The 103,524-nt window shown below is 46.2% G+C and overlaps 1 protein-coding gene across 1 annotated transcript; it reads right to left on the bottom strand.

The window, feature by feature from the left end:
• Positions 1-12,945: 12,945 nt before the first annotated feature.
• Fat2 (FAT atypical cadherin 2) lies at positions 12,946-78,290 on the bottom strand. Its single transcript, XM_076855748.2, has 23 exons — positions 75,032-78,290; positions 70,966-71,280; positions 65,996-66,054; positions 64,091-64,402; positions 63,005-63,215; positions 60,734-60,873; positions 59,829-60,110; positions 58,560-58,770; positions 51,660-55,718; positions 49,804-50,000; positions 47,605-47,758; positions 45,682-45,915; positions 41,801-42,184; positions 39,872-40,086; positions 38,763-38,900; positions 38,028-38,171; positions 36,072-36,269; positions 31,970-32,780; positions 28,187-28,332; positions 24,540-24,981; positions 21,550-21,703; positions 14,503-14,960; positions 12,946-13,475 (listed from the first exon to the last, which is right to left on the bottom strand). Exons 1-23 carry the CDS (start codon positions 78,288-78,290, stop codon positions 12,946-12,948), a joined length of 13,053 nt encoding a protein of 4,350 aa, XP_076711863.2.
• Between the last annotated feature and the right edge of the window lie 25,234 nt (positions 78,291-103,524).

Here is a 103,524-nt window from a genome sequence, read left to right as displayed (position 1 = left end):
CTGAGTCATAGCCCTTTCTGTGTCTTCCCATGCTGGCTATGAGCCGGCTTCCCAGCTGTTCACTGTGCTCTGTGCCCCTCAGGAGAGTGCAACCAGATAAGTAGAAAACTGATCACAGAGCCGTGGTTTTCCCCGAGTGTGAGGCTGCATGCTGGACGTACCAAAAGCAAACCATGGGGTTTCTGTTCCTACTGCCGTCTCTTTGGTTCATCCCCAGATTTCCAGGAGCCCACAGTTAGCTTTCTCAGAATCCTCTAAAATGCTGCTGTTGGGCACAGGATTACAGCTCCCGGTGGGCAGTGTCCTTCCCCATAAATGCAGGCACTTGGTGGGAGCATCGTAACCTGGCATTGGCTGTTCACTCTGCCCAGGTGTGTTATCACCATTCACAAGTGGCATTATTTATGTCATACTGCTCTCCAGCTGCTAGGAGCCCTTCCCCTGCACAAGCCCTGGCCACATGTGTGACCTGGAGGCATGACTTAGCTTAGACCTGCCTTCTCCTGTCTCACCTCTCCAGCGAAACCCGTTGGCAGGTGCCTGCTGCTCACTCTCTCTATCCCTGGGAAAGGTAATAATGTCAGTGTGACAAGTAGTAACAGTCATTAGAAAAATCATTTCCTCTCCCTATTCCCCTCTTACTTTCTGCTTCTCAAACTTGTCTCTCCTCCAGTATCATCAATGTCTAACACTACACATCCTCACCTGTCTCGGAAGTGAAGCGTCTCCCTTTTGTCTGTTTCAGTGGTCTCTAGTCCCTGTGCCTGGCAAGGGCTCTGTACCTGTGGTTTTCTTGCATGGCAGATCTCAGTGTCTCCCCCCGGCAGGAATCAGCGCTGCTTTGTCCAACAGGAGACCGACAATATGAGATGGCAGGATGTGGTGATCACGAGGGCGGCTTCAAGTCAGCCTTAGAATTTAATTTTCCAAAGTACATTACAAATCTCTGAGACCATTAGAGGAAAATAATGCAATGTGGGTTGCTTTGAGATCATGGTCAATACTTCAAAGACAATTAGTCCGGCTGGCTGTCTGCTCGGGCAGCCTCAGCCTCCGCCTCTTAGGGTACTTCCTTTTCCTTCAAACCACTGAGTCATTCCTGGCCAGAGGACATAAATGGTGCTGATACAGAGTTATCAGACGACAGGAGGTGCAAAACAGTGGAAGGTACCTGCTGTTAGGTGTGTTCTGTGGTGTAAATCAAGGTGATGCCGGGAAAGCAATTTTCTTTTGATGAACAATGAAATCAGGTGACTGTTGTAAACTAAGCTGATGGACATATGAACACGAGGAATAAGAGAACTACCATACACAACGTCTGGATGACAGACAGAACTGCATCTGTGCCTACAGAGATGTCTTTCCGCCGTGGTGTGTGTAGAGATGTGAATTTTGCCAGAATGTGTAGAAGATCTTGTTTTGGATTGCACACATAGATTATGTGTTGAACTTTTTCTTTTCAATAAACGAATTGTATTTTTTATTTTTGAGAGGTTGCAGTCTGTGTTTTTGTCTTTATGCTTTTTTTTTTTTTTTTAATGTCACTCAGTTCTCTTCACTGGATTTTAGTTTAAATGTCTCTAGTTATTCCCAGAGTTCCTATGGCAAAATAGAACCATCCATGGAACTGAGAGGTTGCCACAAAAGAGACCATGAAATTTATTTTTTTGTGTGTGTCACACAATCCTGCCCTCCCCCAATTTCCCCCTGTTTCTCTTCAAATCTTGAGTTAAGACATCTTAGACCTCTCTGAGCCATGTCAGATGATCCCACATAACCAGGCATGACAGATCTATGTGTCAGCTTGGTTATTCAACACAACACTAATCTAGGTGTTGCTCTGCAGGTGTTTTGTGTATGTATTTATCATCATAATTAGTTGCCTTTAAATAAAAATTATTCTTAATATGAGTGGATAAAGAAAATTTGGTATATATACACAAATGAAATACTTACCCAGCCATAAAGAAGAATGAAATTATGGCATTTATAGGTAAATGGACAGAAGGTGGATACGTATGATGCTAAGTGAAATAAAACAATCCCCCCCCCAAAAAAAAACAAAAGGCCAAATTTTCCCTCTGATATCTGGATGCTAATCCATAATAAGGGAGGATAGGGAGAGGAAGAGTAGAAATTCACTGCATTTGACAAAGAGGAATGAAAGGAAAGGAGTAGGGATGGAATTAGGAAAGATAGTAGAATGAATCGGACAGGACTCTTCTTTGCTCATATATGAATACACAGCCAGTGTATCTCCACATCATGTACAATCACAAGAATGTGATTGTACATGATGTGTATTTTGACACATTATACGTACATGGAATATATGTATAATATGTATTATATGTATTATACATATATTCCATGTATGTATAATGTGTCAAAATACACTCTACTGTCATGTATATCTAAAAAGAATAAATATAAAAGATAAATAAAATCAGCCTGGCCCAAGTTAAAAAAATATATATATATATATATCTTTAATAATGTGGGTGAGCTTTGTTCATTCAGTTAAAAGGTCTTAACCTGAAGTTTCCCTGAGCAAGATGAAATTGTCTCCAGACAACAGCATCGGCTTGGGCCGGTGAGTGTCCAGCTGCCAGCCTGCCCTGTGAATCTCAGACTTGCTGGTCCCAGTCATGTAAGCCAGTTCCTCAAAACCTGTCTGTTTTATTTTCTCTGTCACACACACCCACAGTGTACTTACACAAAAATGGCTACCATTCACAAGACAGTATGATATCATGACGTCACCGTTGTATGTACGGTACGTCATTGACATCTTCTGAAACACGGTATGTGACAATGACTTGTGTGTGTATACATACTGAGTCATCTCAGAGACTCAAAACCAGCTGTTCCAAGCCACCAACCAGTAAGTGGCAGAACTGGGATGCTCAAGCCTTTTGGTTCCAGAACCCAAGTACTTCCCAAGGCCCCGGCTGCCTGTCTGTCTGTTGTGGCCTCAGGAGGGAAGCCAATCTTTAGGGATGGCCGTGAGGGTCAGAGAGAATGTTATAAAAGCACCATATTTCATAAGCATGATGGGGTGGTGAAACGTTTTCTGAAATAGCTGACAAAGAAAATCAAGGCCCTGAGGTGATTCTGTTTGTTGACTACGCACTGTTCCTTATGATCTTGCCTCTCCTCTCCTGTGCAGAGAACTCAACCCTTTGTACATGGTCCACCTCTTCAAGTTACTATTTCTGCTCACATTCTTAATTTAATGGCTGCAATCCCTCCTTCCAGATATCCAGGCTCCTTAAGGCAAGTCCACTAGAAACTAGAAGCATAAACTTGAATGACAGTGGACTGAACTCAGACCCTAACCCTGGGGCTCTTCGCCAGGTCTCTGGTTTCCTCATGCTCAGCCCATGATTAATGAGTATGCGTCACTCGACCCGGGCCATTAGTCTCCCCCTCTTAGTTTTAAATATTGGGGTGTCGTTTTCACACAATAGCATTCATCTGTTTTTCCAAGTGTACAGTTTGAAGAGGTCTGACAAATGCATGCAGTCACATGACCACCATCTCAATCAAAATATAGACTATTGTCTTTAGCCCCAAAGTTCCCTTATTCCGCTTTTGTGGTCAATCCCACCCCCATACAGCTCAGTCCTTGGCAACCATTGATAAGTTTTTCCCTCTCTCATTTTGTCTTTTTTAGAATGCCGCTTGAATCAAGTCATTAAGTGTTAGTCTTTTTGTCTGGCAATTTTCACTTAAAAGAATGGTTTTCACATTCACTCGTGTTGTTTCCTGTATCTAAGTTTTATTTTTACTTCCATATTACCTTCCATTGTACAGAAGAACCATCATTTGTTTATGGTTTGACCAGTTGACACATGTTTGGCTTGCTTTCAGTTTTTAGCTATTATGAATAAAGCTGCTATAACTGTTCATGAACAGGTCTTTGTACACATAATTAGTGTGAAGTGATATTTCATTGTAGTATTAGTTCGCTCTTCTCAGATGATGAACAATGTTCTGCATTTTTTTTTTCAAGGGCTTGGGGGTCATTAGGCTATCTGTAATGGGATATCTATTTAAATATTTTGCTTCTTTTAAAGTGTAGTAATTTGTCTTTTTAATTTAAGCTTTCAATTTTAAGATAATTATAGATCCACAGGAAGATGCAGAGAAGTGTACAGAGAGGCCCAGCATCTCCTTCACCCTGTCTTACCCCTGTGTTAGCATCTTGTACAACTATAGCACATAATCAAACCAGGAAACTGATGTTGGCACACCCTGTGGAATCCATGCAGATTCTCCAGTAAAATACACATTTGTGTGTGCAGGCATATGATTGTGTGTTTGTGCACACAGCTCACTGCCATTTTACTACCTGTGTGGCTTCCTCTTTTCCACCCCACAATCTGGGTGGCTAACTATCACCACAAGACTGCTTTATGCTGCTCCTTATAGACACACGCAATGTCTTTTCTCCTCCACGTGGCTAACCCCTGGCAGCTACTAATCTGCTCTTCATCTCTAGGAATATGTTATGTTACATAGATTGAATTTTCTGTTTGTATCCTTTGAGATTGGTTTCCTTCACTCAGTATGATTTTCTGGGTAATCATCCAAGGTGATACATGTATCAATAGTTTGTTCCTGTTTACTGCTAAATGGTATCCCATAGTATTCATTTGTAACCATCCATCCATTAAAGGATATTTGCATGGTTTCTAAATTTGGCTCTTATAAATAAAGCTACTATGAATATTTGTGCAAATGTTTCTGCCTGTAAATAAGTTTTCATTGCTCTGGGATATGTGCCCAATAATGTAATGCTGGGTTGTATGGTCAGCCTAGTTTTAAAAGGAACTTCCAAACCATTTTCTACAGGGGCTATACCACCTTACACTTACACCACAGTCCATTTTCTCTGCATTCATGCCAGCCCTTGGTGCTGTCACTGTTTATTTATTTTAGCTGTTTATCAGATCCTAAGATTCTATATATGTTTTGTTAGATTTATGGTTTTAATTTATTTGGAGTGATTGTGAGTGGTAATGTGTTTTTTTTTTTCCAGTTTCTGTTCATCCGTAGTGTATACACATGCAGTTGACTTTTACATGTTAATCTTGTATCCCATCGTGACCTTTTGTAATCAATAATCTCTTGATTTTTTTCTTAGATTTCTAGAAGGTTTTGAGGTCTTTTTGGTTTTTTGTTTGTTTGGCAATCATGCTGTCTGCAAATAAAAATAGGGGCTTTTTAAATTTTCAGCAACTCCTCTGACAAGGAGTTAATATCCAAAATTTATAAATAACCAAAAAAAAAACCTAAATGTTAAAAGACAAATAATCTAATCGATAAGTGGGCAAGAGAACTAAACAGAAATTTCTCAAAGATGCACAAATAACCAATAAATATATGAAAAAAAAAAGTTCAACATCTTTAGCAATCAGGGAAATGCAAATCAAAACTACATTAAGATTTTATCTCCAGTTAGAATGGTAATTATCAAGAATACAAATAATAAATGCTGGTGAGGATGTTGGGGGAAAGGTACACTCATACATTGTTGGGGGGACTGCAAATTAGTACAACCACTTTGGAAAGCAATGAGGAGATTCCTCAGAGAACTAGGAATGGAACCACCATATGCCCCAGCTACCCTACTCCTTGGTATTTATCCAAAAGAACTAACATATTGAAGTGATATAGCCACTACAGTGCTTATAGCAGCACAATTCACAATGGCCAAATTATGGAATCAGATGCACATCAATAGATGGATGGATCAAGAAAATGTAGTATATATACACAATAGAGTTTTTACTCAGCCTTAAAGAAGAATGAAATGATGACATTTGACAGTAAATGGATGTACCTGGAGAACATCACACTAAGTGACATAAGCCAGACTCAGAAAGTCAAGGGTCAGATGTTTTATCTAATATGTGAAAGCTAAAGCAAAATAAGGGAAAGAAGGCAGTGTGGGGAGGGAAACTGTATATCATAAAGACACAGGGAAGATCTGTGGAATAGAAGGAGATTGAAATGAAAGGGAAAAAATACAGAATGAAGCTAACAGGATCATATTACATACACATATAATGTTCCAAAAAAAAACATCTCCTGTATGAATATGTAAAAGTTCCAATGAAAAATAAATAAAAGAGTGAAAGGAAGATCAGTAGGAAAAGGGAGGTGGGTGGGAGTTGAAATCAAATTCCTTCCATGTATAATCAAAAGGAATCCAGATACTATGGATGAATATAATGCTCTAATAAAAATTGTAAAAAAAAATAGAAGTACTGGTATTTCTTTTCCAATCTGTGTGTCTGTCCCTCCCTTCCTTCCCAGTATGTGAATAATTACCCCAGACTCATCCTTGGTCTTATAGGGAAAGAAGTCTTTTGCTTGAAGTGTATTGTAAGCCGTGAGATCTTTATAGACATTTCCCTCTGTTCCTGTACAGAGGTTTTTAAAATTATTTTAAATGAATACTGAATTTTGTCAAGTTCTTTGTTGCATCAGTTGATGTGATCATATAGTTTTTCTTTTATTACCTGTTGTTATGGTGGATTACAATGATTGGTTTTCAAATATTGAACTAGCTTGCTTGCCTGAAATAAATCCTACTTAGTCATGTTATATTATATAGTCATGTTATATTAAATACCTGGTTAGATTAACTTTTTTTTTTTTTTTTTACTCACCCTGATATTTACTCAACAGATGTAGAATCGAGAATGGTGCTTTTGGTGGGGGAGGGGATACTGGGGATTAAACTCAGGGACTCTCGCCCACTGAGCCCCATCCGCAGCCCTATTTTGTATTTATATAGAGACAGGGTCTCACTGAGTTGCTTAGTGCCTCGCTGTTGCTGAGGCTGGCTTTGAACTCACAATCCTCCTGTCTCAACTTCCTGAGCCCCTAGGGTTATAGGTGTGCCTGGCAAGAATGGTGCCTTTATATAAGCGAACAAAACCATGTGCCACAGCTACTACTTGGGGCCTAAATGCACTTTTACCCCAGGCCAGATTCCCAGCTCTTGAGCAGCTCCATAAAGGCCATGTTTTTCCTCAGGGCAGGATTTCTTGCTGCACTATTACTGTGTTATGGGCTGGATAATTCTTAGTTGTGTGGCTTTCCTGTGGACATTTTTTTTTTTTTAGTGGCATCTTTGGCCTCTACCCACTAGATGCTAATTGCATCTTGCAAGTGTGGCAGCCAAAAACATTTTCAGATATTGCCAAATATCACACACACCCCTCCCATGCTGAGAACTGATGTCCTTAGTCCATTTAGCCCCTACCTACCTTTAGCCTGCAGGGGTGTTCTTTTTTTCCCCTGACTGTGGAGCAAAGGTAGGTATATAAATGTGGATATTACGCAAATATTTGCCTTTTCAGTAGTAATTGGAAAATATCTAATATCTGTTAAGCCTTTGCTATGCTAGCTCTGCTAAGCACTTTACCTATAGTATCTCATTTAATACTCAAATCCATCAAGGAAAAGTGCTGGCCACATCCCCATTTTGCAAACTAAGGAATAAGAAATGACTTCCTCAAGATCCTGTTATCTTCAGTATTATAAGTAGGATAGAGATTATTTCAAGCACATGGGAATATGTGCATAGATTATATGCAAACACCATAGCATTTTCCCATAGAGACTTGTGCACCCACAGATTTTGACATCCTTGGGAGGTCCTGGAACCAATCTCTGGCAGATACTGAGGGACACCATTTGGCCAATTCCCTAGATCCTGAGCTGCTCCCAGGATCCTGTCACTGGTTGAGTTAGATTGGACTTCTCCCATGGCTGCCTGTGGGCACTAATCTTGTACCTGGGATTCATTGGTTACTAACATCAGTGTGGTCTCCTCCAGTGGTAACTGTTGTCCTGGACCAGTAAGGAGTTGCACTGAGCTGGCTGTGGGCCCCGGGCAAGTCGCTGCACACCTTAAAACTTTACAGAGATTCTAAAAGAGCTGGGGAAAAGAAGGTTCAGTTTGTAAAGTTATCTCTAACTCAAAAGAGAATCATTCCTTAAGGGTTCTAGTTGTGATATCAGACCCCCCTCCAAGACCCCATGGGTCTCCCTCCCATTTCTGGACCACACACTTGCCTTTTCTAGAAAGGCTTGGAAAACAGTCACTGCACAAGCCAACCCGAGCTGCTCTGGCCCCTGAGCGAGCCAGTTCACAACCCATCAGTACTTGTGCTGCTTGTCCTGGTGAAACTGCCCGCTGCCTGCACCCTGGAGTGGTTCTTCATGGGACATGCTCCAAGTCCTGGCCCCTGCCACCTCCCTTCTAGATCCTCTCCTCTAGCAGTGCCTGAGGCTGCTGGGTTGGCTCTTAGTGTCTGGCCCCCAAACTGGATGTAAGGTTAAAGGGAGGCCTGGAGTGGAGCCCAAGCCTGAGCAGACTCCCACCTCCCCAAATCTGGGACACTCTGGCTCTATTAACACACCTAGAATTAGAATGGGGCTGTTAACTTGTCCTAAACTCAGCCCTGGGAGCCTTGCTTGCTGTTTTGTGTCAATCCTCTGGTGTCCTGTGTTCATAATCTGCTTCATGAACCCACATGTAAGGCATAAATGTGGTCAGGCACACCTGGATTGGGATCCTAGCCCTGTCACTCATGAACTCAGTAATCTCATTTATTTAAGTTGCCAGTATCATGAAAGTTACGTAATTTCACAGGCCCCATGTTCTCTGGTCTGTAAGTGGAGATGACAATACCTTTCTCGTGAGGGTTTTGTGAGATTTCAATGAGATAAGGCATATCAAGTGCTTGCATAGCTCCTGGCCTACAGCAGTAACTGGTGGCTGTAGAGGTGGTGCCTGATGATAGTGAGGGATTTTATGGTGAACTGTAAAATCTCCTATCTGCTGTCAGGCTCAGGATGCTTGGAACAGTGCACCACTTACTAGAGAGGAGAGGATTTCCCTGAAAATGTTGGGGCCCGCCCAGGTTTAGTAAACCAGAACTTAGTCTCAAAGCGCCCTCTGGTGGCCAATTGAGAAAGTGCAGGTGCAGGAAAGGCTGGCTGGGTGGAGCATTGAGTCCAGGAGAGAGGCCTGCAGTGCTGTGCAGACCACTTCACCCTGCATTTGTACCTCACCGCTGTTCAGGGTGAGCATGCCCTCTCTACGGGCCTTGCAGTGAGGAGAGGCGAGGTGACTTGTTTCCCAAAGATGATTCGGGGGCATCTGACAGTCATTTTTTACCTGAATAGTTTAATATTTAAAATTTAATATTTTAAATATATTAAATAAATGTATTAAATAAATAGATAAATAAAATATTTTTATGAATCTAAATCCATTTAAGGAAAAAAGTAAATAACAGTAGAAATGGTATTCTATCAGGGCAAAATTCGTAATTAAGACAATAGAAATTTGGGCAAATTTGGTGGACTAGATTATTTGTGATTTTCTGCGTAGAGTATGTTTATTATTTACAGTTATTCCTCACAGTAATATTATAAAGTAATTCTTATTACTATTATTTATTTGTTTTACTGAAAAAAATAAGCGGCCCAATTGAACTTAGACAAACAAGCAAATGCAACACAACTGTGTGGAGAAAGTCTTTTCACCAGTGGTACTGAGACAACTGGGCATCCATAGGTAAAAGGTGAATCTAGACACAGACCTTCCATACTTCACAAAAGTCAACTCAAAATGGATCTCAGTCCTAAATGTAAAGTGCAAAGAAAATAACAGGAGAAAATCCAGATGACCTTGGGTTTGGTGGTGACTTTTTAGAATCAACATCAAAGGTACCATTCATGAAAGAAAGAATTGATGAGCTGGATTTCATAAGATTAAAACTTTCTATTCTGGAAAAGATTCTGTCAGGTGAATGAAGAAAATCTGGAGAAAAGATATCTATAGAAGATCTATTGGATAAAAGATTATTAACCAAAATATACAAAGAACCATTAAGACACAATAGTAAGAAAAACAAAACAAAAAAAAACCTGACTTAACCACCACCTCACTAAAGAAGATGTATAGGTGGCAAAAAAGAAAAAAAAAAAAGATGCTCCCATATCATATTATCAGTTAAATACAAATTGATACAATAATGAGATGCCACTACTTATATGCCCAATTCTTGGCCCAAATCCAGAACACTGACAATAACAAATGCTGTTGAGAATGTGGGGCGATGGGAACTCTAATTTGGTGTTGGTGGAAAGGCAACATGGTACAGATACTTTGGCAGTTTCTTATAAACCTAAACATACTCTTACCATCCCATCCCACAATTGCACTACCTAGTATTTACCCAAAGGCATGGAAGACTGGTGCCACACAAGAACCTGCAAGTGGATGTTTAGAGTAGCTTTACTCACAACTGCTGAAACTCAGAAGCAACCAAGATGTCCTTCAGTAGGTGAGTAGATAAGTAAAATGTGATACACCCAAACAGCAGACTATTCAAGGCTAAAAAGAAATGAGCTGTTAAGCATACAAAAACAAGGAGGAGACTTAAATGCATTTCACTGAGTGAAAGAAACCAATCTGAAACCAATCTGAAAAGACTACATAAATTCTGCGTTGTTCTGCCTGTATGACTTTCTGGAAAAGGCAAAACTATGCACAGACCAGTGGTTGCCAGAGGTTAGGAATAAATAGGCCAAGAGTGCACAGGATTTTCACGGCAGTGAAACAACTCTGTACGAAGGTGTAATGGCGGATGCATCAGTATACATTTATCCAAACCCATAGACTGTGCAACACCGAGAACAAACCCTGGCAACTACGGGCTTTGTGGGATGGAGGGTCAGTGTAGGCTCACTGACACCCTAGTGAGGGTTGATGATACGAGTAGGGGCTGTGGGGGTTGGAAATTTCTGTCTTCAGCTCAATTTTGTTATGAACCTAAAACTGCTCTTTAAAAATAGTCTTTAAAAAAGTGGTGTCTCCTTGGCCAAGACATAGCTAATTAGGGCTACAAAATGAGTGTGTGACAGAATCAGGCTTGGAACCAAACCCGTCTAACCCCAGAGTCTCCCCCAGATACACCGTCTCTGCCCAACAGTTCACAGCAGGGAAGGGGTTCCCCACTGGGCTTACTGAGCTTGCTCAGAGAAGTCTTATTCAGAGTTGTAGAGTTGCAGCCGCTGGCTGCTGGGATTGTCTGGAGGGCTGGCTTATGATGCTAAGTCCCCCTGCCCAGTCAGTGTGAAGAGCTGCTGAGTGGTGGTAGGGGCCAGAGTCCCAGGTCTTGTCTTGGACCTTTGTTTAACCTGCCAGTTAGTGGCCTGTCACTCAGAACCTTAGTTTTCCTACCTTTAAACCGAGGCACTCAAATTTTTTCCCAAAGCATTTCCTGGACCCCAGCCCTGGGCTCTGTTTGTGTGTGTCTTGGTAGAACTCAGGAGCAGTTGTGCCAGGTTTGGGGACCACCTTCCAGCTCCCAGATTCCATGCATTTGGGCTCAGGAGGGCCCGTCAACTCTCCTATCATTCTCCTGACCCAACCTGAAACAGGCTAAGTGACCCAGAAAATAACAGTAAAAAAGATACTTTATTGTTAAAAAAAAAAAAAAAATCAAACGACGCACAAAAACACAGGGCTCACGCTCAGTCACACGCACAGCCACAAACCACTCACACAGCGTGCTCTCACCCACACAACTCCCTCGCTGTGAGCAGCAATCCTGGGTGAGAGTCTCTATTGCTCTTCCTTTTGACTTCTGTCTCCAGAAACAACACACATGAAAAGGCAGTGGACCAGAGAGGAACTGGCAGGGAAGGGAGTAGCGAGGCCACCAGAGGCCTCCTTGGCTTCTGGTCCTGGCCACTCCTGGCTACAGACACTCTACACATGTGTACACATGGACCGTACATGGGTGCCCACACGTGTAGAGGCGTGCCCACATTGACCCTCAGTGTGTAGAGTCGAGTCAGTGCAGGTAACACTTGATTGGCAGGCATCGGAGATGGAGGGGCAAGAAAGGGCAGAGGTCCAGCCTGGACCTTCTGCTGGTCAGTTCCCTGCTTCCACCCTGCCCTGCCTGTGAGTTCTGAGTTCCTGGTTGTCTAGAGGAAGACACATTCATCCCTTTGGGAAAACTCATGCCGAGAGCAAGGTTGAAAAGTGCCAAAGAATTCTTTAAAATGAAGAATGATGTCTTTCCTGCCTTTGACCAGAAGTACCTGGGAATCTTGGGGTGAAGAACCCAGAGTTCCAGGAGGTGTGAATTCTTCAACAGAAAAAGGTTCAGGGCTGCAGAGAATCCTGGCAGACCCAAGATCCTTGTGGTTTTTTGAGGTGGAGCAAGTTCCTCTGCATCTGAGCAACCGCAGCAGGACCTGAGGCCCAGCAACCGCTGGGGGACTTGAGGCCCAAATGATGTTCCTTGGGAAACCTCTTCATCCCCGGTGCCTAGCACGCCACCCGGCAGGGCAGACCCTTGACGAATATGAAATGAATGTCTGCATGCGGCAGATTCCCAGCGGGCTCTGGTACCTGCTCACCTCTCAGCCCCTAGGAAGATACCACATGGCCCTCTGGGGTCAGGTGCCCCTGGGGCTCACCTCTGGCGCTGGTATAGTAGTGGCCTGTTGGCCACCAACCTGCCCAGCTCCAAAATGGAGCTCTGGGCAGCCACCGGATGCATCCTGGCAGTGCCAACCCCATAGTTCAGGCCTGTCTTCCCGAGACTGAAAGAGGACAAGATCCATGGGACAGCCTACTTCTTGGCCATCCCTGGAGTCGGTCATTCCTCGTTTTCCAGGGTAACTGCTCGGTCATCCCCTCTCCTGGGGCCCTAGTGCTGTTTCTGAAGCTCTGGCCTCAGCTTCCCTCCACCCTCAGGGACCAGCTGGGGGACCGGAAGTCTGGACCGGGTGTGGGGGCTACCCTCCCTCTCCCAGCCACACTCCCTCCCTCCCTGTGAGACAGGAAGACGGTGCCAAGGCCGTGGCCTCCACCTGCCTCCCCCTGAGAACAGGGAGCTAGAACATGACCTCCTCACAGCTCCCATAGTCACTCTCCACCATGTCAGAGCCCTCATAGTGGGGGGGCGCCCGGGGATGGCGGCTGGTGGGAGGCGCAGCCTCCCCCTCGCAGTCAGCATAGGAGGGTCCTGCCCTGCTGAGGCGCATGCTCACCCCCTTGTACCCCTCCTCTGCCAGGCAAGGCCCTCCCCCTCCCTGCCGGAACTGCGAGTGGTAGTAGCTGATGGCCGTGTACTCATTGAGACAGGGGGCAAGCAGGCACTCTCGGGGGCTGGGGGGCCGCGGGGGCATCAGGTCTTCTAGGTTCTGGTTGCTGTAGCGAGGCGGGAGGGGTGCCCGCTTGTTTTCCAGCTCCAGAGGGAAGGGGAAGCCCCCATAGAGGGCAGTGGGCTCCGGCAACACCGCTGGGGTTGTGTGGTGGTGCGGCGAGGGCGGCAGAGGGCCCTGGGTCACTTCAGGTCGCGGGTATTCCCAGGGTTCCTTCCTGGAGTAAGTAGGGGGCCAGACGGTGGCCCCTCCGGGGTACACTGAAAGAGAACAGAGACATGAGGTGAGTTCTGAGTCTCCCTGGTGATTTCCAGCAGGCCCTTGAGCTACTAAAATTAGCTTAGCACGCGGTAGAAATGGCCCCAGGAGCAGGTGGGTGTGTGGTCCACCTACCCATGTTGTCCCTGACAGCTTAGGTTGATATGTGGACTCCAAAGGGGGCATGTTCAAGGCCAAAGGTTTGACCCAAAGCCAGCCCACCTTGCAAACCTCATCACTAATCTGAGAGTCAGGGGACAAGGAAGGAATATGGATGGTTCCGGGCGTCCCATCCCTACGGCTGGACTTGGCAACTATTTCCCAAGACCCACAGGAGAATTTATCCTCCTAACTGAAGGAAAGAGATACACAGTTTGGATTTGAAAGTGTGATGGCTTCTATCACAGAGTATGATGAAATGAGCCAGAAGACAAGACCAAGAGTTCTTGGTTCTAGACCCGTCTCTGTTTCTGAAAAGTTGGATGTGTTAGAACAAGTCACTTCATCTTTATGGTACTGGGACAAACAGTGAAATATTTGCTTTTGGTACTACTGGAAAATATACCAGAAAAAAAATATAAAGTGCTTTACAAATGCATCTCCTTTTGAGCCAAAGAAGTTCTTCCTTGGAGCCAGCCAACTCTGACTCGGCTGCTATACCTCCAGATGGAACAATCAGAAACGTGGACCACTGCTTCTCTTTCTCTTAGAAAAGTAAAAATGTGCAGACATCCCCTCTTCTCTCCAGGGATTCTACACAACCTTATCCATGGTCTATGTGTTTCTGGCATGAACATCAATTGTATGGCGTCACTTGGAATTTAGAGGGCTGGATCATGGTGCAGCACTCTGAGCCAAGAGTCCCAGCATCTTATCCAGTCATCAGTGACTCTGCATACGTTCCTTCATGTCCCATCCCAAGGGACTGGATTGAATGGTGGCTAAAAATGCTTATGCCTCAATGGACTATTTAAGTCTACCACCCCATTCCATCAATCCCAGAGGTTAAGGTTCTTTAGCTATACTAACCCATCTCCTCGCCCGACCAGGTTCTCTTAATGATGGACTCATGGTCAGCGTGGGAAGGGGCCACAGTTGGTGGGAGCCTGGGAGGCACACTGCAGACCACTGGCCGTTGCTTGGAACTGGGTCCAAAAGTGACGAGTTCATTAGGAACCGAGGTTTTGCTGGGCTCCGATTGGTTCAGGTTGTTGCAGGAGCTGGTGCTCAGCGGATCAAGCTCAATGGAAGGCATGGCTTGGGTGTCAACGCCAATACTCCTGGCCAGAAGGTCTGGGTCCTCCATGGCCACAGGCTTGTGGGACTTGCAACGGCGGCAGTAGAGGAGAAGCCCGACGGTGATTGTGATGATGAACAATATGGCCACCATGATGATCAGTAACTCCTGCTGTCCCCAGTCCCCTCTTTTGATCTCAGGGGTAACTAGGCAGTGTCCTTCCGAGCAACCTCTTGCCTCCATTTCACACCTGCAGAGACAGAGAAGGAGTCAGGGAGCTGAGTCATTCTACAGTCCTTTCCATGTCTCCTCTTACCAAGGTCAATGGGGTGGAAACCTTGACTCTCAAGAGCATCAGGTTCAACCACTTGCAGGTGCACACCCACCGTAATTATCAAACACACAAACATCAGAATTTTCCATCCTTCCCCAGTAAAACAAGGGCCTCAGCTACATCCTTATTTGTGACCCTTTGGATCTGGGCTCTGGGCATGTCCATTATTTCCCACCAGTGAAAACTAGGGATTGAACATTCTCTCCACCAATGAGATCAGATTTCCAAGCAAACACACTACCACAGTGGAGGTGTACAGCACACCAGGCTGTCCTCTATCTAGAATGTCAGGATCTCAGATACAAATCAGCAGTTGCCCAATAATGGTGACCAGGCATCAAGGCTACCTGCTATTCTTCATCAGGAAATCAGGGTCCTACACAGATCGGCCACATTACATAGGGCAACTTGCTCAGAGAAAGCACTTGACACCCTGTGACCTCTTAGGTCATCTTCAGCTTGGCATTCCATGGTGAAAGGCTCCTAGGGAACTTTATTTCCAGCCTTGTCCATTTTTTGAGGGATACTGGGATACCATCCAACTTGAGTTCAAAACATCAGCTAGTAGCTGAAATTTCACCACCGACATTTTGTTCTTTGGGGCATATTGGGTTGAGAACCAGTTGGCTTCAGATGGTATGGATTTATTTCTGGGCTCTCTATTCTGTTTCATTGGTCTAGGTGCCTGATTTTATGCTAATATCATGCTGTTTATTATTATGACACTGTAGTATGTCTTGAAATCAGATATATGGGGCTGCCTCTGTGTTCCTTTTGCTCGAGATAGTCTGGCTATTTGGGGTCTTTTGTGCTTCCATGTGAATTTTAGGATTATTTTTTCTGATTCTGTGAACAATGTCATTGGGATTATAATGGGGATTGCATTGGCTCTATAGGTTGCTTTGGGCAGTATGAACATTTTAAGAATGCCAGTACCTCTAATCTATGCACATGGGAGATTTTTCCACCTTTTAATGTTTTCTTCAATTTATTCCTTCACTGTTTTGTAATTTTCATTGTAGAGCTCTTTAATTTCCTTAAATTTATTTTTAAGTTATTCTTTGTGGCTACCGTCAATGAGATAACTTTCATGATTTCTCTGTCAGCAAATTCATTACTGATGTATGGAAAAGCTATTGATTTTGTATGATAATCTTTTTTATCCTGTTATTTTACTGAACTTGTTGATCAGTTTTAATATTTTCTGATGAACCTTTAGGTTTTTCTATGTTTAGAATCATATCCTCTGCAAACAAGGATAGTTCAACTTCCTCCTTTTCTATCTGTATGCCTCTCAATTTTTCTCTTGCCTGATTGCTTGAGCTAAAATTTCTAGAACTACGTTGTATAAGAGAGGTGAGAGTGAACATCCTTATCTTCTTCCTTATTTTAGAGGAAATGCTTTCAGTTTTTCCCCATTCCATTTGATTTTGGTTATGGGTGGTCATATATAGCTTCATTGTGTTGAGGTACGATCCTTCTATACCTAAGTTGTTCAGGGATTTTATCATGAAAGGATGTTAATCAAATGCTTTTTCTGCATCTATTGAAATGATCACGTGATTTTTTAGCCTTAATTCTATTTTACATTTTGCTGTAATTTACGTATTACATTTATTGATTTGTGTATGTTGAACTATCCTTGCCTTCCTGGAATAAAACCAACTTGGTCATCATGAATTATCATTTTGATGTGCTGTTGGATTCAGTTTGCTAGTATTTTGTTGAGAATTTTTGCACCTGTATTCATCACGGATATTGGCCTATAGTTTTCTTTGTTTTGTTGTTGTTATGTCCTTGTCATATTTAGATAGGGTAAAACTGGCCAAATGGAATGAGTTTGGAAAGGTTCCTTCCCTTTCAATTCTATAAAACAGTCTGAGAAGCAATCATGTTGGTTCTTCTTTAAAAGTTTGGTAATCTCAGCAGGGAAGCCATCAGTTCCAGGCTTTTCTTCACTGGAGATTATTTATTCCTAATTCAATCTCATTACTTGTTATGGTCGATTCTTATTTTTTTATACTCTCTTGGTTCAATCTAAGTAAATTATATGAGTCCAAAAATATCTCCATTTATTCTACATTTTAAAATTTATTAGCTTGTAGTTTTTCAAAACAATCCCTAGTGATTCTTTGAATTTTTAGTGTAAGTTATAATGTCTACTTTGTCATCTCTGATTTTATTTATATAGTATTTTTAAAAATTTTTATTGATTCTTTTTAGTTATACATAACCATAGAATCCATTTTGATGTGATTATACAAGTATGAATATATCTTATTCTGATTTGGACCCTATTCTTGCAGATGTACATAATGGTGGATTCACTGGGTCAATTCACCTATGTACATAGGAAAATTATATCAGATTAATTCCACTGTCTTTCCTTTTCCTATCCACCTTTATGCCCTTTTGTCTAATCTACTGAACTTCTATTCTCCTCCTCCCTCCTTAATGTTTTCACGTATCAGTGAAAACATTTGACCTTTGTTTTTTGGGGATTGGCTTATTTCACTTAGCATGATAGTATCCAGGTCCATCCATTTACTGGCAAATGGCATGAAGTCATTCTTCTTAATGACTGAGTAATACTCCTTTGTGTATATATACCATTATTTCTTTTCCATTCAGGTCTTGAACTATATTATTCCATGGTCTCCTGGCCTATAGGATTCTGCTAAGAAAGCCTCTGTTAGTTCAACAGGATTGACCTCAAATAATGAATTGGCACTTATCTCTTGTAGATCTTTTTATTTGGGGGGGGGAGGGGATACTAGGGATTAAACTCAGGGGCATTCAACCACTGAGCCACATCCCCAGCCCTATTTTGTATTTTATTTAGAGACAGGGTCTCACTGAGTTGCTTAACACCTTGCTTTTGCAGAGGCTGGCTTTGAACTCACGATCCTCCTGTCTCAGCTTCCCTAGCCGATGGGATTACAGGCATGTGCTACCACACCCAGCTTCTCTGGCAGATGTTAAAATTCTTTTTTTTTTGTTTGTTTTGTTTGTTTTGTTTTGTTCTTTTGACAGTTGGACTGTAATATGCCATGCTGAAGATCTTTTCTGATCATGTCTGTTTGGGCCATTGTTCCTGAATGTCCATGTTTTTACCAATATTAGGGAAATTTTCCACTATTATTTAGTAGATTTTTCTAAGTTCTTACCCTTATTTCTTCTCCTTTGGGTATGCTGCTATGTGGAAATTTGATCTTATATACTCTCTTTATCTTTATTTCTGCTGAATGTGATATTACCTATCTTCCAGCTCAGTGTTCTTTCCTCCACTTGATCTAGTCTGGCTGTTGAGGCTTTCAACTATCTTTAAAATCTGATTTATATAGAGTTCTTTATTTCAAATATTTCCGACTGGTTCTTTTTCAAAATTTTCTTTGCTGAGTTTCTCATCTATATCCTGCCACAACTTCCTCATTTCATCTGTCTGGAGCTCATTAATTTTTTTAAAAAAATCATTCTTTTGGCTTCTTTATCCAGGATCTCATCCACTTTGATACCTTTGGAAGATGTTGCTAGAGAATGACGAACACTAGGAGCTGTCATATGACCTTGTTCTTCCATATTCTTGTGTTCTTTTGTTGAGATTTGCATATATGCTGAAATGGTCATCTCTACCACTTTTATGAGATGGCTTCCTTGTAAGCGGCTACCTTCTGAAAATGTGTCTTGGGTATCAGTTTGTTACGCAATGTTGAGTTTGTTTCCAACTATGCTAGAAAGTGATTCCCCTACAGCTTCCTTGGTTGTGATTAGGGAGTTTGAGCACACTATGTACCTTATTGGAGTTAGAGAGACCCACTGTCTCTGCAGGTCATTCAAGAGTAGGAAAACTCTAATAGTTCAGACAGGTGTGGCGTAGATAGTAACATGGGGGGCTGGGTGCAACCTATGTGGTTACTCCTACTATGGAAGTGGTGGCCCCTATCAGGTGACGTGGAGGGCAGTTCTCAGGCACTGTTGATATTGGTTCTGACCATTGAAGGAATCTCTGGGAATGGCTCCTGTAGGCCCTGACAGTGGTGAGAGTCCTGAGTATTTGTCTTCTGATTAGACACTGGTGTGGGTCCTGGTGTTGCTGGGGTGAGAATCATAGCAATCCTTCTTTAGCAGTCACACTGTGTGCTGTTACTGTGGTCGTGCCCACCCAAGAGCAGGACCACAGACTGTCCCCGCAGCTATGCATTCCCAGTGACAGGGCGAGGGCTCTTTTCCCCCACAATTGTTTTAGTTGCGTTTCCTGCCATTGGTTGAATAGGAGTGGATTGTGGCTGGAGCCACAAAAGATTCCTCTCAGCTGAGGTGCATGCTGGAGAGAGGGAGAGGGGAATGTGGCCGGTGCCAGGCAAAATTTTCCTCTGGATCATCTTAGGCTGTGTGCCCCAAGGGTAGGGTGATGGCCAGTGGCTCTTCTATCCCTCCCTACCCCCAAGTCTTTCACCAAGGATTAAGTGGAGTGGGTCACTTCTGGAGCTAAGTAACATTCCTCTTGGCTGAGGGGCTTGCAAGAGTGAGGGAAAGCAGCACGTGGTGGGTGTTGGGCTAAGTTGCTCTCCATACCACCTTAGGGTGTGCCCCTTGGGGTCAGGGTTACAGCTGAGCCACAGCAGGTTGCTTAAAAATGCCCCAGCATGACTCTGTGGGTGGGGGGACCAAAGGAACCTCAGAGTTCTTTCTCTGCCACGTTAGCAACAGGCACCTGTGCATGGTGCTGGGCGGGGGGATGGTGGAAGCCATGCAGGCAGTTGCCCTCAGTCCTGTCACCTACACAATGGCCCAAACAGACAAAACTTCCCCCAGTGTCAGGGGAAGACTCCCTGCTGTCCCAGTGCCTGTTGATGGCACACTCGCTTCCTTCCATGTAGCAACAACTGCTCCCCACTGTCGTGTACTCAGTAGGTTGTGTCAGGGTCACTCCACGGAGCCACGTCCAGCTCGTGAGGCAGCAACCTGCTGCCTAGCCAGTAAGTGGGATGTCTGTGGGGTCTCAGAGATGGGAACACACAGGGCTTCTGACCCCTACAGCAGTCAAAATTCAGGTAATAGCCCCCCAATGCACACAAGAGCTCCTGGCTGCAGCACCCTGTGGAGATGAAATGAATTCCTACTCCAAATCCAGACTATGGTGCAAGCAGGGTTCAGGCCTCTCTCTTTCACCTTCACCCCTAAGGAGGGGGCAACTCCTCCTCCTTCAGCTGTGGAGTTAGCCACAGGTGATGGATATTTTGTTTCTCTCACTCTGTGGCCATCCCAGGCCTCTGGATTTTACAAGGCTTCTGTTTTTCTGCTGTTGAATTTCGGCATTCTCGCAAGGTCACTCACCTCAGTTTGTAACTATGCACCTGTTGTTTCCGTTCTTTGTGGAGAAGCAGGTAAGTATTAGTTATCTCTCTCCAGCCATCTTGCCAGTATCCAGCTTTGTCCACCTTTGTCAGCTACTGAGAAAGGTCCCCCCACCCCACTGGAGTCCAAAACATCTCCCAGTAGAATTTCACCAGCAACAGTTTGCATTTTTTTTTTTTTTTTTTTTTTTGGTTTAAATGTTGCCTCTCCCAAATTCCTTTTTAAAAATACAAACAGGACTTTCATGAGGTGCCATGAAGGTTCCTCCCACATATCTGATGAATAACATTCCTTGCAGCCAACCAGGGCAGGGAGTAGGGCAGGAAATGATAGTTTTTGAAAAAACCTCAAGCCTTCAACACATGGGGTAATCTTGGGCAAGCCCTTTTTCTCTCTGGGCCTCAGTTTCCCCATCTGTTAAATGGTGAGTGGACTACACCATTGGCTCTTATACAGAGGCTGATAGCAAGGGATCCCCTGGAAGCTTGCAAAGATAGAATCCAGGCCTATTCTTCAAGAGTCAATCTCAGCTGGTCTAAGTGGATCCAGGAATCCATATTTTTCCTACATCTCTCTCATGACTTCTTAAAGACTCCCCAGTTTGGAAGCTATAAGACCATATAATTGCTCAGATCTCTTTACCTCTAGGATTCCCAGAACAATTCTCCCCCTCTCCGGCCCCCGGCATCCCCAGCTGCCCAGCACAGTAGAAAGCACTGTGGCTGTGCAGAGGGGTCTGAGCCTGTACCAAATGGAATTGTTTTCCTCAGACCACTTCCTGGGAGGTCACAACACAAAGCAAGTGCAGCAATTTACTTTCAGACTTCAGCAAAGATCAGAAGTACCTCAGTTACTGTTGAGAAGTATAGCTTCCTGGCCTCTAACCCACGAGTTTGATTCAGTGGGTCAGAATAAGGCTTGGAAATCTCTTTAACAAGCCCCTCCTTCATCCCTTGGTATCCTGATGCAGGTAGGTGGTCTGAGGGGAAAATATTACCATGTGAGCAAGGCCTAGATGTCAGGTCTCTGGAGAACTCAGCCCCTGGACACCCACTGGCCTCTCTGGAGGTCAGAGTGCGAAGTTCATCCCTAACAGTGCCAAACTCAGAGTGAGGAGCCAATGCTGAGTGGCCTCTCCTGTGCTTACCTGTCCCCCATGTGTGGGTGAGGGCAGTTACAGGAAGTTCCTTCAGGAGAGGAGATGCAAGTTCCACCTTCCAGGCAGGGAGTAGAAGTACAGTTCTCCCTTCCACGTTCACAGTTCTTTCCAGAGAAAGGCGGAGGACACTTGCAGATGTAGTCTGGGAGAGAAGAAAGGCAAGAGAGTGGCTGACTTAGCACTTAGGGGAGACAGTGGCATTTTGCAGACCCATGTGCTCATGCTACCCTTCAATAACCATTAGTGACGTCATTGAGTTCCCTCCTCTATGCAAAACGCCACACTGGGCACTGGTGCCCTGCTGACTAAGAACACTTGGGCCCTGCCCTCAAACTACTTCAGTCCAGAAGAGAGAGCAGACATCTAAAGAACAGCAATGAACGTCGTTGTCATCATTATCATCATCATCATCATCAATTTATTCTGAACCAGTACCTTGCTGTTTTGGTTACCATAGCTCTATAGTATAACTTAAGTTCTGATATTGTGATGCCTCCTGCCTCATTTTTCTCACAAAGGATTGCTTTGGCTATTCTGAGCCTCTTATTTTTCCAAATGAATTTCAGGACTGCTTTTTTTTATTTCTATGAAGAACTTCACTGGAATTTAAATAGGAATTGCATGAAGTCTATACAGCACATTTGGTAGGATGGCCATTTTGACAATATTAATTCTGCCTGTACAAGAACATGGGAGATCTTCCCATCTTCTAAGGTGGTCTTCAGTTTCTTTAGTGGGTGCCAACACACAACAAGGGGGAGCGAGAATAAAAGTTTAGTAAATTAGACAAAAGGGAATGAAGTGAAGGGAATAAAGACAGGAATAGAAAAGACAATGGAATGTTCTTACATAACTTTCCTGTGTACATACATGAATACACCACAGGGAAGCCACATCACGTACCACCACAGGGCTGGGATCCTAATTAGAATCAATTGTACTTCTTATTTGTATAAATGTCAAAATAGACTTCACTGTCACGTATAACTTAAAAAAGAGCAAATTAAAAAATTACTCAGAGCTAGTCATTGTTGTACGAATCTTTATGTGTTATCTTATTTGATCCTTAGGAGGATTCCAAAACCTATTACCAATATCATCCTCATCTGGGACAGGTACAAGGAGTGGCAGATGAGAAAAGGAGACAATGGAAAATGTAGGATTTTAGTGCAAGTCATTTGGCTAGTAAATGGCACAAATGGGATTCAAACTCATAGGTATCTACAATGTCAGTGTCTCAGTAATTATCATTAGTTTTATTGAAGACAATGTTGGGAGGAGGCTGGTTTAGGGTAGGGACCATGGAAATATTTCAGCTGAGATCTGAAGGATGAGTAGAAATTTAGTCAGTCAATAAGATGGAGGGGCACAGAGGAAGATGCCTTCATGCCAAGGAGAAGAAGAGATGGCATGTTCAGGAAACCACACGGGGTGGGCCAGCCCCCTGAGGAGGGGGAGAGTGTGCACTACAGGGGCCTGGAGGGAAGATGGTCCAGAACATCAGGCAATGTGAATCTCGCTCAAGGATCTGGATTTTTCCTTGACAGCATGGAGGTGGAGCACTGAACAGTTTTTGCAGGAGAGGGGCATGCTCAGATCTGCATTTTATGAAGATCACTCTGGTTCCTGGTGGAGGAGGGGATGGAGGGAGAGAAGCTGGAGAAGAATGCAGAGCTGGCTGATGCAGATAAAAAAAATGACAAGTGATAAGGGCTTGGGTTAGAGTGTTGGTAGTGGGGTGGAGAGAAGGGAAGACTCCTTGGATCTTTTGCAGGTAGAAATGGCAATATGGTTAGCAAGACAAACTAGAAAATGGGATAATTCCAAGTGTTGACTGGAACACGGACACACAGGAACCTGATGCATTGCTAGTGAAGTACAGGCTGCTGTGGCCGCACTGAGAGCAATTTAGCCCTATTTAGTTAGCAATCTTTTTTATTTTTTTTTCCCCAGGATTTGGGGTTGAAACATGGCCTTGGGCATGCTATGCAGAAATTCTACTGATGAGCTATACCCCAGGCCATAACCCTATTTAGTCAAAATAATTATTTGCATTCTTTTGGTATGTGAATTCTACTCTTGTGTGTGTGTGAGCAAAGGAAATTCTTAAGCAGGTTCATAAAGAGACTTGTGAAGATTTGCTGCAGCAATTGATGGAGATGGGAGTTTGAAGCCACCCACATGTGTATCAGGGAGAATGGAAAGGGAAAATGGGAATGCATGCGTACCATGGATACCATGGAGTATTGACACACAACGAAAAGCAGTGACTTGGAACTACCCAAGGTGGTGTAGATGAATCTTAAAAATATGCTGCTGAGCACAGGCATAAAAGTTATCTAGTGCTTCCATGAATTAAAATATCAATAAATCAAGGCATTATACAAAAATTCACTCAGAAACATTAACTGATTGCCTCTGGGGCTGGGGGAGGGGAAGGGAGTAGAGTTAAAGGGAAAGAGAAAGAGACTTTGCATAGACTATTGATGACACTGAGGTGCTCGATCAACTCGCTACCTTCAAGATCCTCCTTCACGTCCTCCTCCATCCCACAGAAAGTAGAAAGAAAGAGCTTTTGTTAAGGAAGAAAAAAACTCCTGACTTCCCTTAGTACAGATCCCGCAGATTCTGACTCTTTACTCACAGACTGGGAGGGGAACAGAGGATGTGTGGATTGAGAGGGCAGGAGTTCTCCATCGAGATCTGCACCCTGAACATGCCTTTCCCACTTGAAAGCCTTGTGACTTTGGGGAGGTTCCTTTTCCTTTCTGTGTATCCCTTAGAGCCCAGCAGTTTCCTGGGCTATAAAATGGAGCTCCTGAGCTATTTATAGCTCTCTTCTCTCCCTGCCACAAGGGGCAATGGTGGAGCAACTTGCTTTGTAAACTCTACGGTGATATGAGATTGCTAATTCAATACATCAGAGTCCCCTGAAAGAGTCTCTGGGGTAAACTTGGGAACAGTCCCTCAGCCCTTACCTGCCCTGTGGGTCTGTGAGCACCTCCCACCGTTGAGACACGGGTTGTGGCTGCAGTCATCACTCTGCAGGCAGCACTGGGTGATGGCCTGGCTCTCCAGCAAACCTGCTGTCTTTTTGCCATGGGCCAGTGGGTCTACTTCCTCTCCATTGACCACAACAGCATCCAGGCAGCCTTCAAAGCCCTGGGAGACATTTGAGGAAGAATGGGAGAGGACAAGGCCACCCAGCAAGAGGCGTCTCTCAGGCCTGACACCCTGGCACTTCTCTGGAATGACAAGGGAGGTGATCCCTGTACTGTCAACCAACAGGCGAAGGGAAGTGTCTGACTCCTCCACTAGGATGTAGTGCCACTCTTGGTCATTCACGTGATGCTGGGAGGAAAGGTTTCCATAGAAACCACCTGGACAGTGGTATTCCAACTGGGGCACTCCATTGGCCAGCTGCAAAGAAAACCCAGAAAGCCATCAGCAAAGCCAAGAATTCCATGTGATTCTGTTAGTCCAACGAATATTGTATGGGAGAAGCAGAGTTTGGTGCTTTCCGAGTCTATTCCAGACATTGCATTTGTAGGACATAAAAGCCCTCAAAGTTTCATTTTTTCTCATAAAAATATATATTTGTGTTAGCACCTGATGGGTATTTTGATGTTTTAGAAAGAATTCAGAAATAAACATTTAAAATATTGAAATATTAATGGTTATAACTCATATACCCCAAACTTCCTTAGAATCTTTCATAATTTTTTAAATATATAGAAAGTCCTGGAAGTCCTGAGCTTATAACAGAGTCACTGGCTTAAGACATTTTAATTCACTTCACTCTCAAGAAATAGACATGCCTGTGGCTGAATATTTTTCTGTGTACCTTGGGCTATACTTCTTTCTATAAAAATTTGAACGTCTAACCCAGTCTTTTCGAGAAACTATCCATGTATACAACATCTTTCTGATTTTTGCCCTGATTGAATACGATTTATACTTTTACATATTTTAAAAGGAAATCATATTATTATGGAAAATAGAAAATCAACATCACTTTCTAATAATAAAAAGGAGTAACAAATATAAATGCATCTCAAACAACACATTGCAATTAAATCATTTCTTTCAACCATGTGGGACCACGAATCTGTTGATGGACCATCTTTTCACTGTCTCTCACCTCTGTAGTGTCCTCACTCCTCTCCTGATCCAGCTTAAATTCCACAGTCAATCATATCATCACCACTCCCTTCATATACTCTTGATTTCTGTCTCTTCAAAGAACTCACTTGCTAAGTCCACAGCTATGGTAAATTCCAACACTCCACCTGTTCTCTATGGACAGAGAGCTCAACGTGGTTGCAGAAAAACACACTGCTTTGCCTACTGGCCCCACTTCAGTTTCATGACTATGAGTCTCAAATGAACCTTTAATGCTGCCCAGCCATCAAATCTTCCTTGGTCCATTCACTCTCCCAGACGACTGACTTTTTATCTCAACATCCTCCTGCTGATCGTTACTTAGCTGACGACACTGCTTCCTGCAGAAGCCATCTGGTGGCACCTGCAGAAACTCTCACCACCAATTACATCACAGTCTAACCACTTCACTAAAACCAATCTCTCCACTGATGCACTAGATCTCAAAGAATGGGTTCTACTGACTCTTCTTTCTCTTTCCTACATCTTTGTTTTGTTCATTCTCTACTGGATCATCCCAATCAGTATTTAAACATACTGTTATTGCTCTAATCTTTAAAAAAAAAAAAAGTTGTCTTGGACTTGATATAATTTTCTGTCCTTGTCTCCACTTTGTAGCCCCAATCTGCCACTACACTGAAACCACTGGTATTAGGGTATTCAATGAGATCTGTGTTGCCAAATCCAAAGAGATATCAGTTTGCATCTTTCTTGGCTCTTAGCAGCATATCACCCAGCTCCTTTTTGATGCATGTTCTTCCTTTGGCTTCCAGGATACAATATTCTTGGCTTCCCTCCAACATCACTGGTTGCTCATTTTCAATCTCTTTTGTTGGATCCTCTTTTTCTCCCAGACCTCTTAATGTTGTTGTGTCTCCAGGATTGATACTTGTTCTACTCTCTTTTCTCTATATACTCCTTGGTGATCTCTGGTGATTTCCTCCATTCTCATGGCTTTCAATAGTAGAAATGTGCTCAGGACTCCCAGGACTCCATCTCCAGCCCAGACCTCTCTCACAACTCTAGACTGGTTTATCCAGCCTCCAGCTCTGCTCTGAGGTCCAATAGGCACCTCAAACTCACTCTTCCAAACTGAGCTCTCGATCCCCACACCACCCCCATCCCTGCTCCACCCCTATCCTTCCCCAGGTCTATTGGTAGCCACTGCATCCTTTTAGTTGCTCAGGTCAAAATGTCTCACTGTGTTCTCTCCCATCCTTCACTCAACTCACTGAACAATGCTGTGGGCTCTACCTTCAAAGCCTTTCCAGACACCTCCTTCCCAGTTCCATTCTCATCACGGGTCTCCACTGTCATCCTCTCTTACCTGAATTGCTATCAGAGCCTCCTGATTGGGTCTCTCTGATTCTTTGTTCCTCTAGAGTCTATTCTCAATGCAGACCCTTTTAAAAATGTCAGAGTATTGCAATTATCTGTTTAAAACCTTCTAATAGCCTCCATTTTCCTTAGAATAAAAGCTGAAGTCCTTACAATGACCTATAAGGCCTTAAAAGATACAGCTCCCATCCCACCAGATCTTGGACCTCAACTTCTAGTACTCCTGCACCACTGGCTCACTCCACCAGAGCCATGGAGAACCCTGCACTGTGGCATGCAAAGCATCCTCCCTCTGGCTGGTTGTTCCCCTCAGATGCCCACATAGAAACTTCCCTCACCCCCTCTAAATTACTACTCAGTTATCACCTCAATGAGACCTTCCCAAATCACCTTATCTAAAATTATAACTCCCCTCACCCCTGACACCTCCCAGCCCATTTTTTTTCCTGTAAGACTTATTCAAACAAAATAATTTTATTTGTGTCTATTTATTGTCAGTCTCCTGCCTGCAGAATGAAAGCTCTATGAGTGATTTTTGTCTTATTCACGGGTGAGACCCAAGCACCAAGAACAGTACCTGTCACGTGGTATAGATGCTCAACAAATATGTGAGTTAAAATCTAACCAGTTGCCAAAGTCAGCTTTCTCTTTGTCCAAACGGGAGATGGGCAAGTATTAAAATCAAGCAAGGCAAACTGAGCTTTCTATAGGATATTATCAGAAGGACTGAAAAACTACTTAAAGGAAATTAATTATGATTTCATGTAACTTTATGCTGAGTTTGTCATCTTGAATATTCCCAGTGGACAGCCCTGACCCCTTGAGAAACACTCGCTTGTTACTCAACAAAACTGATAATAGCATAAGATGAGGTCGTCTCACCCATCTCTATTAACAGCCCACTCCTGATTGTCCTTGAACATGTATGTACCTTCAGGCAAGATGGCTATGATGATCCTGCACAGGACTGCACTGTGTCTTTGTTCAGTAGTCACAACCAGCATCCCCCAAAACTGGGCAGGGATTTCTTGGCCAGGAACTGGCTCCTGGGACATCCTCATGTCACCCCCACCTTCCCAGCCTGGGATGCCCATATGAAATCGCTCAGGTTGCCAGTGCCTCTTACCTTCAGGGAAATTGAGGCTGTTTCATTGGTGAATAGGAGAATGGCCTGTGGCTGGAGCGTTTTCAGAGAGAAGTGGATGTGCCAATTCTGAGCCATGGGGGGTCTGTACTGCACGTAGCTCTGACCACTGAACCTTATGGCAGTACCTGCAAAAGTAACCATTATTTAAAGTGATCACCATGAAGCCGTTGGACTGATTTTGTCTCATTCAATTCTTGGTGACAAACAAAGTCACCATTCACATTTTATCCATGGAGAAACTAGACCGGGGTTGGGGGTTAGTTTTCTAGACCCACATAGCTAGACAGAGGCCATCACCCTGAACACATTCCTCTGGGCCATAGGAATCACTGCTTTAGGTCCCAGCCTGGGGACAGGAACTGTGAGCTTTAATTATTAAGAAAGCCAGGAATGTATCAGTTGAGTGAGAGGAAATCAAAATTTTATCCTGTAGCTGAGCATGGTGGCACATGCCTGTAATTCCAGCAACTGGAGAGGCTGAGGCAGGAGGATCACAAGTTCAAGACCAGTCTCAGCAACTTAGTAAGACCCTGCAGATGTAATGATGTAACTCAGCACCCCTGGGTTCAATCCCTAGTTCAAAAAAAAAAAAAAAATCCTACAGTTTCCATGTTATTTCTGACATCATCTGAGGAAGAATGAGCTAGAATTTGGAGAGAATTTTGCATGTGCAATTTTAGGACCAGGAAGTTTTTATATACTCTTTGCACCAGTAGGATTATAATAATTTGGGTAAGCACTTCCCAAATGAAATGCAAAAAGAAAAAAGCAAAAACAAAAAAAGTAGTTAGGGGTAAATTGTGCGGTCAAAACTTCTGTCGAATCCTGCATCCTCCATCCTTGCTAAGGCAAAGTGGCACAGTAGAGTCAGGCTTCACCTAAACAGGAGTTTCTCAAGCTTATTTGACCATAAGACACTCTTATGTGGACACCCCTGGAAACAGCATCCTGAAGAACCCCTTTGGGGAAATACTGTGTTAGATTAAGTTGCCCTCACCAGGTGTGTAGAAATAGATCCTCCCTAGAAGCAGGTTCAGCTGTGAAAGCCCTAAATTCCCCAGTGTGAATGAGCCTATCAGTCACCAGGGGAAAGAATGAGTGGTACAGGCTCCAGGCACCTGGGCAAGAGGAGCTGCTAAAGAGAGAGCGGGTAAAGGTCAAAGGGAGGAGATGGAAGCATCAGACAGCCCAAGACACAAGGGCATCCAGGATCCAAAGAGTCCTTCACGTTGGCAGTTTCACACTCTCTGACCCTGGCATTTCCAACGTAGTAGGGCATTACTGGATGGGATACCAAAGACGATCAAGACCAAGAATTCTCAAACCTGACTGAATATCAGACTCAGAGGAGGAGTCATTTAAAATAAAGAATCCCAGGCTCTTCCCTATGGGAGTCTGATTCAGCAGTCCTGGGTAGGATTTACAAATGAATATTTTAAAAAATCTTTCCATGATACATGTGACTAGAACCCAAGGGGGCTTCTGAGCGGTGGATCATATTTTGATTCTTCATGGGGTGCTGGCTACACAGGTAGCTTTGGTTTGTGAAAATGTACTGAGGTAGACACCTAAGTCGACTTCCTGGGTGTCATATTTCACTAACAATGTTAAACACAACAACAAAAGAAAGAAAGAAAGAAAGAAAACGCCTCTCCCCATGTGATCCTGTTCTGGTGATCAGCCAGTCCATCTAATATTTCTCAAAGTGCAGTCCTGGGACCACCTGCTTCAAATTATATGCCAACTCCAGGACTCTCCCAGAATCTTCTAAATAAAAAACTCTACAGGGGACCCCAAGGAGTAGGCATCTTCAAAAACACACTCCCCAGGTGACTGTGCACAGTGTTGAATTTGAGAACTTCTGTGGTCTGACGCCAAGTGGGAAAGAGAGATCATCCAGCCACCACAACTTTCCCAGCAGCAGGCTTAAGGGAAACGGCACCCAGAGCAGGGAACCCCCTTTCCCATCGAGCATAGCCCACTTGGCCAAAATCCAATGGCCCCTGGAGAAAGTCTACAAATCTGAGAATTTCCCTAACACAGGTTGGGGGGACCTATGAAGGAGAGGCCAGGCCAGGTAGGGGCAATGGTGAGCTGAAGGTAATGTCACCTTCCTTTTGCCAGTGCTCCTGAGCTGGTCCAGGGCATTAGTCTTAATGCCAGGGGTGAGTGCTGCGGGGGGTGGGCGGGGGGGGCGGTGGTCTTGTCGGAATCGGAAAGCTTAGTGGAGAGTTTAGGCTTAACGAAATAAGTCAGAAGGCCAGGGGAGGTATGTTTTCTCTCATATGCAGAAGCTAGAGAGGAAAAAGGAAAAGAAAGGTGTGTGCAGATCTCATGGAAATCAGAGAGAGATGATTAGGGGAAAGGGACCAGGGTATGGGAGTCAGGAGACAGGGGCAAGTGCTAGGGAGTGGTGTTGGCCAAATAACATCATTATATCACATGCGTGTATGAATATATAACAACGAATCCCATCATTGCGTTCTATAATGCATCAATGAAAAAAAAAATGTAGGGGAAAAAAGTTTAGGCTTAGCTTAGGATATACAGTTATGGAATAACTAGAACTTCATTGGAATCTCTACAGTTTTAGGCAAACCAATACACTCCCCAAACCTCGTTTTCAACTATAGATAGGCCTAGTGACTCTGCTTAGTGTAGATGTATACACGGTGTTATGCTTTGGATAGAAGGTGTCCCCCACAAACTCATGTAAAATGATTAGATTATGATAGTGATAACCTCATTGGTGGTTAATCCACCTGATGGATTAATCATTTGAATGAGTGGTAACTGTGGGCAGGTGGGGCATGGTTGGAGGAAGCAGGTCACTGGGGGCATGCCCTTAAGGATTATATTTTGTCCCTGGCTTCTCGCTCAGCTTCCTGGCTGCCATTATCTAAGCAGCTCTCCTCTACCTACCCTTCAGCCATGAGGTTCGGCCTCACCAGAGCAACGGAGCCGGCCGCCTGCAGAGCGAGACCTCCGAAACCAAGAGTCCTCTTCTAAATTGGTCTTTCTCAGGTACTTTGGTCACAGCAATGAAAAGCTGACTAATACACACACAGCCTTACAGCACCACTGCCCCATGGGAGTGACAGCCATCGCTGACATTGTGCCTATTGTGGGCCGGTCATGGGGTTAGGTGCTTTTATATCTATCATGTAATTAACTCCTCAAATTTACTCCAGGAGGCAGATGTTATTATTTTCTCTATTTTGTAAGTGAGAAACTGGGGTTACATGGCTAGTAAATGGTGGAGCTATGGTTTGAACCTATGCTGAGTCTAAATCTTGTGCTTACGACCAGCAGGCTAAGGAAATGATAATGGTAGTAGCATTAACAACTCATATATATTGAGCAATTTCTATATGAGGCCCTCTTCTCAGCAAGCACCGGATGTTTAATACCCATGTAAGGCCTATAACAAGGCATAGACAGGTTAAGGAGTTATCCTGTCACCTGGCCAGTAAGAGGCAGGGCTGAGTTTGAACCCAGGCCCTCCAATGCCACAGTCTGTGCTCTTAGCCCCTATTGTATTCTTACTGTGATTTTCAAAATTCCAGACCGTGGTCAGAAATCGGATATTATTCCACGACTAGATTTCGCGAGGCCACTGCCTGTGTTACAATGGTCTCTGGCTTTGGGCCTGATTAGGACGTTCTTTGAACTATCCCACAGAGCCTCTGCAGATCTCCATGCTTAGCCAGGCAGCAAAGCCAGTGGAGGGGACCGTCCCGGTGGGGAAGACGCGCTCCTCACCGTTGCAGGAGCAGTTCCTGTCCAGACGGTGCCGTGGTGTTAGGATGCTCAGCCTGGCTGTGCTGTACGTGGGCCCGACCCTGGGGTCCAGGTGCACCGTCTCTTGGCAGATTTGACCCTGGCAGCTCAGACCCTGGCAGAGTACCACGGGCATGGCTGATCTCATCTGAATTCCCACCGAGTGCTCCATCTCCTTGGCTGAGCGCGTGATGATGGATGCCAGTTCCTGGATCTTGTAGGAGGTTCTAGAATGCCCCTTAAAGACCAGGAGCACATCCACACCAGCCACGGCCTCTGCAGGCTGAAGGCTGGCCAGATGGATGTTGGCTTGTTTCATGTCCAGCTTGTTGCTGAGGAACCTCTGGAGGTTCCGCCAGTGGTCACTCACCAGCTCCTCCGGGGTGAGCTGGTGGAAGCCCATCCACATGGCCTGCTGCAGAGCCTCTGGCCCCACATGCCACACATGGACCTGGACCCCAGCGGTGGTGGTGAAGGTCCCATCACTGACTGTGACATTGAACGAGTAGCGGCCCCGGGGCAGGCCCTGGGCAGCGATGATCTTGCCATCAGGGGCACCCACTGAGAAGTGCCTGCCCAGGGGCTCCTCTCCTGCCAGGCTGTAGGTCAGCGTGTCCTCAGGGTCTCTGTCTGTGGCATGGATTTTACCCACCAGGCCACCCTGGAACTCCTCCTCCCCGACGGTGATGAAGACCTCCAGTGGGAGGGACGAGGGCGGGTAGTGGCTCCGCTCGGTGACGTGGACTCGGACCCATGTGGACGAGGAGAGGGGAGGGATGCCGCTGTCTGACACCTGTGGGCAGAACAAACACTCCCGTTACCCAGCAGGACCACGGGGCCTCTGGGCCCCGATGAAGGATGGCCTCCTTGAGGGGCCACATTGTCTGCCCTATGCCCACCCCAAGGGCAGGCACAGCATGTTGTCACATTTGAAAAAAATATCTGGCTCCAAAAGTACACGTATATGTTACCGATTATCTGAAGGCTTTATGGGGAACAGAGGAGAGGGTTACAGCCCACACCACACGGTAAAACAGCTCGATTTCCCACCCGACCTCCCTCTGAGCCTCTTCCTAAATCTCTCTACACATTCTCGGCCTCCTGACTCCTCCTCTCTTTCCTCACTGAGTCTCCTAGTACCTTCAGTGCCCACACACGGCTCCCTGCCCCGCCTACCAACATTTACTTTGGGGTTTCCTTGACTATGCGACTAGAGTGGAATTTATTCTTTGGGTCAGTCAACAAATACTTCTTGAGCACTTTCTACAGGCCAGGCCCACTTCTAGGATCACAAGTAAAGGGAGGCCAGGTGTGATGGGGCACGCCTGTTGTAACCCCAGCAGCTCAGGAGGCTGAGGCAGGAGGATTACAAGTTCAAAGCCAGCCTCAGCAAAAGCAAGGGCTAAGCACCTCAGTGAGACCCTGTCTGTAAATGAAAAATACAAAATAGGGCTGGGGATGTGGCTCAGGGTTCAAGTGCCCCTGAGTTCAATCCCTGGCATCCCTACCGTGAAGAAGGAGGAGGAGGAGGACCAAGAGGAGGAGGAGAATAAATTTGCTACCAAAGAGACAAGACAGGGGATAGAGCACTGTGAAGGAAAGAAACAAGCTGGACATAATGAGAAGTGACAAGTGAGACATCTGATTTAGATCAGGTGGAAGGGAAAGCATCTCTAATGCCATTCAGGTTGAGTCTAGTGGGTTGAGAAGAAGGAATAGCATGTGTAATGATCCTGGGGTGAGGAAGAAGGTATCTGGCTCAACAAAACAGAAAGGGAGCCAGCAGTGCTGGGGTGAGTGAGCAGGTAGGATAGGGCCAGGGGTGAGCTGGAAGGAGGAAGCAGGAGTGGCCTCACTGATGGGCTGAGGAGCGCAGGGTGTTTTTATGCCACAGTAAAAAAAAAAAAAAAAAAAAAACCCACTGAAGGTTTTAAGTAAGGGTGGCATGGCCTCACTAAATAAGAAAAAGGATATAAATTTTAAAATGCATTTTCCTTTCACGTTTCACCACTGCTCTCTGCAACTTCCTGCCTGACGTAGAAGGACAAGCTTGCCTTCCTTCCCCCAGGGACATTATGACTTTCTCAGCTGTCAACAAGGGGTTCCTTGACTTTCCCTACAGCGATATCTGGTTCAAGTGTACTCCAACGCTTCCAGTAGAGAAAAAAAGGTTGCAAAATCACACCTGGAGATAGGTCTCTGGGCCAACACTGAAGAGAGAGCAACGGCACAGCAGGAATGAACTCCTGATTCTAACGTCTAGCTGGCATTAACAGCAACAATGATTGATACTGTTACTAACGAGAACTTACAGCCGACAGTATCTCAGCACAAACCATCTACCCGTCACTGTGAAATGCTTCAAATGTGTCATCCTAGTTTATCTATGTGTCCAAAGATAGCCAGAGGCTCAAAGTATTCTGAACACCTCAGTGTACCACAAGTCGCTTCAAACTCTCTCCCACCTTGACACCTCACTCATCTGGTTATTCCTGCTTAAAACACTATCCCGCCCATTTTTCATATGGCTGGCTCCCCAGGTCTCACTGCATGGTTCCCTATGTAACAAATATGTGAGACAGACCAATGGAATGGGTGAATGAGTGAAGAGACCCAGATATGTTCTCGGAGACTAAAGGTCACGCCCTTTATCCTGCAGAGAGGTGACCTGCTCAAGGTCACACAGCTGAGGAATGGCAGATGTAAATTAATTAGCACTGTGTCCAATGAGCCATCGTTTTATTTCCTCATCCTAACTGGTAAACATGTTATTTCTTCCTTTATCCATTTATTGTTCGTCTTCATAATTGGAATCAAAAGCCCCTGGAGACAGGAACCCTTCCCTCCTCATCCCCTGCTCTATTCCTGGCAGCTGGCATAAGGTGGCATGTGGTAGGTGCTCAATAAATACTTGTTGAGAGGCAGACCAATGGAATGGGTGAGTGAGTGAATAGACCCAGAGGGGAAGTCTACAGAATAGTAGGAGCCACTGGACTTGAGATTTAGGAAATAGATTTGGGGGAAGTGAAATGAGGAAGAGATGTCCGACCACCACGTTGGCCCCTATTCTTAGGCGATTCCACACAACCCATGACAACACCACCACAGTCCCATGCACCACACATACTCTCTTGTTTGGACCCGCATCAACTCTGTGGGGTAGATCTTTCTAGAACCTGAGGTCCAGAGACTGCTTCCGGCCAACTGCAAAGAATTAGAGCTAAAATGAGGGGCTCAATCCCTAAAAAACAAATGCCAAATGTCTTCTTTGATATAATGAGAGCAACTAAGAACAGAGCAGGGAGGAAGAGCAGGAGGAAAAGATTAACATTAAACAGAGACATGAGGTGGGAGGGAAAGGGAGAGAAAAGGGAAATTGCATGGAAATGGAAGGAGACCCTCATTGTTATACAAAATTACATATAAGAGGTTGAGAGGGGAATGGAAAAAAAAACAAGGAGAGAAATGAATTACAGCGGATGGGGTAGAGAGAGAAGATGGGAGGGGAGGGGAGGGGGGATAGTAGAGGATAGGAAAGGTAACAGAATACAACAGTTACTAATAGGGGCATTATGTAAAAATGTGGATGTGTAACCGATGTGATTCTGCAATCTGTATTTGGGGTAAAAATGGGAGTTCATAACCCACTTGAATCTAATGTATGAAATATGATATGTCAAGAGCTTTGTAATGTTTTGAACAACCAATAAATAAATAAATAAATAAATAAATAAATAAATAAATAAATAAATAAATAAAATGAGGGTCTCTGTGTGGGCACCCAGCAGGCGGGAAGAGACCGGGCTTTGGGGTTAGAGTGATGGGGTTTGAAGCACCCCTCTTAGGCTGTTCATCAGCAGCACCTGAAGCCAGTCACTTAACCTCTGTGTGACTCCGTGTCCTGTACCTGCCTTGAATGAGACCAGGATTTAATGCAACAATGCGTGTGCGTCACCCAGCCCAGGGCCTGGCACACACAGGCTCCACACACCTTTTCTAATGACCGAGCACTAGTAGTGCTTCGGCCAGCGTGTTCACTGTCACCATGGTCACCGTACCACCAGAGGCCCAGCACAGCTCTCACCTCAATCTGAAGCTGATACCATTCCTGGGCCCTTCTGCTGAGGTCCGCAGCGGTCACCAGCCACCCCTCTGGAGTCACTTGGAAGGCAGAACCGACGTTCCCCTTAGTGATTCTGAATGAGTAGGGGGCGCCGTTCTCTGGGGAGTCTGGGTCACTCAGGATCAACTGCAGGACTTTGCTGCCTATGGGAGAGTTCTCCTGAGATCAAGAATGAAAGGAAGCAAAGAGCAGAATGAGTCCTGGTCCTCCATCCAGCATCGTCCTGGAATCGTCCTGAGCACCCTGACCGCTCAGCTGACGCCCACCCCTCCGGCCTGCCTTTGAGTTGCTGACTCTTCAATCTGGTCAGGTGCTCCCCAGGAGCACTGCTAGGCGGGGACGGATATGTTCTCAGAGACTAAAGGTCAGGCCCTTTATCCTGCAGAGAGGTGACCTGCTCAAGGTCACACAGCTGATGAATGGCAGATATAAATTAATTAGCACCTGGGACACATGGGAATTTTGTACTTTTCAGGGCCAGCTGAGCACTTACACATGATTTCTTGTTTAGAGGACAAATGCAATACACATCTAATGAGCAAATTGAGAGACAATTTGGAATTTAAGAAGAACTGATTCCCTAAGGATCATTCCAACCTTTGTTCTCCAAACATGGGAATTCAGTCTGCTCTACTGTACCATGGTTGCTATCTAGCTTCCTTTAGTATCACAATCTTATTACGTACAGAATGTAATGGACAATTGCCTATCCAGACAATGTTTCTTTCTTTTTTTTAAAAAAATATATAAATAAAACCCTGATTTTGTTCAAGCATAAAGTAATCATAATCTCAGAAAAGATGTTCCCCTCTTATGAGAAAATGAACTGTGACTGGTCCAAGACAGCTATAATCTGACTCCCTAAGGGTAAACATGTGATCCAATTCTGACTAGAGAAAAGTCTTCTCCTTCGATTGAAAAAAGAAATGAGTGCCAGGTATGATGGCTCACGCCTGTAATCCCAGTGGCTCAGGAGCCCGAGGCAGGAGGATCATGAGTTCAATGAGTTCAAAGCCAGCCTCAGCAAAAAGAAAGGCACTAAGCAACTCAGTGAGATCCTGTCTCTAAATAAAATGCAAAATAGGGCTGGGCATGTGGCTCAATGTTTAAGTGCTCCTGGGTTCAATCCAAAAAAAAAAAAAAAAAAGACCCTTCAAAAGAAGTCCTTTTCTATTTGCCTTTGAAGATGATTAAACAAGGATGCGATATGATATTAGAGCTACAGCAGCCATTTTGCAATCATCAGGGAGAAGATGAAGAAATTTCTAAGACATAAAACGCAAAGCCATGATATTGTTTTCTCATTGAAATAACCAAATATGAATGAAATTTTCTACCATCCAACCTCTGATGATATCAAATAATGTTCTTATTACTTAATGAATTTTTAGTCAGGCAATGTGTTATCTGGCTGCCAAAGTATCTTAACTCATACCTGTAATCTATAAAATAGGTAAGAATGGAATGATACTAGACAATGCATAGTAGGACCCAGAACTCTGCCCTCTTATCCGCTTCCTAATTTTCCTCAACACTTATGGTCTTGACAATTCCCTTAAATCCGATTTGCAAACTATTAGTATGGTGGAAACAGCTTGGAATCTGGAAATCATCCTGGGTTTAAATCCTAAGTTAGCTACACCCCACCTGGAATGTTTCTGCACCTCCATTGTTTAAATCTGTAACATGGGTCTTGCCTACTTTCATGGTTTTTGTGAGCACGGTAAGTAATGGACCTAGAAGTACCTAACACAGTGCCTGATTGTTTTTAATCCCACGATCCAGCGCCTCCTTCAGCTGCCTGTGTTGACTTTAGGGTCATCAGTGGCAAGGTCACAGCCAATTGGGTAGCACCTCCTGCTGAAAGGGAAGTGAAGGGAAGCTGGACCCAGGGTACCTGGGGAGGCTTGAACTTACTTGGACAGTGGTGCTGTAGTTGAGCTGGAAGAATCTCGGTGGGTTATCGTTGACATCAACCACTTGGACATTGATGTCTGTGTCCTCGTGCAGCGGGGGCAGCCCGCTGTCTGTGGCTCGGAGCCTCAGGGAATAGCTGGATGTCTGTCACAAGATGCCCAGTGGAGAGTTAGCAACAAGACCCTTTACATCTGCTCCTTGACCTATTGCTAATGTTTTCAGTTAAAAAAAAAAAAAAAAAAAAAAAGATGGAGACACTTCCCCTTGCCCAGTCATAGCATTTTAGGGCTCAGGTTCTGCAGTCAGACAGAAGCAGGCGAGATTTAACACTCAGCTATTCACTAACTATGAGACCTTGGGATGGTGACCACATATGTGAAGATAATTTCATGTCCCCCTTCCTGGGATTATTCTGAGGATCGAACGGCATCATGTATGCAACTCATTTAGTGACGTGCCTGACACCCAGCGAGTGATCACTAAATGGCAGCTGTTACTGGAATGATCCAGTGATCCCCGATCAATTGTGACCTGAGCTCCTCCAGGGAAGGTTAAGGGTTCTTCAGTCCCTCTCCTGCCTCTGGCCTCACAGTTCCCAGAGGACCCCAGAGAACACAGGTGCACACATTCGGGGCATCAGGGTCAGGTGTGGACCACGAAGCATCCTCTGGACCAGCAGCAGGGCCAGAGCTCTGCTGGGATGAGCTCAGATTGGGCCCCTCCCACGTGACTCACCTGCTCCCAATCCAGAGCCTTGGCCACCTGGAGCTCCCCCTTTTGGGGGTGGACAGTGAAGTGCCCGAGCTGGTTCCCTCCTACCAGGCTATAGGTAATGGCACTATTTAGGGGTCCGTCCTCATCAGTCGCTGAGACCTGCAGTGGGGGAGGTGATGGTGAGAGGAGGCACAACAGGAATCAGAAAGGAATCTTGGCCCCAGGGGCAGAGCGGAGACAGATGGGTCCCTGCCAGAATGACTGCCATTCAGCTGGCAGTCCCTACCCCATAGTGATCCCTGCCAAAGGACTCTCTCATGGATTTCAGCATGTGTTCATTTGTTTATTCATCCCCTCGTGGTGACAGGGTGCCAGGGCCTGTCCTAGGAAGCTGGGAGGTAGGGAATGTGTCAAAATGAAGATACCCGCAGAAAATGTCTAATTTTATGGGTGATTCTAATTTGGGGTAAAGTCTGATCAATCTCATGAGAGCACGGAGCACCATGATCCTTTCCACCTGGGAGATGAGAAAGGGATTCATGAAGGCTTGGAGGATGCGGAGGGCTTCTGGAAGTGGAGAGAAGGACTTAGAGGAAACACTGTGAGCCCAGAGGCGTGACTGTGCAGGAGATGTTGGGGAAAGGTCCATCTTCCTGTGCGGCTGGAGGGCAGGGTGCCTGCTGGGGGTGGCAGGAGAGAAGGCTGGAAGGCAGAGTGCAGAGAGCTCATAGAGAACTTACGAATTTATGGAGTTTGGTTCCACTCCAAGGAAGAAGGGAGCAACTTCATATTTAAATGCAAAGAAATAGTATCTAAAGTCCCCTGAGTTCCTGCACTCTCTCCACACATAGTAGCATTCCACGTCACTAACTGTGACCTGACCCTTCCCAGGCTTTGGAATCTCTGGTAGATCTCTGGGGTCTATCTCTTCTGACTGCTTGCCTATCAAAAACCTTGCTTATTCCATGCCCACTTTTATCAAAATTTCATCTTATCAAATAGCTCTCATTTTCTGTCGTAAGAGACGGTACAGTCCCAGTGAAGTCTATGTTGTGTTAATTTGATTGGGCAATCCACGCAGAGTGAGATAAGAACCCACCGGAGTCCACGCCCCACCGCGAGCAACTTACGGTGAGGATGACGTCACCCACGATGGCATTTTCTAAGACCCTCGTGACATACAGGTCCTGAGGGAATCTGGGACGATATTCATTGACATCGGTGATGTTGACCACAATTGTGGTCACATCACTGAGGGAGGAAGAACCCCTCCGGCTGCACTCAATGGACAGGAAGTACTTGGGATTTGTCTCAAAGTCGAGGCTCCCGTTGACGTACAGGAATCCTGAAGAAAAAAGAGGCCAGAGGAGTGAGGAAACCGGGGGACCACAGAAGCAGGGGGCTGAGGGGTCTTGAGCTCAAATCCAGAAGAGGAGCTTGACAAGGCTGAGATGAATCCCCCACCATCCCCCTCTTCATGTCCCTGTGTGTTGACCCCTCTCCTTTGCCTTCTCTCCCCCCTCCCATTTCTTCTTTTCCTCTCATTCTAAAGGCTGGGTTTCCTTCATTTATTTCTGTAATATTTCATTAAACCTCATTTAAATCTGCGATGCCACATGAGTCTCATTTGTATCCATAACAGAGGCTTCAGGTTGACAACACCTGAACTTGCTGACGGTCTTAACATCTGAAGAGCCAACCAGCCCTCATGGGCCAGCAGCACTAGGTGAAGAGCTTGGCCCGTCCAACAGTGTTCAACTGAACCTGATCAAACCCTTTGATCCAAATGGCATTCTTAGGAAATACAGACCTAGAGGGATGTAGTATGGCACTGTATGCAGCCAGCCAATTGAGATATGAAAAATTCTGCCAGACACCTGACTCAAATATTTCATTAATAAATGGCATGAGGATATAAAGAGGGAGAAGAAAACGTTAGCAATTAAAAGAGATTTAAGATACTGTATATCAACCAAATGCAACATGTGGTCACTTTGGGGATGCTGAAAAGCCATCTTCAAAAGCACATTTATGAGATAATCTGAAATTATTGGCTGGGTATTTGATGATATTAACGAATGATTATCTTTTAGGTAAGGTATAATGGTTTTGTTATTAAAAGAGTCTACTATCTAGAGATACCCCCACTAAAGTATTTATAAATGAAATCATACAGTGTCTGGGATTTGCTTTGAAATAGCTTATCAGGTGCCAAAATGCAGCTAAATAGGAAGAATTAGCTGTAGTACTCTATAGCATAATAGGGTAACCAGAGTTTACAGCAGCGTAGGGTATATTTCAAAATAACTAGAAGAGTCCAAAGGTTCCCAACACATAGAAATGATAAGTGTTGGAGAGGACAGAAATGTTAATTACTCCAATTTGGTCATTACACATTTTAATTACTGTACTGCTATCCAAAAATAATGCAAAAAAAAAAAAAAAAAAACACACCAAACAAACAAACAAACAAAAAACCCAGTATGCTCCATTCCGGTGAGTTGGAGGACTCTGCATGGATGCAGCTGACCTGGGCAGCATGAGGACCTTCCACAAGTTTCTGTGAGTCTGACTTAGGCTCCATGGTCAGAAAGAAAGAGGAAAAATGTCCTAAATCTTTCGCTCTCCAGGATAATGAGGGGAAATGGAGCGGTGTCAGGGTGTCTGGAGAGAGTATGAGGGTGGCTCTAGGAGGAGGACACTTCTCTTAAACCACTTAAACACCAGTTTCCAGCAAGTGCTTGGTGCCTCTGTCCCCAAGGAGGGAGGCCCTCTTGGGGGCTGACCAGAGACCAGGAAGCCACCAACTGTGGGAGGAGCCTGGATCATTGCGGGTCCTGGACACGGAGCCCTGGGTGAAAACTGGGGAAATAGCAAGGCTCCCACATAAGCTGACCCCACGGTGGAAGAAGGGACCTGTACCCAGAGAGATGGAGAGCAGAGAAAAGCTCAAAGGAGCTCTGCCTTGGGCAGGGACTGTGTGGGGCAGAATATACCCTGTACGTGGGGACTCCAATGTTCCCCAAGAACAGGTGGGTCTGGCTCGGACACCCTCTCACCTGTGCGAGCGTCCAGGCGGAACCTCCCCCGCTCGTTCCCGCCGACGATGCGGTAGCCGGTCTTCTCCGCACCCGGGCGAGTGAGGGTGGCCAGCTGCAGCACCTCCGTGCCAGCCGGCGCGTCCTCGCGCACCTGCACGCTGTACTCGGTGTTGAGGAACACGGGCAGGTAGTCCTCCAGGCCCACCACGGAGACCGACACGGTGCCCAGCGTGGAGAGTGGGATCGGGGATCCCAGGTCCGAGGCACGGACTGTGAGCTCCAGCGCTGTCTGGGGCCCGGCCTCCAGGGGCTTCTCCAGCCGAATCACTCCCGTGGTGGCATCGATAGAAAACTGACCTTCCGCAGAATCCGTCAGAGAGTAGACCACCTGGGCATTGGCTCCTGCCGGGGGGACCAAGGGCAAGATCGATTTTGAGGCCACTCTTCTGGCTTAGCTTACAGCTGAACTTGCAGCCACAGGAGGGTCTAGGGAGAGAGCGCCCCATAAAGGCTGAGACGCTTTGGGTGTGTTCAGAGTGACAACCTCTCAAGCCAGTCCTTTTACCTGGGCGGCGGGGGTGTCCAAGGCGTTATAGGAAAGTTCTTGGTGGGAGCTTGGGGGTCTAGTCTACAAACCTACCACCTAACTACCTGAAAATGTTATATAGTGTCCGATATCAGCTTATAAATGAAAATTGTGTAAGATAAACCACCCACAGTGAGTCTTTTGGCCGTGTAAAAGTTTAGTACCTTGATTGTGGTGCTGGTTACATGAATGAATACATGAGATGTTAACATCAAACTACACACAGGGCACATGCGAATTTGTAACAACGGATCACACTCTTATGTATAAATATAATAAACAACCCACATATACAAACACATATACATATATACATAATAATGTATATAAAGTGCATATAAAGCCTAGTAAAACCAGGATATGGCTTGTGTACAATGAAATTCACCATTCTGCATAAATCACAGGTGCCAATAAAAAAATTTAAAAAAGAATACAGCTTGTAGTCTAGTTAGGAGTCATGTACCAATGGCAAGCTTCCGGTTTTGATGATACTTACTAGAGCCATGTAAGATGTTGTTCCTGGGGAAGCTGAGTGAAGAGAGCTCTCTCAGTACTATTTTTGCAAGTTCCTATGAGTTTATAATTATGTTGAAATAAAAAGTTAAGAAAACAAACACACCCATGGAAAGTTCTCAGTAAATCAAAAAAAAATGTTACTCCTGCTTTGGCTCGGATTCTGTTCTGTTCTTTGGTTATGAACAGCTGTTGGACTTGGCTTACACAGGGCCCATAGTGCAAGAAAAATACCAACATTTAATGCTCAGCCCTCAGGTCCTTGCACTCACAGATGAATGCAGGCCCTGAGCCTAAGGGGCTCACATTTCACACACATGTGTGGACACACACCCCTGTGGTGGAAGCGTGGCGGGGACTGCCTGTGAAAAGAGTTGATTCACATCCACCAGATACACACACCAGATAGCTTCCCACTTTAGGCATTTTGATGGAGACACTATCATTTTTCAAGAGAAAGGGAGATGCTGGTTAGGTCACATCTGGAATATTTGGGCAGAATTTAAGGGCTAGAAGAATCATTTTAAAGGGTCAATGACAAACTGGTTCAAGGCCAGAGAAGGAAAGTGGGATTGCAACCCTATGATTGAAGGCACTAGGGCCCTTCCACCCAGAGAGAGAGGCTTGAAGCTAGAGCAAGTAGTCAGTGTATCCTAGTGTCAGAAGGGCCATCATGGAAAAGGGGCCTAGGGAATCTGTGTGACTGTAGAGAATTGGAACCAGGATTAACAGGGTCAGCTCCAAAGAGTGGAACTTGATAATTGTCTGAGGAACAATGGGAGTAAGGGATTGCCTAGGAAGTGGGAGCTTTCTGTCCCTGGACGTGTTCCATATGCAAGCAGAGGCCAACTGAGCGTTTCCAGGGCCTTAAACGAAGAGGTGGGTGAAGTGGATCACTCCAGCTCTCCAGATCTGTCCCATTGAATCCAGCTCTGCAGCTCTAACAAGTCTGTCCATTTGCACCTCTTATCCCAACGCACACATGCATACACATGGGTTTCCCAGACCCAACTGGGGCTGACTGTTTGCCCTCCCTAGAGCCCTGTATCCCTCCAAAACTCTCAGCTCCTTCTGCCAAGCTAAAAGCCAATCCCTCTAGGAAACTTCAAATTTACTCTGCTGGTGTCAAACAAGGCGGAGTTATTTTGATCCCACTTTTATTATCATTATCATTATCATCATATGTTGATCTGGCTACTTTGACCCCAAGGGCATTTTCTAGCCTACTTGAGTTATGAAATTTGACTCAGGAGAATTGAGCCACAATAGAACATTTCATGATGGCAGAAGTTATCATTGGCACAATCTGGGACGGATACTCATTGACGAATTCCACTGGTTTTGTGCTGTGGTTTAAGTGTGCCCCCCAGGAATTCAACTTAATCCCCAAATTCACATGTTAGTGGTGTTTGGAGGTGAGGTCTTTGGGAGGTCATTGAAATTAGATGAAGGCCATGAGGGTGGGGTCCCCATGATGATATTAGTGGTTTTTCAAGAAAGAAAATTAGATACTTGAGCTAGCACTTGCTTGCTCCAACTCATAACGTGATGCCCTCCACTGCGTTATGATACAGCATGAGACCGGATGCCAGATGCCAAGCAGAAGCCAGGGCCATGTTCTTGGGCTATCCAGCTCCAGTACTTCGAGTCAAATAACCTTCTTTTCTCTATCAATCAACCAGTCTGTGGTATTTAGTTATAGTAACAGAAAAGAGACTAAGACACCTTCTAAATTTTTAAAAGGAAAAGAATCAACCCCAATGAAAATACTGTCATTGAAATTAGAATGTAAAATATCAAAAATATCTCAACTTCTTGTACAGAAATGGATCGAGGAATTCAGTAGATTTAATGTAGAAAATTCCTCTCTTTTGTCAACTTAATTTGAGTTGAATAATTCTGATTGGTATGTTTCTTTTTTAAAAAATATGAAACAATCTATTCATTTTTCAAATGTCTTAACAATTTTACATGTAAGTCAACCTTTAAGATAAACGCAAAATGTCCCAGTTTGTAATTAAAAAAACCCAAAAAACAAAAAACAAAACAAAAAAAAAACCCTCAAGCACCTTCTCTGTGTACAGCACTATTCTAGGTGCAATAAAAGAAAACCTTTGGAACAAGATTTCATCTTTTCTAGAGAGTAAAAATACAAAAAAAAAAAAAAAAAATGGCCCTTACTTCCCACTAATCTGCCCCAAACCCCAAATAAGAAAGAACTCCTTTTCACTAAAACATTTTAAAATAAACCATTTTCCATGCAAGGGCAGTTGATCGGTATATTTCTGATTGAGTGTTTATATTAAAAAATGCTTTGGGGCAAAAAACAAACAAACAAACAAAAAGTTCTTGAAGCTGAATGGCAGTATTGAAAGTTCTCCAGGTCTAATATCAGGGGAGAAGCACTGAGACTGAAATGCCTCGTACCTGCCTCGAAACATGGCTAGAATCATTTGTCAGACCAGCACTTGGTGCTGTACACAGAGAGGATGCTTGAGTTGTTGTTGTTTTTTAATTAACAAACTGGGAAATTTGTGCTTATCTTCAAAGTTGACTTACATTGACTTACATGTAAAATTGTTTTAAGACACTTGAAAAATGAGTGGATTTGTTTCGTATTTTTTAGAAAAGAAACGTACCCATCAGAATGCAGTGATACACCAGCATTTCCTACCTGTAGGCATGCAGAGATGCAACAAGTGGGTACAGTCCTCACCAGTCCCAGAGAGACACAGAGAGAGCCAATGGCAGATCTAAAGGTGGAATAGTAGAAGTGGCTTCCGCTCCTTCTCAGACTCACCTTGGTCAGGGTCCCGGGCAAATACCACAGCCACGGGGGTCTTAACTGTGGTGTTGTCGAAGACAGCCACAGCACAGTGGCTGGGGAAGAATCGTGGTGCATTGTCATTCACATCCTCCACGTGGAGGGTGACGTCCGCCTGGCACGATCGACCACCTCCATCTGTTGCCTTGGCAACAAGGTTGTACACATCCTTCTTCTCACGGTCCAGGGCTGTGAGTGTGGTCAGCTCCCCTGGCCAGAGAAATGACAGAAATTGAGTTTTCTCTGGGTGTGTGCTCTCTAGATATCCATAGGAGACAATCCCAGTCACGGAGTTTATCGCAGTGAAAAGGTGTCAGTACGGTGTATGTGCAGAGGAAAGAAGCCCAGCCTATACCCCCGACACCCACCTGCTTCCTACTGCTCCCAATCACACTCCACCACTATCATCACTGAGATCTCAGTCTCCAACGCTGAGAGCTCAGTTTCCTTTTCATGCCTAAAGGTGGGAAATGTTAGTGTACCACTGCATTCTGACTGGTGTGTTTCTTTTCTAAAAAATATGAAACAAATCCATTCATTTTTCAAGTGTCTTTCAAATAGGGGCTGGTTAAGTGTATTATGTTGGCCATACAGTAACTTACTGTATAATCTGAAATGAATTATGAATAGAGCTTTATGTTCTGGCTTTGATAACATCTGCAAAATATTGCTAAGTGAAGAGAATCAAGTTAGAAAATAGAATTCTATTTTTGTGAAAGAATCACACAGAGGTTTTAGAGATGTGTGGGAAAGCAGTGTGGTAGAACAGCCACCAGGGTCCCTGTCTTTGAGGCAGGGACTAACATCTGCATTTTCCAGATTCTGCGTAGCACACATCTACGCTGTTTGAATTTTGTACAATGAGCACGTATTATTTCCGTATTCTGAAAAACCGCCCAGTTTGTTTTTCTTCTAAGTCCTCACTGTTCATCCCGCAGCTGAACAAACAGAAGCCGGGGGAGATTAGGAAACCTGCCTGAGTCACTCAGCACGCCTGTGCTGGGGTCAAGAAGGATGGCTTTGTCTCCCATCTACCTGGAGAGCTTCCTGGACACCACTCTCACTGGCCACCTCCCTGCTCAAGAATCTCCAAGTCATGCTTTGATCTATTGAATTCAAGCCAAGCGCGGGCAGCTGGCCCTAGTGACCTTGATCTTGCTTGCTGCCCACCCCCAGCTGCTCCCTACAGCAGCAGGACAGGAATCCACCTGGGGGACTGCTCTTGCAGAGGAAGCACAACCTACCCCACATCACCCAGATCCCGCAGCCCAGCCTCTCCCGGCTATTCATGGGCTCTCTGTTTCCCTCTCTCCGCTTTATCCCCTACCTAGTCATGATGACCAAGGCAACCACATCCACTGTGCTCCTCTTAAGCCCGGATCTGGGCTAGCCTTCCATGTGCTTTATTGCTTGTGATCCTTACAAAGTCCTATTAGCTATTATCCCCCGTTTGAGAATTTTAGAGAATTTATAAATGGCCCTTCCCTGCCATTCCCTGGCCTCTGGAATAACTACTATATGTCCCCAAGTCTCACCTACAATGGCATTTCCTCAAAGAAGTTTTGCTTACCCCTTCTCCCCAAACTAATTTAATTTCTCTTGGCAAATAAACACCCCATGTTTCTTCTTAACACATTTCAAACCTCTGATCTAATGAATGCCTTTCCTATTAGATGACAATGACCTGGATCTTATCTTATCAGTCCATTGATTATGTCTCCAGCATCTAGTGCAATGCTTGGCACGTGTACCAATATGTATGTTTGCTCATGTCTGCTGACAGATGGATAGACGGGTTAGTGAATTCCTGCTCCTTCTCCAAAGAGCCTTCCATGGCACTGGGCACTTGGAATTCAGTAAATAAGTTCTGATCTTGATCCTGCAACTCAGGAAACCCACCTGTATGAGGATCCAGCTTGAATTCATGTGCCCCAGGCCCATGCAGAGAATACGTGATCTGAGCATTGGTGTCGGTGTCCAAGTCTGTAGCTGAAACTTTCAAAATGAAGTGTCCTGGAGATACATCTTCACGAACGTTGCCAGTATAGAGAAGCTGGAGAGGAAAAGAAAAAGAAGAGGAGTGTGGAATCTATACTTAGAGGAAAAATGATAGAGACAGAGGCCAGAGACAGAGAGAAAGAGAGAGGGGGAGGAGAACAGAGAGAAGGAGAAACGTAAGGAAAATGGAGACTAAAAACTACAAGAAGGATGACAAGACAACAAGTCAGAAAAGATGGGATGAAGAAGAAGTTCCACCTCCCCAAAGCCCACATGCAGGGCTAGAGGGCCTGCTGCAACCTACCTGACAAGAGCCCAGGGAGGCTTCTGGGTGAGATGGGCTTGACACCAGGGGTCTCAGCCACTCAGGCCAATCCCCCACCTCTGTGAAGAGGCCAGAAAGTCAGGCTCATCTCCTACCTACATTCCCAGGATGGACCCTGTCCTTTGATCTGGTCTGCACCCCAGTGGCCCTCCACTGCAGGCACCATATATAGCAAGCTGGAGGTGTGGCACAAGGGAAAAGCTGGAGTCCCTGAGAGCTCAGTTTCCTTTCAGTGCCTGGCCATCCTGGTTCCTACTCCTGCAGGGAATAGCAGGGGATGGAGACCAGTCATGCTCTGGATGGAAGCTCCATGCCCAGGTGGGCTGTGTGGAAGTGGTCCTCCACACCTTCTTAGCCTGACTCTAATGAAGCTGTGGTCCATTCCTAAGAAGACCATGGTGAGCCTGGCCCCAGCCTCTCCCAGCATGGAGAAGATGGAGGTTTTAAGGATGGCTGAGGGAAAAAGGAAAAAAATAGACACCTTTCTCCCCAGGAAAGCTGCCCTTATAAGACCACCCAAAATGTGGTCATCTGGAATTCTGAAAAGGTATTTTCAATGCTTACAGACAATCCAGGCTCTTTTTTTTTTTTTTTTTTTTTACTATGCTTTCATATGACTAGAGTATAGAAAAGCAGAAGAAAAAATGAGAGGGCATATGTATTTGCATGTGTTGCAAAGTAAGTGCTCAAGTGGAGGTATGTGTGTGCAAATAAGTGGATGGAAACATGCAAATGTAGGTGCAAGTATGCTTGTGTGAATTATATCTATCTATATGTGGATGGCCATATGCGAGATTGTGGTAGCTATGTAGTGCATGCTTATGCGTAGTTGCGTATATCTATACTGATAGTTTTCTGTGTATATAGGACTGCAGATGATCCTTTTTGTAGATGTATATTCCTATGTATAGCATGTATTTATGTACATACAATGAATGGCTGGATTTTAAGTAAATAGAAATTGTGCTAATTTGAGACATTATAAAATTAAAATGCTAACAACTTATCTGCAACCTTTAAGGTATTGCAGATCCCCTTGGTCAAAAGTTACTTCTTGTGTTCAAAACTATATTTAAAAGAAATTTAACTATATTTAAAACTATATTTGTGACTGTCAGCTTAGCCCTCTAAAAACACGTTTCTGCTCCTGCTAAACACACGCATGCACACTCCTTCACACAGGTTTGTCTCAACATCTGTTCCCATGGGGAATTTAGGACTAAAGTACATAGGTCCTTAAGAAAGTATCCCTTATCCCAGTAACTGTCGTGCCTGCCTGTTTGTGTATGTGTGTAACCTGAAGGGAGTGTCTACATTGGGCTATATTACCCAAGCAGGTGCAGGGATGTGTGGGCTAAGAGGAGGGGTGTCCCTGGGGAGGCCCCTGGATGTATTTCACAATAGTGAACCATGTTAACAGCTGAGCAGGGAGAGGGTTTGCACAGTGAGTATGGCCGACTGTTTGGAGAATGTGCGTTACTTTGCTTCTAGATAAGTTTCACAGAGAAGTGAAACTTTATAGAGAGTATAGGAAGAGAGATGTAGATGGTGATTCCTGAAGAGCTTGCTATAATCCCTATGAAGGCTAAGGAATTGCCTAGAAGGGTCCCTGCACCAGGGAACTAGACAGAGGCCCACTGGGGATAACAAGTGCAGATGAGGTCAACCATGGCCAGTCTCAGAGATGCATCGTAGATCATCCTCCTTTCTCCTGTCCCTCCCTCTCTCTACCTTCCTTGCCTCCACTTCCCACTCCACCCTCAACAGGCTCTCACCTGTGAGCACTGCGGGCTGTTATCATTCATGTCCAGGACAAAGATCTCCACAGGGACAGAAGCCTGGAACTTGCCATCTGACGCTGTGATTCTGAGCAAGTACTTGGCCATGTGCTCACGGTCCAGGGTCTTCCTTGAGTAGATCCTCCATTCATCCCCAACTTGGCTGATGCCAAATTGGCCCAGGGGGTCTCCCTCTAAAAGCATGGGACACAGCTTTCAGAAGCAGCAGGAATGAATCAGGCTATGTGTCACAGGTGGCTGCCCAACTGCCCCTTCTTTTAGGGTCGCTGAGAAAGGCAAAAATGTCTTTTCTCCCTTAACTAGGGACCCACAATTCACACTGAGTCAGATTTTAGTATTGCGAAGCTTCTTCTGACTTCAAACACCTCCTGTTAAATAAAATCATCACTTCGAGAAGCACAGGTTCAAAATATGTGGCTGGCAGGGTCAGGCTTCTTACTTTCTGTGGCCTGGAAGGCATCAGTGGAAGTTAAAGGGAAGCAAATTTCGAATCTATATAAGAAATGTCTATCTATAGCTATTCTCTAGCAAATGGGTGGAAAGTAATCAATGACACTAAACTCTCTGAGGTTTTTTTAATTTTTTTTTTTTTTTGGTAGTTGTAGATGGACATCATGCCTGTGTTTTATTTTTTTACTTTTATGTGGTGCTGAGGATGGAACCCAGTGCCTTATACGTGCAAGACAAGCACTCTGCCACTGAGTCACAGACCCAGCCCCTCTGAAATTTTATTATACAACTAATGACAGGTCCCTAGCCTTGCTTGTAAGATGTCATTGCTGACAAGGAAATCACTGATAAGGGTATGGGAAGATGGACTCTCACTCTAAGATCCTAAAATTCCAGAGTTCCAAGGTTCAGCTGCTTCAAGAGTTGACTCTTCATTGACATTTACTATTCTCTTATTCAATGATTTTAAGACTCTTGCATTTTTAAGTGCCTGATGTTATAAGATGAGAGATTTTATTTTTCTAAGCTACTTCAAACAGCTCACATTCTGTCTGTCTCCAGGAGTCTATGGCTCTTGGTTGGAAGTTGAGACTCATTAACTTGCCAGAGGATAGCTGTAAGAGCAAAAAGATCCATGTTTATGGGAATGGATGACATGACACTGGGGCTTGGAAGAAAAAGGATATTCTGAGTGAAGAAACTCTCACGGTCACTGTTTGACTTAGTCTTTGTATAGAAAATGGGATAATTCAGTTTACAATAGGTATCCACTGAGGAAAGCAGTTTTTAGGCTGAAGTTTGAAGTTTTCATTCCAGCCCTAACACAAACTCAGAGTAGGACCTTGGTTGAGCATCTCCATCTACCCAGGTCTTGGTTTCCCCACCTGTGAAATGAGGGGGCAGGGCTGGCTCACATCTGAGAAGTGCTGTATGTCACTCTAAGACATAAGTCCTAAAATTGACTAAGAAGAATTTTCTGTAATCCACGACTTGTCCTCCATAAAGACAGTCACCTGGAAGAATTTTCATGGATCACGCAACTACTGTTGGGGCTCCCACTATCCCCTGGAAGATATCTGACAGTAGTTAAAATATGAGCCTTCTATTTCATTTGTGTCACCTAAAATAAAGTACTTTCTAATTTATAGAGGACCCTCAGAGCTGTCCCCAGGTAGGTCTTCCCAGCATCCCTGTGAGATGAATGAGAACAGACACACCAAGTCTGAGACGGAATGACTGAGGTCCTAGGGGGCTGAGTGATTGGCCCCAGGTTACACTGCTAAAAATGGCAGAGCCCAAACTTAAATCTAGATCTTGGGCACCTCTGGCTGAACTTTTTTCAATGAATCCCAGTACCTCCAGTCTGGGGCGGGTGTCCTTACCTGTGATGTAGCAGGTGACCTGTCTGTTCTGTTCAGAGATGTCAGCATCCAGGGTCTTCAGAGTGACCACAAGCTCACCAGGTTCACTGTTCTCAACCACAGAGCCTCTGTAGTCTTCAGAAGCAAATCGAGGAGCATTGTCATTCTCATCTGTAATGGAGACCTCCACCAGGGCCTGAGAGGACAGCTGGATGGTCTGTCCATGGTCATAGGCCACCACATAGAAGTGGTAGTTCTGGCGGGTCTCACAGTCAAGTTCCTGGAGGGTGGTGATCCAGCCGCTCTCGCTGTCAATGGAAAAGAGCTCATGGATGTTGCTGCCAGGCTCCATGGACAACCTGTAGCTCACCTGGCCATCACTCCCTGTATCTTGGTCATTCGCAGTCACTTGAATGACTGTGGTACCCCCCGGCATATTCTCGGTAAGGAAAGCCTTATATGGGTCAGCCTCAAATATAGGCCTGTTGTCATTGACATCTTTCACTTGGATGTTGACGGAGACTAAGGACACCAAATCAGTATCCTCATGGGGGCAGTGTGCCATCAGATCAATCTGGTACCATTTGGTGGACTCATGATCCATGGGCTTCCTCACTTTTAGGACCCCCGTGTCTCGGTCCAGAGAGAAGACACCGTCCTTATTGCTCTCTGGTGTGGTGCCCTGCACCAGACTGTAGATGACTGGATCTTGAGCTGCCACTGCTTTAACAACCCCAATTTCAGACCCTTCTGGAAGATCTTCAGAAGCCGAGAAAGCATACAGGGGCTCAGAAAATTTGGGCAAGGACACTTCATTAGGAACAACCTGAAGTCGTACTGGCACCAGAGAGCCCCAGTGAGGGGGACCCCCATCTTGGGCTTTGATTTTGAAGTCAACAGCCCTGTTTTCCAGCCCCACCAGGCTCTCCTTCACCTTGACCACACCAGTGGTTGCATTGACCTCAATGATGTTTTCATCCAGGTCCTCTATAGAGTCCACTGAGTAGGTGACATCTGCATTCCGACCTTCGTCTGCATCGTAAGCCAGCACCTGGATCACGGGGGAGTCTTTACTGACGTTAGAGGGGATGGACAGGGTGTACCCGGATGCTTTGAACCGAGGAGGGTTGTCGTTTTCATCTGTGAGGATGATCTTCACAGTGCAGAAGGCCACTCTTCCCCCTCCGTCGCGGGCCATCACCTTAATAGCGATGACTCTTTCTGTTGAATTTTCTCGATCCAGTTTCTGCAGAGTGGTGATCTGGCCACTGGGGTTTATGGAGAACTTTTCATCCGCTAGTTTATTGATGATAGTGTAGTCTACGGTGCCATAGGGACCACTGTCTTTGTCTATGGCTAATAACTCAATCACCTTGGTTCCCACCCTTGCGTTCTCGGCTAACTCTGCCTCATAAACATGCTGCTGGAATTCTGGGCTGAACTTGTTGGCATTTGTAGTGTTTATATACACAGGCACCGTGGCTCGAAAGACCCCGTCCGAAGCACCTACCCTCAGATTGTAAGAAGAGTCCAGGTGCTTTTTGCAAAGGTTGAATGTAGAAATGATGCCTGACGAGCTGTTGATGGAGAAGTGCCGGTCCTGATTGCCAGAAAGAATCAGGTACTCCAGATGGGAGGTGTCCTTGCTATCGGGGTCCAGAGCTTGAACTTTAAGAACCAGGTGTCCACAGGTTGCTAACTCACTGACATTGGCTTCATACTGAGGTTGTCTGAACTCTGGGGGGTTGTCGTTGATGTCAGACACATTGACAACCACAAGGGTCTCACCAGTGAGTGGAGGGTCTCCTCTATCCATGGCCCTGACCTTCACGTGAAAGTGTTGTCGTGCTTCATAATCCAGCTCTTGAACTGTGAACATCTCCCCCGTGCTCCCGTTGATCTGGAAGAACTTGGAAACATCAGAGCCATCCTCCACGATCTCATAGGAGACATCCCGGTTCCGCCCCGAGTCTTGATCCGAAGCCAAGAGTTGGATCACAGGGGTCTGAGCAGGCAAGCCTTCTGCCACTGAGGTGGTATACACCAATTGGGAAAAAGTTGGAGGGTTATCATTGATGTCCTCCACCAGGACTTCCACTGTGGCTTCAGAAAATGACCCCAGGGCTGTGTCTGTGGCCCTGACCGTGAACACATGTCTGCTCTTAGACTCATAGTCCAAAGGTCCTGTCACTGTGAGGACACCTGTCTTAAAATCAGTGGTGAAGAGCATCAAGGGCTCTTCCTCCACAATGTTGTAGATAAGCCTGAGTCCCTCCGGACTCCGGGCTTGGGTGTGGAGAATTGGGGTATAGAGTGTGATATTTTCAGGTACTTTGATTTTGTAGTAAGGACTCTGAAATAGTGGGTTGGATTTATTTCTCACGGTGACAAGAACCTCTTCCTCAGTCTGTAGGGATGGGGTTCCTCCATCCCGGGCAATGACTTTGAGGCGATACTTATTTAAAGCTTGATAATCGAAGGGCTTCTTGAGCGAGATGTCCCCAACATAGGGGTCAATTCGGAAATAGGCATAATCTTCTGCAAATGCATATGTGACTGTCCCATTTGCCCCCAAGTCCTCATCAGTGGCAGATACCTGAAAGAGGACATCCCCTGGCTCTGTGCCATCTTGGATGGTTGTGTAGTAGGGCAGATGCTTGAATTCAGGAGGATTGTCATTGACATCTTCAACAGAGACTCTGACCAGAGCCTGAGCCACTCGCGGAGGGATCCGGTTGTCCCGTACTTCCACTGCCACCTCGTGAGTGTCCTGCTGCTCCCGGTCAAATGCCACTCCTCTTGTTTGCAGCACACCTGCTGACTTAACCATATGAAACAGATCTGTGCCATTCAAGAGAAAGTAGGACAAGGTGTCATTCAAATGATTGCCCTGGACATTGAAAATCACCAGTGACTTTCTGTCCTGCAGGTTCTCCTTCACTCTTGCCCTATAGACATCCTGATCAAACTGTAAACTTTTGTCAAGGACTTGGGTCAAAGAAATTTTTACCAGGGCAGTATCTTGATACAAGCCATCAGAAGCCCTGATGGTGAGCTTCCGAGAGAGCCCCAGGATAGCAGGATTCAGCACAGATATGCGGCCAGTGACGGGATGAATGGCAACGGCTTCATCAGCATTGCCAGTCTTGATGCTATAACTGACTTCCGAATCTTCGTCACTGGCCCTCACCACAAGGAGCTCCATTCCTGGATGGATGGGTTCCACGATCGCCACTTCATATATCTGCTCTGCGAACCTGGGAGGAGAGTCGTTCACATCTCTGACATTGACAATGACTCTCGCAGGCCTGGGTGCAAACAAGATGGGGCTCCCTTGGTCATGGACATAGACGCTGAACTGGAAAGAAGGCATGCTCTCGTAATCCATCTCTGAGGCAATGGTTAAGGTACCCATGCTGGGATCGATTCGGAAAAACTTCAAGGCCTCCGGCTCTAAAATTTTATACACCAACAAGGAATTCGCTTCCTTGTCGACGTCAGAGGCATGAATCACGAAGGGGTTGTTGTCTTCATCCATGATCATGCTCTGCAATGGAGCTGCTTCGCTAATTTGGCCCACAAACGTTGACTTCAAGAACGTGGGAGCGTTGTCATTGTCATCAATTATGTAAGCCAGCACCACGACATCAGTGAATGCACCTGCCATGTTGCTGCCTCGGATTTTCAGCTGGTAAGAGGAGATTTTCTCATGGTCTAACTTCTTCTGGATGGAAATGAGGCCAGAATATGAGTTCATAGAGAAGACGCCATCTTTGTTTCCCTCTCTTAACTCATAGGTAACTTCAGAGGAGCTGGTAGCAGAGACGAGGATGATGGGGGACCCAATAGGGATAGACTCTGGGATCTCCACAAAGTACTCAGATTTTGAAAAGATGGGTGCGCTGCTGTCTGAGGGGTACACATGAATGATCACTGTAGCCAGGTCATGCCAACGTGGGGAGCCTTGATCTTCTGCCTTCACTGTCAAAGTATGCCGGGTGTGATTTGCTCGGTCGAGTTTCTGGGCCACGGTAATGATGCCTAGTAGGGTATTGATGTTGAAGAAACCCTCACTGTTACCTGAAATGCAAGACAAAACTAAGTTTACCATATTTTCAAGAGAAATGAAGTAGGATTCTAGATCCGTAAAGAGACTGTTACAGGGGCCCGGCTATGGCTCAGAGGTCGAGCACTTGCCTCGTATGCATGAGGCCCTGGGTTTGATCCTCAGCACCACATAAAAGTAAATAAATTAAATAAAGATATTGTGTCCATCTACAACTAAAAAAAATATTAAGAACAAAAAGACTATTGCACAAAACTTAGAGCAAAATCCGCATCCTGTGCCACCCTGGATTTAGTGTGATGTAGTGTATAGGGTAAATAATCACTTTATTCAATCCCTAAGGTGGTGCACATAGTAGGAACTTCATAAATGGTGCTTCAGTTATCACTAATTCTCTGAGACACAACGTAATCTACAAACCAAAGTTGTGAGAGGTCTTTGAAGCCAAGAAAGGAGACTCACACTTTACAAAGCTCACTTCAACGCTTCACCCTGAATTTCAGTGGTGCCTTTTGTAGGAAAAGCTTTAATTATATTGTAGAGCACCTTAAACCATTCTTCACACAACTTCTAATAGTTATGGCTATATACCTAAAATGTGAAACTATAAATATGAAGTCAGAACTGATAGGGACTTTAAAAATCACCTTGTCCATTTCCTCTATGGTCTCTAGTATGAAAGTCCTGGCTAAGGATTGGGTGAGGAGTCGGGTTCAAAGGGATTGGACAGATAACCTGGATCTTGATACTGTTGTACCAGTGACCTCCTACCACATCTTATTTCCTAAACTTCAATCTTTCTCACATCATCTTTATATTTTTTTAAACATCGAAACCACTGCCTGTATTATTTTATAATATTATTTAATGAATATTTTCCTTTGAATTGATGCATTCATAAATTGTTAAATATTTTTAAAAGGCAACTGTATGTTGCTACCTTAAAAAAATTATCCTTTGTCATAAATCGAGGATACAATAAAAATAGACAATGAAAACAATCTTATAAAAACTTGAATAAAATGTATTCCTTGCTCAAGTGTCTGAGTCTGAGACCTATTCTCCTTCTTTGGTAAAAATAACAAGTAATGAGATTTAGGACAAAATATAAAAACATTTAAAAAAATAAGAAGTTGTGTTTTTTGCATGGAAAACAATTCAAAATTTAATTTAATTGTAAAGTAAATTAAGATTTTATGACTAATTTTTTAAAGAGAAAGAGTTAGAAAAGACTGAAGAGATTCTAGTCCCCAAATCAAGGTTTGTCCTCAATTGGAACAGGAAGTTTGATAGGCATCAGCAAGAAAGCACCTTCTTCTCGCCTGATTACCTGCTCAGTGCTATGACTGAGTAGCCCCTGGGTTAGTTTGCTGACCACCAGATATACAGGCTCACATTCAGGGGACTATCACTCTCCACCTTTCTTATTCTGTTTACCACATGGGTGTATATTTATGATATCAATGGCAAAGATAACAGCTGAGATTCGTCATAAGACTTTCAATCCATGTCTTCCACACTTGGAAACCCTTCTCCAGCTGATTGTATGGGTGGTCTGTGATACAGGTGCCAAACTCAGTCAAAAACCCAGGTTTATAGTGGTTCCCTTAAAAGTCGCTAAGTTAACTGTGTAGACATAACTCTAATTCTCATTTCTTATGTTACTGAGAGTAAAAATCAGGGCACAAGATTCTATGTCTGTTTTGATCTCAATACCACAAAAAGATGCTAGAAAAAGATGAGAGACAAATAGACAAAATTGGTATCTCTGGGTGAAGGTGATCATGTTTCAGTGTTATGTTCTTCTTTATACATTCCTGTATTTTCCATATATTCAAAAATGGACATGAGTTACTCCTATACTCAAAAGAACATTTGAAAACTATCTGTAAAATGAAACCATTTTCTTCATCAGAAGGGCTGACAGTGAGGTGAAATTGGATAACAGATGTGATTATACTTAATAAATCACAAAAAGTAAACAATCTATGCATTATAATTTATATTCTTTAGGTATGAATGGACTTCTGTCACATGGCAAGTATTTCTTCAAAACAGAAAATGTAAAATGCTCTGATTTTTTGAGCATAAACAAGCATTATGCTCCGTGAGAATAAAGAGTAAGTTCTTCCAAAGAAACTAGCTCTATAAAGTATTAACTATCATTAAAGATAATTATTATTAAATGTCATTAATTATACATTATCAACCATTACAAATTATAATTAATAATTAGTTGGCTACTGGATATTATCACTTTTGTTACATTAACTACCTATAATTGACCCTTATCAATGATCATAATAATAACCCCTGGCATTTATATAATCTTTTACAGTTTATGACATTTATTAACATACATTGTATCTTTTAATCTTTTATAACAACTTTCTAGAAAAACATTATTCCTGTTTTTTGAGATGATGAAAACCATGGAGCAGACATTAAATGATTATATGGCCTTAGCAGAAAACAGAAGTTACTCCTAAGACTGCTATACACCTAATACCTAAAGTATTTACACATCTCTTTTAATGTACATGCATGAAGTCATTGCATTTTAAAATGTTGCATGGGCTTCAAAAGCATCTTATGCATATGTGGTCATTGGTGGTTTATGTCATATATATGTAAAGTCTCCCATAACTTGAGTAGTCCCTTTGCTATTGTTATTACCATCTTTGGTTATGCCATAACTTAGGTCATGATAGTTCAAGGGAATGTTCTAGAACTGATATTTGTCAAAGCCTGGAGATTTTGTGACTTGATTAATCTGAAAATTCATGCCTCTAGTGCTTTCCTTTATTTTCAAAGCAGCTTTTGCCATCCTCTGAACTCATGGCCAGACCTCTCACCTTTCAGGAGGGAGTAGTGGACCACAGCATTGGCACCCCGGTCAGCATCCTCAGCTCGGACCTGGAGCAGCTCTGTGCCAGGGACTATGGTGTCAGGAACACTTGCCTCATACCGGAGCTGGGTGAAGTGTGGTGGGTGGAGGTTTCCATCCTCCACATGAATGGTCACCCACACGAAGTTCCTCTTGATGGGCATCTCTTGGTCTCGGACCTGTGGGCCCAAGGGGGTATTAGCAAAAGGAATGGAAGGAGACAGGGCTGGAGATTAAGGTCAATAAATAGGATGCCCATGAAACCTTACCAAAGTGTAACTCTGCATATGTCTTTAAATCTTGATCCAATCTATGGTCTATTTTCCTTTTACAAATAATTACAATTAGACTTAGCTATTTTAATGGATAATTTCACTTTGGGACAAAGGCAGAAATAGGCAAAGAAACAGTATTTTCCAGATAAGGCCCCTGAAAACTTTAGTTCTTTGTTAACATCACACAGAAAAAAAAAATCAATGGTCAAGTAAATTTGGGAAGCACTGAATTAAATGGAGCAGATCAGTTTTCATTGCCGCAGGATTTCTCAGAGGCTTCAATATACACTAATGTGCCTAGAGGATGATACAGGTAAGAAACTTGACCCCCCACAACAGGAAGACAGAATTTTTTTTTAATTAAAATTTATGGAGGCTTTCACTCTCAAGGTCATAAAAATGTACGCACAAGACCTAGAGTTTTGGGTCCTGTACCTGCTTGCCTGACCCTGGTCCTTGCTTTGGGTATGAGGGTCTTATTTTATTTGGGGTATTTTGTTTGTTGGTTTGTTTGTTTTTGTGATGCTGGGGATGGAACCCAGGGCCTTGTGCACATGAGGCAAGCACTCTACCAAGTGAGCTATATCCCCAGCCCCTGGGTATGAGGGGATATAGCTAAGTTCCTTCTAGCTCTGACTCTTTATCCATCCACATGGTAGTCATAAAGTCATGGCGTGGGAAAAGATTTGTTGGGAGATACTTGGGGTGAGTCCAGAGAAAGCCAAGGTGCACAGGAATTTCCTTGCCAGCCACCCTGTCTCTTGTTTTCATTCCAGGAATCCCCTATGGAAGATGCCTCTGGCCAGCAGTGAAAGATCCCAATTCTCTCTCTTGGATTCTCTTGACAGCATCAGCACATCCAGTTCATCAGAGATGAAGGATGCTTCCACATGCCTCCCAGTGTGTCCACCCCCCACACCCACTCACAACCACACCCTCACCCGCTTCTTCAGTGTGCTCACCATAACCGTCAGTGTATGCTGGGAGGGCCCTGAGCCCAGGTCCAATTTCCCCACGGTTACCAGGACACCACTGCTTGGGTCCAGCTGGAAGAGGCTGGTACTTTCCGGGTCCTGGCTGCCCTGGATGGTGTAGATGAGTCCCTTGCCCTTGTCCTGATCTGTAGCCTGGACTCGGAGGAGCTCGACCCCAGGCAGAGTGTCCTGGGGGACTCTGACCTCATAGTGAACCTCCAGAAACTGAGGCCTGTGATGGTTAATGTTGGCAATCATGAAAATGTAGACCTAGGGAGGACACACACACAGAGAAGGGGGACTGTGAACTGCATGGGGACCAGGACAGCGTCTGTCTGAATCTCCCCTGAACCGTCCATGCCTAGCACAGTACCTGGCACACAGAGCCATTCTCACTCGATAAATATTTCCAGAATGAATGATGGAATCTCAAAATCACCAGGCTTTCAGAACCCCAGGCTGTCTTATGGTTTTTTCAAAAATAAAAATTTTATAAATGAGCCTTTTCTTCAAATTAAAAGTTATGTAAAATTCCAATATATGAAACAGAAAAAAAAAAAAAACTATGGTTAAAAAAACCAGAGTAGAAATCTAGAAACCCATGACCTGCCCATCATTCATCATACCCATGGTAGCCCCTCGGGGATTCTATCTTTAACTAAAACTTCTCATTTAGGCAAATTCCTTCATCATATAGAGCTCCAGTGTGGGAACAAACATTATTCCAAGATCGTAGAAGTAGGGTGTGGGTTATGTAAAACTGGATCCCAGAATTTTCATTTCAGATTCTTTGAGGTCCACCACATCCACAGAAAACTTTCTGGAACCTCATTCCAACCAAGACCACCTCCCGTCTCCTCTCCACTCAGGCATTGCCAACTGAGTCCTCTAACCTGGGTGGCAATGGTGTGGAACCCATCTGTCACCTCCACAGTCAAGTTATAGCTTGACCTTCTCCGTGTATCAAGAGGCCTGGCGATGATGATGCTGCCCGTGGTCTTCTCAATGTCAAAGTCCATGTCCTTATCCCCACCTGGAGCGGCAGTGGGGAGAAAGAAGCACACACAACACAACCTCAGTGACGTAGGCGGCAGCAGCATAACTGGCATCTGGTCATCAGATTTAGAGCACGTGGTAAAGGTACTGTGGACGTTCAAGGAAGAACCCGAATCAGAGATTCTAAGACTGTTCCAAGACGATATGTTATCTGAATGACAGGCTGGAATTGATCCGCACCAGAGTCCAAAGAGCTATATGCAAACTACTGTGATAGTCTTGTGCCTAGAAAATAACTCTGTTCAATAAGAAGGAGAGGATTTAATAAACTACAAGGAATCAAGATATAGAATGATGTGAAACTACTTAAATGTGTCCTGTTTAGTGATATGGAAATGTATTCACCATCTCTTACATTTAAAATATTAGTAAATGATATGTTAATATAACTCTTTATATGTGCGTCTGTGTGTACATGCACACATGTGTGCATAAAGAAACACATCAAAAGTGTAACGATGGATTATCTTCTGGTTGATGGGACTTCCGGTCATTTTAATTTTCTTCCCTGTATTCATTTGTGTTTTCTTACTGTTCTATAGGGTGCATGCATTATATAAAGGAAATTATGTGTAATGGGAAAATAAGTCAAGCAAATAGAAGAGAAGGCAATCAGAAGTGAAAGTAAGACCAGGATGTCAAAGAGATTGGGTCAAATGCAGATCTTAAGCTTATCTCTGAGCCAGGCTAAAACTCTTTGAGCCAGGCTGAAAACGGAACTCCCTGCCTGTGTGGGTACTGAAACTCCTAAGAGATTTTTAATGTAAAAATTTCAGAGAGCCTATAAAACCTCTACATTTCTATGCAAATTTACATATGTGGGTGTGCATATGTGTTCATACAGCATTTTGGTGTTGTGGGCCAGGCTATATGGGCAATGATCAAACAGACTCCATTTTGCCCTGAGACTCCACATCATGTAAGAAATGCTTCTCCCAGGGAAAGCCCTACCTCTGTACTCATCAACAGTTGATTAGCAGAGCATGTTTGGCAACACAAAATGGCAAGTCTTATACAATGTAAAAGTGTTCTCTCTTTGGTTCCCATTTTTTCTTAGAGAATGTACCCTGTTCTGATTGATTGTCTAAATGTTAGTAACCATTCTTTAACTTGTACTCAACTAGGGACGTACTGTCCCACTCTCTTTTCTGTTTATGATTTTTAGATCTCATAATGTTTGTCTATGGTTTTGAATCATAAAAACAGCCACTTATGCTTTAATATGGTTTTGGACTATAAAAGGTGTACTCATACCCCAGGAGGGGGTCGAAGGGTATAGACTTGCAGCCTACCCCTTGGCCCACTAGCTGTGGATCCGGACTGCCAACTGGCGGATAAAGTGTCCATCTCCTGCTTTAAGATCGACTCAGTGATTTATTGCAATCTTGCCTTAACATTAGGAAGAAGACCTTAGCATTCATCAGATTCTCAGAGGGCTTTATGAATTTCTGTTTCCAAAACAAAAACAACCACCACCAAAAAACATAGCAAAACAAAAACCACTATGATTTAGAGATAGAGAGGAATGTATGTTAGAGGAGCCCATCAGAGATTAGACCCAAGTTCCTCTTAAAATGATAAGGAGCGTGGGGCTAGGGCTGTAGCTCAGTGACAGAATAGATGCTTAGCATGACTGAGGCCCTGGGTACAATCTCCAGCACCAAAAGCAAGAATAAGAATGAGCATTTTTCCCTGGGTCTTGAAGAACCTGGACAAGTATGCTGAACATGGCCCCAGGGTATAACTACCCTCAGGCTCATAGTCAGGAAGTCATCTCTATCAGTATTTCATGTTTTTTGCCTCTGGGTCTTTCTGCACCATTCATCTCAGGTTTCCTAGGCATCTGCAGTAACTGAAGCACTGCCCAACCCTGTCTGGGGTCACCGGTGAGATCACAGACATTCCACCTGAGATCATGGCTATAATGGAAAGAAAACTTGACAAAAGCTACTACCCACTGCCCCAGAGAACCTGAGAAGCATGATATCACCATTCAGGGCCCAAAGAGGGGCTACCAAAGAGCATGACCTTGAGGGAGGTCAGAAGGACGGCACATTGAGGACTAGAACTGGTTTACAAAGAAGTGACGGGTGCTTCTGGGGACTCACCTGAGATGTGGAACCAGAAGAGGCCAGGTCGGCCCTCTACACTGATGACCCCCACCATGTGGTTCACAGGGTCTGTCTCCATGACCGTAAAACTGTAGTGGTTTTCATCAAAGGCCATTGGTATGGAGGATGGTCGAGGCTGGGGGATCCATTCTATGTGTAGCCGGACACTAGTTGAGAGTGGTGGCTGCCCACTATCGGTTGCCTTGATCTATAAAGATACCAGCACCAAAATTGAGCCACCACCAAGCTGACCTATTGTCCATTGACTCATTCATTTGACACATTCTTAGGGATCACGATACACAGGCATTGTGTTAGTTGTTATAACCACGGTGGTTAAGCAAAACACGTAATTTGTGGTCTAGAACCTCTTGGTTAGTGAAAAATAATAAAAGCCACCATTTAGCGAAGGTTTACTGTGTGCTAGTTCATAAACTGAACTTTGCGTATATATGCCCTTTATCATTCCCAACAACTATAAACAGAAAGCTAGACTTTATTAGGCTCTTACTACTATCAGACCTTGCTCTGAGAGTTTTGTGTGCAATGTCTTATTTAATCTTCATGGTAGGCCAAGGAGAGGGTCTATTATCATTTTCCTTCTGCAGGAGGAAACTGGAGCTCAGGATGGTTGAATTCACCCACCAAATTATGTGCCTGGCCAGCAAGAAGGCTGAGATTCTTGAATTCAGGCCATCTGACATGATGACCCAAGGCCTACCCATTTGGTACATTGTCTTCCTGCAAGAATAATGTTCTTATTCCCAGTTGACAGATGATGAAACAAAGGCTCAGAAGAGTTAAGTGACTCGTTCAAGATCACACAGATGCTAGGATCAATACTCACGCACATCTTGATTTCAGAGCCTTTGTTAATCTCACTAAATCCTTATCTAAAAGAACAGATAGGGTTTCCCAGTCTCTTTCTGTGCACAGAGAAAGATCCAGAATTGGTTGGAGTCAAGACTCCCAGCTTCCATTTCCATCATGCTACCAGCTACTTCCCTCCTCCTGTGTCCTCACAGAAAAAATCCCAGCCAACTCTGCGACTCCCTCCTCTGTGACCTCTCTCTATTTGCTCACCGTTAGGATATTATATTCTCCGGCCGTAAAGGTGCTACTGGATGACACTATACCGGTGACTGGGTCAATGCTGAAACCCTCCTCATCGGTCTCCTCAATGCTATAGGTGACCCTGCCATTGAGACCGTCATCTGAGTCTGAAGCCACCAGCCTGTACACAGGCCCGGGGGACACTGGGCTGAGCCTCTCTGGAAGACGAACATTGAAGAGCTTGTGGGAGAATACAGGTGGATTGTCATTGACGTCCAAGATGCACACCACCACCCTGGAGGTGGACTTCAGGGAGGGCTCCCCATTGTCCAGCACAGTCACCTGCAGACAGAATTGAGCATGAGGACCTGGACTGAGAAATACAAAGTCGTGCATATGTACAACATGACCACCCAGCACAACATGACCACTGCTCTGACAGTCTGTTTAATGTTAGTTTGTTCTTTGGTATATGCTTGTTATTTTTATTACCATAACCTCACTTGCTCGGAATTCAGCTCTCTAGTAACTTTGTCCACAGGAAAACCAGCAAGAACAGAGAAAGGAACCAGAGGCAAGTGGAAGATGTCAAGATCAAAGTGTCCAGACCAAAGCTGGTGCTCTTCACCCAGCAAGGCCCAGGGCCATTCCAAAAAGACTATCTACTTCTTATTTGTTTGTATTTCACAGTAGCTCATGCTCCTTTGAGCTACTTGAGGTTAGAATATGTTTATGCAGGAATGGGTGGAACCTCTTGAGTCAGACACGAAACCCAATACACGAAATGAAATTCAGAATGCGAGAAAAGACACCAAAGCAATTTCAGACTCAGAAGCTATTTTGTATAGGGGCAAATCATTCCATGCCTATAAGCCCCAAGAACACAGCATGAGATGGGACATTACCACTTACAGCGATTCCAGATTTTTAAAATACTTTAAATTTTTAAAGGCAAATTCGTCAGTCCCTAGAAACTCTAGAAGACCATTTAGCTGTTACTAGTAATACTCATTTCTGTGCACAGTCTGTGAACATAGAAGATAAATATATACATATATGTCAAATATATATACATATGACATATATATATATAAACATATATATGTATTCTAGATTCTTCCACTAACCTAGTGCTTGACCTTGGGTGAGTCTCTTTCTGGACCAGAGGGCTGTACTAGAAACCAGACCTGAGAAGCACATAGCACATGTATACTGCTCCTCCTTCCCACACTTACTTCAGACATTATTAAGGACATGACCTCCCTTGTCAGTGCTGATGAGCAGCAAAGACCCAACAATCCTTTATCACTAAACCACAACAAGGCTCAGTTCAAGTCTGTCCTCTTCCCTGAGCCTAGAACTCTCCTCAGTCACAGTACCAGAGACATGTGTGCAACTCCAAGGTCTGCCATGGCCCCATAAATCACTACAAATTCAGTGACCAGGTTCACCACTATTACTTGTTGGCATAATTGTAGCAGGCTTCCTTTTCCCCACCCCCCACTTTATGAATACTGTTGTTATTCCCAAGAAATAGAAACTAGCCCGAGATAAAACCTACCATGGAGACTGGCCGATCTCTCCCTGTTCTTATCAAGAGATAAGAGACAACTTACTGACCCCTGAGATGGGGACGTGCTGGTTTCCCTGTTCTTACCTTGAGAAAATAAAGGGACACGCCGGTTTCCCTGTTCTCCTTTCTGTCTCTGTTCCCAAGAAACAAACTTGCCTTCCACAAAATCAAGACTAAACCCGCCCCTAGCGCGAGGTCATGATTTTAGCCTATAAAAGGTAACATTCAAGGGGCAGTTGCTGCTGCTGTCCCTTCCTCTGTGCAGAGCAGCCTTGTCAGGCTCCTCACAGTAAACCTGCTTCTTATCCCAGGGGTATGTGTGTGTGTGATTAGCCCTGTGCCACTTTTCTGGGATGACCCACCTCCAGAACGTGTTCATCCTTGTTCTCTCGGTCCAGCTGCTTGGCGGTGGACAGGAGACCTGCGGCAGAAATGGTAGGAGGCAGACATGAGCAAAGGGCTCCCAGAGCCACTGTACTGAGGTGAGTTCAGGATGATACCCGATGAGAATTATCAGATGGGAATTCTTCCAGTCTTTGGAGAGCAAGTATATTAAGGGGAAGGGAAGGGAAAGTGAGGGGGTAAAAGAGAACAACAGTGATAATGTGCTAGCTGAAGTTCCCACCTACATTTGCTTGGGGTGATGGGTCAAAAACTCAGCGACCTCCCAGCATCATCACCCTGTCCAATCAAATGCCTGCTCCCTCAGATATTCACCCAATCAGATGCCAGCCCACTCATACCCACCCAATCAGATGCCAGCCCACTCAAATACTCACCTGTACAGATGCCCATCCTCTCAGAAAGAACTGAGCTGGATGGAAATCACTTGTTCCTGACAGACTCTAACCTAATGACTCTAATCTTTATGTCATCCTAAGCTCTCAGCCTAAGAGCTCATGGTTGAGTATGAAAAAATGCCCTCTAAATAGAAACAAAGCTATTGGCAGCCATCAGTGAACCCTCAGAAAAGTGTCAGTAAGTTCATTGATTTTTGTTTAAGCTTCACGAAGTCATGAAGATAAGGGAAGCGAGAGTCCGCTCTTGCTGGGAGCTCAGGAAAGAGAGTGGAGGTTCTGTGTGGGGTGCAGTGAAGGCAAAGGGGATTCCGCCTTGGGGTGGAGCCTCCAGTGAAAGAGAAGAGCTTGGTGTGAGGAGGTGGTCTCTGTCAGGAGCATATGACCCCCTCTTGGAGTAGAACATGTGCCGTCCCAGCTTCTTCTTCCCTGATGGCAAGCATGGGAGGGGTCAAGGAAGATGCCCTGGAACGCCCCATGTCCAGGCACCCTTCCAGACAGAAGGAAGATGAGTGGAAACAGGGCATAACATTCCTCTGTGACTGGTGTGTGCCGACCCTGGTCACCTATTCAGTTCATCCCTAAGCTGAGAGGCTGGATAAAGAAAAGCTTGGACTCTGGGACACTCCCGCCCCAAGGAAGAGTGTGAGGGGTACTGGGTCTCAGGGTGAGCCCTCTGGTCTCCTTCTTCCCTTCCCCCTGCCCCTTCTCTTTCTCCATTTCCTTTTTTTATGAATATCCCTCTCCCTCCCCTCTCTTCCTTTCTCCCTTCTCTCTCTCTGTCTTCTGAATCTCAGGCTCTCGCCCTCACTGTCTTCCCTCTCTCCATTCCTCTCCCTTCCCTCCCTTCCTATCTCCCTCCCTCTCTCAGTATCTTCTTTTTTCTTCCTTTTATCTTTTGATCTTTCTCTCACCACTGCTTCCCCCTACCTCATAAGGGCTTGTGTTCCTGGAATCACTGCCCCGTGAACCCCTTCTCTGACAAATGGCAGATTCTCTGACACATGTCCAAATTCCCAGGGATTGCCCATATAGAACGAGGGGACATCAGAGCCTTCCACACAGGGCTGCCGAGGACCCACTAAGGAGGTGTGTGGAATGCCCCTCAACTCTCCTGGCACTTAGTGTCACTCAACCTATTTATCTCTTACCATTTTCCCCTCCAAACAAAGACCCTTCCTTAGCCCTTCCCTTCCTCCCCTCCCTCATCCAATCTTTTTCTAACAGCTGTTGACTCCCCTCAGATAGACCCCTGATCCCCTTTCATCTTGACCCACCGCAGTGCAATTTTTTCCCCAACTACCCTTTCATCTTCATCTCCCTGTTCTTCCCTTCCCCAGCCTCCCCCAGCACCAGTGTTCACTGAGCTCTCACAGGCCCAGACTTTCTTCTCATCTTTCTATTTTTCTACCTATTAACTTATTTAATGCTCACAATTGTCCAGGAGGGAGCTGCTACCATCTCCATGTTACTGGTGAGAAGTCAGGCACGATGGCTTGAATGTGTCCTCCAAAAGTTCATGGGTTGGCAACTGAATCCTCACGTTCATATCTTGATGGTATTTTTAGGTGGGGGCTTTGGAAGCTAATTAGGATTAGATGAGTTGGGGGTGGTAAGGTCCCCAGTATGGCATTAGTGGCTTTATCAAAAGAGGAAAAGACACTCAAAGTAGCACACTTATTCTGTCTTACCATATGATGCCTTCTGCCATGTTATAATGCAGCAAGAAGGCCCCCACCCCATGCCAGCACCATGCTCTTTCTTAGAGTTTCCAGCTTCCAGATCTGTGCAGTAAGTCAACCTGTAATCCTTATCAATTATCTAATGTGTGGTATTCAGTTACAGCAACACAAAATGGATTAATGTAAGCAGAAGAGTAGCTTTCCCAAGATACCACCGTTTATAAGTAGAGGAACTGGGATATGCCTTTTGAAAATTGACCTGCTTGCTGTATCTTCAATGAGATCCTGGTCTTTGTCTCTCCTGGATGTTGTCCATGTCATTCTCCTTGTCCATGTCCCCTCCCTGAATGCTGTCTGTAAAAATCCTCCCCTTCCTGTATTCACCCTATTCCAAAAAAGCAGCTGCAGACCCACTACACAGACCGGATCATCCTCTTCCTCCTCTGAGCAGCTAGGGTACCACACCCACTCATATTTTACAAAGCTGCGTTCTTTTGCACTGGTTCTGTACTCCTTCCATCTAAATATTCATGCTCCTGATGGACTGAATTTCCCAAAGCCTGAAACCATGTTTTATTTTTTCACATCTCTCCACTGCACATCATTTAAAGGCCTCACCAGGGCAGGTACCTTTAAACGTTTGCTGAGTAAATGAATGTATATTGGGTTTAACCAAAGATTGTGAATAAAGCCAAGAAATCCGTTCATCCGTGTAACAATTATTTGCTGAGCTTCTACTATATGCCAGGTACTAATTATATTGTGATAGGCAAAAATAGTGAAGGTCCTTTTTCTGGGGAACCTTTGAAGTCCAGTGGGCAAGGATAATTCATGGAGTGAACATACGGATGAACATAATGGGGTGTATGATACATGTTATGAAAGGGAGCAAATGGTGCCAGGAAGTGTATTATGGTATCAGGAAAATTCTCTCTGGGTGAGGAGCAGCCATGGACTGAAGCAGCCATGTGACTGGAACCCAGAGAACAGCAGCATGATAGGGCAAGATGAAGCCAGAGGGGTCAGCAGGGCTGGGTCAGACATGAGTCCATGGGACAGGGCAAACTCTGACTTTTCTCTTAAAGGCACAAAACAAGCATCTCAGCTACCCCTGTAGGAAATGGGGAGTGCAATGGTGAAGATGAGGATGGTAGGCTGGAATCATGGGGGATATATTCTTTTACTTTTAAAAAGTTCATGCTAATAAAGATTTCTTCTCCTCAACCGCAGGAAAACTAAGAACATCTCTGCCTTCTAGGGCGTTCTGCCAGAACTGCTGTCAGGGAACTGTTGATAGTCAACAGAACAGGGATTTGGAAGAAGTTGAGAAGTTAATGCCTCAGGTGAGAGATCTCTTAGCTCTTCTAAAAAGGGAGGAACAGGGTGGGCCCAGGCAGAAAACCAGCTTAAGCCTGTTCTCCACTAGAAAAGCATCCTCCTCCTGGGATGACTACTCCATACCCTGAGCTCAAAGTTTAGTAGGAAAGGCACCCAACAAATGTCCCTGGGGAAAATAGACACTTGTATTACCCACTCACTGTCTGCCCCAGAACTCCCTCCCAGAACCTCCTTGGTCTTCAGGGTCAAGGCAAAGCCCACTAGCATTCTCCCTCTTCCCTTACTCCAGTCTTACCAGGGTTCTGTCCTTCTAGGACAATGGTAAAAGGTTGTGGAATGGGATATTGTGTTCAGAGGAGAAAAATGTCAGCCTTCTCTACAGTAGATCTGTTGTTCATCTTCTGAGAGGAAGATGTGGCCTTAGAGAAGTTCCCCCAAGCACTGGAAAGTGGTTCTCAAACTCCAGTGCCAGTGGGAGCTAGGCAGGGGTAAATGGGGTTGTAGACTGAGAAAAAGACCATAGGGGATGATGGGGACAGGGACCATGAGGACCAGAGGACATAAGCTTGGTCTGCTCAGGAAGCTGTTGCCAGTCTCTGGTATAACGTGGCCCTATGGAAAGATGGAGATAGTGTGGCCAGACCTTCCCATTTTTGAAGAAAAATCAGAGATCTGAAATGCTTTGTGGAATCTGCCAATTTTAAAATTGTGCCAAATAAGTCATTTTATATATTTATGAATATATTATATAGAAATATATATGTGAAAAAAATATATATACATACATACACACACACACACATACACACCCACACACACATCAACACATAAAATTACTGGGTCAAATTGTATGTTTCATTCTAATTTTAAAAGGTACTGATCTATGACAACATTTTACCTTCTTGCATTCTACCAATAATGAATAAAAGTACTACTATTCCAAAAAAGCTTGTGCCAGTCAGACAAAACACCCCTGTGGGTTATACCTGGCTCACTGCTGCCAACTGGTGACTGCTACATTCCTTTAACCCATCCACCATCCTTTCTCCACATGTTCTTGGACCAAGGACAGTTGCTAATGAGAGTTCTAGGTGGATCCCTATTGCCACTGTGTGGGTGAAGTTGGGATCAGTCTGGAACTAAGGTTAAAGGTGGCTCTCTGACTGATGCTTGTGACTCCAGGAGGGATCAGCATGGGAGCATTTGGAGATCTGAAATATCCCCAGATGTTGCTGGATCCCAAGGCAAGAAAGCTCACAGTAGATTCTTCTCCTTTTCCTATGGAGATGGACTTAGTAGAAAAGTGTCTCAGGCTTTAGCACTCATTAGAATCCCCTGAATTTCTTGTTAAAATACAGATTTTCTAGACCCTCTCTCAGAATCCTGATTCAGGAGGTCTGGGGTGAGGATTTGAATTTTCAGCCACTTTGCAGGTGATGCGATGATGCTTGGGTACCACATTTTGAGAAACTTCATTGCACAGATCCCTATTTATCTGTATTTCTGGGTCCTTACCTGTGAATGGGTGAATAATGAAGAATCCCATGTGATTCCCACTGGTGATGTTGAAGGTTAGCTTCCCTTTTGAGCTGGAGTCCGGGTCCCAGGCATCCAGTTGAAGCACAGAGGTGCCCAAGGGAGCATCCTCCTGGATGGAGGGGTAGAACACGGGTCTGGACATCCGGGGTGGGTTGTCATTGACATCTGTGACCTCAATGTAGACTTCAGTGACAGAAGAGAGAGGTACAGAACCCCTGTCCACAGCCAGTACTGTCAACCAGTAGTAGGGTACAAATTCCCGATCCAGGGGCATCAGAGTCTGAATCATTCCTGGGGACAGGTAAATCACCAAACCCAAAATTCTTTAGAGCTCAAAATATCTTTAGAAATTACGCTACCCAATCCCTGATCTTTACTGTGGAAAGGATAGGATAAGTATTCCAAAAAAGGAGAGAATGGTTGCCAAGTGGATATGGGAGATGTTGAGTTGAACATAGGGGAATTAACGTCTGAATTATGGAACCTCCCAGAACCATTTTTTGCTGAAAGAGGCTCTCAAATCTGGCCTATGGGCCTGTATAGGGTTTAAGGAGGTAGTGGTAGCTTATCCATTTTCTCCTAACTGCTTCAACCCAAGTGCCATTGATGTATTTTACATTTCTTAGGGCAATCCTTTTTTTTTTTTTTTTTTTAAGAGATGAGGTCTTCCTAAGTTGCCCCAACTGAGCTCCAACACGTAATCCTCCAACCTCAACCTCTCCCAACTAACAGTAACTGTCATTTGACTGTTTTCTTCACTCTTTAAATCCTGATAGATCATCAATATAAGGATTAGGCATTTTATGAATAAATTACTATTTCCTTCTCCATCATCTTCATGAATTTAGGGGCTTACCTCCATTCTTTAGCTTACTCACTCCACAAATTGCTTACTATGGGCCAGCTCTGTTTTAGAACTTGAAGGTCCAATAGTGAGAAAAAGAAACTGGAACCCTAAGTTCTCATAGATCACACTCAACTGGCGGGACCTGTGCTTGGAACAGAGCAGAGCACTCCAGCAATGGCAGATGGGAAGCTGAGGCCCAGAGAGGGAGCCTGGCTTAACCAAGATTATGCAGGGAGAAGTGAAGGATCTCGGTCTGGCACTGACCATCTAAAGCCCTTTCGACCACATCGCCAGCCCTTTGATTGTAAATAAATCATCCACCAGGTTGTAAATTCCTTGAGGGCAGCCAGCTTCCTCATTCACCTAGGATCTCTTCAAGGTCCCTCTTAGTAATTGGTGTTCAGTATGTACTTAAACTGCACTTATTTTCTACAAAACTTAAAAAAAAAGAATAAGTAAGTTGATGTCACATTTTTGGAGGGAAATTTGGAAATAACTATTGCCATAGAAAATGTACAATATTGGTCTGGGGTTCAGTGGTAGAGCAGCTGTTAGCCATGTGTGAGAAGGCCTTGGACTCTGATCCCCAGCACTATATGCATTATCCTTTGACCCAATAACTTCATTTTTAAGAGATTTTACTAGAGACTAGGGATGTAGGTCAGTGGTAGTGTTCGCCTAGCAATGCACGAGGCCCTGAGATCAATCCCCAGGACCACAAAAATAAATAAATAATAAATAAAACAGTTTTTCTTAAAGACACTAATATATATGAGTAAAAGAACATAAATAAGGTTGTTAGACCTATGTGATAAAGTAATATGCACCAAATAAAAATGGATGAAAAACATTTATATGTACTAGAAAAATAAGATGTCCTGAGGTGACATTATATAAAAATGTAAATTTTAGAAGTAGTGTATTGTTTTGTAATAATTAGATAGTGAAAATATATCAGATACAATTAAATAGTGAAAATATATCAGATACAAAGAGGGAAAAAATCAGTGTATAGATGAAGCTGTTAATAAAGATGGTATTTATACAATGGGAACTATGGAACACTGAAGAAAGAAGCTGAAGAAGACCCTAGAAGATGAAAAGACTCCCATGTTCATGGATAGATAATCTTGTTCAGAATTAATATTGTCGAAATGGTCACACTACCAAGAGCAATACATAGATTCAATGCAATCCCCAACAAAATACCAATGACATTCATCACAAAACTAGGGGAAAATGGTCCTAAAATTCATTTGGAAGAATAAGAGACCCAGAATAGTCAAAGCAATTCTGAACAAGAAGAGTAATACAGGAGACATCACAACACCTGATCTCAAATTATACTATAGAGCTATAGTAACAAAAAATGGCATGATATTGGCACCAAAACAGACATGAAGACCAATGGAATAGAATAGAAGACAGAGATAAACCAACATACTTGTAGTCATCTGATACTTGACAAAGGTGCCCAAAATATGTGTTGGAGAAAAGATAGCTTTTTTAACAAGTAGTTCTGGGAAAACTGGAAATCCATATGTAGAAGAATGAAATTAGATCCCTATCTCTCACCCTGCACCAAAGTCAAATAAAAGTGGATCAAAGACGTAGAAATTAGACCAGAAATATTGCAAAAGTTAGAAGAAAACATAGGGTTCATCATAAAGGTGAGAGCAACAACTTCCTCAAAAGACCCCTACAGCCCAAGAAATAAAACGAACAATCAATAAGTGGGATATCATCAAATGTCAAGGCTTCTTCATAGCAAAGGAAATGATTAAGATCATGAAGAGAGAACCTATGGAATGGGCAAAATCACTTCCAGCTGTTCCTCTGATCAATATCCAGAATTTATAAAGAACTCAGAAAACTCAAAGCCCAAAAAACAAATAACCCAATAAATAAGTGGACAAAAGAACTAAACACATTTTTCAAAAGAAGAAACACAAAAGATGAACAAATACACGGAAAAATGTTCAACTTCTCTAGCAATTAGGGAAATACAAATCAAAACCACTAAGATTGAATCTCACTTTAGTCAGAATGGCAATTATCAAGAACACAACAATAAGTACTGGCAAAGGTGTAGGGGGAGAGGTACACTCATACATTGTTGGTGGGGCCTGCAAGTTAGTCCAACCACTCTGAAAAGCAGTATGGAGATTCTTCAAAAAATAGAAACAGAACCACTGTATGACCCAGCTATCCAGCTCCTCAGTATTCCTCCAAAAAATCTAAAATCAGCATACTAGAGCAATACTGTCACACCAATGTTCATAGCAGCACAATTCAAAGAGCAAAATTATAGAACCAGATCAGATGCCCATCAACAAATGAAAGGATAAAAAAAAATGTGGTATATATACACAATGGAGTTTTACTCAGCCATAAAGAAGAATGAAATAATGACTTTTGCTGGCATATGGGTGGAAACGAAGAACATCATGCTAAGTGAAATAAACTAGACTCAGAAAAATTAGGGGCCAAATGCTTTCTCTCACATGTGGAAACTAGAGCAACATAAGGAAAAAGAAGACGTGTAGGGAAGGGGATCGGATATCATAGATCTATAAGGAAGATCGGTGGAGTTGAAGAAGGAGATTGAGAGAGAGGGAGGACAGGAAAGGAGAGGAAATACAGAATTAACAAAATCACATTATATGCATATATAAATGTGCCACAGGGAATTTCACCTTTAGGTATATGTGGAAAGTATCAATCAATCAATCAATCAATAAAGTAGGAAGCTCAGTAGAGGAAGGAGAAAAGGAGGAAAGAAAGGGAACAGGAATTGAAAACAAATTATGGAATTTGATGTATGCATGTATGATTTTGTCAAAATGAATCCAACTACTATGTATAAGTCTATGCTCTAATTTTTAAAAGATTGTATTTGGGGAGATGGAATGCAGATGAGTATATATATATATATATATATATATATATATATATATATAATTAAATTTATAAAATTAATTATATATATAATTAAATAAAAATGTATAAGCAGCATTTATTACTTTCATATTTTGTGTGTGAAATATCAGGAAAGAGACTATCGGGAAATATCAGGAAAGAGAATCCCTATTTATTGTTTCTATCTGCCGCCTGATTTCTTTCAGGATAGTCCCTGATTTTCCTTCACCCAGTCCCGGGCATTCCAGTGTTCCCATCCTACCCCACCCCCAGTACCTGTGTCTTGGTTGATAGTGAAAGCTTCAAGGCCAGTGCCAGCTCGCAGAAAGTACTGGAGCTCCCCATCCAGGCCACTGTCGTCATCGCGAGCAGACACCAGCATCACCTGAGTTCCTGAGGGGCTGTTCTCTTGCACGTGAGCCTGGTGCACAAAGGAGGTAAAGCGGGGAGGATGGAGATTCTCATTCACATCCAGGACTATCACCTCCACGTGGCAGAGGGTCCTACGGGCCAGGGGCCTCCCACTGTCACTGACCCACAAGCTCAGGTTATACCCAGCCCGCCTCTCAAAATCCAACTCTTTTTCCAGACTCAGTGCCCCAGTCATCGGATCCATCCGGAAGGTTCCATGGGCATCCTCCAACAGGACATATCGCACTTCACCTGCAGGACCCAGGTCAGGATCCGAGGCATCCAGAAACGTCAACACAGTTCCTGGGGGCAAGTCCTCTGGGACCTTCAGGCTGCTGTGTTCTGTGATGCACTGGGGAGAGTTATCATTCTCATCTTCCAGTGTGACTATCAGGTCAGTGACAGAGAAGAGCTGGTGGCCCTTCCTGGGCTGATCCCTGGCCTCTACCTTGAGTACATACCGAGGTTCTGCTTCCCGGTCCAAGTACCCTGTGACCACTAGCTCCCCAGTGAGAGGGTGGAGGGAAAACTTCTCGGTGGGGCTCAGCAGGGTGTAGCGAACCCGGCCGTTGTCCTCCGAGTCAGCATCTTTCGTTTGCAGCTGTGCAATTGTGGTTCCGACCTCTGTGTCCTCTGAGATGGTTAGCTGGTACCCGCCGGGAGGGAATGTGGGTGCATTGTCATTCCAGTCCTGCACATTCACTGTCAGCACCTTCCAAGAGGCCTTCTGGGGAGTGCCCAGGTCATACACTGTGACATTGAGGAGGTAGTAACTGGTGGTTTCGTAGTCCAGCGGAGCGGCTACTGTGAGCAGCCCCGTCTCCAGCTCAATGTCAAAACAGCCCTCCTCATTGCCGTCTGCGATCACATAGACCAGTTTGCCATTAAAGCCAGCATCAGGGTCAGTGGCTGCCAGGCGGGCCAAGGGCATGTTGATGGGAACACGCTCGAGAACGTCAATGGACTGGGGGAAGTGGTCCTCAAACTGGGGGGGGTGACGATTGATCTGATATGTGCTCAGGGAAGGGAATTCCTCGTCACCGGGCTCCTGGTCCTGAAGCCCAACAGAGTGAAGGATGGTCTTTGTGAAGTGTGTGAGCACCCCCGTCTTATCACACCTCACAGGGACCTCCAAACGGGGGTCCTTCACCACGGTCACATTCAGAGTTGTGGGGGAAGCATAGTTTTTGCCATCTGAGGCTGTAATTTTCAAGAAATACCTGGTGGGATGATCCGCGGAGAGATTCATAAAAGAACGTTTGAGGGATATCACCCCGGAGAAGTCATCTAGGGAAAAATAACCTGCTTCGTTGCCCGACACCATCTCGTATTTCAGGTTCTGAAGCTCATCCACATCGATGGCTGACACGGTCATTATCAGCTTCCCCACTGGCCAGTCGTGGCGAATAGACACCGTGCAGTTGACTTCCTCAAACATGGGCTGGTTGTCATTCAAGTTCTTGAGACTAAGAGAAACGGACACTTCCTTCTCCTGGCGGAAAGGGGATCCCCAGTCCGAGGCCCGAACCCGGAAGGTATAAATTCTTTTCATGAGCTCATAGTCCATGGGTTTGGAGGTGGAGATGATCCCCAGGTAAGGGTCGATAGAGAATGGCACCGCTTTGGGGCCAGCGATGGAATAGGTGACATATCCATTTTCCCCATGATCCCAGTCCGTGGCAGTAACAGTCAAAACACTGGTTCCTGGAGGGATGTTCTCCTCCAAGGTGCCATCGTAGGAAGACCTGTTGAAGATGGGGGCGTGGTTGTTACAGTCCACGATGTCAATGACCACCGTGGCAGCGGCCAGGCCCGGTGAGGTCCTGACGTGTAGCTGGTAGTGGGCTCGGTCATGGAAGTCCAGGAGCTTCGTGGTGGTGATCAACCCAGTGCGAGCGTTGAGTTTAAACCCTGTGCTCTCTGAGGATGGCTTTAGAACGTACTGCAGGTTGGGGAAGGCGGGGGTGACTTTCACCAACACCACGCGGCTTCCCGGAGGGGAAAACTCGCTAAGCTTCACCCTATAAACAGCCTTCTCGAATCTGAGGGAAGCTAGTTTGGAGGGTGGTAGGTGAAAGCCCCTGATCTGGGAATATAAAGTAGGTCTGCCCCCGCTCCTGGCCTGCAGGCTGAGGTTGAATCCGTGAAGGTGCTCCATCCAGTTGACATCTTTGACAGACACCAGACTGAATTCGTTGCCGTGGGCGTAGGACTTGACGGCCTTGAAGTGCTTCCCAGGGTCTCCGGCGACAACTTCCAGGGAGTCCACTTCAGCCCCTGAGCCGTTTGCATCTACCACTATGGTGGCATAGGCTGCACCTTCACTGTCATCTGGTGGAGTCACCACCACTGAGGCAATGGCCAGGGACTTCCTGGGGGCAGGCTCCACGTGGACCACAAGCGAAGCCAAGTTGCCAAATCCGTTGCCCTCAGAGATTTTTCGCATGCGGTCCACAGCCAGCACCTGGAGCTCATACTTCCCTCTCCAGGTGACATTGAGCTTCCCAGCCACCGTGACCACGCCGCTGGTGGGATGGATCGCAAACGCGTCTGACCTTGAATTGAAGGCGTAATAGAACTCGGCGTTCTGGCCCAGGTCAGCGTCGGTGGCTGTCACTTTGCAGATGGGGCTCTTGAGGGGCATGTCCTCGGAGATGGTGACTCTGTACGATGGCGGGGAGAAGAGGGGCCTCAGATCATTCTGGTCCAGGATGTGGACCACCACGCGGGTCAAAGCTTCAAACTCCAAGGTCTTCTCCGTGGCTTGGATGATAAGGGTGTAGCTGTCCCGCACCTCCCTGTTGAGAAGTGCCGTATTGCTGCTCTTTGTCCTTATTCTCAGGAAGCAGAAGTTCCCCACCACATATTCCTCCGTCTTAAATACATTGGCCACGTCCCCAGAGATGATCCGGTACCTCACTGCCCACTGGGGCTCCGCGAGGTACATGCCCATTTTCTCAGCGCTCTCCACATAGGTCTTGGGAGCAGAGTTTTCGTAGATGGTAACATTGTAAAGCGAGTGTGTGAAGTGCCACCCTGAGGAGGAGACAATTCCTTCTGGGGGCTTCTCGCAGGTCACACAATGGAGCACCAAAACAGCAAGACCCAGCAAGGCATTAATCATGGTGGAAAAAAAAAAAAACTCCCGAAACCTTGGCAAATGAAAAAAAAAAAAAAAAGATGCAGGTTAGGAAAGAAATAATTCCTATTGCTATGGTTCTTATCTTCAGGGGACATTTGGCAATTTCTGAACATATCTTTTGCTATCTTACTTGGGGACAAAATGCTGCTGGCTTGTAATAGGCAAAGACCTGAGAGGCTGCTAAACATCCTACAATGCACAGGACAGACCCCACAGCAAGGAATTACCTGGCCCCAAGTGTCCATAGTGCTCAGCTAGGTGAAGGACAAAAGATCTATCTACACCTGTCCCACTACCCATCCTTGGGGACAGAGCCGACTCTGACTCATCTTGTAACAGGAACGTAGACAACTTAAAATGTTCTCTCAGGAGCACCCAGCAGAAACCACACACTCCCGATCACTTACTCCTTTTCCCCCAAAACTCCCTGTGATGGTAAAATAGTCCCGGCTCTTAGGCAGGCACCCAAGCTCCGTGATCTGGCTCTAAGCTGTCCTTCCTCGCTGTCCTTCCTCCGCACCTCTCCAACAAGGCTGAGCTCCAGCCAGAGCTCTGACCTAACGCAGGACTGCAGAGAAGGATCCCGAGCCTGGCAACCCTAGCACTGACACCCCTCTACCCTTTGCTCGGTGGGCGACTCTGGGCAAGTTCTTAAACTTCTGTGAACCTCAATTTCTTCTTATGGGATAAGACTATTATCAATCTCATAGAATTAATGCGGAAAAAAATTTTAAATCAAGGTAAGTGACGTAGCAGGGTACACAGCATGGTAAGTTTTAACTAATGTTAGCCGTTATTATAATAGGAAGGGAGCAGGGCGGGCCCCACACCTACTGAGAAGCAAAGCAGAAGCCAGGAGGTAAATTCCTTGAGCTGCAGACCCCTGCCTGAAGCTTAGGCTCACCTGTCCCCATCCCTTGTGACCAGGGCCTGATGCCAACTCATACTGTAACCAGAACACAGACCACCCCCAGAGTCCTGGAATGTCAGAGCCGAAGTGGACGTTAGAGATGACGAAGTTCTGTCCCTACTCCTCATGCATCCATGGGAAGAGTCCTCATGGAGTGAGTTTTGCCCCAGATCACACAGTGGGTGGTCAGGTAGGAACCGGTCCCTGGAAAGTCCTTCTTGAACTGACCATGAACAAAAGCTTTGCCTCTCCAAGACTTGCTGCCGTCCCCATTCTCTCCCTTGCTGTTTCTCATGATACCAATCCCTGAATCCAGCCTGGATAGGTCAGGGGCCAGGGCCAGGGGCAGGGGCAGACGCTGAGAGGCCAAGAGTAAGGCTGGGTGCAGCAGGCAGGTGCCGGGGCGTCCTGATTCCTAGGTGCTCCTCGGCTGCCAGCCTGCTGTGCTGGAGCATTCCTGGATGAAGCAGGTCGGACTTGTTTTTCCAGTTACCTTGCTCTTCAAAGGCAAGAAAGAGTTAAGCTTCCAGGGCAAGGGGAAAGGAGAGGCTGGGAGCCAAGCCTGCCCAGAAAATGCACTGGGCACAGGGTTTGTTAGGACCCTGCTGGTAACAGCCCAAGTGGGGCGTCAGGAATGGAAAAGTCTGCCTAACTGGGTTCTGAGGATCCGTGACAGAAAAGAACCCGAATATGCCCCGTTCTTCCAGCTTCCCGTCACTCTCTGTCCCCTGAGTTCTTCTTGGGGGCGCCCCAAGCCCAGGCACCTCAGAAAAGCAGAAGCCCACACTTGGTGTCCAAAAGCCAGTGTCAGAAAGAGGTGCCATCTAGTTCCCACCCCCCCTGCCCCCTGCTGTCACCCTTTACTCATTACTGATCCCATAGAGGACCAGTTACAGGAAAAAGCAACACTCACGCTGCCCCTCAAACAGTCCCCACAAGCAGAAGGGGACCCCTGAGTCCGGGGGTCCCCAAGCTCCACAGGATGGCATTGCTTTTGAAGTTGCAATCCCAGGGGAAGAGAGTCCTCACCCCAGCCCAGGTGTGATCTGCAGGCAGCTCAGTGGCCAGGGTGCATGCAGCGGGCCCTGGAGCCCTGCTTGCCCTGCTCTGCGGAGCTTCCTGTTCGCCAGGCCATCTCCAGGGCCGGGCAGGCCCCAACAAGGCAGGCGCTCAGCGCTGCAAGGCGCCAGGCAGAGGGAGCCGTTAAGATGAGCTGTTGGGAAAGAAGCAGGGACAGGGTCTCCCTGGAGGGGACAAGAGTCAGAGAGAAGGCACCCTTGGGTGGTAGTTTGATGCTCACAGCTGTGGGACCCACAGAGCAGCCGGCTAAGGGAAGATGCTGTCACAAGTGAACACATTGGCAGGGGGCAGAGGCATGTCGGGCTCCCAGCACCATCCTCCTAGCTACGGAACCAGGGACCACGATTTTGAGACATCATATAAAACCATAAATGAATTCATATTTATTACACATTTCAAATTCTCCAGTGGCTTCCCATAGCGCTTGTAATGAAATCTAACTCCTGACCATGGCCTCAAAGACCCTGCACCATTGGAGCCCTGCCTGGGTCCCCAGTGGTCATTCCCAGCCCTCTTCCCATTGTTCATCAAGCTGCAGTTCACAGGCCTCCTTTCTCCTTAGGCCAACCCAGGCCTGCCTCAGGACCTTTGCATTTGCCGCCTCTCTCTATTTAAGATTCTCACAGGGGAGGGTCCTTCTTTTTTTTTTGGGGGGGAGGGTCCTTCTTGCCATCCGATTTTCAACTCAACTCTTACCTTCTGATCCCCTATTTAAAGCCACCTCCTTCTAATCGCCTTCTCTATCACCTTACCTGTACTTATCACCACCCAACATATTCCTGTTTGTTTAATGACTGTCCCCACCGCTTGACTCCAGGCTCCATGAAGACAAGAGCTTTGTGTATGTAATTCATAGGCCCAGAGCCTTTAGCAATAATCTCCTTTTTATTTATTTATTTTTTTTATTTTTGAAGTTGGAAAATAAAATCCCAAAGAAAAAAGCGGGACTTGTCCAAGGCACAGGTGGAGAGTGACAGCCAGGCACCTTCCTCCTGACCGCCAACTGAAAGAGATGCCGTGGCCACTTATGAATCTGTCTGCTTGGTTCCAGCACCCTCTCCACCACCTGCTAACTGCACCACCTGGGGCAAGTCACTTAGCATCTCTGAACCTCAGTTTCTTCATCTGTAAGATGGGCCTTTAAAAGCATTGCTCTTGGGGGGGTGGTTTATAAAAACTGAATAAGATCATGCATCTCCAAGTGTTGATGACAGCCCTCGGCACACGGACAGCTCTCAGGACGTTAGTTATTTTTAGTTTTCAATATCACGGCAGAATCAGAGCCTGGGTTGGGGTGCAGGTGGGGTTCACGGAACTTTCTGGAGAGGGTCCAGCCTGCACCTCAGTGGAGCAGGAAGCTGCTGGTGCCTGGTCGAGTCTCAGCTTGCTGGCCCAGCTACAGGCTGTTCGAGGAAGCTACGAGCACACACTTGTCTGGGGTGGGGCCTCCTGCTCCTTGGCTTCCTTGGTCCCAGGAAGAAATCTGAATGTGGGTGAATGTGCACATGTGTGAGAAAGCACACACGCATCCTTAGGAGGCGAGTTATGAGTAATCGTGTGAGTATATTATCGGGTGCACTAGACCCTTTTAGGGTATAGGTATAAATCACATCGTCTCTGTGGAACTCCCGACCCCTTTCACAGACGTGGAAGGTGGAACCCAGGCCTCTGCTGTGTGCCTTGGGCAAGTGGCTTGTCTTCTTGAATCCTCAGTTTCCCTACTTGAGAAGATGGTTTAGACAATCAAGTAAGCACAGGTAAGTGCTAAACAGCATGTGATGCTGTTTTCAAAAAATAAGACCCAGGGCCATGACCTGACAGCAGCCACCTAACACAGATGACTGCTGGGTTTGAGGATTATGAAAACCTGCAGGCACATTACCATGTCCTTCCTGATCGGACCTCAAAAGGGCCATTTGTCTGCAGCTCGAGACCAGGGACCTTGAAGGAGACCCAGCTGCAGCGCCTCCTGCTCGGCTCCCCACTCTGGCTTCTCAGAAACTCCACTCCGACATCCAGGAACAGGTGGTTGTCACACCCTTGTCTTTACCCAAGTCGTGACAAAAAGTTTGACCACAGTTGCAATGAGCAGCGCTCTGAGATCTTTCCTGGTTCCCTTCATTGGCCTGTGCATGACAAAGTATCTCTCTCCCATGTTGAATGAACCCCCCAGAGGCCGTGGAGGGATTTCCCCTGGCCGTGGACAGGGATGACACCCACCCACGCCTGTTCAACATTGAGGTCACACCCCTGGATCTGAGGTCACTCCCTTCAGTGTGGTCTTGGTCAAGTGAGCCGCGTAAGCCCTGTGGACCGCTTTCAAACTCATCTGTGAGCACTATGCAGGCTGGGGACGTTCAGGCACGGGACATAGCAGGATTCCAAACCTCACTATTGCTTTCAGAGGTGGAGTCTGTTTCCCAGTGGAATTGTACCTGGAAACCTCACCCTACAAACTGATAAAAGCAGGCAGGACTGTTAGACGCAGGGGTGGAGCCCAGGGCCCTGGCCACAGGCTTGTCCCTCGCCCTCCAGGGAAGCACAGGTCTGGGCTCGATGAGCTCCAAGCACCTTCCAGATCTGACAAGCTGCGGCCCTGCTATTCTAATGCTCTGGGTCCTGTCATAAAAAGTTCTCTGACATGTGATTGGGTGTGCTGAGATTTTCACACCCTGTGATCTGCATTTGTAATGGGCCAGGTGCTGTGTGCGTCAGACACTTTAAATTCTCCAGGTCTATGACTCTGTGATTATTTCTGTCCTTTCCACCAGGACCTTGAAAGGATTCAAAGCCAAAACAAACTTCCACTGAAGAAGCTCCTACTCGATTTGTTTAAAACGTCAAATGTCTGGGCTGGGGATGTGGCTCAAGGGGTAGCGCGCTCGCCTGGCATGCATGTGGCCCGGGTTCGATCCTCAGCACCACATACAAACAAAGATGTTGTGTCCGCTGAAAACTAAAAAATAAATGTTGAAATTCCCTCCCTCTCTCTCTCTCTCTTTAAAAAAATAAAATAAAATAAAATAAAATGTCAAATGTCATTTCTGACAATGCAATTCCTCTTCATTCCCCCCACAGAAATACCCTAGCATAGAGCCGGGGGTGGGGGGACCTCTCCCTCCCAGCCAAACACCTTCTGTCTTCTCAGGAGCATCACAGACAGTAATCAGCAGTGCACGCTACACTCCAAAGAAGCACAGCCGCCCTCGGACTCCCATTTCTCAGATTAGGGAAACTGAGGCTTTCATGGCACACCCAAGGCCACCCGGAAAGGCAGTGGCTGGACTGTGAGCAGCCAGCCAGACTCCTGAACCCCCGTGCTCTGAATTCTAGGCCGTGGGGATGATCAGTGAGATGAGGTGTTGACAAACCAGCAAGCCACTGGCTTCATGCCTCTGGATCGGAGAACATCCTTCCTCTCTCCCAAATCCGAATGTGAAATGACGACAGATTTGGGAGGCATCAGAATCTGTTTTTTGACAACGCCCTGCCTCCTTTGCTCTAGGCAATCAGCACTAGAACTGGCCTCTGTGGTCCTCAAGAAAGTATCCCAAACAGATTCTATATGTTCTTTAAGTTGGGGTTGGGGTTGGATTGGGATGGCATGTGCCTCTGAGCCAAAATAAGAACTATAATATGTGAAAAAAACAGTTTTCAAGGTACCTGCCAGTCAGGAAGTCTCAGCCACTGAAATGATGTTCCTGTTAGTAGTAGGGAGCCATTGAAGGCTTCTGAGATGGAGCGAGAGCAGACAGAACTACGTTTGAGAAAGAATAACGCGACATCTGACCAATTCAAGACTTTCACTCTGGGTTGGACCAGGCTTGAACACCAACTCTACTGATGTAAGCCAACTGTATGGAGGGAGACTGGATTTATCTCCACAAAACTTGGACGACTAGTTGATTCATCTGTTAGTTTGCTGGCAGCTGCTGTTGGGTTCTCACATGAAAAGACAAAGATCAAAGATCTAGAGGTGGGCAGGACAAAGAGACAGTGGTTTGAGCCACTGACCGGCCGAGTGACCTTCGAAGGCCACAGAACCCCTCCTGGGTCTCAACCTACCTGCCTGTAAAATGGAGCTAATGACAGCTACTCCCACCCACTTCCCAGGATCTGTGGAAGGCAAATAATATGACAGGTGAAAGCCGAGGAGGAAAGACACAGAGCAACACATTATTAGGACCAGCGACGGCTTGGAGAGCGGCAGCGTGGAGGAACAGCCTGACCCAGGCATGGTCTCAGGAAGGCTGACTGTAAAAGCCAGGCCGGTGCAGCCCGGTCATTAGAAGGAAAGGAAACTGGAAGGACATACTTCCCCAGAGCATGGTGACAGAGAGCTGGGATTTGGTGTCCCATTCTCTATTACTATTCTCATCAATGATAAAAAAAATATTCTCATTCGTGATGTTTGATATCTACATGATAATCATCAAGTTTTCCAAAAAGCTTTTGCATACATTCTCTCCCTTGGGTCTTTGGATAAGAGACAAGGTGTTGGGTAAGAATTGACAGCTAAGAAAGTGGGCTCTGGAATCAGACTTGGTTTCCAAACCCTGTTCTTTCATTTACCAGCTCTGGGGCCCTGGGCAATTATTTAACCTCTCTGATCTCCGTAAAAGGGAGATGGAATGTGTAGCATGTGTAGGGAGATGGATAATGAGTAGCAGGGAGATGCTATTTTTTAAAGGATAGTCAGGGAAATCCTGTATGACAAGGTAACGTATGAGCAAGGTGCCGCATGGAGTGACAGAGAGAGCCGCCAGATATCTTGAGGAAGAGAATTCCAGGAAGAAGAGGCAGGTGATGCAAAGGCCCTGAGGCAGGAGCAAGGAGGCCATCTGCATGGACTAGAGAGAACTGTGGAAAGAGGAATGCTGGTGTGATCAGAGAGGTGGCCAAAGGCCTTCAAGTCCAAAAAAAAAAAAAAAAAAAAAACTTTCCGTGAGGGGTTCTGCCTTTGCAGGCATTAGATGATGGTTACATGCGGAGCAGAAGGAAAGAAGGACATGGTGTTGAACATAACATCTTAAAACCTGCAGCAGTGGCCCAAGTGGCCAGCGGGTGGTATACAGGCTAATACCGTCTGCTGTTGTGTCTGCCAGCCCAAAATTTATTATTTTGCTATTTGATAGTGTTTATAATATTCTATTTGGTTGCTTGATGGTTAATTCGTTGTTCATAAAAAAACACTGGAAAACTTCACCCCAAAAAAACAGATTCCAGTTTCTCTTTCAAAACCAAGAAGACACAGCATCTCTCTCACCTAGGACCAGCTGGCTGGAGCTGCCCGCCTTGGACTCCACAGGTGCCCCTCCCCAAGGTCTCCCTGATGCTGAGTTCCAGCTATTGTTTATCCCCAAGGTCAGTCTGCTCAGAGAAGAGGAGCATATTGGGGTACCCACGTCTCCATCCAAACTGAGAAGAAAACAGAGTTCAAGATGGCCCCGCCTTTCCTATACAGGACCAGCTACGCTTCTGAACGCTGACCACCTGGCTGTGGGGGACATTTGGGTTCATAGACCCTGATACTCGCTGAGGCCCAGAAGAGGCCCGGAGCATTTAGAGTCGAAAACTCCCTACGCCAGAGGGCACCTCCGGACCAGAGAGCTCAGGTAGGAGGCAGGGGAAGAGAGACTCCTCAGAACCTCTCAAGAGAGAACAAATCCAGCCACAGCTGCTTTCAGGTCCCTTAGTTTGGGGAATTTTCTAAGAGCAAAACCAACTCAGGCTCAGGAAAGTACAGACTGGTGTTGACCAGTTAGAAGGTTTGGAGACCAGGGCAGGGGACCCAGCGTGTCCCCTAGTGTTTGACCACTTAGAGGAAAAAGAGCTTGGGACCAATCAGGGCACAGGTGTGGCCTCAGCCATATGCAGAAGCAGCAGGGCAGAGTCTGGCCGGGAACAACCAGGTACCCCCCAGGAGGCCCCCAATGTGACAGGAGGTGTGGGTAAAGAGGGCTGCCCCAGTGGTCTGGTTTGGCTCTTTGGGAGGGAGACAGGTTGTCCCCCCAAATCATGAGATACTCTCTAAGAGGACTGGATCACTCCTTTCCAGAACGAGAATGACATGCAGAGGCCACAGTGTCCCTGCTGAATGGCCTCATTTAGCAGGGTGCTCACTCTTCTGTGTCTCCCACCTCGTGGATCCAATGGAACCCTTTGCAGAAGGGTGAGTTTTCAAACACATATTCCTTAAGTCCAAGCACAGGTGACCTGGGAGAACTCAGTCGCTAAGCCTGTTATCCTCATCTTTAAAGGATCAAGTCTTAAAGCCACAATGAAATATCTGTTAGGATGGCAACGATCAAAAAGACAAGAGACAATAGGTGCCTAGGTGCTGGTGAGAAAGGAAACGGAGCAGGAGGCAACAATTGCACACTTTGGTGGAAATGTAAATTAGTACAGCCATTTAGGAAGACAGGATGGAAATTACACACACACACACACCACAACCTAGAAATTAAACTGCCATTTGAACCTGCAAGCCCTCTGTTGGGTATCTAGCCAAAGGAAATGAAATGAGCAGGTCAAGGGGACACCTGCACCCCAAGTTCATGGCAACACTGTTCACAACAGCCAAGATCAGGAGCCCAGCTAAATGGCCATCACTGGGTGAACGCATAAAGAAAAGAGGACAGACGCACACAATGGGACCCGAGAAAGAAGAAAATCCTGTCATTTGTGACAAGATGGTTAAAACTGAAACACCTGAAGTGAACTAGAACAGGCCCAGAAAAACAAATATAACGTGATGATCTCACTTCTTTACAGGATCTAAGACAATTGAACTCACAGAGGCAGAGTTAGAAGGGCGGTCACCCAGGCTTGGTCTGGGGAAGGCAGGAAAGGTCGGACCAAGGACAGGCAACTTCAGTTAGGAGCAGCCAGTGCAGGAACTCTGTTATCCAGAGTGGTGACCGAACCAATGATGGTGGAGTCTATGCCTGAGAGCTGCTATGGGAGTAAACTGTACATGTTCTCACCTCAAAAAAATAAATAAATAAATAAATATATAAGTTAATGAATGTGCTAAATAGCTTAATTTAGGCAACCCACAATGTATATACATATCAAAGCATCTTAGTACGATATGTCAAGATCATTGTACTGTCATGTGTAACTAATTAAAACAAATTTTAAAAAGCATTTTATATCATAAATATATATAAGGTTTTTTGGTATATACGTGTGTGTGTATGTGTGTGTGTGTGTGTGTGTGTGTGTGTGTGTGTGTATATATATTTGAGAAAATAGGATATGAACTGAACCTGACCCAGATAATTGGACCAGATGGTTCATAGTAAACATTTAGCACGTGCATGGCACCTAGTAATTGCTAAATAAATATTAACTTTTATTATTTTAAAAGGGCTGCTGTGAGGGATGTGAATGGGGAACCCAGAGTCCCCCTCCCTCTTCATCCCCCTCACGCCCCCTGCCTTTTTCAGCATCTCCGTGAAATTCCCAGGCCTCCTTAGGGCGAAGTTTAAGTTGTACCATCTAATCTCTAATCTGATCTCTTTATTGTAAAAACAGAAAACCTTGTCCAGAAAAGGGAAGGGATTATTGTGAATCCCATTCGTGTCAATGGCAAAACTGGAATCAGGGCCCAGGCTCCGCACCCTGGCTCCGTGCACTGCCCAAGCTGCTGTGCTCCACCCAGCCACACTCCCAGCTGGGGGGGTTCCTGGGAGCCCCCAAGCCAGTCTTCCTCCCCATGAGCTAGGAGAGGAGTGCAGGAAATGGAAGGTGCTCTGGAGTTGGGCCTGCCCCCAGTCCTTCCTCTGCTCGGGAAGGCACAGCGTAGCCTAGCCAAGCTTCGGTTTCCCCATTTGTGAAACGGGGCCACCACCTTCACCGGAGGATTTCAGAGCGCATGAGCGGAAAGCATTTGGCCCAGTGCCAGTCGTGCGGAAAATACCGGTGGGTTGTAGTTATTGTTACTGTAGGTGCTCAAAAATGTGTGGAACGCAGGAATTCTTCCCTGTGTGTGCTGGCCTTCACCCCTGCTCCAGGAGCCCCTGTGGGAGCACCCTCCACACACACACACACACACACACACACACACACACACACCCTACACCTGTGGGTCTTTGTGACATCCCTCTCCTTGCAGATTTAGAGCAAAGCTCAAGTAGCCACTTGAGCAGCATTAAAATTAGAGCAGATGTGCTCTTGTCCCAAGTTTAAGGTGGGGGGGGCAGCGGAGTGGCCATGAGATGGTCAGTAGAGGAAGGACAGTGGAAACAAAGGGACACCATGTCCTGGACACCCAGGACACACGGATTTCCTGACCTTTTGTGTTCTGCCCCTGACGCGTTGGGGTGAACTCTCTGGGCCCCATTTATGTCATTTGTCAAATGGAGTCATTCTACACAGTCCCCTCTCTATCATGACCCTTTGAACAGCCTGCCCAGGAGCCATCAGACCCCATGGCCACCAGCACAGTGGATGCTGGCCTCTTCCGTGGCTCTGAGACTCTGCTGCCGCAGAAGCCTTTACTGGCTCCTCGTCCACGAGGCCATGGGCTACCTGTGGCCGCTTCCAGCCAGGTTCTGCCTCCAACTCAGGCACATCCTGGCGAGGGGCGGCTGCTGTCAGGGCCACAGTACACGGTGGACACGTGCCCAGGCTGCAGAGAGGCGCTCGCCTCTGAGCCCAGCCTCGACCCACTGCTGATTATGTATGACCTTGAGCAAATCAGGGGGCTTGATTGAGCCCCAGTCTTTCCATACATAGACGAGGGGATTTAATCATCAGCTATTGCAAGGATCAAAATAAGATAAGTGAATAAAGTGACCAGAATGCATCCTGTGTAAGTCCACGAGAGGTCACTGCGATAATGAAGAGGATAATTCAGATACCAGAGTCCCTATTTCTTGGAGGCCACGTGGGTGCCCAGTGAGGGAGCCCTGATCAAATGCCCTCATTTCTTGGGGCCTGCACTGGTCCATCCATCTGGTCCCTGCTCTCCTGCCTTGCTGTGCTAACCCTCCCCTGAGCCACCATCCCATGGTGCCCTGACAATGGTGAAGTTTGGGGACATAAAGTGCTCACAGAGACACGTGCGCCTGGCCATCACTGACATTTATTGAACATTCCCCGTGCGCTGGCCCTTGGTAGGCACTTACTTGGAGTGCATTGTCTCTTTTAGGCTCTCTTAGAGCAACCCTATAATTATCCTCATTTGGGAGATGATATAAATGAGACTCAGAGAGGTTTCCTAACTTCTAAGATCACACAGCCAAGCTAGGACGAAAACACTTGCATGTCTAACAGGTACCTGGCCTGCCTCCCCATGCCCAAGAGATGGAAAGAGAGACCAGGAAAGGGAGGTTCCCCCTACCCCGGTGTACAACCACGGATCCTCTCGTTCCAGCAGACAGATTCTCAGCAAAGCGTCCATCGCCGTCCCACTTCCTCCAGCCTGGCCCAGCCCAGCTGTCTGACCTTCCTCTTCTCTCTGAGCAGAACAGCTTAGGACAAAGCCAGGCAGGCGGGCAGGTCATGGCAGGTGGAACCGCTCCTAGCAGTGGGGCAAGACGGGCAGTTCCGCTGTCTGAGGCGCCTGGTCCTGCCTCTGAGCGGGCTGGACATGACTTCAGGGCCAGAGGCAAGAGAGGGGCGGGGGACGACATGGGGACATCCTGTTGGGACACAGGGTGAGAGGGCCCCTGGCCACGCGGCTCCGGATCACACTGAACCACTGCCCCTCGTGGAGTTCTCTGCTCTGTGGCAACTGCTCTGCCCAGCCCTTGGCAGACAGGGTCGGCCGCAGATCGGCTGGGCCGTCTGTGTTCTCCTGTTGAACCAAACCGGTGGTCCCCACCATCAGGAATCTCCTAAGGGGATGGGGGCAGGCGTTCAGGATTCCCCCGTCCCGCCCCAGATCTATGGAATCGAAATCCTCAGGGGTGGGGCTCGTGAAGAGGTGCCTGACGAGTTCCCTGGGTGACTTTGGTGTGACGGGCACTTGGGATCTGCTCAACAAGGTGACCAGCCCTTCGGGATCTCACCCTCTACCACGCCTCATTTCAAAGGCTAAATTCCCTATGTGACTCTGTCGAAGGCCCCGGGTGGAGAGGGGATGAGGGACGGGGGGACAGACTGCGATCTTCCGGAAGGGATTCTCAAATGTCCACGTGTTAAAAGCCTCAGGAACTTCGCCGTGGTGGGTCTGCAGGGGAAATCAGAGTGGAATGGCATTTCCCCTTGTAGGTGGTTGGCCGGTCACTCCGGGGGAACACGAGCCCTCAGGCAAAGCCGCCACAAAGTTATCTCTAAAGGCAAACTAGAGGAACAGATGGGTGAGGGAGCAGACCCGACCCCCATCCCTGACTTTAACACGGGAGTCTGGGAGCCTGTACCTGTCACTGTCCCACAGCATCTCAAAGCCCAGAGGCAAATGTTTCATTCTCCTGAAGACAGGTCTGTGTACCTGCCAGGTGGAGACCCAGCCACATGAACCATGTTTTACTCGCAATACATAGAACTGGACCCGAGACTGGAATGCGGACCCCTGGACCCCAAAACACAAATGATTAGCCCCATGTGTAAATGGAGGAATGGTCATGTAATGGAAATACTATATAGCAAAGAAATGGATCTATTGTTCTAGGCAACGGTACAAATGAATTCCACACACATAACGTGGGGTAAAAGAAGTGTACATAAAAGAATACATAATGTGCTAGACCAAGTATGTAAGGCTTAAAAATAGGCAAAACAAATCTATGCATTAGATTAGGATAAAGTTACCTTCATAGGGATGGGAGTGGTTAGTGACTAAAAGGGTCACAAAGGGGATTTATGGAATAGTAGTCATGCTTTAATTTATTTATCTTGGAGCACTAGCTAGTTTCTGGAAAGTTCCTTGAGCTGTACATTTATGATCTGTGCACTTTTCTGTATGCATATTATATTTTATTAGAAAGCAGTTTTTTTAAAAAAAAAACACTAGTAAAATTCTTCAAAGAAGCTTCTAATTAAAAAGAAGACATTTAAAAATAAAAACATTGTGACTATCTACAGATGGATGGCATTTCATAGCTATGGGATCTTGGACTCTGCCTGCCCCAGGAACCAGGAAGGAGACGGTTCTCAGAAACCAAGAGGCACTGGACCTGGGCCAGGCATAACCAGGGCTGTGGAAACTGGTGCCTCAGCACTCCCCGCCCCCACCCTGCCGGGCCTCCGCAGGACCACAAGGACAAGGGCGGGCCCACTTTCCACGGGGTGCCCAGGTTTAGCTGAGTGCCAGTTAAATGGAGTTTAATGGAGCATTTTTCTGTCCTCAGAGCAGTTTTCTAGACCATTTCTTATCTGGTGCCTTTGAAAACCCTCTTGGGGAACAAGGAGTACTTCCACTTTATAGATGGAGCAGTTGAGGCCAGGAAGGGGTTCAAGATCCCACTGCTAGTCAGAGGCTCAGCCAGGACTTCACCACAAGGCCCCAGGTGTCCAATTCCGTAGTTCCTGGGCTCCATCCAGCAGTCATGGTGGCTGTAGCAGCTGGAGCTTGGCGGGCGCTGTCCGGTGGGGTCTCAGAGCCCTTCCACAACCCAGGAGGGTTGTTCCTGCCACCGTTGACAAATGAAGGAACAAGGGGTCAGAAAGACCCAGTTTCTTGCCCAAGGTTAACAGCCAGCAAATATGGAGTACAAATTGGAAGCAATGGTCTCTCAAACTTGAATCCAAACTCCAAACACACCAGCCCAGGGGTTCCCAAATCCAGAGTCCCCTTGGAGCTTGTGAAAATACAGCTTCCCTGTCTCTGCCAGCATGCTCCACATTCCACTTATACAGACTTAGGATGAGGCTGAAGGAACTTGTCTTTTTTTTTTTTTAAATAACTGCCCTAGACATTTGAGAAGCTCAGCTTTAAAGTTGGGTGCCACAAAAATGTGGCAGAAAAAAAAATTCAAGAGCAAAGTTTAATTGAACAACTTCCAAGTTAATTCACTGGACCCCTCTACTAAGTGGAGTTCTAACCACTGTTCACAGCCCCGGAAGGACACACCCACCATCCTTAGAGGCTGGCTGCACAACAGCCATACTTGGAGAAGGGGCCGTGTCTGGCAAGGGGCACCAGAAGGGTTCCTGGGGGATGTGATGTCTGCTTGGTGCTCTGATCGCTGGTCAGTTACAGTTTGCGTTTACTTTATTAAAATTCATCAGCAATAACTTACAATTTATGTCCTTTGGTTTTGAGTGTTTTGAAGAGAGAATTTTAAAAAGTCATGCTGACCATTCATCAGACACCATTAGAAGCATCTTTTCCAAGCAGAGATATGAAAAATTGTGCTCTATATGTGTAATAAGAATTGTAATGCATTTCCGCTATCATATGTAAATTTTTAAAGATTAATTTAAAAAAGAAGCATCTTTTCAGTGGTGGAATTTAGAATATTCCAGGGATCCAATAAGATTCTTCTAATTATAGACTTTTAAGAGTTTGGGATTCTAGGATTCCAATTTGCAAGATGCCATGATTCTCTGAGTCAACTCCCTAATCTTCCAGGGGTTCCAGAAGTTTGGTACTAGGTTTAGTGACTGTTCGTATGGACTGACTATGCCGGGCGGTTTATGTGCCCTTCACAGAGGTGAATCCCATCCCAAGGTCCCAGAGATAGAAGTCAGGCCAGCACTGGAACCTGAGCCCTGTGGCTCCAGAGCTCACCTGTCCCACCACAGTGCCATACGGACCCCCAAGCTCTGCTGCTTACACGCTAAGCTTCCAAGTGTCCAGAATGAGACGCTTTGTGCCGTGAGCCCTGCATTTGTTGGAGGACCCACAAGGAGGCCAGGCTACAGGGACAGGTAAGCGGTTCCAACAGGACACGTGAGCACACACGGGCCAACACACACATGCATGCTGGTGTCACCCCCTGGCTGTGTTCATAAGCCAGGCCAGCTGCTGTGGGCACCGGAGCTGAAAGGGAACCGAGACTTCTCCATGAGGGCTCCCTGCCCACACCAGGGCATGGTCACTGCTCTTCTCCTGATACCTCGGTGGCCTGGGAGGGGCCGCTGTACTCTCAGGAGTGGAGAAAGAAGAGCCAGGGGAGGGATTTCTCTCTCTATTGCACATTCTAAACTGGAAAATGCTAAAAGTATCACCCGTTACAGGAGGAGATGGGTTTTAGAAGATAATTTGTTAATCAATGAGTAATAATGAAATATCAGGCGCTGTGATCGGCCAATGGGGAGACAACGAGATACCTTAACCTTCCAATCTGACCCCCTCCTTTAATTCATGCCCCACCCCACCGAGACACCTTGCCAAGGGACTCTTGGACTTAAACTCCCTCAGTGTACCTCAATGCTTATCAAGTCAAAGTCAGGCCCGGTGGTGTGGAGTCTTTGCGGACACATGGAACTATTTCCAGATGCAATCCTCTATCTGGTTTTGCTTCAGAATAATCTGGTAAGGAAAATACTGGAGATTTAGAAGAAACAGAACTGTGGAAGCCAGGTGATGAGGGTCTCTGATACTATTTTCCTTACTTTTGTGTCTGTCTATAATCTCCCATTAACAAGTTTATGTATATACGTAAACACAATTTTAAAACCATGCTCCCTGACCTGACACACAAGGCCTTTAATGATCTGGCCCCATCCTACCTCTCCGACCTCAGATGTTCCCCACCCAACTTAACAGGTTCCTGCACGTTATCTGTTTCCTCCTGCTTTGACTGTTGTATCCTTGGATATGCTGTTTTCTCCCTTCAAATGTCTTTTCTTCTTCTTTTTTTTTTTAATTTCGCTCTCATTAAGCCTTCAAAACTGACATTCAGTACTAGCCCTCCATGAAGCCTTCATTAAGTCTGCATCCAATGTCCTATTGCTCCTCTGGGCCCCTGAGGCAGCCCATTTGCCTGGGTTTTACCACCTACCTCCATCTGTAAATGGACCTGACTCCCAACTGTGAGCCTTTGGGATCCTGACACATCACACAGGCTCCTTAAGTGTCTTTTGAACCAAGTGTCTGAAGAGAACAGAGGCTGTGTGACTTCGGGGAAGTGGCTTGACCTTTCTGAGTCTCTATCCAGCTCCATCCACACTGAAAACATTTGCAACTACATAAAGAAGCAGTAGAGGATTGTGAGGACAGCTGTGCAGAGGAGAAGAGGAGGTACAGGGGAAAGAGCCCAGCCTGGTGACATGAGCAGAGAGGGACTCAGCAAACGAGAATCCTCTTTTCATCATTTAAATCCCAATCTCAGAGTGGCTCGCTGTGGAGCGTGCACCAACTCAGGACATCATCCCAAACCAGCGGCATGAATTGAGGCAAGTAATTCAAAATCTAGGGACCAATAATTTCTCAAAAGGGGACTTCAGGGAACTCCTGAGGATCCTTCCAGTTACACAGTTACAGATATCTGCTGATTCGTAGGCAAGATCAATGGAGGTAGGTGTGTGTGCGTGCGTGTGTGTGTGTGTGCGTGTGTGTGTTGTACACATAAACACATGCTAGTAAGTGCTAGAGAAGGAGATTGATAAATTTGTGTCCCCTGACTTACAGTGTAGCCATCATCTCATTGCTGATCCCAAATGGCCTCCAGGGGACGTGGGGACAATTCGCTGGCCTCCAGAACTTACCCATCACCCACATAATAAACGGAAACTTTGGGAAAGTCCTAGGCAAAGTGAGGCAGGGGAAAGTCAAAAGACCTGAGCCAGGTCCTGCCTTCCCCACTCGCCATGGGACCTCAGTCACCAGTCTTCCTGGGAAGGCCTCAGCACTGCCATCTGACTGGCTCCCTATCTCCAAGGACCCCTGCCCCCAGCCACCTGTGACTGGCAACACGTAGTCCTACGAAGCAGCGGCTCTCCTCTGAATTAGAACTGGAGGTGCGTCTGATCACTCAACAGACACAGAATACCCTCCTTTCACACGCAGGACACGACCCCAGAGCCAGACAGACCCACGGCTTATACCCTAGTCAGAGAGGAAACTTCAGACCAAAACTGTGCTCAGTCTACGGAGGAAACACTTCAAAGTGCTATAAGATGATACCCACCCTAGGAGGAAGCGAGAAGAGTCATTAATTGATGACTGTGAACATAATAAAGAAGGCCCGGCGTATCGCATGCGTGACCGGAGATGTGTCAGCTCACTTAATTCTCATGTCAATTCTCGGAGGAAAGAACTCAGATCCCTCATCGTTTCCAATGAGAAGACCGAGGTGTTTAGGGACGTGAAGGTCCAGACACACAGCTAGCAACATCCAGGATTTGGATCCACACCTTTCCCTATAAAACTGTTCATAAAACTCCTTTGTAAGTGCGAGCATCAGTACTGTTAGAGTCACAGAGACCCTGGGCCTGAGGTTCTGAGCTAACTTGTGCTGGGCGCTCAGGAACCATGGGAGCTCCGGCAAGAAAACCAAAAGTAGGGGCCCAGCCAAGGAGTGCAGGGAGGTGCCCACAGGGACAACTCTCTCCCCAGGCACACTGGGGCTCTCCTCTAAGGCTTAGCACCTGCCCGCTGGCCCCTCACGTCTGCCCTGCCTGGTCAGGGGCAGAGCCAGTCGCAGCCTATCAAGGAGTCACTAGAAGGAGAACTTCCAGGACCAGGGGAGTTTAGTCCCACCCAAGGAGGAGGGCACGGGGAGTGGATCTCAGAGGCCTAACCCACAAGAACAGGTGGAGAGGGGGCCTGGCAGCCCCTGCCCATAAAACTCTCAGATTCAGATGCCGTTGCCCATCTATACCTGGCTCCCCCAGCCCTTGAGGGTTAGACCACTAAGAGTCATGGAATTGGGGGAGTTCCAGAGACCCTGACTCCTTCCAGTTCCTCCCACACTGTACAGACGAGAACACTGAGGCACGGGAACTAGTGGCAGAGGGGGACTCACCGTTCTACTCTCTCAGACTAGCAGCATAGTGCATTCTGCTCTTCCTACAAACAGTCTAACAGGTGCAGAGCCCTGGCAGCGATCTAAGCCAGCCTCTTACTGGGAAACGGGACCCTGAGCCTCTTAGGCTCCTTGCCTGCAAAATGAAGGCGATAATTCCTGCTCTGTCTGCTCAACAGGGTGAACTAATTGAGAATGAATCTTAATAATCATCCAATGCCTTTATTTTATAGGTAGAGAAACAAGCCCAGAGAGGTAATGGAACTATCCTCAGGCCACACAGCTGTGAGTCACAGAGGCATAACTGATGAATTCTCTTTTCACATGGCCACACGGCCTAGCTGCAAAAACTCAAAAATTTAGAAAGACCATGCGTACTCACCCCAGACACCAGAACCCAGGAAGTGTTCAATGAGCACAAGCTATAATCACCACTAGAAGTGTCCTACGCAGAGGGCATGGGAACCACCCAGCCTCGGCTCCCCACCTGCACAAGGAGGCGCACATCCTCGGTGTTTCTCCACCTCTCCTCCGCCTTGAACCCAGGCATCAGCTCTGGACCATGGCTGGGGACAGAGGCAGCTTTTCTGACTCTTCAGGAAACCCTCAGGCAATCAGCTCTGGCCCCTTCCAGCAGCGGGTTGAACTTGCCCAGGGGCTCTGCTCAGCTCTGCTGCCTCTAAAGATACTCATGGGGTTCCTGTTCCCTGAGACAGGGTGACAGAGCCGAGGGACTCCCTCATCTCCCTGTGTCAGCTCGGAACTCTGTGCTTCCTCGTCTTCATGGCCCCTAGTGACAGTGTGTGCCCCCATTTTACAGCCGGGAAGGCCGAGGTTCTGTAAATCACTGCAGGAGCGCCAGGGCTGTCCGGGTTATCTGACTTTCCCGGCCCTCCCTCGGGGTCTGTGGCCTGGCCCCTGTGGCCACCTGGGTGTGCACAAGAAGCCAACATCTCTCAATTCCTGCCTCTGGCACTTGTCCTTTATACCATGAAGGGAATCTCCCCACCTCTCCGTGAAGGCAGATCCCCAGAAGCCCAAGCAGGGGGCTTTGATTCTCCCAGGGACAAGAGTCCAACTACCCACGCATGTGAGTGTGACCCTCCTCTTTGAGATCGCAATCCTAGTCCTGTCCCTTTCTGAGTCCCAGTCCCCAGCTCCCAGGCTGGCTACATCACTGGCTTCTTTCAGCGTACCTAGGGGATCCAGGCCCCCGAGTCCCTGTCCTGGCAGCCACATGTCTGCCCCCCCGCCAGCTCCTGGTTCCTTCCCCACCTTCCAGGAGCCCCAAGGCCAGCACAGAACAGATCAGCTCTGCAGCCCCCTCCCCTGCCCCAGCCTCCCAGCCTCCAGGAGTGCTTACCTGTCCCTGCAGGTGGGGGAGGGTGCCCCAGAGGAGCGGGCTGCCGCCTGGAGCCCTCTCACGAGGCCCGGGAGGGAGGAGGGAGGTGCGGAGCTGCTGCCGAGCAGGAAGGCGCCCAGCGCAGCCCCAGCCTGAGAGGCAGCTGAGAAAGTTGGAGTAGGTGTGTCCCAGCCCAGGAGGAGGAGGAGGCAGAGGAGGAGGGAGAACTGAGGCGGATCATCCCCTCCCGCCAGCGCTGTCTCACTGACACGGAGGGAGGAAGCCAACTGGTGTGTGGCCCAGAACTCACCGTGGGGAACAAGTCTTGGAATACGGACGGCTGGGAGGGATCTGGGAAGCCAGCTCCTTCTGCACCCCCTGCTCCTTTCACAGAGATAAACTGAGGCCGCGGACAGGTAGGGCTGCCCAGGGGCACACGCGAGACCACGAGGTGGTGGAAGAGTCCTCTTGGCTCTCGGAGCAGTGTTCTTCCCTCTCCTCCCCCACCCTCCACATCTGACCCTGAGGACCACACCATCCCCACCCCACCCCCGGGCTCTGGAGTGATAAAGTTCCATTTCAGACCCTGGCACTGCCACCGACCTCCTCTGAAACCATGGGTCAGGGACTAAATCTGAGTCTCAGTTTCCTTTTATGAAAAGATAGGGCTGATAAAAAAATAGTTCATCCCTCCTGGGGTGGTTTTGAGGTTCGATGAGATAAAGGTTGAGAGAAGGCACTTGGCTGAGGAAGTCCCCCATAGGAGGCAATTCCCATTGCTCTTGGGTTATGTGACTTTCCCTATCCAACCTTAGGCTTCCCATCTGTAAAATGGGGATAAGGAGAACCCCTGCTGTAAGAGTGTGCAGACTCCTGAGATAGATGGCTTGCACAAAGCTAACGACTCCTTCGGACACAAGACACCTCAGCCTGGATCTTTTATGGGGTGCCTCTCTGCTCAGGCTCCCCCAGTGATGCCAGGGTGCACCCTGTTGAGGGACCAGATCTTAAGGGAAGGGAAGAAGACTCAGCAGGAACTAGCCCTCCTCTCCCCTCACCTCTGCTCATTTTAGTTACAGGACATATTCTCTTGTTAGGTTTGTACTTTCATCTGGTGGGGGCTACCCTTTTCCAGGCAGTGTACTAGGCACTCGGGACACTGTATTGAGATACAGAAGTAGTTCCTGCCTGATCGATCCACAAAGCAACAGCTCTGTGACATTCTATCTAATATCCCCTCTCGTCACCAGGTCTTGAAGCCCCCTCTGCAGCATCCCTGGCAAATAAGTGAGTCTCTTCTTGCCCATCTCCGACTCCAGGGAGCATGTTGCGTCTCCCAGTAACCAGTTCACAATCAACAGCTCTACCTGATGCTCAACCAAGTGGCAGCCCTTGAACCTGATTAATAAGCAAGAATTCTTCCTATCTTCTTTATTACGGTTATTGTAAGCTTATGTGACCTCAGGCAGATAACTGAAATTTGCTAGATCTCTGTTTTATTATTTGTTCATGAAGTCATAACAGTGCTGAGGCCACTCAGAGGAGATGTGCTTTCCCTACTGTGACAAAACTTGGCCTGTGGTTAGGACTTGGCTGTATAGAAGTTTAGGCTGGCCCCTAGGAGTAAGTGGAATCGTGTTCTTGCTTATATAAGAGTCATAAGGCTCCTGGTTATCTCCAGCTTGAAGTAAGAAATTCACTCATGGAGCTACTGCAGCTACTGTGGGCCGTGTCTTCACGGACCTGTCACTAGTACCAAGGATGACCACATTTCCAAGCAGACTGCTGAGGTGTGCTGCCCAGGACATCCAGAAGGATCCCCGACCAGTAAGAAGGTCTAAGGTCTCCCTCCCACAAGCTGCCTGAGCCCTGGATGAAAGACTGGGGTTTTGCAGGATGAGGGGAGCTACTGTGATCAACACTGGTGGAAAGGCACCCTGGGCAATTATCCACTTGGCTGATTGGCGCCCCAGTCTCCAAGTCTGGTACGATTATACATTAACCAGAAGAAGAGGGGCTAGGTGGCCCCATGAGTCCTTTGACTAGCCATGTGCAGAGTGGCAGACAACTGGTTTCCTTTGGGCCCCCCCCCCATGCAGGCCCAAGCTGGGCTCCAGCCTGGAGAGTGCAGCCACTATCTGTAGCCCAAGGGAGAGAGACGAGGATTGGGATGAAATGCAGACACCCATCATGCCGCCGGCAGTCAAACCCTCCCCTGCTGCTCTCCTTCTCCTTGCTGGCCCCAAGACCTTTCTGGTGACCCTTCTGGCCTCCCATCTCCCATGCACTATGGCTGTGAACCCTTTATTGTCCCTCAAGCATGCATGTAAACTTCCCATTCCTGAGCCTCTGCTCATAACTATCTGGACATCTAAACTTCCCTCTCCTCCTGCTGAGATCATACCTATCCATCTCGATACAGCTCCCAGCCACTCTCCACTGTTAGCACCCCTGACCATGCCCCTGAACTGAATAAGTGTAATAACAATAGTGACATTAACAACTAATCTTAGGTCATGCACTTGATTCTCTACTCTGCAGGGATTATCTCATTTCTCTGAACACCACCACAATGGATTAGGTGCTATCCTCGTTCTCCACTTTTCAGATGAAGAAACTGAAACTCAGGAAAACTTTGAATTACTTTCCCAAGCTCAATGTTCTAGCCTAAGCTAAGTCAAGCCCCAGTCTGGCTGAGCCCTCTAACCATTCGGCTGCACTGCCTGGGTCTCTCTTCTGTGCTACAGTCTTCTGGCTGAACCTCCCTGGGCTTTGCATGTGCTTCTCTTCACTTGGGCTCCTGCCCCACTCTGTTTTAAGCTCCTCGGGGGACAGATCTATATCTGTGGCATCACCTGGGACACTTTTAGAAATCCTAGTTCCCAGGCTCCATCCAGACCAATGACTGTCCCTGGGGCTGGGCCCCAGACACCTGTGTTCCAGCACGGGCCAGGCACATTGTAAGCTCTAAGAATTTTTATCTGGCTCTGAGTCCTCTTCCCAGATATCCATGTCCCTGTCTCAATGAAGCAGACGTGAGACTCTGATCTTGAACAGCCAGCTCTCACATTCCTAAGTTCTCATGGTCTTTACAGGGATGTCCTAGGTTTCTAAAGAAAGACCTGGAAGACAGGCATTCTCCCCCTCCTGTTTGTGTGGGTGGGCGAGCTCTTTGCCCCCCTGGACCTGGCAAGCTCGCTTTTCCTTCCTCCCAGGATGCCCTTTCCAGGGTAATATGGCCCACTCACCACATGACACGATGCAAACCCACTATGTAGCAGATTCCAGGGTGCCCATGACGTCTGCAAGCATAGATGGTGTTATGTGAGTACTGAACAGACTGACCCTTCGGGGGCAGGCTAAAACACAGGTTCATGCAAATCCAAACCACACACTGTCAGAGGCAGCGCAACACAGGCAGGCACATGGACAGGGTCGGCTGACCCACTCTCCAGGTCCCTGAGGACAGAGGGTTTCCCAGGATTCAAGACTTGGAATAACTGAGACAAGCCGGGGAAAACCAGAATCGTTGTCCACACCCCTGCCGCATTTCCACACCACATCTGCCATGTGAGCACACTACACTTTTGAAGACCAGTCCCCTGAGAAGATCCTGCTCCCTGGGGACAGTCGACTAATGGATGGTCCCATTGAGACAATATGCCCAATAAGCATAAAAGGCCAACGGTCCTTTCCAGGGCTGGGGTCCCTTCTGTCATACGGGGTACTCCCCAGGGAGGATCACATAGCAAGATGAGAGTGGAGTTGGGGGACAGGTACAGTGCAAAGACCCCTGAGGGTCCATGGATTTGAAAGGTCCTAAGGCCCAACTGTCCAAGGGACATGGTGCCTTTAAGGAAGATGAAGTCATCGGGGAATGAGACCACCTGGCTGTAGGAGGGCTGGGGCCAAGAGGAAGAAGCAGAAGGCGGAAGGCAGGTGGGCTGTGGGGGCCAGGCCTGGGATGCCAGCTCTGTGACTGACAGACGGGGCCCAGCAGGAGTGGGAACAGTCGGCCCTGGCATTGCCTGGGGTGCCCGGGAATGTAATCAAACACTCAGCAGACCCGCTGGCCACGGGCATCTGGGCACCACCGGGCCCTCCAGCTCATCCTGACCCCCAGCCGGCACTTCTGACAGGCTCCTGCCAGGAGAAGCCTCCGGCCTTTTTGGCCCAGCCCACGGGCATGAGCTCACCTGCCACCAATCCAGTCCTCAGACGCCTGCCCCAGGCTGGTGCTGGTGGGCGGGGTTCCAGTGCAGCATGTTCCTGGAGCCAGGCTGGCTGGTTCAATGGCCTGGGAAGTGGCAAGCCACTCTGAGGACCTGAAACGACCTTTGATGTTATCCCTACCAACACCTATCCTCACGCATAGGGCTGTGATGTGGCCCTGGCCTACAACACCAGTACCCCTGCCATGTTCCTTTCCATACCATGAACTATATTGCCAGCACCATCTCCCACTTCTCCCCATTACTCAGTAATAATGACAATGATAACTGGACTAACAACTAATATGTACTAAAATTTAATAAGTAGTGGGCTAAGCATCATCTCATTTAATCCTCCAATTGATCCTCCTAATGAGGTACTATTATTTTCCTTCTCATCCTGCAGAGGAAGAAACTGAGATTCAGAGAGGTTTAAATGATTTGTCTAAGGGTGCCACACTCCTCAAATGGAGAGCCAGGATTTGAGCTAAGCTTATGTAGCTCCAAAACCCATGCTCTTAGCCACCACCCTTTTGGTATGCTCCAACCAAATCCCAGGGTTTGGATTCACAGGCATGCTACCTGCATTTTGAGAAAGGGCAGCTCAATATTTGCCTCCTACCATCTTCTCCCTTCTCACCCCATGGATTACACTGGATTCAGTGCTCTGCTATCTCTGTTCAGCAAAGTTCTATAATGCTAATTAAGTGGCCCTACGCTTTCTTTCACTCTGGATTCTAGTTCTACAAATCAGCCAGTCTACTGCTCCCCAGCTGTAGTCTGGTACCTTTCATTTGCCTGATGCTTGTGCTGGGTCTCTATGTGGACTGAGGAACCCTGGTCACCTATAGATTCATCACAATGGTATTTACTCAGAACCATCTCTGCCTCTCCCCCACAACCTTCCCCAGGAACCGCTATGGGCTTCTGCACCCACCTGTGGCTCAGAACGCTCCGTTCAGGTCCCACAGAGATCAACACTGGATATCACTGTGTGGTTCTCCTTCCCTTAGCTGGGCTTGACAGGGGCGTGGAGCCCGGGTGAAGTTTGGACTTGAAGTTGGACAGACCTGCATTCACACCCAACGCTGCCACCTTGCAGCTGTGTGGCCTTGGACAAGTTCCCCTGTCTGGGAAGCAGTTTCCTCATCTGTCAAATGGAGGTAATAACAGTCCTTATCTCACAAGAGTTGTCATAAGGACTAAATAAGGTGATAAATCAGTAAAATGCTGAGCATCATGCCTGAGGCCAAAAAAAAAAAAAGAAAGAAACTTTCTGTTTAGTGCGTAATTCATCTATGAATTTTCCATAGCTCCTTGGATAGTGTTCATGAAATGTGATAGGCACAGAGAATCGATAAGTGCAACATTGCTTCAGAGGTGTGAAAACGCCCCACATGGAGAAGAGAATGACATGTTGATGGATGAAGAAACCAAGGTGTATGGGGCTTCCCAGCCTGCCCAGTGCCCCAAGCCTCCCTTGCTTGCTTGGGTGCCTGGGTCCTGCTGGTCACTCCAAGGCTAGTAGGGCAGAGGCCCTCAGGGGCAGAAGTCTGTTCTCTGCTACCTGAATTCCACAGCTCTGGCAGCCCTACCTGCCCTGTCTCCCTCAACCACATTCCAGACATTCTGCCCAGGCTAAGAGGCCTTCCCTGAGGGAAGAAACTCCAGGGAACCCACATAGGACAGGGCAGCAGGGGATAGGAGCTCCTAGGGGCAGGGATTACTGCTGAGCACCCCAAGCTCTCCTCGTGGGCCATCCATCCTCCTCAGTCCTGCTCAGGGGGGAAAGAACCAGTTTTCTAACTTT

This window comes from Callospermophilus lateralis, chromosome 5 (assembly GCF_048772815.1).
Source record: "Callospermophilus lateralis isolate mCalLat2 chromosome 5, mCalLat2.hap1, whole genome shotgun sequence".
Taxonomy (NCBI): Eukaryota; Metazoa; Chordata; class Mammalia; order Rodentia; family Sciuridae; genus Callospermophilus; species Callospermophilus lateralis.
Note: the sequence above shows the minus strand (reverse complement) of the source record. Positions and strands in the feature narration are given on the sequence as shown.

Bases quoted from the DNA above. Each gene is read 5' to 3' on its own strand.
- Fat2 (XM_076855748.2), bottom strand. From the start codon at position 78,290: ATGATTAATGCCTTGCTGGGTCTTGCTGTTTTGGTGCTCCATTGTGTG. The intron at 63,216-64,090 runs GTGAGCAAATAG...GTATCTTTATAG, and splicing joins GAGAATATAATATCCTAACG to ATCAAGGCAACCGATAGTGG. The intron at 50,001-51,659 runs GTAAGGACACCC...CCATGCTTTTAG, and splicing joins GGTCACCTGCTACATCACAG to AGGGAGACCCCCTGGGCCAA.